Consider the following 144,179-nt stretch of genomic DNA (forward strand, 5'->3'; position numbering starts at 1 on the left):
CACCCGTGAGGGTTTGAATCCTCCAGATCTCTTGGGAGAGTCCAAGGAAGCTGATGGAAGACTGATGGATTAGTGAAGGTGATGAGCTTGCAGGTGGTGAGCACGAAGCCAGCCTATATATACATATACATATATATACACATATATATCTAAACTGTCAGAAGGAAAATGTATAGGCTTCAGAAACATCCTCTAGAAACAGCCTCTGGGCTGAAGAGAGCTGGGGTGCAAAGGTTTTTCTCCTTCTCCAGCACCCTGCTCCTGCAGAGCACATCTCCGCTGCTGTTTTCTTCATAGGCACATGCATATCCTGCCAGATAAAGGTCTTTAAATAACTCTTATTTCTTGTTCTCAAACATATGTTATGCTTCTAATGAAAAGCTCCATCAAAAAAGAAGCTATGCGTTGCATGGCTGCAGGAAGGGAATAGATACAGCCTGGGCAAAATTGCCTCCTGTGCCTGTGCTTCTCCTTGCGGCTTCACCTTCCCTCCTTTCAGTGTTTTCTGGGCAGAAAGCAGAGCTCCAGCAAGTCCCTGTGATGAATTTGATGGCAGGAGGAGGTCAGTAAGCAGAGCCGGTGAATATTTCACCCTCGCTGTAGCAACAGCTTTGATTTGTGAAACAGCTTGGAATAAAATTCTGGTAGTTTTTCATGGGAAAAAAGTGGACGTAATTTCTGTGTTTCGCAAAAGGAACGGCAGCAAATTCAAATTCCTGGGCCTGTCATTATCTGCGTGCCAAAGTTCTGGGTGGACATAAAAGTTAACCCAGAGAAATAACATCGCAATCTTCCCCAATTAAGTAGATTCTGCTTGTTTATTGTTTTCAAGTATCTGCAGCTCTGCTCATCAATTTTTCACAATATTCCTTGGCTGTTTTCTCATGTTCAGTGTCTGCCAGTTTGATGTTTTGTTCTCTGGAGATTTCTTTCATAAATTTTTACTATTTCCTTGGAGACTTTTTATTATGATTTTTTTTTTTTTCAAATGACTGTATTCACTGCAGTACCGTGCAGTGAGAGGAGAAAGCCAGGCAGTGGAAACTCCTTTAACTGAATGACATGGAAAATCCCCTCTGGCTCCCAGGCAGCTAAAGAAGGTCAAACGCAGTCAGAGCTGTAACTCTGTCAATGGATCCCAAATCCAGTATTTAACATTGATCGCCAGCTTCATAAATACCGTATTGACACCAGTGACATCAGTCCTGACATCAGCATGATGAAATACAACCAGGACATATAAAAAGGACTTCATGCTGCCAGATTTGCTCATAGCAACCACCAGAACAAAAAGGAAAAGGAGCTTTTGTAAATTTAATTAACGACTGGTAATACTGCTTTGGTAGAGGAGCTGTGCAGGCCGGGTGAATATTGCCTGCTTGCTTGGCCAAGGGACCAAAAGTGAGCTTCATCTCAGAAGGAGATTTCTGGAGATTTGTCTCTCTGTGCCGTTATAGCCCAAAATGAAGCACAGGGCAATCCAAAGGCTCCCACGCAGCGGTGTTTGTAAGGCGGTGCTGCACACACCTGGAAAGTCAGATGTAAACCTGACTGTCCCCTGGTCAGCCTGGGGACGTCCTTTCTGAATTCAGAAGCATCTAGAAGCAGCTCCATTACATCATGCAAAGACCGCTGGAACATTTCGCAAAAGAACGAGTGCAAAGTGACCAAGGTGGTATTTAGGGAAATGGTTATGAGTTGACAAAAATTCGGATGGTAACTCTTTTTTAATAAAATGAAAGGGGAAGGAAGAGAACGATTCAGATTTTCCCTTGAAAATTTTACAAAATTACTTTTCACATACCTCAATTATCTCCACCTTCATTTTATGTATGAGAATCTGTGCCTACAGAATGAGTCAATAAAAGCCAATAAAATGAGAACAGTATGAGACAGATCTTTGGATTGTATAAATAAAGCATGAGTTAGGTGACATCATTGGGGCAACAGTGATTTATACCAGCTGAGGATCTGGCCCATAAACCAGGAACAACTCTTTCTGTGCGGTGATTTATGTTCTCCAGTTATTGACTGCTTAGGAATAAGCCCTCTGTTATAAACAATCTGGGAAGCGAAGAAGGCAATTGTATCTTAATGAGACCGTGGTTCAAAGCACTGCCCTGTTACACTGACCCTTCTATAGATCAGAAAGTCTCCTTGATTTAATTACAGATCCCAGACTAGACAGCTCCAAAATTCATTTATGCCCTGATTATTTTTTTTCTTTTTTCTTTTTTTTTTTGGGTGCACTTTATGGTGATTTACAATTCAGCCAAGAGACACTTCAGGGAACCGATGAGAATTGTTTAGAGGGGGGTTACAGTTTGTATGCAATTATATTTTCTTTAAGAAAAAAAAAAAAACAAACTCAGTTTTGAGACTATAAAGGTCTTGACTCCTTTCCCAAGCGAAAAAGAATAAGCAGTTCTGCCTTTTAAAACTGAAGGAGCAAAAACTTCAAGGATGGATTTATGGGAATTTAAATTAGAGTCAACACACTGCACACGTGTGAAAGGTTCCCATTTGAAAGTTCACCATCCAGTCTCTCACACAGTTTTTAGCAGATATTACAGAATTGTTCCTCTAGGATTATTTCATCTTCAAGGAGATCTATTTATTTATTTATTTTGGCTAATCTGTGGTATAAAGAAGTGGAAATAATACAGCATTCCCTGTCGCATGCCCTCTGTGCCCAGAGATGGCTGATGGCCACTGGACCAGCATGGAAGCTGTCTGTGTGCCATCAAAAGTCTTGATAAATATTCAATAAACAGCTACCTCCCCACCAAGCCTTTGAAAAAATCTCCTCCTTAAGCTTTTCCCTCATCTCTGTGGATTCGAAGACTTTCATGTTAGAGTTGCCAAAGGTCCCTGCATGATTTAGAAGCTGAAATCCCACTGCCTTTTCATGAGTTACACTCGGTTTCCAGAGGCTTTGACTGAGAGGCACAATTCCCACTCACCTGGCCACACAACTCCCTTCTGCACCTCGTCTTCCCTGATCGAGGATCTGCTTTTTCCCTTTTTACTGAATCTTTCTCTCCCGGTCCCTACCCCTGGCATTTTCTGTGTCTTTCCTTTCTCTGACCAGTCCTTAATGTCACGGCCCGGCCTTGGCACACCTGCTGGTGCCTGTCTCAGCTTCAAGGGTCTCAAAAATAAGCTCCTGATGCAGAAGCAGGTCAGGGACATGAGTACAGGACCTGTGCTCAGCAAGGCACCGTGCCAGGTGTCGTATTTATATGCTGCCATTAATTAGCTCATGCCATTAATTATCATGAACAAAATTTTGGACAGAAAGAGCACTGTATATTGGCATTTTTATAAACTGTGATTATATTGTTCCTTTATCTTCAAGTCCCTTAAGCAGAAACTTATATTCCCTCAGGAATGAAGTCTCTTGAGCAAAGTTATAGTGTATATTAAGAGGGGAACTTTAACCCGTGCTGTAAACCACATATTAATATTTAATAAACCCTGCCTTCTTTCAACACAAATAAAATATTACAGCTCTCTGAGCTGAAATGTTTTTAAATGGAACAATGATTTATATTTTTCCAAAATAAACAGTCTTCAAGTGAAGTTCTGAAATTATTTTAGAAACATTTTTGTGAATGAAATGTGTGCCTAAGAATAATTTTGTAGATTATAAGATCTGACAATACCAATAATTACACTGCTGTAATTCAGCTTAAGTGCCCTACCTTCCTCTCAGTATCAGGACTCGCTTTTTCTCCTTAAAATCTAGGGCACTTTAATGTATTCTAGTCGAACATTTAAATCTACAATCATAAGCTTCTCTGGAAAATAGTCTTGTATTTTTAGGACTGGAAAAGGACATGGGGAACTTGTTTCTCCCTATTAAAATAATAATCAGTGTCTCTACTAATAGGAGAGGGGAAAAAAAGAAACAGAATAATGTGACGATTGTAATGATCCCACTCTGTCATAAAACAAGTATGTTAATGGTGAAATGCAGCCGTCGGGCTGCGGAGCCGCGCCGACATCTGGACGGCATTACAGCGCTGCAGAGATGCGCCTGGGGACGGGGATGGGGACGGGGCTGACCGCTGCCATCATCCTCCAGGTCCACAGGACCGGTGCCACGTGTGGGGTACAGACCTTTACCCGTGGGGGTACTGCTGGAGGGGCACCCACAGCCCGGCCCGCAGCTAGCGGTGATGCTCTCCACGGTGAAACAGCCCTGGTGGAAGCGGGGATGTCTTTTAGGCTGCTGTAGTGTGCTGCCTGGGTTTCTGCGGGGCCCTTTGGGTTGTCAGGAGCCACATCCCAGAAGGGTTTCCTGGCCTCGTGTGCTGCTTTGTCCCACCAGACCCGCGTCTGACCTCCAGCCCTGGAAGGGGGGACCTGTGGGGGGCTGAGGAACCAAACACCTGCAGGGTACCAGCCTCACCCAGCTCCTGCTCTTCTGTGGCACCACCGGGCAACGTGGGGCTTGCACACACCAAATTAACCTGCGCTGAAACTAATCGTGCAAATGAACGCCAGCAAAATCCCCTTTTTTGGTTATTCTGGTGCAAATGCTAATACTGTTCAGCAAACGGTGTACAAAGTATGGAAGGATAAGAAGAAGGACCCTTTTCTATTGGTACATGGGCTCTAACAAAAGGAGTTTTTGCTCCATAATTAAAGTTCTTTTTCTGTGTAGTAATAGTAGGAGGACCCAAACAAACAAGTACTACTGCCATGCTGTTCCAATTCCCTCCATCTGTACTGTTTGGGAAAATGTAAAGGCAGCAGGCTAATGATAGGACTCCACAAGACACAATTTCCAGTGCAAAACACTGCTTCTGGAAAAGAAAGAATTAACCCAAAATAAATAAGTGAACTATGGGGAACTATACTTTTAATGGACAAAACAGATAACCCTATGTAAGGATCATGTCAATTTTACAGTGTGGTTAGCGAGCTGAACAAAATGAATATATCTTAGTCATTTCAAACTAGAGGTAAAGATGAAGATTTGCACAGGAAAATCATTTGTCTATAAAAGAATTGCCAATAAAAGAGTAGAATGAGTAGTTCTTGGTGCGCTTATGCAGAAATCCGTGACATAGGGCAGCTAATTATCTTAATAAAAGGACCGAGATCCTTAGAAGGTGGTGACATTCAATCCAACACAAGGCAGCTGTGCTGCCTAACCCAGCGGAGGTCTGGCACCCAGAGAACCATTAGCAGCACAGCTCCTGGAGGATGAAATACAAAAGGTAAACAGCTCGATGTGAAAAGAAAAATGACACCAATAACAACACAATGAAGCCCTCCCACGTATCAAATGGCTGAAATGGCTGCAAGCAAATCCTCTGTATTATGTGGGAAAATATGATTAAAATTATGCCCGTAAGCTCCTTTAGGGGACAGATATGAAAGCTATATCTACTTCAGGGCTTCCCTGTCTCTTTGCAGTCAGATTTGCAGTTTTCTGTCACAAGGCAGCGGGGGGGGGGTCTGCGTATCAGACCTGTCTGGCTGCCTGCAGGCAGGGTGAGCAGCCCCCTGGTCCCACGCCAGCGGGGAGCTGTGCTGCTGCATTGGCACAGCTGGACAAGCCGATCCAGGCTGCTTTTTTGTGCCAAAAAGGGACAAGAATAGCGCTGATGCATGCTATTGACAACGCGTCCAGGCTTTTGACTAATTGTAAATCAACATCGCACAATGGGGTTTCAGACAGTAAGATTGGTTTCGGTGTTATTTCAGTAATCTGGAGTTTCTTTAAATATTAACCAAGACCTGCTCTGTAAAGCCAGAGGAAGTAAAGGGAGAAAGCAATTCTTGCAGGACATCCCTTCCCCTTGATTTTGTGCTCAATATTATTAAGTGCTTTCCTTAGCCTGGTTTTCAGTGCTCCCAAGTGATGGGGACTCCTATCCAGGCAGCAGCTGAGCGGCCCTGTTTATTTATAAAAATCAACCAGAGCCACACAAAAGGTTATGGCCACAGGCCAAATGTCTTTGACATCATAGCCTGTCATTAATGGCATAAATCCTCCGTGATTTCATTTCCCAGTCAGCTAACCAGCATCTATCACAGATTATTTTAAAGGAAAAAATGTCTAAACATTTACCTTCAAACCCCAAACAGATCATATCATTCTATTTTGCCTTCCCGATATTAAATATATTCTCTTGGATATGGCATTTTTATTACAGGTTGCGACCAGTCATGGAGCATGTCTCAGAAAGAGATATGTATAAAGAGAAGTTTTCTTATTGTTCCCTAAGGGGAAAAAACAAAAATGGCATTTCATTTAACAAAACCTTTGCTAACCACAGTACTTTGCTGTTTTAATGTATTTTTGTTCTCCTGCTTGTGCACCAGATCTCTATCTGCTTATTCATTTTAAGGGAGAGAAAAATTAAAAAGGTTGCTCTCTGCACTCCAGCTTCCTAAAGCTGAGAACAGTTCATGTGGACAGGCCAGAACAGTTTTACTTCAGACTGTGCCTGTCCCTTCTTTTGCATAAAATCATTGTGGTTACGTGCAAACTTTGGCAAACGGCTCAGAGCATAAAAGGACCTACTATACATGTAACGCCTTAGTATTTTAATTTAAAACACCTTGGTACTTTAAGTCTTACTGACTTGGTATACTTGCTGATGGAAAATACGCTACTTAATAACAAGCCTTGATATTTGACCGTCCTGTGCTGGTTACATGAGATTGGGCCCCAAAAGTAAAAGTCTTCCAAACCAGGGCTGGTGCTAGACCGCCAGGGGTGACCAGGGAATTCTGCTAAGCTTATACACAAACCTAGAGTTTAAGGCTCACTTTTTTGCATATAAACCTGGAAACGCTGAAATTCACCCAGATTGTACCATTTTAGAGCAAAAGAGCCCGTCAGGGCTGCCTCCAGGGGAAAACGTCTGCAACAAGAGCAATGTGCAGCACTCGCTTATCAGCTCCCATCTCCAGAGCGCCCTGCAAGGGGAGGTTAATTATAGGCAATTACAGATGAATTCTGAGATCCAAATGAATTCAAAGGAGGAAGACTCAGGCTCAGACCGAGTGCAGCCCAGCTGTGCTGCACAAAGGGCAAGTTACGCTGGGCAGGTCGTGGGTTCCCCCACGCCAGTGCACGCTCCTGGGGCTGCGCTTTTCAGCCCCTTGTGCCTGCAGGTTGCAGGGAAGGAGCCTCACGAGGAAGGCCAGGCAGTGCCAAAGGGCCAGGGCACGCAGCAGGGCAGCTGCCGCAGCCTGGAAGGTACATGTGGACTCTCCCAGCACGTTACAATGCAGAAAATAACAGACAAGGGCACGCAAGCAAGGCTGTCCAAGCAAATGCAGTCTCCCCACTCCCTCTGGCCACCCTGCAGTGTTCAGAAGAGAAAGGACAGATCTGGAGCTGGACATCACAGCGCGAACACCACGTTCCCATTTGAGCCATCCCTCTTGCCTTCGTGCCACGTTAACCCTGCACCCAAAGCCCTCACCACCGGCAAAGAGGAACAAAAGGACCTCACGCATACCTTAGCAAATATAAATTAGATGTTTCCTTTTTTTGAGCTGACTGGAATCTCAGGAGACACCCGCAAGCAAACGCTACCCAGACGTGCAGACAGCACGGATGTGTCAGAGCACTCATGTGAGAGCCAAAGCTAAAATACGCCTGCAAAGCACCAGTAGCTCCATTCTTATGAGTAACGCATCCCAAAGGTGCCATAACATGCACTGATGCAATGAATTCTGGGGCGCTGGAAGGAGTACAGTGAGAGGAGGAGCTGGAGTTTCTTAGGAAAGCCAGCAAGTTATTTTTCCACAATTTATCATGCTACTTTTACACTGCAAGTTAGCCTTTTCCTCCAACTGCAGAGATGAAAAGTCACATAATTCCAGCGTGGATTAAGCCAGCCAAGAAAAAGAAAAGCAGCTTTCTCTGCTCCCCAGGGCATATATTATGCCTATTTGTTAACATTTTTGATATGTGGAGGAGACGAACTTCAAGGAAGGAATGTGGACATCTCCTATCTGAAACCAAATCTACCATGTTGGAACGGGCTGAGCGTGTTTCGTTAGGAAGATGTGTTAGGGGCAGCAATATATCTGAGTGGTAACGCTTACATGTTTCAGCCCAAATAATACGGTGTGGTAAATAACCATCACACGAGGGACTCTCGCAGCCCTGCCGGGAATAGCAAACGGCACATCTGCCCGCTGGCAGCACAACACAACGTGTGCCCGAGCAGGGCACGAGGGAGGTCGGCAGTGCTGGATCGAAGGCAGACCCCAGCCACCAGTGGCTGCAGAAGCTCCCAAGGTTTACTTGCTCCCGTGGATGGAAAGCCGAGCCCCTGTGAAACTTCATGAGCCTTTAGAGCACATAAAGGTACCTGAAAGCAGGTTGAGAAGCTCCCTCTGGACAGTCATCAGCACCAGCCATCTTCTGAATCTTTCCAGGGATGTGGAAATATCCATGGAAGGAGACCTGCAAGATGGGAAGTGTGTGGCATGAGGCTTTCAAGCAATACATAACTAATGATATCTCAAATGCATGCAAATAATTTACACATGGAACAAAATCTCCAAGTCTGAAAACCCGGAACGTGAAAGACTGCGACTGTTTAATCATTTACTGTAATAGCAGTATTGTCACTAAAAAGGCGCCACAATGCGGCTCTTGCAGCAGATGAAAAGGAGGGACAATGCATGCAAATGCTACTCACATTTTCTTCTCCTGCTCTCCCAGTGGTTTAATTTATATCTGATGAGACTACAGTTTTAAGAAGGAGAATGGCACATTAGTCTCACTGGTAATACCGCTTAGGATGAAAGCACTCTCATTATTTGCACTGAAAGATCCAGATTTGCTTAAACAAGAACTGTCACAACATGCTGAGGTCCAGGGATTCCTAGGGGAGTGAGTCTGACATATCTGAAGCCGATTTGCATTAATGTATGAATATTACATAGTCTGTTTGTCCAACAGTTCTGAAGATGTTTAGTCAATGCATACCTTGAGTTAATTCAATAGAAAAACTGTCAGATAATACACCGAGGGACGGGCACAGCGATTCTGGCAACCCCTCCTCGTTAGGCACCACGCATAAAGAACTGCAGAAGGCTCTCATTGTAGGAGTTAATGAGCTATAAATATGGAAAATACTGAGACGTGCCAGCTACATGAAAATGTTGCAACTCTAAAGGTAAACGCACAACCCATGAGGGTCCTTGAGATGAAAGCCTGTCGAGGGGTGTCGCTGGGAGACACTTCTCCCAGGGTGAAAGGAGGGAGAAAAAGAAGGGGGAAAGAAAGCAAAGGGTGGAAATAAACTCCCGGGCCTGCTGGGAGAGGGCTTTGGAAAACTTGAGATAACGACTCTAATGCAGTTCCAGTGTTGGCTCTAATTAGGCTAAGTCAGGGCTTTTCATTGCTTTTAAAATGCAGCCCTGCTCCGGAGCATGTGGAGGTGAGCGCGGAGGGTCGGACGCCTGCAGCCTCCACTCCTGCTGCTGCTCATGGGACAACGGTACCCACGGGATCGGGTCCGTGGGCTGCCCAGGTACCAAGGGGAGGAGGGAGGCCAAGGATGCTGTGATCTGCAAGAGCACCCGTCTCCACCAGCATGGCCTCTGCGACGAAAGATGCAGCCGACTCAGTGCCATTTAACGAATGGCTTGCCTTTCTCCAGAGGTTTCTGTTACCATCACCCCAAAAACCTGCAGATAGGCGTCCTTTGGGTGGAGCTGCCGAGCTTACGAGAACGAACAGACAACATTTTTGCACTCGCTCTCTCACTTATACTCAATTACCTTTGAAATGCAGTGTGAGCATTTGAGCTGCTCCATAGCTTTGCTGGCTTTATTTTCCTTAAAAGCTTCCCTTTCTTCAGTTAGCTCCTGGGCTTCTTATTAGAGGGTGGACACCTCTTGCAAAACGCCCTTGCAGAAGGAAGAAAGGAATTCCCTCCTTTTCCATCTGCAGATCACAGAGCTATCCCGAGTCGACTGCAGACAGCCCAAGCTCTCTTGCCTAGGGTGTAAACAGAGAAAATACCGACTTTTGATCTACTGCTACCTTTCCAGCAACATGGAGTCACTGCAAGTATCAACATGGGAAAAAGGGGAAAAAAAAAAAAGAGATTTGCTGGTCTGTCTTGAATTCTCTGTGTGTGTGAATGGGTTTTCATGCAAAAGGCTCACACAAATACAGAGATAGAGATGGAAATGTTCTGGCTAAAGGCAGAAGTTCATCCTTCCTGGGAGCTAACAGCCACTGCACCATTCAAGAACCTCAAAAGACTTCAAACATAGAGCTAAAGCAGTATTATTTCCCTGGGTAATCTCTCTGCCCCAGGGTAAGATTCATCCCTGTTCATAAAGATCCCATGCTATTTAACTATAGAAATGCACCCTTTCCTGTTTTCAGCCTATTATATATCAATTAAACTAAGCTCTGATAACGATTTGGGTGGCAGCAGTATCTTGGAGATTATTTGTCTCAAGCACCACCAGCAATCAGATTTTTTTTTTTTTTTTGAAAGCCAAGGAATTTCTCAGGCAGCAAACTCAAAGCACCCTGCTTTAGTTTGTACTTTATTTTCCACTACGGTCAAGGTTTGCAGGCTGGGGCCAGCAGCAGCCATGTCCCTGCTCCCACGGACTCCAACCCAGGTTTAAATACGGGCAGAGCCATGAGGCACCTTGTGTGCCACGCAATGCAATAATTAATGAGTTAATTTGCATATCAAATACAAGTTACGCACAGCAAGACATTCTGCCTTGCCTCCTCAAGGAGACGACGTGCTTCATGTGTAGGAGGGAGCAGGGCTTTCCTGGGGCTCCTCAACCCAACTGCCTGGTGGTGAGGATCAATCACAGCAAGGCCAAGCCCAGGTGAACGAGACCTCATACCTGCTTTTGGCCTCGGTTCCCAATTTACCCTGAAATCTGCAGCATCTGGGAGGTGCAAACAGGTGGGAATCCAACCAGGACAGGAGACCTGTTCCATAGCCCATGATTCCCTTTTGCACAGCTTCCCAACCCAGGTGATTCGGCAGCTATTGCACATTTTAATGTATGTCATTTGTAGGAGGCTCAATGTGGATGCTTTTTAAAAAAAAATCTGTTTCCGTAGTGTATAGGTTGAAATCCAAGTCAGAAAGGAAGGAAGAGGCAAGAGCAGTAATTTTTAAAAGGAATAATATAAAATGTAAATATTGCTGAAATAGGTGTTTCTGGCCCCTTCCTGTCCTGACCACACAAACCTATAAAAGGCATCAGCTTACATATACCAACTTGCACGTGCACCCTCTATAATGCTCTAAGTGGTGGTACTGGATTAAAGACTGCTTCGGAGAAGACTTCAGAAGGAGGAGGAGAAGAAGAAGAACAATATGTGCAAGACCCATCTTTCTTTTTTATGTTCTTGAACTTTCCATAATTTTCACAGCTTGCACTTGTCCATCCTGTCCCTAGACACCGGCAAACCAGCGGAAACATTGCAGCATTCCCAGGAGAGGACAAAGCGAAGGCGGTGCGTTAGGGTAAGGTGAAATAGAGGGAACGATGTTCCCAGCTTCAGGTAGCCGTGAAGGTTACAAAATGCTGTAAACCCTTTACAAAACGAGCTCTACCCAACGCGCAGGATAAATGGAAGGATTTAGCCGTGGATTTCAGCTCCATCTGGAGAACTGCCAAGAGCACAGAGCAAAATGCTGCGGGTCTTCGTGCGGCGTGGCAGCCCGTGTTAATGTGTCTGCTCATGCTGGATGCGATATGAATAGGTCGTGCAATGCCACTGGTGTTCCCCTGGCAGCGTGTGCGCCTGGTACGGCATTCCTTCCCTTTCCCCTAATAGAAAAACGACAGAACTGCTGTCAGCGGTGGCATCCTGCCGTCGCTCCCCACCTCTCGGTGGCTGTCGTTCCCGTGTGGGTGCTCAGCTGAACAAAAAAGCACCAGGGAGGAGTTCACCGAAACCTGCTCCTGCTCCCTCACCCTCAACCTGGGGATTTAAATCTCAGACTCCTCAAAGTGACCCCACAACCATTCGGTTGGTTTTGCTCATCCTCTAATTTCAGCGGAATGCCACTGCCGTGACGCTGGGGGGTGATCGGAGCCTGGCTGTGCAGCTGCGGATGTTTGGAGGATTACAGAGTGCTGGAGGGCTCCTGCTAGGGTTTGGCTTCCCCGCAAGGATGCGTGGCTTCTGTGTTTGCGGCATTAACAGTCTTTTTCTGATTTCCACCCTGACATCTGAGCTGCAAACAGGTCTAAAGATCACCAACTGGCTGAATTTAGACTGAAGTTTGCAGGTGCAGAACCTCCGTATCTGGAAGCCAGTGGGAGCCGCGCTGTCCGAGGACGGGGGAAACGGCCAAATCTTGCACACAAAGGAGCAGATGGAGAGAGAAGCAAAAATCAGTCTGAAAAAAAAATATGCTGATTTGTAAAATTTTCTCCCTTTTTCTATCTTATACAGATTTACAATCACAGATCGTGGGTCAGCACTGCAAGAGGGTGAGGAAGGATCGCGCTGGTGTAGCTAAAGAAACGAAAACTCTTAATGTGAATGCACTTCATGCAAAGGGCCTGGACTTACACGTTGCATGCTGAGCACGGCTCCCTGAGCAGTGCAGGAAGCCTTGGAGACCCTGTACGGGTGCTGAGACCCTGCAGCACTGACAGCCCCTTCCCAAAAAGCTGGTGCATGCGTTAAACCGGGACAAAGGAGCTAATCCAGACCAGGTGTGTGTTGAACCCTAGCGAGCACATCTTGTCCAAAACCTTCCTGGAACAGCAAACTCCACCTGCCTGGAGTCCAAACCCATGCAACAGGCTCTCCTGAAATCATGAATTTTCCTTAAACATTTTTGAAAGAATGGACATTTCTTTAAGCATTTTTGCCCACCTTTTATAGATAGGAAACCTGCAGCCTACAGCATGAGCTTGGCACGTCAAAGGAATCAGCAAGCACTACTTGTTTGACAAGAAGGTTGGGAAAAGAAGGAGCAAGTGGTTCATGCATCTGCCTCTAATGCACCTTTCTGTGCTGCATCTAGCTGGTATGGGAGGGGGGAGAGTTCAGCTCTTACCCTGCTAGCTACCAAAACACGCAGTCTGTGTTTTGCTGCTATATTTATGCTCACTCCACCTGACCACCCGAGCAGCCAGCAATAGGAGAGGGTGCTAATGGTGTAGGCAGCGGGAAAGGCAGACCCAGCAGCGCCCCGAGCAGCGAGGGCTCAGAGCAGCCAGCGGCTCCCGTGGGGGTGGATTTCTGCAGGGACAGTGAGCAGATCCAGGCTGTGACGGCCAGGCACTGTCCCTACATCCAGCCCTGCAATTATCATTATAAGCTTTTCAAGAGACCATTAGTTTTTGAAATGGGAATTTGAATTTCTAAATGGAGTCCTTCTTGATAAGGTCAGGGCTCCATCAGCTTTCATTTCAGAGCTGTACGTGAAGGGCTTTACAGACTGACGAAAAGTCGGACAGTTCAGCAGAAGGGTCAAAACCGTGCTGCGATGTTGCACGGCCGTCCTCAGCCTTTGTAGTGCATTTTATTCCAGTTAGATCAGCGTTTTCTAGCTGAGTCACAGTCGCGCAGCTTCAATGTCTGCCCCGGAGGCCACACACAGCAGCGGGAAAGGAGCTGCCCAGCCTGACAAATATGGGCACCGAGTCCCCGTTCGGATACTCCCGGCCCCTTTCCAGCTACGTTTCCCCATCCCATTACACAAGAATTCAGCCCCAAAGGCTTAGGGCTCCAGATAAAGGAGGCATGTGTTAAGATTACAGCAAATGTGTTTGGACTTCAGGTCAGATGAAGAGCATCGTTTCCAAATGGGGATGATCCAGGGAGATATGAAACATGGGGATTCATGGGGATTTGAGGATGTTTCCTGCCTGATTTTTTAATCCCTTCCCAAATCTTTCAGTGTGCTTGCTTATGCTCTGCATTTTCATTTCCCCTCACTCCCTGCCTTGTGGTTTACATAGACTTTGAGCTTGCTTTCTATTTATTTCAGACAACTTGTAGCTAATGATCTGGAGCTCTGCAGCTTCAGGTATGACCTTAAGAAAGTCAATCGGTCTCTCTGGGATAGATTTTCCTTTGGTGCAAGTTGCCTTACACCGCAGACTCCGATGAGAATCATGTTTGTGTTCCCATCTGGCAAATAATGATAGTATCACCTTTCCTCCTGCCTTTTGTCGAGGGAGGGAACGATCTGTCTCTTCCTAAAGTGCTTCAGACAATGGCTGTGCTCAGAGACAGGCATAAACACAGCTCTGTAATAACGCCCTGACCCCTCTCCCCACTTCTTTCACATACATGCTGCATACGCCAGTTCATTCTCAATTTTTTTTATTTATTTAGAAATAATAAAATAAGACATAATATATAAAAATCTGTACAATCCACAATTTGTGCAGTACATTAGGAAGACTTTGATACAAAAAGGCTGCAAACAGGAAAATAGTAATGGACAACTGTCAGATGCCTAGATTGTTCACCTTACAATAGCTGCAGGCCAAAAGTCATTACAAAATCAGTTTCTCGTTGGCTGTGGGATGGCAACTACGCAGCACCCTTCTACTTTACAATGGTCGTGAGCAGCCATAATTTAAAGACATTACAGTACTTCTCAGTTTTACCTTGTAATCCATTATGAAAAAAGAAGACCTAAGGAGAACAAATCAAACATCTGGACCCTTTGTCTTTCCCAAGAAGAGCGAGTGCTAAACTAACAACACAGAAGTTTGTCGTGTCTGGGAGAGGGTATCGTTAAACACAGCCAATAATTAAGGAGTTCTACCCTTGCTACCTAAGAACAGACAGCTCGCACAGAAGAGACAGAGGAAAGAAGAGATCCCAACCTGCCTCGGAAATGTTCTTCGTCACTGTACGCAGTATGTTTCAGACAACAAGTGTCTCATTCAAGTATTTTCAGGGAAGGGCAGAAATAACATATTCCCCCCAGACCCTAGGCAAAATACAGTATAAACGTTCTGTGTGAGCCAGGTGAGCCGACTTTATCCTTGATAAAGAGGCCAACCCAAAGCCTGCAGGAGCCTGTGGGTAGAGCTCAGTCAGTTTAAAGGGCTCCTAATTAAACATCAGTGTGGCCCAGGATCATCAGGAACAGACCAAACGCTGTCAGTCACTCTGTACTCCTTAAAAATAACATTTGAAAAATGACCAACTCAATTTGCTGCTGGACAAGTGTGCTAAACTGCCTGTCCTATACTGGGCTTACCAAGGCATGTTTGGAAATACAGAAATGATGGACGAGGGGAAGGGTACCATGGCGTGCACATTGCAGGTCTCTTTCTAGCAGCTTCCCAGAGCCAGAGGCTGAGTGCAATTCTGCAATGTCAGAGTCCATCGGCAAAGACAAAGGGTTATTTAAAAAAAAAAAAAAAAGAAAAGAAAAGAATGCGGCAGAGAGTGTAATGGATTACCTCGATGCGCACCCTCGACAAGACTAGCACTTGGAAAGCTGGTAAGTTTTGAAAATGCTAGTAACTAGAACATGTTTTCAAATTAAAAGTCCATGTGTAAAAATAAATAAAGAGAAGTTCATAGCATTAGGAATCCTATAAGGCTTGCAAGTATTTGCTAAAAATCATGCTAACCGGTAGCATCTAGGTACTAGCTAGCCGAGACTGCTGAGCAGATTTTATACTTTTTGTGGCCTTTTCTGTTTTTCTTCTCCTTGTCCTCCTTTACAGACTTCTATTTACATTTGGCTTTAAATATGAAAATACTTGATAAACTTTATAAAATGTACATTTTAAAAATATTTCTGAAAAACTGACTTGAAAAACAAAACAAAACAAAAACAACAACAAAAAAAAACAAAACCCCAAACCTCTGCACCAGAAACATTAAGGGAAGGGGATCTTTCTTTTTTTTTTTTTTTTTTTTTTTTAGTTTTCTCTGAATTCCTTTTACTTTAAAGAAACAAGCTGAAGTCCTGCATTCCCCTTTCCCCCATCCCTCCCTCGAACATCTCAAGTATCATCACCTAGTGGGAGCTCTGTGCACCTGGGGCACACCGACCCGGAGAAGGGGTCCCCTTTCTCCCAGCCGGCATCCCATTTCCCTTCCTCTTTGCATTTTCATGCGCTCTCCGTTTCACTGAATACTCTTTGGTTTAGGTATTTTCCTTGTACAAGTATATCACAATAGCAGCACTAGCAGCACTCAGTTGTCTTCACTACTGTTGACCCAGAAACTGCAATCGAGTCGCTTTGCGCGTTCAGCTTTCCTCTCATTTACTTCCCCCCACCCCAGTAATAGCCTTGTACTTGCACTTAATCATCTGCCCTCTCTAGTAGCCAAATCTACATTTACAATGTCAAATTTCCACAGTTTCGAACCCACCCACTGCAGATACCATCTTATCAGACACCATTTCATTGCAGGCATTTCTTTCAGGCAGGGCTGGAAGGGGCCAGCGGCCTTCACAGATATCTGTTTGCAGAAGACGTTAGACCTAGAACAAGCTGTTTTTTAATGGCATACAGTGATCCAATACTGTAAGAGTGGACTAGGGTTGCTGTCCCCACCGCCTCCCCTCTCCACCTGCTCCGCGGGGGAGCCACCAGCGAGCAGGCATGACGTGCAGTTTGGTTGCATCCTTGATCTTAGAGGCACAGAGAATTTAAAGCCTTCTGGGCGAAGGAGCCAGGGCCAGAGCATCGCAGGAGGTCACAAAACCTGCTCAGAGCTCGGCCACGTCTCTCATCCACCGATCGCTGATGTTGATGTTTGCGGGGACAAGGAGGCAGGAGATGGAGCTTGCCTTACAGCCTCATCCTCCCAAATAAACCCTCTCCAAATGAGCTGGAAAATACACTTTTTCTGACACCCTTGCCCTGCTGAAGAGCAGCATTTTTGCAAAAACGCTACCATCCCTGTGCCCTTCCCAAGAGCTGTGTTACAAAAGCCTTTTTTCCTCTCCATTACCCTCTCCCAAACCTCTTCCTGGGGATTTATACATGGCTCGGCTCATCTGTGCCCAAACGCCCGCGCCAGCAGCGCTTTGCCCTGGCACAGCTCAGCAGCTTCCCTGTCCCTGGCAAAGCCTGCCTGGTAACTTGGGGGGTCCCACGCCTGCAGCACGGCGGATGGCTCAGTTTTCAGGGCGCTGAGGTCTAGCGCCGGTTTGGGAATGTGTGCACTAACACTCGACCTTCTGCTGCAGCCCGGCTCGGCGAGCGACCTGGAAGGACAGATGTTTGCTCGTTTGCCTTCCCCCAGCTGTGCTTCTCCTTACCAGCAAGGAAGGGAATTTATTTCCCCATAGAAGGGAAGAGGGGGGGCAGGGAAGATCCCTACCTCACTTTAGATCCGAGTCTTAAGCTTTTAGAATAAGGTGCAAAAAAAAAGAAAAACAAAAATCAAAAGAAAAAAAAAAGTGTCTGAGGTTTGAATTTTTTGTTTGTTTAAAGCAGCCTGTTTCTTTTTTTTTTTTCCTTTTTTTTTTTTTTTTTTTCTTAAATAAACTCCACTGTGCAAAACTGTGCATTTTCTTTGGTATCCACTTAGGTAGTTTTAACTTAGTACTTTTTCTATGTATATATATATTTCATTTTTCCTTTAGACAGAGAATTAAATTCTCCCCCCAAAAATCTTAATTTTGCTGGAGGCTACTGATTGGCCTGATATTACATAATGCCCCTTATGTAATTGGAAAGAGAGAAATTGATTCTAACTATCAAACTACTGGCCTCAAAAGGAGTTTAGACTTTCTGGCAACGTTGGCCTCTCTGTAGTGATCACAAGCTTTTCAACCCCAAAAGTTCAACACTGACTTTTTTTTTTTTAAATTACACAAGAGAAAATAAAAACTACACTGCAACAAAAATAACCATTTGTGTTCATGTAGTTAGCAGCAGCTTTTTTAAAAAATAATTATAATAATAATAATAAGGCAGATTCTTGCCTTTGTTATGCCATTAAAAACATTCTTGTTCCCTAGAGAGAAGCATTCTGGAAAAAGTTGAAAAAAAATAATAATAACCCAACCAAAGCTTGCCTGCAAGTTCAAGTTTTGTAAAAAAATATATACATAATTTATTCTACAACATATGTGCCTTCTGTTCATACTTAGACATGTTTAGTGCTTTGTGTTTAGAGTTCATTTTCTGTTGTCCCTCCTACGAGGACAGCCCTAAAACCAGCCGGGGTTTCTCAGGTCTGCTTGCCTTCACACCACTCTTCAACAGTACCGTTGTCTGAAGACTGTTCTGGGCCAACTTCTCAGGTCAACGTGCCTTTGACCGATAGATTTTTTTTATTTTTCCTTTCAACCAAAAGAGAGAGGAAGAGTTTGTCAGTCATATTTCCGACTCCCGCCGTAGCGGCCGTGGCTCTAGAGGCACCCCTGCTTGGTTGTGGTGGTCCATGTCGGGGTGGGTGTCTGTGCTCATGCTCTCAGGCACCCCAGTGTCAATCTCCTCCTCCTCTTTGCTGGTGAGGGCCACTTCGTTCTCGTAGCAAAAGGAGTTTGCGTTCGAGAGAATGTATTTCTTTTCTGCTAAGTCTCTGGCACTGCAGATGGGTGTGTTGGGCACTTCGTATGTTTTGTGGAACCTTGAGTAATCCACTTTGTAGTAGTTTTTCTCTTCAAAGAGTACGGGCTCATAGCGGTGGCCCCAGAGGATTTCGTTTGCCAGATATGAGCTACGGCACTGGGTCGTCATGGCAGTAGCTTCCACCATGCCCTCTAAAATTACTACAATTTCAAAGTCAGCATTGTCCATGTCTTGTTTGCTCAAGTCATACAAAGGACTGTCTTCATCTATTTCATGTACTATTGTAATTGGGGAGACCAGGAATATGCGGTCTATCCCACTGTCAAACCCTACGTTGATGTCTATTTGATCCAAAGGGATGTACTCCCCTTCCGACGTGATCCTGGATTTGAGGAGCTGCGCTCGCACATGTGCCTCCACCAAGTGGCTTTTCCTCAGGTTCCCGACGCGCCACATCAGGCACAGTTTCCCGTCTCTCATGGCCACCACGGCATTGTGGCTGAAGACTAGAGTTTCGTTTCTCTTTTTTGGCTTAGCCATCTTTGCCATGACAGCACCAATGATGAAGGCGTCAATGATGCAGCCTACTATAGACTGGAAAACCACCATGAAAACTGCAATGGGGCACTCATCTGTGACGCACCTGAAGCCATAGCCGATCGTGGTCTGGGTCTCAATGGAAAACAGAAAGGCTGCAGTGAAGCTGCTCACTTGAGAGACACAAGGTTTGTTATTTTCTTGATTCTCCAGATCCCCATGCAACAGCGCGATCAACCAAAACACACAGCCAAAAAAAAGCCAGGAGAGGATGAAAGTCAGGCAGAAGATAACTAGCATCCACCTCCAGCGGATGTCCACGCAGGTGGTGAAGATGTCTGCCAGGTATCGCTGTCCCTTCTCGCCCACGTTAATAAACTGGACGTTGCAGTGGCCGTCTTTTTTGACAAAGCGGCTCCTGCATTGCTGTCTGGTGTGTACCTTACTTTTTCCATTCCCAAAGCCGTTGGCAACGGCCATGGTTGCCAGCTTCATGCCGTCCTCCTCCGAAGACACGATGCTGTAGCGGTTGGTTCGCACGCTGCCCATCACTACTGCTGTGGACTGAGGTGCTTCCGCTTTAGAAAACAGTCTAAGTTTCTGCAAAACCCTTTGGAGAAACAGTTTTGAAAGTTCTAGAGGAACACACACACACAGAAAAACTGGGGAGAGGCCGGAGTCCCCAAAAGCCCTTGGATCAACCAAGGACAGTCTTCTGGCATGCAGGGTTAGCTTAACAAGTAACCGTCATAGAGAGGGCATGGTCTGCAAGAGAAAGAGAAATGTCGTATTAGATCTTGGAGGAAAAGGACAACGAATCAAGCCTGCAAGAATCAAGTAAAACGACTCCTCTGGATCTGCAGGAAGTTTCCTTATTCTTAACGACAGCATTTTCTGGAATGCACGGTTCTCCGAGTGCAGTTATATATTGACAGATGACATCGTTACTACAGAGAAGCCACCGCTCTTCTCGGCGAAAACCCCGTGATCATGTCGCACAAGTCTCTAAGCAATATTCACTTTAAAGTCGGGCATGCAAAGAATCTATCTGCTGCTTACAACCGTGCTTTCTGTTTATTTGAAACAAAGACTTAGCTTTAGCCTCCACCTGTTCAAATAAAAATACTGAAGCAGCTTTTAACGATGTACAAGGTCTGTCTCCTCGACTGTTTTACCTATGGCAAACAAGGGAGTGTGCTAAAGGGAGGACAACATGTGCTGAGAAAAATAATAGAGTTGGAAAATGCAAGCAGAAGTATCAGTGATTTCCATTAAATTAGCATGGAACAGTTTGTGGAAGGGACCATTAAAGCTCATCCAGTGCCACCCCCTGCCATGGGCAGGGACCCCCCCACCAGCCCAGGCTGCCCAAAGCCCCCTCCAGCCTGGCCCTGGGCACCTCCAGGGATGGGGCACCCACAGCTTCTGCCTAGGCCTGGGCCTCACCACCCTCAGTGGGAAAAACAACTTCCCTATATCCAGTCTAAATCTACACTCTTGTAGTTTAAAACTATTGCCCCTTGTCCTGCCACTACAGACCCTCTCTTTCTTATAAGCCCCCTTTATGCGTTGAAGTTACATTGCATAGAACTTACGGGGTTTTCTTTTTTTAACTCCCACTTAATAAAAAGGCATTGCGAGCTCTCTGCAAATGGGAGAAATAAAGGCTGCATTAGTACCTGTAACGCCATCAACTCGTTGGGTTCTGGATGGCTTTTACATTTATATTAGGCTTAAGCCATACGAAGCAAACTAAACCTGGTAACAGCCAACATCTGCCCCTGTGAATGCAACCAGCAGAAGGCTACGGTGGAGTAGGGCTGGCCGAGAGCCTTCGTAACACCTTTGGTGACAAGTACCAGCACCTTCCCCTCGAGAGCAGGAGGCAACCACTTCCAGCTCCAAAGGGTAGCGGTTCTGAGTGTCCTCTGGGTCTTAGATGCCAGCAATTAAGACTCAGCAGAGAGGCTACAAAACCTTCTTCCGGAGGGTAGAAGCTACCAGACTTGTTTCAGGGAGGTCTGGCTTAGACCCAGGCTTAGCTTTTAACAAGTGCGTCATCCATTAAGTCATGTACTGTACATCAGGAAATGTAATTGAAATGCTGCAGAGGAGAAGAGATGCATTATTGCAACTGCTCCATCCATGCATGCACCCCACGGAGGAAATAAAACCAAAACCAAGCGACGAGGAGCGTCTGCTATCCATTGTCATGGGAGAGGAGACTTAAGTACTGTTTATGTTAGTGGGGGATTAAATCACGATACTCTCCACAAGGGTCTGCCTCCTTTCCCAACAGCAGCGCCCAAAGCCCGGCCGAGGTGTTCCAACAACTTGAGGGATTTCAAACAGTTTCTGGGCCCTCCCACATCCTTCCACTACATCACGAGGGCTTTAGGTCAGCAAACACTTGTTGGGAAAAAGGAGCAGGTGACAAACAGAGAACAACAGCACGCTTGCAGTTGCGTGCAGGATGTTTTTCCCTGGAGGACGTCTTCAGGGTTTTCTGTTACCTTCTCTTTTTTCTCACTTCTGTTTGTTGTGCAAGAATGGGTCCTACCGCCTACTTGCCGACATTAGTCATCTGTGACTTCAGCAGCGAACAAGACATTTTGGCAACTTTTGATGGGTTCATTAGTGTCCCGTTTGAGCGAAATGTAGATTTATGGGATGGTTTAACTGCCCTTATACTTATCTGACTATCTGGCCTATACTATGTTGGGAGTCACTTTTTCCCTTGCACCTTTTTAATCATGGGGTTTCTCAAAAACCACAAAGGAATTCTTTAAATGTTCACTTAAAAAAAAAATAAGTAAAAGCTTAAAAATACTTTTAGAAACCTGAGTAGGGGGGGAAAGTGAAATTGTTTATGCATTCCACACACAAAACTCCCTGAAAAAGCATTGCATTGGTTCACAGATTGATCACTTTTCTAAACCACATCCTATAATCATAGTTGTGTTCAACTTCCACACTCAGAGTCTGCTTTGTTGCAAGCTGATGGAAATACACAACCTAGGGAACAGATTATTTTGAAGTCTTATTTTTTCCCCCCTCTCTGCATAATCTCTTGGATTTTAGAGGAAAACTTGCGGTGGAGGGAAAGATAAGCTGCAAAGTCTCAAGTGCCAGAATATGCAGCTCCCCCCACAGAAGGCTTGACCCCAGGACATTTGTTTGAATTCCACAAATCACTGAAATCCTAACGGCAACTTCCTGCGGTGAGCTGACTGAATTTAGAAGTTTGGGACCCGAATGAGGTATCGCACACCGCCATATCCCCGCTTGGACCGGCTGAGCACGTTCTACCTCCTGTACATCTGCACAGCATTTCTGCATCCATCAGAAAAGCCGTAGCTTTATGGCTGTATGCTGTCGGTGCTCTGCCCCAGGGAGCAAACCTGCACCTCCTGGGCTCCGAGGATCCTAAAACTCCGAGGTGCGCCCGGGGGCACGCTTTGCTAAGTTTACAGCCTGCTCCTTGAAGTTTATACAACAAAGCTCTGGCATGCTCTGCCGCTGCTTGCGGGGTGGCTGTCTTCTTTCTCCTACGCAAATTGCCTCTCTTCCTCGTGAGTGCTCGGCGTGGGGAGGATACGGGGAAGGGAACGCGGCCAGCACCGTGCTCGGGCCCCACCAGGTCCGTGTTCACCCTGACCTGCACAGCGAGTTTCACCCAAAAGAAATCCCACAAACCATCAAGCCAGCATGAAAATTTAATGGTACTTCTTATTTTGCTAATCCACCTGCTGCTGAAAGGCAAAACGAGCCTGCTCCCCCCACACACCCCAGCGGCGATGCGTTGGAGGCTGGAGGTGCTCAGCTAGCGCGGGACCAGCCCCACAAACCTCACCAGACAAAAGAAGCCAACCCAGAACCCGCAAACCAACCCAACCCTGTGCGTAACTGGGCTCAACACACTGCAACCAGGCTCACACACACGGAGCTGTAAAGTCAGTCATCGCTAGGTGTTTTATTATTATTATTAATTGACGCTACCACTCCTGCTGGAAGAGAACAGGAGACCAGAGCGACGCAGCTTGTAATTACCAGCACTGGCACCGACGCAGCGTTACCAGGATGGGATGGGATGGGATGGGATGGGATGGGAGAGCCACAGACTTGCTCTGCTTCAAGGGGATGCTTGGAAGAGCAGAGGGAAGCAGGGCTGCGTTGCTTCTGCAGCATTTCTGAGCCAACATCAGTGCGAATCCCACAACCAGAAACCCAAACCCCCACTTTCCCCTTAGCAAGCATCCCCCTCAAGATTTCCCCAGAGGAGAGACATTTACATCAAATGTCTAAGCACCACGACCAACACGTCAAAGGGAATTTGTGCAGAAGGCTTAATACCCAGCAAAAACTGTGAAGTGCAAAAAGAGCGGGGGAGAGAGAGGAGCACTAATGAGCGCTCGGAGCAGTTATTCCCAGGCTGACGCCACGCAGCCCCGCAGTGTGAGCCGGGCACATGTTGCTAAGAGAGCACCGGCGCTACCTTAGCGAAGCGCCTTCCCCTGCTGTCCTCAGTAAACAGAACAAAGGAGCTGCTCGCATGAGCGAAGCCCGTTCCCACAGTCCCTGCTCGCTCGCTTCTGTGCGCAGCCACCCCGAGCACCTTCCCCCCAGAGCCCTGTGGCACTTGGACATCGCTGCCCAGCACCACGCCGCTTGGCAGGGCTCACGTTACACGGGGTTTGAAGCAGTGAGGTGCCTTCGGAAGGAGGATCTGTCCTTAGCCATCAGGCAGCGGGGAAAAAAAATGAAATAAAATAAAATAAAATGAACAGATGATGCAAGGAAACGGGTATGAAGAAACAGGAGAAAGGAAAGCACAAGTGGCGTTTGCATCTGCTATCCCGCAAAGGAGCCGGGTTCAGGATATTTCTAGCTGATGACAAAATAGCTACAAGTGAAATAGTCATCACCAGGGGGTGTACTTGATGCACCGGCTGTGAGGATGGAAAAGCAAACAAGTGTAAAGGTAAGGCTGAAGCACCGAACAAGTGCCACTGCCTGCGGGCCGGACGGGGCTGCGTGGCCCCAGCACCGGACACCGGAGCCAGCGAGCACCTGCGGCAGCCCCAGCCCGGGAAGATGACAAAGCAGTCGCTCAAGCCCGTAAATAAATCTGCCATTTCTTATCAGTATTTTTTCCTCTAGCTGTCATGAACTATGTTGAAACAATGCAGCCTCTTCACTGGCTCCCCAGCTGCAATGCTTTTTTTTTTTTTTTCTTTCTTCCTATTTCTGGCAGGATGATTGAAAATACAGAAAATCCCCCGTTTCCATACGGGCAATGAATGAAGTTATGGGTCGGTTTCACACCCCTCTGAAACATTTCGGACACTCCTTTCAAAACCACGCATCTGATCGCTAAGGCTTGATACTTTTGACCTTTCTCTCGTACAGGAAACAACAGGCGAGAAGAATGGGAAGGGATGGAGCGGTGGTGCTCCTTCAAGACGGAGTTGTCATGCAAACTTCCAGCCCTTCCCCCGAATAAAATATCTCGGGGGGAGCAGCTGGTGCATGGAAAGTTATGAACATAAACAGATGCTGCAAGCAGATGCTCGAGTGTTCCCAGCATACCTATCTAATTATTTTAGGCACTGAGAATAGCTCGGGTCTGGTACATGACAAACGCAGGAGTTCCCCCTCCAAGGGGTTATGCCGATCCGTGCAACAAACTCCCCAGCAAGGAAAGCTTCGGCTCGGGAATTTCGGGGCACCCTGCATGCCCCGGGCCAGCTCCCGACGCCTCGCCCCTGCTCCCGGAAAGCAGGCTGGCACCTCGGGGTTGGGGACCCGTTTGCAAGAGATGCAAGAAGAAGGCTCTCCTTACCTGCCGGTGGCCTTAACGGAGGTGCTTAGAGAGTTAAAAGGGCGTAAGATCCAGCAGCTGGGGGGGACGCAGCAAGCCAATCCCAAGGTGCCCGCCGGCCGCCGCCGCACCGCTTTGCAACTGAGCCACTCAATGAGCCGCTGCCCCTTTTTGCGGGCTGCCATGGGATGTTTAATAGCGGCCAGGCCGTCCCCGCCCTCGGCGCTATCCCGGACCAATGGGAGGCGGGAGGCCGGGCCGTGCCGAGCCGAGCCGAGCCGCGCGGGGCTGCGGGGAGAGCGGCGGAGCGGCCCCGGCCGGGGGGGAGCCGCGGGGCTGGGAGCGGGGCCGGGCGCGGGGCTGCCCCGCCGGGGGGCGCCGCGGGGCACGGAGAGCGCGGGGGCGGCTCGGAGGGGAGGAGGAGGTGGGAGAGCAAAAGCTCCGGAGCGCCCATCCCCGGAGCGTCCATCCCCGGGGCGCCCAGCCTCGGAGCGTCCATCCCCGGAGCGCCCAGCCCCGGAGCGCCCAGCCCCAGAGCGCCCAGCCCCGGAGCTCCCAAGCCCCGGGGCACCCAAACCCCGGAACGCCCCGGAGCGCCCATCCCCGGAGCAGCCATCCCCGGAGCGCCCATCCCTGGGGCGCCCATCCCCAGAGCGCCCAAGCCCCGGAGCACCCCGAAGCACCCAAGCCCCAGAGCACCCATCCCCGGAGCACCCAACCCCGAAGCGCCCATCCCCAGGGCACCCATCCCCCGGACACCCAAGCCCCGGAGCGCCCAGCCCAGCCTTCCCCAAGCCCCAGGGCACCCACTCTGCCCCACATCCACCGGTTGAGCCCGCGGGCACCGAGCACCTGCCCACGGGTGTTTTCCCCACCCCGTGTTGGGAAGGGTTTTATGGGGAGCTTGTGAAGGTGCCGGGGGATCTGCGTGCCTGCTCGCTCCGGTTTTCTCGTCTCCGGCTCGTGTCGGAGGGCCAGTGTAGGAAGAAACAATAGCGGGGAGAAAACAGTTTTGTTCCTTTCTGTAGTCACATTCCATCTTTATTTCAGGGAAGAGAAATGCAGGGTATCTAATCACAAACATCCAATCCTCTTGTGCACTAGACACAAGTCAGGCGTACCACACTACCACTATTTTAAATTAACATCCTTCTCTTTGAAATCAAACGCCCCTTCCAAGACAAGAGCTTTGATCCCTGAACTAAGGTATTTTAGAGCAAAGCTGGAAGCAAGAAAGTGCCTGCAGTACGTGGGACCCGTCTTCGCTTCAGAGATCACCTGTGGCAGTGCGATCAGCAGGCTGTCCGGCCACTGTTGAAATTTGCAGAAATCAAAAAGATATTTAATAGCTTGTCCTCCCCACAGTGGACGTGGCCTAAGACATCTGACAAAGAAAACAAGGATGAAATGTCTGGCCGGGAGCCTTGCAGGAACAAAAACAGCCTTGTAAGCATGCTCTGAAGTTTGCCAAACTCCAGCTCTGATGGACAGTGCAGGGGTGTTAGTTTCCGAGGCAGGTGTCCTCTGCTGCAGCGCTCTCCTGCTGCCCGCGGAAAGCCGAGTTCCTGAACGCTAACAGCTGAACTGCATCAGAGAGCCCTGTGTGCTGTGCTGGAAAAATAAGAGCAAAGGTGCCTGCTGGACGCAAGGCTCGCAGACCACACAAGGCATTAGAAGTGGGCGCGAGCACCTTGAACTGCAACGATAGCTGCTGCAACGCCCGGCAAGCGGGCGCTGGGTGGCTTTGGGGACAAGGTGGCGTGAAGCAGCAGTCAGCCCTTCTGCCCAGGGGACAGCCCGGTCCCCTCTGCCAGGGAGCTTCTTGCTGTGCCCACAACAGGCTCTAAGGATGATGCCCTGCTTCCCACAGCAATGCCAGTGCCTGCGGTCACCAGCAGGTCGCTTAAGCTCTTCTCCTCCTCACCGGTTTTGGGAGATTATAACTGACATTAGCAGTCTCTAAATACTCAGTAAAAATGCTGTGCCCAAATGCTTTCTCATGGAGTAAAGGCTTGAAGAAAAAACGCTCTCAGGTTTTTGCTGAACAATTGCTGCTATCACTGCTGTCATTTACAGTATTTGTCGAGTTCCCTATATTCTGAATGAGGAAGCTCAGCGCTGGTGCAGCAACAAACACAATGACCAAATGCAGCTGCTCTTATAAGTCCCCAGTGTTGTGTGTGCAGGATATGCAAACTTTGCACGATGGCAAGAGGGGAAGAAAAGACATTTCTTTTGTATATTGAGCAATCTGCCATGTTGGGCAATCATATTGTTTATGAATTATTCGTGGGTGGTTCTGTTCATTTTTAATTGAAAAAAAAATTTAAAGTCCTATAGCTCAGGTAAGTTTCTCCTGATTGATGAAACTGGAAAAAAAATCCGCAAGAGGAAAAGACAATTATTTTATATGTTCAGTAAGACCAAGGTCACCCATCCACAGGATTTGAAAGTCATAGGGACAAATGCTACACCGTCCATGTAACTATACCGGAGGAAAAAAAATCCCTAATTTCTCTCAACGTATGTGTGTATCCTCTGAACAGCTAAAATAGCAACGACTTGACCCACCTTGAGGTGTGTGCTCATCTGAGTGTAGCTGAAATCAAGGTGCTGTGATACACTATAGCTAAGAAATGCTCTGCTGAAAATACATGCAACGTGCTGGAGGGTGGGCTCAACAAATCTCTGCACAATACCCGTAAGATGTTGCCAATTAAAGCCTGACCTTACAGACTCTTACTCAGCCTTTACTCACGCAAACTGACTGATAAAGGCTACTGACCTACGAGACCCAGAGAGCCCGGATCTGCCGATATGAGTAAGTCTTATTCACGGCAGTATGGACTTGCAGGCCAAACCATTTAGCATTTCACGGTGAGGAAGGCTAGAACATAAACATCATGGCTATTTTATAGCTTTCTTAAAGTCGAAGCAACTCTGCCCAGAAAAGCTCTTCTTAGAATGAAATATCGATTCTAATCTATTACACAGATTATAAGAACTGTAACAAAGCTGTCTCTCGTCTGCGTGAGCTTCAGCAAGAGAAGTACTCCCAAACTCCCCAAACAGGGAAGTTGAAGTTACAAGAAAGGTTTCTAAAAAACCCTTTCCTGTTGCAACAAGCCAGGACAAAGAGGGTGAGAGACAGCTGAAAACTTAACCCTCAAGAGTGAGTGAGGGTTTGTTTTTCTTCTCTCAATGTTTTCCCATTTGATGTAGTCTAGCTAGAGAAGTACCTTTCTGCCACCACATAGAACCTCCTTACTGAAATATTAGAAGAGCTACAGGAGATAGTCATGGTCTGTGGAGTTTTTCAAGGCAAGATCCACTATCTGCAGAAGAAACGGCATCAAGGGATTAAAAAGGACTCCGGCAAAGCAGAATATTTGTGTTTCATACTAGTGTAGGAAGTGTAAGAAAAGGAGCCAGCAACATAGTAGGATGCTTTTTCTTATACGTCTTTCAGCCTGGCCACATCAGTGAAAGGAAGGGCTTTTCTCTTCACATTTTCTGTTTTCCAGCATCATTCTCACTTTTGCCCATCACAGCCACCCTCTCCCTCAGTCTTGCAGAGATCTGCAGATGACCTGCAGAAGCAAATTGGAGAGTGGTATTGCAGGCACAGATCTTGCCAGCTGGGACCCAGAGGCTCTCGGCCCTGTCCTACTGCATGTTATTAAATTGGTTTTTCTGTCTTGGCGGTGAAATGACCTAATTATCAGATTGCATTAGTCTCCATCTCTTAAAGTGGCCAAATCTGCTTTGGTTCTCAAGGATTTTATTGCCAGCTGAAAATAGCTTGATTGTATTGTACTTGCAAGGAAAACACGGTCTGGTAGAATCAAAGCAGTTGGTTTCCACAAGATGAGAAGAAATGCTGTAAATAACGTGTTGTGCTTTTTGTTGGTCTCACCATTTCCATGCATGTAAACTGGCATAAGTTAGCCTTTCTTCCCTAACCATTAAGTCAACTGGAAAAAATTCACCAGGAAAAGGTGGTTTCCCCATTCATATCAACCCCCTGGGGTTTAGAGATTAACTGGATCTTTATAGATCTAATGCTGGGATCTCCAAGGAAAAATGAAGCCACATTTGCAATAGAAGGAATGGGCAAATCCAATGAAAATTCCAGAGGGAGGCGGTTACATGTTCGATAAGACTTGAGAGCAAATAAATATATTTTGTACTTTGCAAGCAAATAGGATATACAGATGTGCAGCCAGTGACACGGTTATACTGGATAATACTGTGCTTGTTCATAGAAAGAGTGAAATATGGCATAGGAAATTGAATTGTTTTATATCACCGAGAATAGCGGAATTCACACACCATTCACTTTTTTTTTCTCTCTTTCTTTCCCAGATACTGCGTGTCCAAAATCTTTGCTGAAGATTTCAGTCTGTCTTATTCAGTCTGACTGTAAAGTCAAACCACCAGCTGGTGGCTATATTTTGAAATATTAAAGTAAATGCTTTCAGTCATTGCTACTGCAGATGGTGGATGTGGGAAGCAAGGTGAAGAAATCTCAAAATAATGAATTACAAACAGTAATCCATAGCTAACAGTAACTGTATATAACCAGAAATCCAAAAGCAACCCAAGAAGTTCTGCCAAAGAAAACTTATTTCCAGCACCATATTCCATGTGGTTTGATTTGCACTGAATTGAGATGTTTAATTTAAAGGATCTTTAATTTCCAGCTAAACTTTTAGACACAATAAGATACGGTTAAAAAAAAAGGGGGGGGGGGGGGGGGCGGGGAGGGATGGACAACACGAGGTGGGGGGAGATCTCCCAGCTTTCAAAAGACACTTACCACTACAGAGTCAAAAAATACCCTAAAAATGATTAGGAAATGTAAATCTGCTATTTAATGTACACCTTGCACGTTCTTCACTTTCTGGAAGACTTGCTTTAGAAAGACATTTGTATAACCATTTAGTTATCTATTTTCACAGTTTAGGATTATGGATAATTTTTTTGGAAATGCAGTAAACTTGAGGGACATCTAGAATCATTTGTGACATGGCAACGTTGTTTATTATAACTCCTCCAGTCCTCAGTCGGCTGTGGCAATTTGTCCTCAAAGGCAATGAAGAACATATGTTCAGATTAATGAGAATGACCTTAGAATAAGTGGTAAAACTGCCCAAGGATTTGCATATTAATACAGCTAATATTTTCCTATTAATCTCTGTAATCATTTTCCATAGTTCCCATTCTTTGGATATCTCAAGGGAAAGGGAGTTAATGGTTAATAAAACTAGCCAGAGTGGTGAGAACATGCCCATGGAGCTGACATAGGGAACCTGACAATTCCTGGAAGGAAAAGGGTTAAGAGCCAGCAACTTACACATACAACACTGTGTGACTACACTTTCATTCTCTTCCTTACAGCTTCAGTTGTTTAGTGTTACTGGCCTGCCAGATTTTCTAAAATCAGGATAGGCTCACGCTCAGCTGAACAGAACAGGGTAAGAATATCTTTGTTTTTCTCTGGCTTGCAAATTTTTAGTTATGTGAATATTGTATGGAAGCAGGTGGGCTATCAAGGGAGCAGGTATTCACAGGGTTTTCAACGCATACCCTGCTGTGGGCTGGCACCAGTCAAGCCACCTACTCGCTTGGGAGCCCACATTGTGCTCAGCCACCTTCGAAACGTTCACCTGTGGAGCCCTCTGAGCTCAGAGACGCAGCCGGGTCCCTTCCCTGAGGGCAGAAACAAAACATAAATCTCTCTCCCTGGAGGTTCTGAGTCTGATGAGTTGATCCTTGCAAATGGTTGTTAGCCAAGGTGTGAGGGTGGGGAGAGAGCTGCAGGTGAAGATGTGTTTCTGGTCCGCTTCTCCACCCCTGCAGCGTCTTGCCCACCGACCCTTCTGGCACAGCAGCGGAGCACTTTGCAAGCACAGAGGGAGCTTACTTTTAGGTGTTCTGTGCAAGACGAGCAAGGGGCAACGCTACTGGCCCGTGTTTTTCCTAATTCCAGCACTGCTGTAAGAGAAGGGATGAAGTGGAGATCTGCTTTGGCCTTTGTCACTGCATGTGTGCCACCGTAGGTGGAAATGGGGAAAATTTCCAATGGGATAGGGAGTGGTAAGAAAGAATAAAAAGTAAAATGTAATGGAAAGAGATGGAAATTTTTCATCTTTTCTAAGGAAAATTAACACAAAGTATTTCTGTAACTGTTCTGCCAATCTGTTTATATTACACAACTCGTTCACCTAAGTGATTCAACCTTCACTTTCTCAGGTGATGCCTGGCAGTTCCTGAGGGAAAGATGATGTGAAGTAGCAGGATTCTAGATCCAGAAGTGACTGAGATTACCTCTGTTAAAATCCTACATGGCTTCCCTGCATTGCAACATGCATATTGTGTTTCTGTTGATGGTCATTTTTATTATGTATCACTGTATTTTACTGCCAATCAGTGTAGCCACCCTAGTTAAAATTGTGCATTCATAAACTCAGAAGCACCTGGTTTGTGTTAACATTGCCCTGTGCATATATTACTGCTCTCCTTACTTTCTTAGATTTTTTAGTCTATCATATTAGCTTAGATGCAAAAGTCCTCAGTGTTTTCTACCAGTTTGTACCAGAACCTCAGAACTGGCCTGGAGTGCGTGGCCACACGGTAAATGACAACATCAGAGTTTATTTTCTCTCCCGGAAAGCAAATAAACTTTGCTGAAAACAGAGAGTTAGATCATTGGCCATTGTGGAAGGAAAAATACAGAATACAGTAGAAAACAAGCTTGAGTTTCCTGAGGAGCCAGCACTGTGCCTATTTACATCACATGCGGAACTCCATCTTGATGGCCGTGGTGCAGACCACTCCCTGATAGGAGACCGGGCGACTGGGCCAGCTGTTCCAAAGCATGTCACCTCCAACTGGGCACAGCAATTCCCTCTTCGACTCCACAGCGGCACCCACGAGGGCCCCAGAACCTCTCACAGCCATGGTCTCGGCGTCTTTTCTCCCTGCTGGGGAGCCTGGCCGGGAGCTGCGCAGCCAGGGCAATCAGGGGAGTGGATCGCTGGCACAAAATGGCTGCCCAGCCCCGCTCGTAACTCCCGCATGGCTGGGAAGGAGGTAGACGAATTAAATTAGCTGGCACCTTCCTAAATTTCCCTCAAAACTAAAATTGAACAGATGAGTAAAGCCATACCAAGCTCAGATTGTTGGTTAAGCTTCCTGATATTGTTTTTGACTGATTATTTGGACCGGGCCTTCAAGGCCCACCCACTAAAACACCTCTGTCATTTGAAAAATCTGTCGTCAGAGAGGAAATAATCTTCGGCAAGAAAATGCCACAGCTTCCTTTCTTTTCCTATCGTAATCTTGCGCTGCTTATTTGCTTTTCTGATGTCATTTTGTGCCTCCAGGCTAAATTTTGCCTTTTGCTTGTGCAGACGCAGAGGGGAGGGAGGATTCCCCACCCACTCCTGGGCATCCTGCATTAAATTTTGGGCCGAACTGCATGTCCTGTGCTGTTTTGGCCTTCGGAACGGATGGCCCCAGAAGGAGGCTCCCCCCAGTTTTGTGCTAGTAGATGTTGTGCCTCAGAAGGAATGAGCCATGCACTTCTTTGTAATCTCTCTAATACTTCAAAAGTTGGCTTTGATCCTCTAATATTATTTGAGCTAATGCCCAAACCTTATTAAGCAACCTTGTGACAGAGACTGGAGGGAAAAGGATTGTGCCATTTCTCATCAAGTATTAAAAAATCAGTACAAAAATTCATGAAACGTCGAAGTTGGTGCAGCCCACGGTGACGATGAGACCCGGTGACACCATGGCCTGCCGCTGGCGTTGCAGGCCCTGGGACTCCAGAGGTTTCCTGGGCCTGTGCTTGCTCTTCCCGTGGGAATGGGTGCTGCAGAGAGTAAGGGGTATAGGGGGGCCAGGCTGGCACAAGTCAGCTTGTTGGTGGCATAAAGCAATCCACAGAAACACCCTGTTGTCAGACCTCGGCTCACAAAAAGATGGTCTGATTACAAGAAGGCCACGTTCCTTTGCTGAGTCCTGAGACAGAAGCCCGCCTTTATTCACAGCAGCACTTAGATCCGTGTTTCGCTTTGACCTAATCACATGCTTAACTTCAGAGCCGGCTGCCTACCGAGGCCACCGGTAAGGGCTCGGGCAGAGGGAACGCTCCGCACTCGGGTTCTGACTATCTTGGTTTGACAAAGGCCAGAGATCACATGTAGAGGCAATCAGTGGCAAAGAGTAAAGAGTGAGAGAGGCAGCCAGAGAGACAAAGAGATAAAGAGAATGAACAGAGGCTCGTCACATCGCTTGTTACAGTACTGGAAGGTGCTTGTGCTCTCTGACAGAAAAGGTGACATAAAAACCTTTGCAAAATAGAGCAGAGCTGGGCACAACGGGATGGCTTTGTTCATCCTTGCTAATGGGATGGCTCCGGTGCTTAGGATCGAGTGCCAACAGCACCAATCATTCCTGTGTGTTTTGTTTTAAAAAAAAAAAAATCCTCCAAATTTTCAGAAGTTAGAAATCACCCACCAGGTCAGCTTTCTTTATTCACCATCCCTGGTTCTGGCCACCAGCACTGCCAGGTAAAGCCAGGGTGGGTGCACAATAAAGGTGAGCAGGTCTGGAAACATAAGTGAACACCGCAGAGAGCTGTTTGCTTTGCATTATTCACACTCTTCAAGCTCTGGCAAATTGCTTTTCCTCTGACCGTACTCCACTGTAAATTTTTCAAGCTGAACTGGTTTGGATAGAGTAAATATCTGTTCTGAATCCTCATTAGAAATTTCAATTGACTTTGAATCTTTTTGGAAGGTCCAGAGAGAAATAGAAGACTTTCAAGCATCTTTGTGCTTTTGGTGTCTGGAAGTGGCTTCTCTCACAGGAGAGAAAAGAAAAGAAGCAGATCTATTTGAGTAATTTAATCTGTATAAGGTAATTTACTACAAGGCAACACTTCAGTGCTCAGTGCTTTTTATTTTCCAGCACACAAGTATCCCTGACCTTGCTCTTTTCTAACCTCAGTTGGGTTTCGGCTAGCTCTGTAAGAAGAAGCCTCCCTAAGGAACAAATCTACAAGTCAAAGTCATGACTTCCTTTGCTCAAAAAAGGATCCAGAAGACTGGATCAGCTGTATGTATCTCCTCCCTTTATATGGTTAGGCTGTTCCAGCGCTTTCATCATCTCTGGTAAAATTAGCACTATAGTAATTACCCTGGGCCAAATACACAGCTGGTGAAAGTGCACATATTTCAGAGGGACGAAACTTGAGATGGAATTGGCAGGCACATTCCCACTTATTAAGGCAAATGTAAGGAAAGTGATGGGAGTTGTTTCAGTCCCACATCCACATGTGTAGACATATGTACTCAACATGCAATTCTGCTTTTACCTGCTAGAGCTTTGCACCCAATTTCCTGAATAATGTACCAAGGGAAGTCTGTGGGGTTTGGTCTTCTGCACCATCAGCCATAGGTTTGCTGGAGGGTGCTGGGAGACAGCTTGTGGTGTGTAAAGGTGTGCAGGGCTTACGCCTCATGGGGGATTCAGCTAAAACGGGATGGTGAAGGACTACATTTGATGGTTTTACCTGGTACTTCTCCAAAAAGAAGGATAAAATGGGAGGAAAGGGAAACAGGACCCAGTGAGGCATGGGTATTGGGCCCTCCAAAAGGAGTGGCTGCCAGTTCAGGAATGACGCTGTGCCATACCCTCTTAAATGAAAGAAATGACAAGGGAAAGGTGAATTTTTTGCCTATGGAAAAATGAGATCACTGAATAGAAGAGGTTTTAATCAGTATATGCAATGAGTAATGCAACAACTGCAATAAGGTTACCAGATTTTTTTTTCCCTGCTCACATCCCACCACGGGTCCCTCTGGAAACTGTGCTGTTGAAATTGGTGGGGTCAGCTTTACTCAATATGAGTAAGGCCCTTGAAGTGCGTGGGCAAGGAAGCTTCCCCCTAGAGTACACTCACCAGGGTCTTTTCTGATTTTATTATTTGAAGAACTGAAATGGGACCTACCCATTTATCTGTAAGCCTTATTTTTCACACCCCACTTAGGGCATGCCTATCACAATGAAACACGTATCGGTCAAAATTTGGAAAATTAACAACACGCCCAAAAGGCAACTCCACCCACACAGTGTGCTGGACACCCAGTACGGACATTGCCCTGAGGCACAGCACGCAGCGGCGGTACTGGGGAGGCTTCGGGACTGTCTCCTCTCTACTGCTGTTTCGTGTGATGGTCACATATAGGCTGTCAGCTCATTTTGGCACCTGGGCTAAGCAGGAATCGTGCCGAATGAACGTCAGACCAAAAATAGTTCCTGTCCTGTCAGGCGAGCCTGAGAGACACCCTGTGATCAAAGATGGGGAAACACAAGGAACAAATACAATGCCCAGTAGTCGCAGCGGACCAGCTGCCTGACAGTTGTGGAGCTTCCTACACACGCTGCTGCGAAGGAGGGTTTGAAGAAAGGATGTGAAGGAGAATGATGATATAGATGGTTCAGCAGATGTTTAATTGGAGCTACTCCCATGCGTGAGAGAACGCACGAAGCTGTTCAATGGAAAATGTGCGTTCAGAAGTGGACATGGCACTGAATATGAGATAATTATTAAGGCATTTCTATTTTGGAGTCCTTCTGTGTGTAGCTTTGCATAATAAACGTAGCGTTGCCTTTCTACACGCACACACGTTCCCTGGTCCAAACAAACAAGCAGCTCTTTGCTTCTTGTCACTGATACCTCCTGAAGTAAGTATCTTTGGCCACAAATAGATCATTGCCCTATTTGAAAAGTTCCTAGTGGAGCGTGGCCAGTTTTGACTGGCTATATATACCTAAGCTGGCAAATCAAACAACCTCTCAGCTTTTGCTTCTATATATAAAGAGGAATGATATAGAATAAATCAGCCGGACGGAGCACATGTCGTATCAGTTTTTGTACCAAAACCATTTACTTTCTGAGTTGGATTTACTCTACTGAGCCTCAGAGGGCAGCTTCGGGAAGCCCGAAAGTCTGGTCCCAGGTTTCCCTAGGATGGTCGGGCAATATCAGGGGCTGGCTGACAACAGGGTAACGCCACCTTTCCTCGCACCCTTTAGGAACAGCCGGGACCCCACTGGGGACAGCACACCCGAACCGTTTCCACTCCGGCTGCCGAGACAGCACCGAAAAGCGGCCCCCTGAGACGGATCCCCAGGGCCAGGCCGCGGCTGAGCACCCGGACCCCGCCGAGTTTCTGCCCCCCGGCCCCAGGCGCTGAGGCGAGGCCCCGGCGGGGGCCGGGCCGGGACCGGGGGGGCCCTGGCGGCCGCTCCGCGGGCCCCCAGCAGGTGGCGCCCGAGGGCCCCGGCCGGAGCCGCGGAGGGAGCGGGGCCGGGCGGCGCCGGGCGCAGGTGGGCGCCGGGCCCTGGGCCCTGGGTGCTGGGCCGGGGGCAGCGAGCCCGGAGCCGGCCGAGAGGGGCGCAGAACCCCCAGAACCTCGGCCCAGCACCTGGGCCCTGCAGCTCCTGGGCCCTTCTGGCACCCCGTTTGTGTACCGAGGGAAGCAGAGCGTGAAGCTTGTGCTGGCTGATGGGAGGCGATATGACAGCTGCCAACAAAGCCTAGCTTTCTAGGGAGCAACAGGAGGTCAAAAAGGAGTTATCCAACTTGCTAAAGTTTTCGTTTCTCCCCCATGATGTCTGTCTGGTTCCCCCTTAGTCATCTCCTCAGGCCTTTGGACTGACCCCAAGAAACGGTTTAAATTCCCAAAGTTGCCCCGGTGTTGTGGTTTTAAGCCCCACGAAAACGTGGACACACATTTTTCAGCCCAGCCTAACCCCCCGAATGCTCCTTGTTTCATTTGTGTTCGCTTCTGCCGTGCTCCCTCTCGCCCGCCTGGAAGCGAAGGTGCTGTCAGTCGCCTCCCCGTACAGGCCTCTGAGGCCAGCCGCAGACACCAACTCTTCCTGTTTGCAGGTTTCCAGCTCAAAACCAGCAAAGATTTAAGAGCTAAAAAAAGCTTACAAACAATTTTTTCTTCCCACACAGGCACTGGTACCTGTTATTTCCTGAGCTACGAGTAACCGTGTAAATGTGACACTTCTTTTTAGATGGGCAGCTGGAGTCAGACCTCCTGCACAGTGTTTGAGAAACAAGGGATAAACAAAGGGATATGTATTATGTCCCACATCTGAAAATCGGCCTCACATAAAATATGCACTAAATGATACATGATAATGATACATGATAACGGGGAAGGAAATGCCAGCTGCCTTAATGAATGGTGGTAGGCAAATCTGGAAAAATAAATTATATAATAATCTCTTATTATATTCCCTTTGACATAAACTAATCTTGACCCAGAACAATACTGTTACTCTCCAAGAGAAAATAACTGAGATGCAGCTATAATCACGATACAGGAGTCCAATGCAAACTGGTTTGCGTTTTCTCTTTGTTGTTACAATTTTGCTTCATCTGGTAAATTTTGTGGAGAAAACAAGAACAGAGTGAACTACTTCCAGCTACGGAAAGAAAAGCCAATTGCTGCCCTGGGTGGCTGGGAAGCAGTCGCTGAGCTTCCACCCAACGCGTTGCCTTGCTGCTGAAGACATCGAGTGCACGTGCAGAGCTCTGGGCACGCAGGAGGGTGCTCGTGCCTCACCTCAGCACCCAGCTCACCCAGCAACGCTGCTTTGGGGTGGGTCGGCAGTTTCACCCCTTGCAATGGGAATGGGTCAGGGGTAAGGTTGTTTCTCTGCCGTGATGACGCATGTGTTACTGCTTTCGATGGGTTTCTGAGAGGCTTGCGTGCCTTTTTTTTTTTTTTTAACCTTTTTACCATGCTCAGCTCTGCAACGGGAATGAATAAAAGAAAGCCAAACAAAAATCCTTGGAAAACATCCTCATCTAGAAATAGCAGATGGATGAGGAAGATTCTCCCTCCTGCTTGCTCAAAACTGCTGTTCACCAGCATACACTAAGTGTATGGCTTGTGCCTTCATCAGAGCTCATGTTAAGAAGCCGCAACAGAACGTACTTATAACTTTGTGAGTTTGCTCATGATTTGGCATCTTTTAAAGTCAAAAGACTACTCTGTGCCTTATAAATTTTTCCATGACCTCTTAGTGCATAAGATATGGAAACTTAAAACAGTGACTGAATGGAAGATAAGTAAAATGTGCTCTCACAAGGTGTGTGGTAGAGGCATGTTCTTTATTTCTGTGTCTTTATTCATAAAAATGCAATGCATGCTTTACTATATATTATAACACATAGTTTTTATACTCTGATAAATGAAATTAAAATATCAAACAGAGAAACCCAGAAAAAGCCAGACGGGTTGAGACCAGTGGTTCAAATAGTATCCTGTCTCCAGCACGGGCTGGTATCAGATGCTGCAGATAAAAGTAGAAGAAACTGTATCGTAGCCTGTTATGAATTAACATGCCCAGGAGAAAAGTTTCTTCCTGACCCTCATCAGTTAGTGGTTGACTTATATGCCAAAGCATACATTACTATACATACTCACGTATTTCTATCTATCTATACCAAGAAGCATGTGACCAAATGCTAAATCAGACTCCTGGTACTTTCACTTACAGGAAAGTCATTCCAAGGAAAGAATTTTCTTCCCCGCAAGAGGCTCACACGGTACATAACTGGGAGAGAGAAAGGCAGCTGAAATTCACAGCTTAATAAGGGAAACTACCTTTACGAGCAGCACCTGAAATGTGTACCTTTTGAAGATACTTTGGGAATTCTGATTACATATCTCTGTAATATCTCAGATCTCTGAGTAGCTTTACCTATGTAATTAAGCAAATACTCACACATGTGTAAGTACTTGTAAAGTGACCTAGTTATGCAGACTTCATATGAAACATTCCCTTTTTCTGAAAATCATAGGATCATACAAAAATGGGGTTTGAAAGTTCAAGGCAAACCTGACCATTCTGTATCACTCCTGACAGCCTTCTAACAAACTCCTGAGAGGTACCAGCACCAAGATTATACACCCCACAGATCCGTCCTCTACTTCGCCTTCTTTAAGATAGTTCTGCTAATGTCTAACTTCAATCTCTTTGGCTTCAGTTTAAGCCCATGTCCTCCTGTCCTACCCACCAGATACAGAGAACAGATCATCCCTCTCTCTTGATTTGCAATGTTTGAAAACTCTCTCTCTTTTTCCTAACTCGCTTCTGTCTTCTTTGGACTGAAAGCCCTTCAGTTTTTTCCCTACTTCCTTCCTTACATGTTTTCAGTATCCCTGGATTCAGTTCTTCCATGTCTTTCCCAAAGTGCGGTGCCCAACATTGAATCAAGTAACCCAGCCAAGAGCTTTCAAAGACAAGAGTGTGGAAGGATGACTTCCAACATCTCAATGGCTATATTCTATTTTATACAACCTGGATGGTATTTTTGCAATACCGTATAAATACTGAGAGCCTTACACATTTTCCCACTAAATTTCTTCCCATTGTTTAGACTATTCCCCAATGCTTGCCAGTGCTCAAATCTAGGATACAATGAGATGTTTTCTACTGCAGTTATAGACTGATGGTGATGATGATTCAGCATATAAAATAGGCTAATTAATGAGCTTAGGAATAACTACCTCCCCTCAGGCTTGTTAATATATTTGGTTTTATCTAAAGGGATCACATAGGATCCAGAACACAAGTGCTAGCAAAAAAGAAATGCAAGATACATTAAAATAATGCAGTGCTACTACTATATGCAGTAAGTTTCACAAAAGAAAAATAAAACAATCAGCATGCTGGTTTTCTTTTCATTAAATGTGATTAGCTCATAAAAAACTTTGAATTAGTCAGCATGATGTGAATGACTCGTCAGACCTAATTTTAGCAGCTTAATGTTAGCCAGCATTTCAGAAACAGTCATCTCATCCCCTTCAACAATAAGCAGAGAGGGATGAGCAGTTCCAGGATAAGACCATCCTATTGCCTTCAGCTCCTTAAACACCCAGATTAGGGTGGGATGAACTCCCCTGTGAAAACAGAGAAAAAGTTGCAACTACAGAGAGCCTTGACCAGCCTTGACACTTCTTGCTGGCTGAGGTCAGGTGAGATAAAATCCATTTAAGGCAACGACAAATTCAGAGATAATTATTTTTAGGTTAGCATGATAATTAAACATGATGCAAATTAACCGTAATCATCAAGGGGGGAAAAAAAGCGTGATGAGATAATGACAGCGATGTGCAGAGCATGGAACTTCCATGATGCAGGCAACTTCAAAACATTGACATTTTCCCTGTTTTTCCAAATTGAGCTGACAGCTGAGTATGTTGAATTTCTCTGTAAAGGATCGTTTTTACAGTCATTTCAGATGAATAAAAATATTTCATTTTGACAAAATTATGCTGTTTGGACTACAGATTGATCCTTTTTTTTTAAAAGAAGCATAATATACTAAAAAGAAAAGCAAAGCTGACATTCTGAAATGAAAAGACTTTTTGATTAAAAAAAAAAATGCTAAGCTCACTCTAAAAACAGAGTGATCTTTTCTCCAAGGCTTAATATGATTTTGGTAATTTTGGTTTCAAACTTGAGGTCCCATTTTGGTTTCTGAATGGTGTAGATGAGCCAGTTTGGCCAACCCTCCTAGCCATCAGAGCCACATAACAAAATCTCCACGCAGCACCAAGCCAGCTGACGCACTGCATACCTCAAACTGCTGAGGGAGTGGCATTTCTGGGAATGGCTCATGACAAGGAAATGAGAAAAGCTCACCGGGATCCCACTCACAGCCCTGGGCAGGGTGTCTGCAGCTTTCCAAAACTACCCAGTAGCTCTGGGTTCAGTTATTCTTGCCAGTTTGCTCCCTCCCACAAAGAACAGCCCCGCAGACTCACCAGTGTAACCTCAAGACGGGGGCTTCATTTGAACTGCTAGAGAGGTGCAGCTGGCACACCAGAGCAATCATTTGCTGTGATGGTGGGGGCATTTCAGAGCCTTCTGGAGGGATTGGGAACTGGGCTTCCGAATAAATCAGGCAGAATTGAAAAACACGACCTAGAGAGCATGCTTCCTTGTTCTTGTTCTCTGCCTAGATCATTTTCTACCTCTGGGTATCTCCAGCATTGGTCCCTGCAGGGTAATAAAGTTTAGAATAAGTTTACTCAAGTACAGTAGCTGTCTAGTCAACCCAAATATAAGCTGCTTCCTTGTGCCAGTACTAATCTGTTACTGATACCCACACTAACCATTGTGAAGCCCAGCACTGTGTTGTAATGTAGGCATGCTGTCAGTACGAGGTTTATAATGTAAATAGTTGCGCATATGAGTTCATTGTTTATATTCTAAAAGCTGTGCTGGTAGAAGTTGTTGGAAGTGTTTTTAATTGCAGGGAAAATCTAGATTTGTGATTCCAGTGACAGTCTACTTAAGGTCACAGCTGCTTTCTGATAAGAAACTTCTCCAGAAGGCTGACAGAGAGTTGTCACTGGGTCTTCTGGATCTTCACAGCTAGTGATGAGGGCAACTGCACTAAATGACTTCTGGTTTGTACTAAGTGACTTGATCTCCAGTGCTGACGTCTCTGCTTCTTTTTCCAATGTCTTCTCTGTTCGGTTCCATTCTTGCTCTTTCCGATCCAGTTGCATGGCACTGCAGTGAGGAGCATAAACTTCTGTGGTTTCTTCAAACTGTAGGCAATCCACTTTATAGTATTTTTTCTTTACATGTAAGACATCATTAAACCTATAGCCCCAAAGAATCTCTCTGGGCACGTATGAGCTTCTGGACTGATGGGAAGTTCCTGTTGAATCACCCGTGTAGACAAATGTGACCAAGATTTCAAAGTTGTCCTTGGCCAAAGCTTTCCGGTCCAGACCATACAAGGGGCTTTCACTATCGATTTCATGTACTACCGTCACTGGTGTAACAAGTATGATCTGGTCATTCAACAGCTTCAAGTCCTTGTACTCCATCGTCATTCTCCCTTCCTTATCTTCCTTGTAGCGCAGCAGCTGAGCTCGTACCGAGCCCTCAACCATGTGGTTTGGCCGGAAATCACCAATGCGCCACATCAGGCAAAATTTGTCATCCCGTAAGCCTACGACAGCATAGTAGCTGAAACGAATGGTTTGAGCTCTTTTTCGAGCTGTGGCCATTTTAGCCAAAGCTGCTCCAATTATGAAGGTGTCGATAATGCAGCTCAGTACTGACTGCAGGATAACCATAAGGATCGCCACAGAGCACTCTTCTGTAACACAGCGGTAACCATACCCAATGGTCGTCTGGGTTTCCAGGGAGAACAGGAATGCTCCTGTGAAGCTACGGACATTTGCGACACAGGGCGTTATTTCTTCGTCACTGAATAAATCTCCGTGTTGGATTGCTATCAGCCAGAAGACCAGTCCAAAGAACAGCCATGAAAGAACATAGGACAGCGAGAATATCACAAACATATGGCGCCACTTGATGTCCACCAGTGTAGTAAATATGTCCACTACGTAGCTCTCCCATTCCCCAAAGATGTGTTTGAAGTACACATTGCAGCTGCCGTCTTTGTGAAGAAATCGCTTCTGCAGTCTTTTCGTCCCCGTTTCAGGGCTGTCTTTACAAGAGCCTTTGTAACTGATCTTATTTCCCTGTATGCTTACAGGCCTATAGCAACCACTCTGTTCAGTCATCTTTCTCATGTCTGCCTCGTGGCATCAGTTTACAGAACACACTTGTGGTCCCAGGGGCTATTTGTTTTCTTTGTTCATTGGAAATCTATGGAATAAAAGAAAAAGTTTATTTTTGTTTTTAATTTCGTATGCCAGAACTCTGTAAAACCAAGACTAAATATACACACTCTGTGGCCATCATGAGCAATTTTCTGAAGAGTACAGACCCTGACATTCATTACACAACATAGCTCAAAAACTTAGAAATTCAGCTAGAAAATCAACAAGCTAGAAACGTCCATATCAATCTTAAAATTTGTTACCCAGATGAAAACAGAAACCAAAACCCTTTTGGGGGACCCCACTGTGAGTATCTCTTCTAATGTTCTGGTGAAGTAGGGTTCACATCAGGATGGGCTTTCATGAACGCTCACAAGAATGGCATGAACCCTCTTAAAGTTAGCCAAATATTTGAGGTAGTCAATTGTTCCTGTCTGTTGCATATTTGTTTGTTTTTCTCCATTTGAAGAAGTGCCTAGGAAAACACCCTCATTTATCCATGAGACTTCAGTGGCATGGACAGACGAGTTCAGTGCTAATGTGTTTTCACCAGAAAATGTATCGATCACGCACTCATTCGTCATTATTTGCATTTGAGTATTGCCCAGAAAAACCTGGTCATGGAATTGAATTTTACTGAGCTAGTGCTTCACAGACATATTTGTTCAATTTGTAGAAAAGATTTACATTTCAAATGAAAAAGAAACCTCTCTGAGGTCCTGGAAACCCTCACAAATAATTCCTTAAAACAAAACAAAACAAAAAAATCAATCTGGCAGAAAGTATTTACATTTTTATTAATTAATTTTAAATAAACATGCAGTATGCTAATAAAATTTGTGGATAACACAAATTTAGGAAGCAATGTGAATTAGGAGATTCCTCTGTCAGATCAGAGAAAATAATGGGTGTATTTGCAGATTGCAACCATATGAACTTCAGCAGTATGAAGTGCTAGGCTGTACGTTTAGTGATTAATAACAAGAACTTATGTTAGAAACTGAGACCTCATCAATTGAAATCCAATACAAAAGCAAAGACTTAGCTGAAGTAACCAGGTACAGGATGCTTACGAATTATTTGTAGGATACAGCACAGAGAAAACTAAATGCCTTTTCCTACAGGTCTCCAACTCAGTCTACTGTATCCCAACCCCTAACACACAAAACACTGAAAAATCAGAAGTGATATAGTTAGAGCAATTCAAAATTTTTGCCAAAGGTCTTGCTTTTAACTAATATTTTTGAAGAAAAAAAAAAGCATTTTTTTGAGGAAAAGCTGTCATTATTCTCCAAAATTGTAAGCTTTCAATGGAAAAATGACAAGTAGTTTTCCCATTTTTAAGCTGGTTTCATCTGACAGAAGTTCAGATGTAGGTTTACAGTGAAGCCAACATATTCATGGAAAATGAATTTACAAAAATGTTTCCCAGTGGTAGTCTTTTTTCTCAGCTCTTCATTCACTTTGCCTCAGTATAAATGAGTGCACACAGTTTAAGGCAGAAGAGAGACAGGCCCATGGAGTGTAATATATATTGGATGGACTAGATTAACAGACCTAGAACTCTTCTCCCATCCAAGGAACAATGACAAGCATGCAAAGACACTATTCCAAAAACACTTAAAAGCCAAACACAGTTTCCATTTCTTTTTTCTTTTCTTTTTTCTTTTTTTTTTTCAGCACAGAAATGAATGTGACATATGGTGTCGTAGCCTCAGAATGTGGCCTTCATTAAAAAACACAACATTAATGTTTCCAAAAATACTTCTTGGAATACAGTCTTTGGAAACATTCATATGACTTGCTTTACTCATAGCTTTAAACAAACACTGTAGCCTAGTCCATTGACGACTCTTGACCTAACATTTTATAAGTCATATTTAACAACAAACAAAAACTGGAAACTGTTGATTTATTTTTTTAAGAACCTCATAATGTGAGGTGTGAAAATGAAGCAAATTGTAATCAGGAGCCAATATAATCTTAAACAAAAAACATACTTAGGGTTATGCTGTTTTTCTTATTAACTGATTCAAAATAGAGTTCCTTGAAAATACTCACAGACACCTTGGGACTCTAAAACAGACTAACCAGTTCACAGAAAAAAGGCTACTGAGTTGATTTCACCATCTGCTGTTGCCATCAGCAAATAATCATATTTTAAAAGTGCTGTTTTGCTGGCACCATCTTCAAATTTTGTCGGTGCTGGCAACAATGATAGACTGTCACACATACAGCTATGTGGAAAAGTCCATTCTGATTTTATGGCAGTCTGTGACACACTGGAGAGCACTTTTGCATCGGGAACTCTGACCCCACTTAGGGTGTCTGCTAAGTACAGGTCATAGTAACATATAATCTTGTGAGTGTCTGTGATGGGGACTTGACTGGTGCAAATGAAGCTGTGCAGTTAGATGCTGGACTGGATTTTGCAAAACAGTTAAGAACGTATCTATATAACAAAAGGAATGTGATGCTGAGCCTTTTAAAACAGGACCAAATAAGCTAGCCCTGGAGCTGGATGGAGTAGAACAGAATCGGTGCAGAGGAAAACTACCACATATATTGCTCTCAGGATCTGAGTTAATCTTTCTCCGTCGTGTCGAAAATTGGCTTGCTCAGAGCCATTTGGCATTGCACAGTGGAGACGTGCCCCAAATGACCTAAAATCCCAAATGTGCTTGAAAGTCTTAGGAAATAGCCTCCTCAGTCACTCAAAAACATCTACAAATGTTGCCCAGTATTTTGGGTGTGCTTAAAGGTGAGCCAAAGCTGAACTTTTCCAGGCTACCTCTTAAAGTCTCCCGAGTGCAATAATAATCATGCATCATAATTAATAACTCTTTTATATTGTCTAATGTTGCTCAGAACATTTAAGTCTAACAAAACATCCTTCAATGTTTCTGAATTATGTAAGCTTGTATTACGATCAGTACTTCATTCATGGGGACACTTTTTAAAAGGCACGTGATTTTCCTACTTCAAATGAGAAGCAGTGAGGCTGTGGAGCCAGATGTTCATTGCTCACTCTACTGAGACATGCTGCCTTTCACAGAGCCGTCTGAAGACTATTATTATTACCAAATTTTAAAGGGGAGAAGACCACAGACTTGTAACCAGACTTATGAACCTAAATCTTGGAGCCATTTCAAAAATCTTATTTTTTCAAAATGGACAAAACATTTTACACATCCCAAGAAACCCGTACGAAGCACATTAAAGGTCCTACTACCTGGTAAAGATTAACAAAGGGTATGGGGGAGGATTTAAAAACATTCTCTGTTCACTAACGCTCATGGATCAGTTGCTGCAAATGATTCTCAGATGTTGCCAGGAAGTGTTTTCACCTTCCTCTTAAAATCACAAACCCTTGCCCTTTTTTTGTCTTGCTTTTACTTTCTGTTTTTGTGTGTGTGTGTGTGTGTGTTTTTTATTTTTTTTTCTTTTGTTTCTGGGCATGTTTATACACATCGTAAGCCTCCTCTTGCATACTATTCTGTTGTTCAGAGCAGGAAGCATGTTGAAATTTAAAGCAGTTTTAGTAACCATCTTTATAAGCATATTTTCCCAGAAGTACAAACCTATCAGAGATAAAAACAGAGCAGTGAAGCTGCGTAGGACAGAAGGAAGACAGAAATAGAGAAATCTCAAAAATTTCATTACAGTAAATGCCAGAGAAGGTTCAGAAGTTCTTCTATACATACCGGTCTCAGAGTTCAGAAAATCACAAATATCTCACCCCAGTGAGATATGGGAGAAAAGTAAGTAAATTGCTATATTTAAAAGGCCACAAAGTAGTACAGTGGCAGAACTAGGAACAAACTCAATACCCGATTACACAGTGGAGAGCTGCGACAAAGCAAACACCAGCAGAAGCAAGCCTTTTTCATATTTATCGTCTTAGTCTCGTTCCTCTTGAATAGAGCAGCTGTACCACAAGAACTTGAACTCGATTTTCATCAACTGTCAGAACAGCAGTAACTTAAAAGCTTTAAGCATCCAGTTTAGACTTAGAGATTTTTAAAGGCTTTCAGTAAATGTAATTCTCAATTTTGTCGTGAGTTCAGGGTTTAGTGTTTTATGAGGATAATCCCTATACTGCACCTTAACCTAATACCTAACAAGTTGTTGTTACACCCGGTTTATGACTGTATTTTCCCATTATGTAAACAAGTAGGGGCAAATTTTTGTTCGGTGACAACTTCAGTCAACAGCCTGTTTGTAAAACATTAAGCAAAACAATGTGAAGATCTTGGTTCCAGAATACTTCTGTTCTGAGAATGAGATTAAATCAAAAAGAAAACAACTTGAAACCTCCAAATGAAATCGGGTACTCTCACTCTAACTCCACACACATGGACGTGGATGTCTCTCTAGCGTTGGTTTAGCAATCACCTCAGTTTCCTGCTTCATTTTGGAAGCGGCCTGAAAGGTTTCCAGTTTTAGTCATTGTTGTGTAACCCTGGAAGGCTTTCAGCTCAGAGATCAGAAATGTGACAAGTAGAAACCTTTGGAGCTACCTTGGAACTGAGTCAAGTACTTGTTCCTTTAAAACAAACAAACAAACAAACAAACAAACAAAACCAAACAGAAACAAACAAACAAACCCCCCAAAATCTAAATAAGTCCATTGTAGGACGGTTTGTAGGCCCTTCTTTCCTTCCTTCTTTCCTTTCTCCTTCTCTCCCTCTCTCCCTTTCCTTCCCTCCTTCCTTTCTTCTTTCTCTCTTCGTCTTTGGAAAGGGACCTAACTTCTAATATGTGAGCCAGTTTTTCTTCAGAAACGTAATCCTCAGAGCAGGCTTTGAATGCCGTGATTCACCAGGTGTGCATTTCACGCCTACCACAGGCCTCCGCCACATCCCTGCAAGCGGTCTCCACCAGGTGTGCTTCAGGACACACCAGAATGTGCTTGTAGATCTGCTGCCTGCATGGCTTGTGAGCCTGATTATCGTTAGCCCACAAGATAGATTCATCTCTTTGGTGCAAGCTCTTTCACTCGCCTCCTCTGGGAGAGCAAAAAATCTCGCTGACACCCACAGTTTCAGAGTGTCCGACACCCATGTCCTCTAACAGCTCAGGCCCAAAGCCTGACAAGCTTCAGGCTTGTAACTTCGTTACAAGTCTCTTCTATATTTAATGTTCTCGAGTCAGATCCCCCCAGATGACAGAACGGTAACTCAGTGAGAAGAGGGGAAATGCAAAGTCCCCTGCATGGACATGGCACAATCCCAGACCCAGAGCCCTGGGGGGCAGAGCTGCAGGAGGGGGGCTCCCACCGCAGCTCCCGCGGTGCCAGATCAGTTCAGGCTCCTGTGCTGGCTCGACAGGAGGGGAGCACACCCCAGCTGGGGGCTTCGGGCACAAAACTTCCTTATATCCACAGTGGTGTCTATGAAGCCATTGGAGCAATGCTTTTAAGTGGCTCAAATTTCCCTTTAAAATTAAAGTTTCCATGTTCTGATCACTTTAGATCAGATGACTGAACGCAGCAGAGGTTGTAGGGCCGCAGTTCGACCAGCAATGGGACTCTGCCACATTTCCAATATGCAGTTCTGAGAGCATCATCGTGTAAGTAACACCCTTCCTCTCCGTCATTTGTGAATATGGGTCTTTCAACAGCAAAGATTCCACACGCAGAAAGAAAACCAAACTTTAAATAGGCTAGGCTCGGTGCTTGAGAAAAAGGATATTTCTTGGACTTCATATTCAAAACCTCAGTGCAGAGAGAAGACCTAAAGTATCAATACAAAAGTGTTTATTAAAAATCTTAAAAGACAGACATAAATAGCACAAAGCAGCAGACACTTGCACACATTTTAAAGTCATGCAATAGTGCTGTAATCTACACTGGAACAACTCACAGTAACAGATATATTGACATTTAATTCATCTAAGTGAAACCAGATCTACTAAAAAAAAAAAAAGCAAAAGAAAGAAAGAAATTTGGCCCCTTACATTTGAGAAGACAGACTCTGACAGTTGCTTCTTGATGAAGGCTGGTTACCAGTTTCAGAGCCACAGGACAGGTTTAAAGTGAATGAGCCCCCTGATTACCACTCAGAGCAGCTCCCAAAATCTGTAGAAAGCTGAAAACGTCTATTTTAATTTATTCGCACTGTATGCACTGCTTGGTTTTAGCCAAGAACAAGCAGTGGAAACACTGAAATACCAGGAGAAATGGAAAGTGCTGGCAACTTGAAACTCTTGATTTCAGGCCTCACTGCCATTCTTTGTCTCAGACAATTTGGCAGGGGCGAAACCTAAAACTGCTCCCTCTCAGGACTCTCTTCCTCTCTTTAACCCTGCGCTCCCAGCAGCTCCTGCACCAGGATGGTTGGACACGGAGCTCCTGCCAGCAAGACACCCACGGTGGCCTCCGCTGTTGCAGCTGTGGGTAGGTGCATGCTGCATGCAGCGTCCCCGTGGGCACAGCGTGGGCCAGGGCTGCCCTGAGAAGCCAAGACCCCGACCACAGCAGGGAAACAGCGGCTCCCGAGGCCGACCCTCGAAGGTGACCCTGGTGTGTGTCCAGGGCAGCCCACACCTGCAGCGGAGCGGCAGGATCCACCCAGGGCCACTGTCATCTGCCTGAAAATGCCTCCGGCCAGTTCTTATCCCATCATGTACGAGCCACGTGCGCTTCAGTACTGGGCTGACAGGAACAGCCTCTATCTGGGGTCAGGCCCCTGCAGCCTTAGTTCTAAAAAACAGGGCAGCTGGGGCACATCCTAGACCTGAAAATCTACCAGGTATGCAGACATGGAACAGCTGAAAAGATGTATTTTAGGTCCAGTCTTTTTCCGGCGGAATTCAGTAGCCAACCTCTCCGTAACTTCAGCATGCAGAATCCCCTGGGCTTTAATACAAGTTAGCTGCGAGGCAATTGAATACAAGTATTAGCACTAATTACGATTTCCTCCTGCCTCCTCCCCTGACACACTGAGCCGACACACGGTGAAGGTTAATTTCAATAGCTCTGCAGCTGTCTGCGGTGGGATTTCTCCACACATTGAGCCTTACGGGTTACGTTCAGCACAGAAAAAACCTTCAAGGAACTTTTCCACCGTATCTGGTTGGCAGGGAACAACAGAATGGTTTGTTGCAGCTCTTAATAGACATGATGTAATGTGTTCAGCAATAGGTAAGTGGCAGGTCATGAACAATGACAGAATCAGATTAGATAATGCCGACCACTTTCAGCTATCGGGGCCAACACGCTCAGCTTTGATATTTGCCACAGCTCAGTGCTGCTATATCTCTTCTCGAAACACAGCAGGCTATTAATTAGATATGAGTCCGGGGGCAGGCCAGAGCTGTATTCTGAAGGGGTTCTCCCACCTGCAGGGGCTGCTTCCTTGGCATGGTGCTGCGCAGCACTCCTCCCTGAGACAAAAAGCTTGCTCCTTGTTTTCTGTTTTCTGGGTATGTTGTAAATCAGATACCCAGGGAAGGGGGTGACACAGGTTCAGTGTCTTTCCAGTTGCGCTCTTTACTCAAATATGTCTCTAGCAGAAAGGTGAGGAGGTACGGGGCTGTACCTCTTGTGGCACTACAGTTAGATCCTGCAGCTCTATGTACTTCAGTGCTCCCTGCTCCTCTGTACACTTATCGAAAACAACTGAGAAAAGAAAAAGCTATGTGGCTTTAACCAAAGAGTTACTCAAAGATCAGAGAACCCCTTATACTGCCTGTGCAAGTTTTAATCCTGCCAATTTAAAAGGTGGCAGCTTTGTCAATGGAAAGCCTTGTGCTGGTGTCAGTGGAGTCTAGATCAGATGCCTTGCCATTGTGTTTCATATACGGAACAGAATAAAAGAGAATCCCAAGTTAGCATCATGAGTGAGCTCTGCTCAATAGATGAGAGAAGACGTGAGTAGGAAGCATGAGGATCTCCAATTTTTTAAAGTCTTTTAAATGCTAGTAGGAAGTTCCCAAAGACATCTTTTGACGCCAGTTATTAACTTCTAATAGCTATCAGGTGCAGAGGGGAACACCTGCAGGTTTCTACTGAAACCAGCTCTGGGCTACTGTCTTCTCAGAAGCTGTCTCATCCCACCTAATAAAATATCTCAAATGCCAATGAAATCACCAAAGCCTATAACATTTTGAAGCTAAAGTATGATCTAATAGTGGCCATTTTACATTAATTCAGTGAGCAAATTGTGGGGACAAGGTTAAAAAAAAAAAAAATCAAAAGCAAGTCAATAAAATGAATCCTATCCACACCAACTTTTTAGGAAATATCACCAAAAAAATCCGTCGCCTCTGTCTGTCTAGTCTTTACCCAAATCGAAGAGGTTGAGATATATACTGGCTAAGGATCAAGTCAAACAATATATCAGATTCTTTTTAAGATAAGCACCAGAAAATTCTGTAACGGACATTAACACGTGTAGTCGTATAAACCAGACAATCAAATACTGTGCCTCAACAAGTCAATTTATCAATCATTTCTAGGGCCAAGAATAACTATTTGGCTTTCTGAGCAGCTTTGTATGAATTTCCTTTCATGTGTGACTATAGATACAGCTGACGCACACCTCTGCTGTGTCTCAGTGCGATTTTTCTCAAGTCTGGTAGAGGCTATCATGTCGCTCAGTTCATAGCCTGTGACTGGAGCTGCTCAGCCAAGGCCCATAGTCCAACGTGGCATCCCACGTTTTAGGTACTTCATCCAAACCAAGACACGCTTCCACATTTTTCAGACTGTATTTGTCACCACTTCTTAAAAGCTTGTGAAATATACTAAATGGTTTCAGAGATCAGAGACCTGATCCAAACTCTACTGAAGTCAGCAGAGTGGTTCTCTTCGATGTCTCATTTTGGATCGGATCTAGCTCTTGGGTTTCTCAGTATCACCACAGGCAGTATTCATCGTTGCTCTTCAGAATTGGCTCAGTTTGCTGGAATTACAGCAATATTTTCTAAGGAACCAGGGCGTTCTTTCGATCTTCATTTTCTTTGGTTCACAGTCTTTGGCAGAACGTTGACTTTCCATATTGCTACTTAACTCCACTGGGATCTACATGAAATTTGGGAATGGGAAGCTTCTTCCAGAGATGACTTTCAACACCTTGTAGAGCAGATGGATGACCCTTTGTGTATGCATCCTCATGAGCCCCAATCTCAGCATGGAAGCAAGTGATCTGGAAAGGCAGGTTACTCTGAATTTCAATAGTCTTTTTTTTTTGTTTAACATAAACTCAGCATGGTGTTGGCCACTCTTTTTCTCAACTGGCTTTCTCTTCCAGAGTTCAGTACCCTAATTTACAGTATGTTGGTGTTTTGCAAGGCAGATAATTAAAATAATGTGGAAGTGGAAAACCACGTGTTTGAGTATGTGGGTGCATTTGGACCGTACATTTAAGAATTTGATTTTTACCTCAGTGTGTGGGTTGCAAAACTTCCTCCTAGGTCTCTTAAGCTATCCCACAGCTTATTCCTGACCACCTGACTGAGGCTCTGAACACGGCAAGTAGTATTTTAAGAAATACGGAGAAAGGCAGAATCTCCTTTTAAATCTTGTCTCATCTCCCCCACCTTTAAAACACTGTTAGATAAGTTGCTTATTCCTCTGAAGATGTGAACATCCATCCTGAATAAGAGCTGTGCTTCATTTATGCCAGTGTCTACTCTTTAAAGGCAGCCCACATCAAATATTTAATATTTAAGATAAATAATTTTATTTTATTCATCATTTATGATTCCTTATACAAAGCTTCTCCTCTCCACTCCATCCAAAACCTTGTGTAGTTGATAGATTTAATGCCTAATTCTAAAGTTCCTTTTCGATATATGCACTGATTAGCTGTGACACCCTGAGGAGTGTCATATCACTCATCGATATCAAATTTTTTTGGATTAATCTATCACCTCTGTATCAGTGTTTCTTAGTTCTCGTCTTTTCCATGTCTTCTCACTGTCCTGCTTCTCAAAGCTGTCTTCTGGGCATCCTATTCAGTGTTTACGAGTGGTCAAGTGAAGACAGCTTTCTTCTTTCTCAGCTCTTGGCTTTGACACTGTGCATGTCCCATGCATTCCATCAGACACTGAAAGTGGCTTTCAAAACCTGCCTAGCACAGTTTAAAAAGATACTTTCCAGAATGGAGAAAACCTTAAATCTTCACACTTTGCCATAATTTAACCAGCTTGACCTTATTGTATTCTTTATTTGATCTATAAGGACTACCAAGAGTATTTTTTATGTTATTTCCTAAATATCTTCTTTCATTTTGTACACATTTTAACCACTGTATGTCAAACCTTCACTTGACAGTCTGGTTTGTCAATAAATTCCCAGCAATTTTGACCATTTTCTGTCCAAACAATCGGCCCTTAAATCATAGGCAGTTTCTTCAGCTCCTGAAGGGCTTGAGAGGAATCCCAGACCAAGCACATGGGATAAGGGCAATCTAAGAGCTATGGCACTGGGTTTAAACCTAAGAAAAGCGTTCACACCTATGCTTAACTACAAGCAATAAAGAAGATGGACTTCTGCCTGCTTTAAATCTTTGTGAGACTGGAGCCAGCGATGTGAGCCACTCACTGAAGGCTTTATGATGAACAACTGGAGGAAAGCAACAAACTGATTTCTCAGTCCCATTATAATGAATTTATTCAATCAGCAAATCTGTCATCTGTGTCATCATTATTTTCTGTTCAAAAAATCAAACTGTTTCCAAAGGTGTCAGTGCTTATTTAAATATATAGATATTACATATAGACACACACAAATGTTGCCTTATCAATAAATGAATAAATGTGAGTTTAGGTTTTTTTTTCATCAGATTTTTGTCTCTCAGTGATTTGTATAGAGGCTGACTATGTCTTCCTCATTGCCGAAGATCTGTGCCTCTGTGGTTGATCTTTGCATGGAAGGTTTTCACTCAGCAGTACTATTGACTGAATGAGCTACTTACAGAAGGTTCAGTTCATTTCAAGATGTTTGTAATGAACCTGTTCAGTCAGCCGTGTTTTTCCTGTTTTACTTCTCAACTGCAAACACTGTGAACAAGTGAGCAGATCTTATCAAGACGATGTTAACAAAAATACATCAAATAAAAATCTGTTACATTACAAATGTCAACACTCACACAAACACACACACACACAAAAAGATATCTAAGCTGAAATTGTGTTGGTTTTATTGCCAAAGCAATCCCCAAGGATTGTTTTGAAAACAACTTTTCTGTTTTACCTCATAGGTGTTATGCCCCCATGACAATCATCTCTCTCTCATTTCCTACGCATTAACTTTATAGGGCTGCAGTCACGAGAGGCACCAGCATGCCGCTGAACAATTCCTGCAAAAAAACTCCCAAATTAGTTGGGAATTAGCTGAATAATTACTCAACAAAATTCAATTCAAAAGTGATACACCCAGCATAAGTGACAGATGTTTTGGCCTATATTTTCCCTGGATCTTATTTTTTTTTCCTCCTGTTTTCACTGATTAAGAGCATCGTTTGCTCCCGCCACAAAGCCAGAGTCACTCAAAAGATCCACAGATCCGTAGGCTATTAAGCAAACCTCAAAACACTATCAGGGCCTGACAAGCTGTGAATCATGTGAGCTTGGATTGGTGGCATTCTTCCTTAGGAACATTTTGTATAGTGCTAAGCTGTATTCACTTCATACTGAAAAGATCTTCGGGGAATTAGGTCTGTGAAAAACATAAAGTGGTGTTTCCCACAGAAAAAAGCAAGTCACACCACTTGGGTGTCTTAGACTGGGAGCAACTGCAGTGCTTATTATGCTCAGGAGAGAAAGTACAGATTAAGGAGAGTAAAAAGTAACCTGAAAGGTCCTGGAAAGGAGCCAGCAGAACTGTAACAAAGGCAAAGCAACCTGAAAACAATAATGTCGCAAAACATCCCGCAGGAAGAAACGAGGATGGATCTTCAGGCCATACGAATGCTAGATAGATGAAGTTATCTCCCAGCTAACTGCCAGCACAAACATCATTTACAAAGCTTGACAGCTGCAGAGCAGTTAGGAGAGGAGCTTGTGTTTAAAGGCAGAAGCAGCAAGTGGGTTCCAGCAACGTTGTGACGCGTGTTGGTAATTATGACATTATGACATTGATTTGGTCTTCGACTGTTTTTCAAATCAGGACTTGAGATCTCTTTGTTCTCCTGTGTAAAACCCAGCTTTGAGGTCATTCTTCTCCTTACACACCCTTGGCTGTTTATGAACATCCTTACAAAACTCAAAGCCCATTTCCCATTGAGGAAGACAAGAAACAGGTTTTGTCATTGTCTGGCTCAATTGTTCTTTGTAACTACATAGTAATTCCAAAAAGAGGAATACTTACTAGCCTTAGGTTTTATTGTTGTAAAAGCTTCATGTCAACAATGAAAGGATATGCATGGTACAGGCGTATGATTGAGGAGAATCTGCTTTTCATATTAAAGGAAAGTGAATGAGAATGACATTCATCTATTTGAAAGGGAAATTGGCAGAAGGTTCAGCGGGGTACCCATCTATAATGAATATTAAGGACCATTTCAGCTATTTGGCATCAAAATCTAGATAGCTCTAGATCTCTCTGTGTGATAGAGGTTCCATACTGACATCCCAAAGGATGCCAAGACAAGCCGTATGCTTTTGGCTTCGGGGTAGAGGGACAGATTTTGGCACCCTAATCTGATGTTTCCTTAAAGCTGCAGCAATGTATTCTCCTTATGCATTGTTGCTCTTAGCAGTGGCTGCATTTTGTTAGTTTAAGAAAGCGCTCTGGGATCTTTCAGAATAAAAGGATCATTACTGCGGAAGTTGGAAAAATGTCAGCAGAAGGAATGAAATATTGCCCCATGCCCTTGCTTTACAGAACAGGGAATCTTTTCTTCCAGTGTTGGTTTAGGACTTAATCCCGCAAGGTCCTGTCTGTCAGCAAACACAGTCAGGTTTAAGAGCATGAATAACCATCCTAGAAATCACTAGAAACTATTTTGTTAGTGTGAAATTAAGGAAGTGCTGAAGTTCTCCGATAGACTGGGACCAGAGTACTCAGCACCCTGCAGAAATGAGCCTTTAGCTCTTAGAACCATTTATTGTGTCCAGAACAGCCATTCATTAGGGCTTTGTGCAGAGAGGTTGAATTTCACTCACTTGGAAGATATTCTTTCTAACCCCCCGAGACACACAGACTCTTCGGCTGATTTGGAAAACAAAATGATTAATAGCATTTTACAAGTTTTTCCACTAAACAGTTTTCAGTTAAAGGCTGTCACAAGCTGAAGAATTTGTAGGAATAGTGTCAATCTGATGACATAGTGGCAATAAATCCTATTGTACTGGATTACGTTTTTACCCATTAAAATGCTCTGACCTATTGTCATCCAAGTAGAACCACATTCCACTGGCTGTTCAAAAGGTTCTGATTTCACTCCCGATTGTTACCAGGGCAACTGCACCTCCATCCAAAACTCTGCTGCACCAACCATCTAACTTGATCTGAACAGGCTCAAGGAGATAAAACAACGCGCTAATTATCTGTTCCCATTGAAAAAGTCAAAATCAATTTTTTTCTGAGATCTGAACAGAAACTCATAGAGGTCATTTCGGGGATATTTGTTGGGGTTTTTTGTTTGCTTGCTTGTTTCGTGAGGCACTAATTGTCTCATTTCTTTGGGGAATAGCTATCTGTGTGAAAAAATGCCATGAAAAGATTAATATTCTTAGTCTGTCCAAAGCAAGAGTGCACTAGAAGCCTCACCACAGACCACTCCTGGAAAGAGTTCTCACTCAGCTGTGGAAAACGAAAAGGATTTTCAGTAATGGTCAAACAGCTGGTTAACGCTCGTGAGTGGAAATAGAAATGTTTGAATTTTCCCACTGAGATTTCTGGTGGAAAGCAGGCTGTGTTTTATGGCATCTACTTTTATATGCATTGTTAATATATCAGTTGTCTTGCTTTGAGTTATCATTGAGTGGGAAAACGCCAGTTAGAAGACACACATGCTCTGCTATAGCTGCTAAGGATCAACACTTACTGGGGAATAAAATGGAGCACCTGGCCGTGTCAGAAATCAGCTCTGTAAAGTTAGTTCAGGTCTAATCCCAGCCAGGCTACAGCCCTGCAAAGAAACAACAAGATTGTGCTGGTACTGCAAGACAGAATCAAAGCTGTTAAACTGCTGTACACAATATTAGTTTCCATTTTGAAAACAATTTGAGAATTTTAAAAAGAACAGGAGATCCTTTGTGTTCAAAGTTGCCTCACAAATGGAGATACCTTTAGTTCTTACACATGGAAAACTTCCAGCTAGTTTTACTCTGTTATCCAGATGAGTCTTCATTTCACATTCTACAGTCAAGCCCTGCCTTGGTTTTCCTTTGGAGTGCAGGAAACCTTGTCTGAAAAATCACTGTTCACTGAAACTGCCTCTACTCAATTTGTTTCCCAGACTCTTGATTTTTATCAAATGTCATTTCTTAGATCTTCCCAGGTTAGTAGTGACCTTCCATCCCCTTCCATGTGGACAGCAAAGAGAAACCAAAAATGTAATGCTTCCTCAGCAGAATCCTTCCACAGGAAATTAAGGGCTGAATCTCTCTTTGCTGTTCCAATTCTCCAGTCCAGCATGTCACCACAAATAATATTTGAGTAGCTGAACCATATTCTCCCCTGTCTGCACTCGCAAAACAGGACTTTTAACTGCTTTAGAAACAGGAACTAGTGTTACTATCATGACTGCAAACTACAAAAAATGAAGTATCTTGTGAAAAGCAGCACAATGAGTTTTTGGGTTACAGCATTCCTTCCTGCCAGACAGAATAGACAAATAGTCTGCCTTCCCAATATGACATGAAAAGTTAAGAATCAGATCACAGTCCTGTCCTAATTTAAAAAGCAAATAGAAAGAAATCTGAGGTTGTTTTCTGTTTGTTTATTTGTTTGGCTTGTTTGTATTTATCATCTGGCATTTTAATTGCACAGCAAGTTACTGTAAATGGATGTTCTGTTACCAAGAATGGTTTCATGCTCATAGCGAAAATTTTGGGCAAGAAAGATACCTAATAAAATAAAGAAGGACATGGAATCAGCCAATCTAGAGAACCACACTCCTGCCAGAGAGTACAGAATGAGGTGAATTAGCAGTGTCCTGTTGAAAGGCAGAAACTTTCTCAGCGTGAAGTGTTTTCCAACTGATCTTTCCAAGGACTATTCAGAATGCCTTCTGCCAAAAGGGTGTCTCAAAGATTTCAACCCTCTTGTCTGGTAACACCTCCTTTGCAAAAGTTTGTTTCTTTATAAACAGAGCTTCCTGAACAAATGACTGATACATCAGTCCCAGTTCTTTCTGCCTCCAGAAAGAAAGGATATAGAAATCTTGGTAAGAGCTTGACTTGTATTTCTGATATTAGTTCCCTTCTGTTGTGGCGCTGAGTCATTATTGCTACACTAATGAAATACAGCTAATCTGTGGATTGCTTGGATATTGCCTGAATTTAGCAAGTTTGCTGCCAGTTAACTCTGACTGATCAACCGACATTTGCTAAGCCATGCTAAACCATTTATCAGGATGTACTGGAATTTTTGCTTTTGGCAGTGCATATCTCTAGGGAGCTTGCATGACTTAGTGGCACCAAGCTTGTTGCATCAGTCCATTCACACCCTTTCAAAAGTAATAGGAAACAAGTGCACCAGAATGTTTGCCTGCTCCTATTTCAAAAATGTCCATCAGTATTATAGAATGACTGTGTCACGTAAATGATGCAAGCCTTCTTTGCATTGATTTAAATCACCTAAACAAAAGGAGACAAAAGAAGAGAAAGCAAAAGGAAGATGCAAAAGTGCTGGGAGGCCAATTAGTAAAGTCTCTGCAGATGAAAGCTAAAGAACTTTCTCCCTTTCCTTCTTTCAGTGACTAATCTCTGTTACTGTAACAGAATGTTAGGAATGTTTATCCTCACCAAAACTGAAGCATTCACTTCCTCTTCTCCATCTCCTTAAGTCTCTTGAAAAAGCACTTCCCTCTCCATTATGGCTGTGGCAGGAAAGCTTATGATAATACTACAGAAAATACTGCAAAAGAATTTCTTTTGTGCCCAAGTAAAAGCTTGTAGTCTCATTCTGTATCACCACGAGTGAATGAGTCAGGGGTAAAAAGAAACAACAGCTTGAATGTTCCCAGGAGACCAGAAGAAAGGAAAAGTGATGCAATGCAAGGACGCTGCATTTTTTACAGTAATGCCATGAGGACAGACCACATCGCAGACCACCCCTCTCTAAGCTGGACGACCTCTGTCTTCTTTCCAGGTTCAGAGCACCGTGGTGGCTGCTTTCACAGGAGGAGAGCTTTGTTCCAAAACTACTGCACAGGAGCGAGTATTTGAGGAAGTTTAACAGCAAGGAACATGCAGAAGCTAGTATTGTGTAATCAACCCCCTGGCAAGTGCATTGCAAATGATGCAGTGAGTAACGTAAGGATTGCATTGTCTTTCTCTGCCATCTTTCAATCATGTTCTATCCATTGGGTTAGTACTGTGAGGCAGCTTATCTTCCTCAGGCACACCGTGGCTGACTCTAAGTATAGAGTATATATATACTTAGATATATATATATATATATATACATATACTTATACTTAGTATAGAGTATATATATACTTAGAGTATAACTCTAAGTATACAGCAAGGAAAGGAAATCCTATCCACTTGTTTGCCTTCTATGTGACCTTCCCAGATCCTCAACCTAGTTAGAAAAGCATCTCCATTTTCACTGCAGTTTGAATCGTCTGTCCAGGACTTTTAAATACAGAAAGCAGGGTATCTCTAAGGTGGATAACATAATTATTCCTTTCTTACTTTTGTCTGTGGGATCTTATAACAAACCAGGGGTCAGTATCTCCCATCACTCATTACACATACACATTTGTGCACAAGTTCACATTCACACAGCCACTCACACCTAAGAAAACTGAGTCCAATCCTGCAGTTCAGGCCTTTGCTGCTAGGCCCCTCTCTGCTCCAACAGTTCCAACAAACTGGTTGCCCAGACCAGCCTCAGAAGGCAGGCTTTGGGGCAGAACGCTTCTTCTGACTCACTCTCAGTTCAGCCAACATTTCTCACAGTCTGTAACCTTCAATTTCCTCTGGTATGAGCTGAAAGTGCCTCTGCTGGTCTGCCCTCCTAACTCAAGAATTCATGCGGTCAGTTTTGCTGCACCTTAGCTTTGTTCCTCTGGTAATGACAAGTTGGAAAAACCCACCGTACGTGGACAGGCAGGAACAGAGGAATGTAGGAATTGCCAAACTGGATCAGACCCACAGTCTGTCTGGTTCTGTATCCTGTCTCTACCAGTGGCTAATACCAAACACTCCAGAAGAAGGTGTAAGAGCCCTGCAACAGGCAGCTTTGGAAGAATTTCCCTCCTCAAACAAGTTCTTATCCTGATCTTCAGTAATTAGAGGCTGGACTCAGCCCTGCAATTACACAGCTTCCCGAGCATGTATTCGTACCAGCATTATAGGTCTGCCTATTTTTAATATTCAAATGAACACAAAGTCCCTTTCTGAATTTCTGTGCTATAGAGAACTGTGTTGCCAAACAACAACTAACAAGCTGCCAGGTTACAATGCAAAACACACTTCTCGTTGAGCAAGATGCACAATTTATTCCCATACAGGTTGTTTAGTTAGTTTAAAACTCTCTAAGGTAACAGGATTTCTATTTAAATGCACACACACAAACGCGCATAAGTCAGGAAACAGAAATGGGCTTTACCTTAATATCTGCTGAGATCTGAATCTCTGCTTCACTCCCTCCTTTCTTTTTCTCTCTCTCCCTCTCTTGCATGGCTGGACTGACAGGTTGGCAGGGCTGAGAACGACAGGTTGGGTTTGTTTTTTTAGGCGCAACTCCTCCCCCTCTCAAAGAGAGAAAAAAATTGCAAGACTGCTTGGGAAAAGTTCACAGAAAATCCCATCCTTTCAGCACATTAGAACTGACGACACATATGCTACATTTGGGAGTCCAGCACTTTTCCTATTTTTTTCTCAAAAAGGCTCAAAGTCTACTTCGCAGTAAGTAAGAAGCAAGCAGAGGATTTACACCGGGATCTGATCTGACCCCCAACCCTGTCCCCAATAACTGATCCGACAGATAACTCTAGCCCCTTTCGGGCAGCCTTGACAGAGATTTTTGTAAAAGTGGAAAGTGCTTTTACACACAGCACAAATGCCTTTGGGCCTTGGACTTTATCCGTACATCCCACGGCCTCCGTGTATAACAAAAGCCACCAGCAGATGTCTGAAGTCCTCGTTTCTCTCCCAGAGTCCTCTGCCGCTGCCAACCTGCCTGCACTTGCAGCACCAACGGGTTATTTTCAGCTCCAGCTTTACTCCGTCCTATGACTCGGCTGCACGGAGACCGGCTGGCCTTCTGTCACTGTCACCTGCAACGTGACGGTGATGCTGCCAGGTCTCTCTGCAAGTGCTGGGAGAAATATTTAGCAGGCCACACGGACACGTGGGTACAGCCGTGGGCAATACGGGGCAACGCTGCGTGCCCCCGCGGGCCTTCCCCGCTGTTCTGGCTCACCTAGACACGATACGTCCCTGAAAGCTCCTGCCACTGCAGGGGTTTTAAGCCAGCCCTTTAGTGTCACCCCCAAGATGCAGACGGTGATCCTGCGGTGATCCTGCCCCTCTCAGCAGGGCCTTCAGATTAGGGCCATGTCAAATGAACTCAGCCTGCTCCTGCTCCTGCCGTGCCATTGCTGCTTGTGCCTCTGCCCGCCTGGACAAGGAGCTTTGCTTCGGGAGACATGTGCGTCAAGTCAAGTGACAAGTGACAAGAAAAGTGACAAGAAAAAGGAGCCAAGAAGTCGGTGGCAGGTGATGAAATGGTCTCTACGCTGCTGCTCTCCTGTAATCTATCAAAAGAACTGCGACACAAGTCTCTTTTGTCCTCTAATGTTTTCCTTAAGATGGCAGTTTGGGCACAAATCTGCAATTTCCACAGCCTCTTCTCTGCAGAGTTGCTGTCTATTCCTTACCCCGCTGTCTCAAGCAAACATACAGTAGACTAATGACAGTCATCTGCATAAATTTGCATCATAGACTCCTTGAATAGAATCCATATCTCCTCTGGGTCAGATTTGCAGCTGGTTTATAACAATGAAGTCTCATAGACTTCATTTACCTGCGTCACTACGGCTGGCATCACAGTACTCAGTATGCTGATAAGCAACAGCTCCACAAAGCCAGAAGCGTTCTAAAACTTTTGGGAAAAAAAAAAAAAAAGACGGTTTAACTAACATTACAGTGCACTAGCTTATGGGTGAATTCGATGAGTGTCACACAAAGTCAGCATAGCATCATATACAAAAATGCCAGTTCCACGTCTCACCAGCTAACGCTGCTGCAGTGTTTCCTATGCCAGGGGAGCGCTGTGCCTGTCTGTCCCAGGGCCAGCTTCCATTCCTCCCCTCAGTCTCCTGCAGAATGCATTTGCTTTCTGCCTCTTCTATCAGGCAAGCGTTCTCAATTGTGTTCAGATCCCTGCTTAAGATTTCCAGGGAGATAACACAAATGCTAAGAAATCTTTCCGGACACTGGAACAGGCTAACTGAATCCAGACAGCACTGGTCACGGCCAGCACCAAAGTTCAGCAATAATGAATCAGAGCTGAACGCACCGGTGCCTGCTGAGTGCCTCTATGAGGTGAGAAACTGTTCTTAAGGTTACAGCATGGTAATGGGCTTCGTGTTTCTGCCTTAATTTCTAATACAGATGGGATGGGGATAAGAATGCACTAGTATTAGGTGCATACCAGGCTCAGCATTACGGTATCAAAGGCAGATTTACCAGCAGAGATATCAAGCTGTAGCTTGCTGTGGCACTGGTGCATGACGGTCTTCTCCCTCCTCAGCATTATGAGGCTGGAGATCCAGCTCCTTCTAAAGATTCGCAGCTTGAGGAATCCTTAAGGAAGCAGGGTAGATCCAAGGGGGGTTATTTTGACTGACCATTTCCTGCCCCAACACCGTGTGCCAGGAACTTGAACGTGGCCATCACAGAACTCCTGCTTATCTCTGACCTATCAACTCCACGCGGCCCGTGGGCTTCTGGAGGAGGACAAGAGAAGCAGAGCAGCAATGAAACAAGAAAGTGTGCCAACGTCCAGCTACAGCCTCCTGCTCAGATCCAGTCCAACCCTGTGATGCAAGCCTGGAGGGTGGTGGGTTTATGTGGAGCATTTACACAGCTTCTCTACCCCTTTTTTATGAGGCTATGTCTACCCCAGGAGCTAAGGGTCCACACAAGCCAAGAGCTGGTCGTTCTCAGCAAGCAGAGTTGCCATTAGAGCTTCAAATCTGTCAATAAATGCACTTCAATTAACTACTGAAGTGAAGTTAGATTTCTTGTTTTTCCTGTTTAATTACCCAGTTTCAGGACAGTCTAATAATGAACCCTTAGAACACAGCTTATTACGGCAACAGAAAGGCTGCAAAATTGCATACAACACTGGATCATTATAGTCAATTAGTTACACTCCCTTTAAAAAATAAAAGAGGAAGGAACATGTTTCATAATACAGGAATCTAATCCAAAATCTCTTGATGCCAATGACAAGATTCCCATGGCTTTCAATTGACAATGATCAATACAACCAACATAGTAAATCTGGAATTTTCATATATTGCTATTGATGTTAGAGTAGTGTTTCCCGCTGATTTTCAATTGGGTTCTATACGCCCTGCTGCTCTGTGATGCTTTCAAAACATCTTCCTCTATGCATGCAAACAGCCCTTTGTTTTTGCAAACTCTTTGGGTATGGCTGAGCAGATACCAATCACACTGGAGCCATCTAAGTTTTGCCAAGGCAGAAAGGGAAAAAAATAATAATAATTCCAGTTCCCAGCTTTTAGCCTTGGGGAAAGTGGATCACACAGGCAACAGTGCAGGGGACACAGATCCATGTCCATTACCTCAAACCCCAGTAAGAACATTCATAATCCAGGCTGCTTTTTTTAGACTTTGTGAATCTGTTGCTCCAAATTTCTACCCATTCGAAGATCAAACTCTCTTTCTACTACCTATAAACTGCGGGTGCTTAAAGTTTGATAGGAAGATGAGAAGTTTCCAGCAAAGAAGAGCAGCAAACGGGACCAGGTATGCTATCTTCAGTGCTTGCTGACTGGTGGTCTTAGGAAAAATCATTACAAAAGTTCCTGTCAATGTAGAGGGCATAGATGAGCTGTGTGAATGTCACAGCCCCTCTAGCAACTCTGTATGTCAATGGACATACATGGACCACAATGGACATACAGACCACTGGGAGCTAGAGAAGCGCTTTAGCCCTTTCTCATGTGTTATTGCACAGGGAGAATATTTCAGTCTAGGGACTGAATAATTCACCAAGAAATCAGCTGGCCAGTGTGGAAATAATTTTAAATGAACTGAGCCCTTAGGTATTAAATTAACTGGATCTCTAGGGAAGGATGTGGATTATTGCAGCTGAATGGAGCCCTTATTTATCAGATGGAAAAGGTTAATGTCATTTCCTTTCCTTTCCTCCATGGTTTTTCTTACCACATCACCATTTATGGATAGCATGAGGTGCAGACAGTGTAAGAACATGTGCTTGATTGTTTAAATGACCAGAGCTGTTACTTTAATGGGGGGAGGGGGACAAGAAATTAAGAGTTCTTCTGGTTTCCTGGGAGGAATTACAGGGCTGGGAAACATAAAACACTGAAGAAAGGAAATGGGCTTGTGGAGCACCTGGTCTTTGATTTGACATCCAAGAGTACCTAACTGAATGAGGGAATTTTTGCATTCTCATCTACTGTGTGCACATAATAACAACCAGGATCAAACTAATCTAATATCCTTATTTCATACTTTATAAAGAAAGAGTACATTAAGAAATGTCATTTTTTTTCCTCCTTAATTAAGTTTAAATACAGTTAAATTAAGTTCTACTAATAAAGAGTCTATGTTTTTTTTCTAATTTGCCTCTGGAATCTCAATAGCTGTTGACCTAAAGATAAATATCAGAGCTGCTCAGCTATCTATTATATGCTTTACTAATGATGTCAACAAGGTAATTCTAATACCAGCTATGGAGACAATTTCCATGGCAGTAAGACTGAGAGAAGTGAAAGCCAAGATTAAGAGAAGAAAAATCTTTTTGTGGTAAAAGACTCGAGAGACACGGGTCGATTTCCTCGTCTCTAGCATTGTATAACCTTAGGCAAGCCACTTAAGGGTATCCTCCAACCTGTTAGCATAGTAACAGAAGGGACCTACAACACCCTTTCTGGTGTTAAGGATGAGCACATCCGACCTCTTGGGAATTCAGGGATGCTAGTTCCTGGTTCCCTGTTCAAGCCCACAGAGACAGGTATGGCATTTGAGTCAGGCTTCTAAGTACAGCCCTTCCTTCTTCTCAGTGTTTAGAGGGGCTGTATACAAAGGTGTCATGCATATTTCTCTGCCATGCCGTGGATAATAAATGGTTTGAGTTCCTCACCACCCTCTTGTTTCCAGAGCCATCAGCAGAACATAACTCATGCTAATTCCATAAGAAGACGTCTGAATACAGCTCTTGGTCTCTCTGACTACACAGAACTACAAGACGTGAAACTGGTTCCTAGCTCCCAGATCCAGCCACTTCCCTACCCCAGATTCAACTCCATGTTGGATCAAAAGTCAGGCATACACCTTTCCTCTCTTCACAACCCATTATCCATCAAAGGAAATCCAGACTGAGGGTCAGAACATCTCTGTATTTGCTGGATGATTCAGAGGAAAACTTTCTGGCCCTGCTTCACATCTGTGAAACTGAATCAGTAGCATTACCCTACCTTTAGAGGTGTCTTAAGGACAAAAAATTAATATTTGGTGGCACTGCAATGGGGATAGCTAATTCCAGCTCTGAATGAAATGAGGAGAAAGATGCCCATTGACTTATATGGGATTTAGAATGAACTCTTATTCATTTTACATTAGCCACCAAACAGCCATTTGAGGATAACAGTGAATAACTATTAATACTTGTGCAGTTAAACAATCAGCATCTAAGTTATAATGGAGTAAATTAATGTATGTATCTAAGGCAACCACAATGTGACTATTGAGTTGGCCTCATAAGGTGAGTATTTGCAGAATAAGAAAAGAAGCACATGTAAAAGCTGAGTGCATCTGGTCTGATTTTTGTCCTGCCCACAAAGGAACAGCTTTTCTGGACAACCAAGCAGCAAGATATTACAGCAAATAGTCTTTCACATAAAGCCAGACTTGACTTTGTAATAATTGCTATGTAAATATAATCCCACTCATCAATTAAAAGCTGCTCTCCTGGGCTGGAACATTATACATGTTCATTGAGATGGAATCCCTGTCAATTCAGTTTGCTAACTCAGTATTCATGTGCATTAGCCTTGGAAAAGAGAATGTGATTGCTTGAATAAATTCAGCCACTACCTTCTGCATCCCTGTATCAGTTGACACGCGTCAGTCTGACTGTAATAGGGGTTCAGAAATATGTTGCCATGGAAATCCTAAATATTCAGTTCTTGGCAGGGGAATTCAAATGGGATACCTGATAAATAGAAATAGCCCAGACCTTTGCCGACCGCATAGCTAATGCCTAAGGTCTTAAGATGTTACTGAGGATCATTATGCAATTTTTTTCCAAAGTAGTTGAGGAAGCAAAAATCTTGATTTTCGCTAACATTTGTAGATTTTCAGATCCCAGATTCCTTAGTGAGTCAGGAAATCTCTCCCAGAGCTTCCCGTTGCACAAGCACAGTCTCTCCAGTGGGGCTACATTATTTCTGAGCTGTCTGGATCCAGCCAGTTCCTCAGGCCAGAGGGTAATTGTTAATGGTCTCTGACCACTTAGGTATTGCTGCTCAGCAGTAGCCCTTGCCCTCCGGACAACCTGTGCTTTCCGTCCCCGTACACCACCCACATGGGGCCAGCCAGTGTCTGACCCCTTTTTTATGGTTATTGTTCTGTGTGACTGAACACTCTTAATAATTCAGCATGGTTCTTCGGCATTGCTTTTTCCTAAGCATGGCTGCAAACTTTACAACCCAAAACACAACCCATAAATAGATTTCCCTCTCGGGCAGCATCCAGCAGCTGTTTAACAACACACAGCATCCCCCTGCAGCAGTTTAGCACAAGAAGTAATGTGTGTCATACCTAATTAAGCTGTAGGCAATTCAGGCTGGAGACCAATTCGTTGCTCTGTGTCGGTAAAGCCGCACAACAGGCTATTACCGAGGGCATCAACTACTACCATAACATTTAAAAACGTCCATAGTTCTTACTAGGTAGGAGAAAACAAGTTCCACAGAGCATGCTAAACCAAGCTCTGGGCCATGAGTAGTGCTTTTAGCAACTTTCCTTCCAGAAAGTGCTGGGGAAGGCCTGTCAAAGCATCACAGAATCATTAGGGGCAGGAATGGTGCCTGTGGCAGCCTTTGTGCCAGGAGGTGCTGGGTCGGGCCTTTGGGGCAGGAGCAGTGCTTGTAGCTAAAAACTTTCTATCCAGAAAGCGCTGGGGAAGGTCTTTGGGGCAGGAGTGGTGCTTTTAAATAACATCTTTCATTCTAGAAAGAGCTGGGGCAGGCCTTTGGGACAGGAGCAGTGCCCGTGGCAGCCCTTGTGCCGGGAGGCGCTGGGGCAGGCCTTTGGGGTAGGAGCAGTGCTTTTAGCTAAAAACTTTCATTCTAGAAAGCGCTGGGGAAAGCCTTTGTGGCAGGAGCAGTGCTTTTAGCTAACAACTTTTATTCTGGGAAGAGCTGGGGCAGGCCTTTGGGGCAGGAGCGGTGGCCGTGGCAGCCCTCCAGCCGGGAGGCGCCGGGGGAAGGCCTTTGCCCCCGGCGGCGGCCCGAGGGCCGGGCGGGCGGGTGGGCGCTATCCCTTCAGCACCACGCGCCGCCCGCCGCCAGCGCCCCGGCACCGCTTGGGGCCTCCTGCCCCCGCGGAGGAGGAGGAGGAGGAGGAGGAGGAAGGGGAAACGCCGGCATGGGCCGCCCAGCGGGCGTCCCTGCTCCCCCGTGGTGCCGGGGGCCGGCCCGAGAAGCCACCCTGTGCTGGAGGCCTTGACGCAGATCTCTGTCCTGAGACACAGATCTCTGTCCTGAGGCACAGATCTCTGTCCTGAGGCGCAGATCTCCGTCCTGAGGCACAGATCCCTGTCCTGAGGTTTGGATCTCTGTCCTGAGGCCCGGATCTCCGTCCTGAGGCACAGATCCCTGTCCTGAGGTTTGGATCTCTGTCCTGAGGCACAGATCTCCGTCCTGAGGCACAGATCTCTGTCCTGAGGTGCTGATCTCTCTCTCCTGAGGCACAGATCTCTGTCCTGAGGTTTGGATCTCTGTCCTGAGGCGCAGATCTCCGTCCTGAGGTTTGGATCTCTGTCCTGAGGTTTGGATCTCCGTCCTGAGGCACAGATCTCTGTCCTGAGGTGCTGATCTCTCTCCTGAGGCACAGATCTCTGTCCTGAGGTTTGGATCTCCGTCCTGAGGCACAGATCTCTGTCCTGAGGTGCTGATCTCTCTCCTGAGGCACAGATCTCTGTCCTGAGGTTTGGATCTCTGTCCTGAGGTGCAGATCTCCGTCCTGAGGTTTGGATCTCTGTCCTGAGGTTTGGATCTCCGTCCTGAGGCACAGATCTCCGTCCTGAGGCACAGATCTCTGCCCTGAGGCCTGCAGCTGAGGTCGGGTCTGCCCCAGGCTGCCTGCTCACCCGGAGTGGGGTTATCTCATACTTCTGAGGTGGAGAGGAGACGAGAAGAGTGCCTTTCTCTCCGCTTAAGTTTCACATGATTCCATGCTGGGAACAAAATTAAACTAAGAGGATTTTGTGAATTTGAGCTGGGAACAAAAGACAAGGTGAAAGTGTCTGAATTTTGGAAATAAGCCACAGTCCCAAACCAGCAAATTCTTTTTCCAAATGTTGTTTGACTAAGGCCTTTCATCAGCGTTAAAAGAATACAGAGAAAAATTTTTCTTGTTTTGTTCTTTTTTTTCTTTTTTTTCTTTTTGAGTTAAATATTGTCTACAAACTATTTTCAGTAAAATATTGATTGTGCTTTCTCCTCTTATCAAAAAAATGTTTCCATACATAGAATTATCCCTGAAGAAAACCAAGCAACCATCCAATCTCTGGACCTCATCTGGTAATTTAGATAAAACCGCCATTTGGGTTAATGAAAGTTAGAACTTGATATGTCAATGACAAATGTCTGCCTTTCTCTTGAACATTAGTAATTTCATTTTTGGCTGACTCTGTTTCAAACTCCACTACTGCAAAATAATCTGCCTACCAAATAAATAAGCTTAGCTCATCACATGCTCAATTCACTGCTTAAAGTTGGTTTTGGAGGGAGGAAACAGAGCTGTCCTTAGAACTGAACAAATATCTGGGAATCAAGTAGCCTTCTATGACTCCAAAAATATTGGATACACATTTTCAGGTGAGAAATTTTCCATCAAAGATGGAGAATTTTAAGCTTCCATTCAAAATCAGAACCTCGCAGTACCCAGTTTTCTGTGTTATATATTTAAAACATATTCATAGCTGGTCAGAAGAACCACTGAAAAGAAATGTTTCTGCTTCTATTGAGAGAAAATTTCTAAACACTGGTGGAAAAGTTTACTTAAACAACTGGATTTCTCTTCCTCCAATAGAGTTTGTGAATTATATTTGGCAACTTCCATGCCTTTGTGCTGAACAAAGCAGAGAATTGCGCAGAGCATATTATTATTAATAATAACAACAGTAATAAATCTGCATCAAGAAGGACTGTGAAACATAAGTAGAAAAATATTCTTGTCAGTCAAACCACTCACATCATGTAAACATACGAGCTAAACATTTTGTACGAAACCATCCAATCTTCCTGCACATTATGAAGTATAATTTTGAAGATCTATCATGTATGATACTGCAGAACATGGACTGTGACAGGGTGTAATACTCAGTAAAGTGGAGTGGCTTTCAAAAGCGTGTGAAATAACCTTATCTGCAGCTCACTGTTTTGAAAGTTATTTGTGCTTCTTAATATAAGGATAATATCACGCTTTGTTGGCTTAGTGGTGGAAATTGATTTGGGTTATCAAATGAGGTATCATAAAACTCCAAGGTGCAGTTACTGAATGCTCCGTATGTTTGAACCAGAAATACTATCTTCTTGACCATGTGTTGTCAAGCACACTCCGTATGCTTGGCTGTGATTGCTATAAAATGTAAACAGATACCATTCAGACTGCAGAATCTACTTGTCATTCCCTGTCAGCTATTCAGTTTTCCTGCTTCCCACTGCCCCAGAGTTTTCTTAGGTGTTTCATGTTTTGTCTCAAATACAGAATGCTCCTGTATGACTTCTTAAAAGATTTTTCTGAAAAGCTCAGAGATCCTATGCAGCTCTGACAGCACAGCAAAAACTGAATTGCCAGCAGAGGGGGAGAGTTAGAGAGACATTGTGATTTGATCCAACATCCACTGAAGTCAGTGGAGGTATTCTCACTGACCGGGTCAATAAAAAGAAGGAAAAACCTTGCACTAGAGAAGTTTGTGTAATATTTTCTCCAATTCACATTTTCTAGATGCTATCCTACTGTCTATCTATAGCATCAGTTTTCCTTGCTGTTTATATTGAAGAGTGTTCATCACTTTTTCTGTGCAATAATAAAAAAAACTCTGGAAAATGCAAGGCCACATATGGTCTCAGGAATAATAATTAAGATGAAAAAAACTCAGTTTACCAGAACGAAAAGGCACTGAGCAGCTTTAAGCAGAGAATGCCGTATGCCAACCCCTCATGCCCCTAATAAATCTGCATTTGATTGTGCGCTGTAAGTCTTTAAGCACATTGTAGAAATGGGGCAAATCCTCTTTTAGAATTTACTGACTTAAAAAAATGAAAAGCAATGTAATTCCATTTATTTTAACATCATTAGTTTCTGAAAAAGGAACCCTGATCATATCTTAGAATAGCATTATTGTTATTTCTATGATTATCACTATTTTTAACACATGATACTGTACTTTGCTTCTAGCCAATTGATTCTTTTGCTCTGGAGTTATACAGGAGGTGAGAAGCATGTTAAGAGCTGGAACAAAGCACAGAAATGAGTTATGGCTTTGCCCTTTTTTCCCAAGAATTTGTAATCTGTTTATTGTCAGAATAATGCCACTGAGCCTGGATGGGGCAGTGGTGCCAGTGAAGGGTATTTTTCTGTTCATATGTGTTTTAAACAAGGTAAGGTATCCCATCTTATCGTTTAATATCACCAGAATGGTTTTGGAATTGTTAGCATTACATTAAAAAACAAACAAACAAACAAACAAAAAAGCAACCAAAACAACCAAACGAAAAACACAAACAAAAACAACCAAACAAAAAACCACTAAACAACATTCCCCTCCTTCCCCCTTTCCCAATAAAAAAAATAAAAATAAACAATAATAATAAATATAGAAATAAATAAATAAGTAAAAACCCTGTTGGGCTGGGATTCTTGCTGCTTGTTCTGTCACAACAGCAGAGTGAAAAGTTAACTCAGGCACAGTGAGCTTGTCCGCTTTTAATACAGGTAATATAGAATTTAGCCATTTTTAATTTCCCACCTTCTTCTCTGGAACAGCCCTCAAATAAGTTGCCTTTCACTAAAAGTCCACCTTTTTTTTGTATAACTGAAGCCGGGCTGAGATGGTTCTATTGGCCTAAGCAATTAATCAGGAGAAAGCACCGAGGAGCTCCCCCAGTTCCTTTCTGGTGTGCGTTTGCTTTCACCAACACGTAGTGTCCTCCTGGTCCTATGAGAATTCCAGTTCTCAGGGGTCCATTGGCTCCTTGGCTCCCTGTCAAGCCCTTCATCTTCAAAGCGCTCCATCCCCTTTTGATGCCAGCATCTTTATTTGCATTTCGTAGCACCCAGAACAGGCTAGGCAAATACGTTTAAAGTTCAACATATGCTTTGTAGAATTGCCAGGTTGAAAAAAAAAATAATAATAACAACAACATTCAGGAAATAGAGAAATTCATGGACCCTTAACAAACATTGAACTCCTGACAAAGAAGGCATACTCGTCCTCTGCTGACCTAGGTCACCTTTGAACAGACGCAAGGTTCTTTATCAACTTGCCAATTCTCCCATTCTTTTAGAGAACAGGTTTGTGTTTTGTTGTGTTTTCTTTGCTTGTTTATCTCTTGATCTTTGAGTAAATTACAAAATCTGAATTCAGCCATTGTGGAAACAGGTTCAGAGCTTCACAACTGACTTCCTGCTTATTTTATAACCAAGGTGCCAGTCTCTTGAAATTAATGCAACTCTTCATTTACGTTTTCTGTCTTATGATTCAGGTTTTCATAGTCACTTGGGCCTACATTCCAACATCCTTTCAATACATACTGATTTTTCCACTTTTTCTTTTTTTTTTGTACTTTCATTCGTTTCAATATACTTCAGGGGGAGTAAAGTGACTAGATTCTGTCATTCTGTGATTAACATCCCTGCATTATCCCTTGTGTATGGTGCCAAAGATCTTTAGGGATAAATGACCAGCTGTATTTGGTCAAAACAGAGAATAGTAGAGTCTTACTACTTAGTCTAATAGGCTTACAAGAATCATAGATGTGTGAACTACTTCCAAACAGCTATATGTACTTTTTTTTTTTTTTTGAGGAAGTGTGAAGACAGCATGTCTTCACATTGCTTACTGATCACGCACTTTCATATTTTATAATGTGTCTGCAAGCTTTTCCTCACAGATTCCTAAGTATTTACAGGCCAAATGCTTTAATTGCCCACATTCCCAAAACAGCTCAGAGATAATGTGTAGGAACTGTTTTACTCTGAGGGCAGCATATACCATGTTGCAAATGTTACTGAATATAAACCAAAATGCAAACAGCGTAGCTGCAGGGTCTGTAGAAATCTCTTCTCCAGTGGCAGTCGGTAGTTTGGGACATGCTTATCTTCACAAGGCTTCACCTGGATCTTAAAGAATATATCGGGGCTGAGATATCGTCTGCTCAGATGGAGCTTACACTTCACTTGCAGGATTTATTCATGAACTAAAATAGTATTCTGAGCTCTTGGAAATAGGAACAAATTAGGTTTTTCTTTTACTTAAATTTTTAAAATCCATTTGTATTAAAATATTGTTTCTAAAAATATTATATTTATCTCATTATATATATAATATATAGGTATCTAATACAACACAAGAAACAGCAACTGTTTGAATGTCTTCAACTACTTGTTTTAATTGCCACTTGTTTGATCTTCAATCTAATTTCCTTTGATACATTACTGCAGATAAAGCTCACTTGCATCATTTCCATGTAAATTTATGTCACAGCAAATAAAAGAAGAGTTGGGCAAGGAAATCCTTCTCACTGCAAACCAATTTTGAGCCACCACAAAGCATACATAGATATTTAACATTATTTTAAAGCAAGTGTTCATTCTATTTACACAGTAAACAGAACAATTGTGGGACTAGTGTCCTAGTCATTTCTGAACAGTCCAGAGAAGAGAAAAAAATCAACAAGGGTGCCAAATGCATGCAAAACAAATGGAACATCTGGTTTGTGTGAGCTTAGTGAAAGGACTGATGTAAATTCAGATCTTGATAGTGCAGGCATGCCTCTCCATGGGGAGAAGAGGCAGACCTTTTCGGACTTGAGCAGTACAGAAAACAATTAAGAGGAAAACAATAGTTACAAAGATAAAGCTAGTAGCATGAAGAGCAAAGCAATGGAAAGGAGTGTGCATGTGTTTGTGAAAACATGAATGTCTGAATGAATTCACTGTGTATACTTTTACACTATGTGTACAGATACATTTTCATTTTCTGTCAAAATAGGATGAAATCAGCTGGATCTATCCAGTAATTTAGTTTTAAAATAGGCACAATAAAGCAATGCTTGTCATTGTCTGGTTGTTTTGCCCTAAAAAAAAAGGCAAACACAGAAATGTGCAGCCACTCTCCAGTGTATAGGTATGGAAACAATATAAAAGGTACTTTACCTTTGCTCATGCCTCCGTGAGGAAGTTATGTCAAGGGTCCTTTGTTTCTTGTGTGCCAGCAGCCGTGCAACTGTAAAGAAAAACAGGGCTTGGGTTAATAATAAAGAAAGGTACAAGCCATAGACTCCAAAGACTCAAGTTAAACATTTACCCCAGCTTGTTCCTGTGAGCAAACTCAGAGGGTCTGCTTTGATAACTGCTGGCATCTTGAGAAAAGGCTGAGAGCCAATCTGCTGCTTGCCCCGCTACTTCCCGGTCCGCAGCTCAGACATGCACAGCAGAAAGCTAAAGTCACCTGTGCACATCTCAGTTAGGATTTCAAAAACAAGAAGCAGGAAATTCACCCATGTCAGAAAAGCTCTTCACAATTCAAATGCTACTTCAAATATTTACACATAGGATTGGATTCTGAATTACCCACTGAAATACCACTTAGGATAAACAGATTCAAGTTCATACTTACATTCTGTTTTATTTAGTCAGACTTTTTCTTCAGAAAGTCTTTTGTTTCTATATTAGCGTGAGGCTAAGGTAAAGATTTCCAGTCTATACAAGTGCAATCTCCTTTTCTGCCCGAGACGCGGGGCAGGGAGCGTTGCATGTCAGTTCCTGCTAGGCAGATACCTGGAAACAGGTGAGAGCCAGGGTGGAGCGCAGCCCTTGTTCCTCAGAAGCCCTGCTGCTTCAGGACCTTTCGGAAGATGGACCTGCTACTGCTTTCCACTTTTCACAACATCATGTTCAGGCTATTCATTTAGGCACCTGAAGATGAATGTAGGCACTTAAAGATGAATTTAGGTCATCTGAATTTCTAGATATGGTTCTGGACCATGCAAGGTCAGGAGCAGACTAGACTGCAGTCCCCCCACAGAGACCCTGTGCACTTCCGAAACTTATATATGAAATGAACCTGGAATAGAAATCCAAAACCACAGCAAACTGTAAGGACTAAATCAAGGGATGAGTTGCTGCATGGTGGTATGAGCTCTCTCCAGCTCAACGGGGCAGTTAGGCTAACTGATGTTAACCTTGCACTTGCTGTAGCTGAGAGCACAGACTCAAATGCCCAGTATATATTACAGAATGGATGGTAATTTTTTGTCACTGAGATACTTTTTCATGGGCCAAGGTGACTTTTAGCAACATTACAGGATCTTCAAAAGGTTCAGCATAATTTCAGTTCTCTCTCCCTCGCTTTCAGCCTCTTTAGTATTTATTTTTATTCAGAGCCCTGAGGACAGGATCTACAAAAGCACCTATATAGGGTAGGCTCCTAAAGCTCTTTAAACACTCTTTTTTCAGAGGAGCTGGCCTAGACAAGAGTTTACCAGAGGCTGAGGCCAGCTTGGAAAAAAATAAAAAAAATCCAACACCACTGTACTGATTTTTTACCTCTAACTTTTTCCTCTGAAATCCCAGAGATATGACACAGGGAAGTGTACTTCTCCAGCCTAAAGTAGCTGCACAAACCTTTGCCTGCATGACCACAAAGATGCTTAAAGGAACTCATGACCACTCTCCCCCTACCTTGTGTTTGGATACAAGAAGGCAGGCTCATTTCTTTTAATGACAGTTCTGTTCCCCAGAACTGTACTCCGGTAGCTGAGGTACTAGGTTATGACTCAGAGGAGATAAGTATAATTTCCAGCTCAACGGCTAAACAGCCATACAACTTAGGGCAAAATGCCCTTTGTCTGTCTGGTCCATTCAGACTATGGGCTCTTTGAGGTAAGACCAGCCTCTGACGGGATATTTGTACAGCAGCTAATACAATGGAAAGCCAGTCTCAGTTTGGTAGTTCTGTGATACAAATTAATAACAATAACTAGACTTGACTGCTTGACAAAAAGCAAATAGTTTGGAAAAAGCTGTCTTAAATCTTTCTATCCCACTTCCCCAGACCAAAAAAAATCTACAAATGTTATTTCTTTTGGCAGCTGAAACCTAATCCTACCTTGGTTAGCATAACAGAGAGAACAGGAAGCACTGTGAAGGAATTTTTCATTCCCTGGGACGTCTTTGATCCCCTTCCCCTCCCTTTTCCTATCAGGTAATTTTCAAATCTTGATGTTTCCAGTTAGTCTACGTATCTTCTTGTTTTGTCTACTTCAGTCAAGTGTTATTTAACTTCCATTTCATGGATGAAAAACTGGTCTGCGTTTAGAGTTTGCTGTTGTGTAAGCCGGAACCTGAGAACTTCAGAATCCCAAATGGGAATACAGCTAAAATTCACAGCCTTTGCTGGTGGAAAACCTATCATTACTTTACTTTAACATAGACAAGGTGCATTCATACATTACATAAATGCTAAACAAATCATTTAATCACTTTCTGTTGCAGCCACCACTTTTTGTCACTTAGCGTTAGTGTCTCAGTTCAACTTTCCAACATATGGAGGAAATTTTTTCTCCATTATACATCTTGATTTATGCTCATCTAAAATGTGCAAAGCTCAAAACAAATTAATGTCTGTTTAATATTTGGGGTTCTGAAGGAATGTGTTGACCCTTATTTCAGTCCCACATGGAATGCAAGACTGCATCTCATGTGGGCAAGCTTTTGACAATAAAACAAGTAATAATTAAAATATGCATGACCCTCAAAGGGCTTAATTACCACACACTGCTGAGTGCAGCCTCATGCTTGTAGCATAGACAAGTCTGTAGCACTACAAAGCAGGAGATGACAACACACGCAAGATAAAAATGAAAACAAGATCATCTTAGAGTAGATAATATAACACCCCCTTTGCCTGCAGATGACTGTTTCTGTCACACAAGCTGGAGCTTCAGTAGCATGTGCAAAGCACACCACTTGGAACTGAAGCAGCTGCATATGTACTCTTTTTGTGTCTCGTCTCCTGCTTTGAACCAATCACCGTTTGCCCTGCCTGATGACTGTAGGATGCTGTATTTCTTTTTAGCTTTGATTTGGTCAGACGGTCCTTCTTTTTCTACTTAGTATCTTCTTTATTTCAGTTGCCACCAATGTCCTCTGCACCTTCAGGCCACCAGTCAGAAGTTCCTTAGAAGTCAATAGGAGTGAAGGCAATAGCCTGCTGTAGAAATTACTCTGTTCAAACAGTGCCACGACCATCTTAGTGCTTCTCCTGGTCAAAGTGGCAGTGGCGGGGTTACCTGCAGCAATGACAGAGCATCTGTCCCCCATCAAACTGAAGATGTCATCTGCCATTTACTTCAAAGTAGGCTCAAAAAATATCTGTGCCCTAAGAGGGATTTAGCTCTTGACTAGCAGAGTATCTTACAGTCCCACAATCTTATGTATTCTACCCTGCAGTAAGAGCAGTTAGTCCCATTTTATGCTGAGTAAACTGGGCTGCAAAGATCACAAATGACTTCAATAATATAGTTCTACTTGACTCAAAAAAATCAAGCAAAATAGAGTCCAACAGGGAAAAATCAATGTTTTATTCACACATATACAAATACTTGTTTCAGGAGACTACTATTGTGATAGTCCTCAATGGAACAGAATAACATATATCCATAAATCCTTGTACCCAGTCCCATACTAAATATGGCTCCATTATATCTTCCCCACCCCAGCCTTATTATATTGAACTACTAACTATTATACATGGTTCAGATTTTCTGATAGAATGACTCACTGTAATTCTGCTTAGTAGTAATGAAGAAACATGGCTTGCTCTGGCAAATAATGCATGATAATCAACAGTGGTTTTGTCACTGATTCCTTTATTTGCAATACTGTCTATAATTGGAAGCCACTGAAAAAGATACTGACTTGCTTAAATGATTATTACTGTTGACTGCAGCACTGTTAAACCTGAAAGATGACAACAGAACTGAAGTTAGACTCAAGTCTTTTGTGTCTTTTTTTTTTCTCTTCTCTCCTTTTTCTTCTTTATCCAGAGATGACAAACATCGCTTCTTCCTTCTCTTCTCAGAGAAAAGTTCCAATAAAAGCTACAAAAAGTGACTGGAAGGCAGAGTAAATATATAATTTCCCTCCTCTTTATGACTTGAACTTGTGAAAATCCAGAAACACTTTTATTATTATTCCATGTTATAATAACCTGCACATGGAGGTAGATTCTAGGCCATTATTGACTTCACTGGTCCTGAAACCAGGACATTGCTCAAAGCTCCGTTTACAAAATGTATATAGCACTGTTCCGCACTCTTGCTCCCAGCTATTTATAACTCTCCAGTGCCTGGAGCAAACAGCTGGGGAATGAGTTAGGGACTCAATGGCACTCTGTGGACTCAATGGCACTATGCTTTTCTTTTCCATTTTTTCCCTTTTAAAATTGAAATCTTTTCAGCATTAGCAGCATAAAACAGGCACAGAGTGAGACGGTACAAAGGCAGTCGATACCACCAGCCTGATGGAACTTATTTGTCACTGCCTGCAAGTACAGATGCTGTGGAGATGCATGGCCTAAATAGGAGCTCATGCCTCAAGGATCAATGTGCACTGACTATACACCAACCTTTAAGTGTGTGTAATGGGCTATGCCTGGCCACGACCCACGTTTTTTTCAGGCCCCTCTGGGGTAGTGTTTGCTAAAGGGACTTATACAGGTTGGAACGGCTCTTAGCTTCATGAGGGTATCTCCCTCATCCACCTGTGCAAGAGCCAAGGACGTGTTAGCTTCATTCATACTTATCTAGCAGGATGGCAAAGGAAATCACAGACTGCGACTTCCATGGATGTAATAGGAGAAGGATGGACTTATCTTGTTGCAAACAGAGGAAATTAAATGGAGATTGTCTCTATCTCTTTTTTTCATATTAAAGAGTTCATTTGCAACCATCTCAGAAACATTTGCTCCCATTCTCAGAGACCTCTCCTTGCGCTTTCCAGGTTGTGAGAGAAAGGGAGGACGTCAGAAAAATGAGGTAGAAGTTTCTTAATATATTTAAGTGAAGTAACAAGTCTGTCAAATATAATCAGTCAGTTCCTTTACTCTGAAGTATTTCTTGGATAAAATGGCAGACCCTTTTTATGTACGGTACTGCAGTCCTGCCGATCCCACTGTTTCATGGGAGCTTGCACATACCTGCCTGTGTTTCTGGGCTAGTATTGCCCTTAACTAAGAGATACAAATTGAAATCAGGGTGATCTGGAAGAGGCAGCTCTGGAACCTGCTGTGTTGGGAACCCAGGTAGACTAAAATGTTAAAAAATAACAATAAAACACCACAAGAAGAAATGTAATTGTTCTCTGCGAATGCTTTCTGAAGGGGACACAGCCCCCCAGGGGCTTGGTAAGCCCTAGAGCAGGTTGCTGGTGGGCACAGCCTTTATGACGGGATATTTTCCACACAGGTTACCACGTGCCCTTCAGGAATTCCTCACACCAGGCCCATTCTGACACAGAAGGGATTCGTTTATTTTGTGTTTTACACCTTGTTATTCTCTAGCTTGACGACAGACAGCCTGCGCTTGCCCTTGAGTCTCACCTCCCTCGCCAAGATAGCTCCCCATCCCCTCCTGAGCTCCCCAAAACCCCTCGGGCCTGCCTGCAGCCCCTCAGCCCCAAGGGCCCGGCCTGGGCAACGCTGCCCAGGGCGGCTGGGGAAAGGCGGGCGGGAAGGGCCTGCTGCCGAGGGGGCAATGGTGGCACAGGCAGCATACAGGGGAAAGACAGGGGAACAGTGAAGGCAAAGAGTGTGTGAGAGAGGCAAAGCAGCCCTCAGACAGCCTGACAGGGCTTCAAAGGGAGGCCTGAGGTAGCAGCTGGGAGCCATCTGGGTGCCGCAGCCTTCCGTTAGTGACAGCGCCGCACGGTTGCCTCCAGCCTGTGTTCGGGGTTCTGTAGAGTTCAGTCAGGGGCCAAAAGTGACTGACTGAGTAATGCAGAGTTCAACTTTCCTGTGGCAGGGCCTACTTGGTAGAAAAATATAAAAATGAAGGATGGGGAAAGGCTTGTGTTGGTAGGTGGCCAGGAAAGAGCCAAACGTCTGCACCGAGACTTAGGGCACCACTGTTAGGTCACCGAGTCTCTTCAGAAACCACTTTGCTTCCATAACCTGAGATAGAAGCCGTTGTGGGGAGCTCTGGCATCCAAAGGCAAAGCAAATTCCTGCCCAGATTCTGACAGATTTTCTTTGGAGTTTTTGGAAGTCAAGAAGTGAGGGGGCTCAGTGCAAACACCGTGCTGCTGGTGATTGTTTCCAGCAGCTGAACCTGTGTAGGAGTGACTGACAATGCTGAAAATGGTCAGCTTCCTGTTATTGCAACACCACAGAGTATGGTGGCTTGACCACTTCCTTTTATCTTTTTTCCCTCTTTTCCCGCAGAATTTAAGAGAGCACAACTGACATAGAAACATAGAAAATTGAAACTGAGAAGGTCATTGGAAAAAAAAAATGTTGGTGTGGCTGTACAGATAATAAGACTTAATGATTTTATTTCCAATTTCATCTTTGTGCTTTCTTATGGAAAGAGTCTATTTTGGGGTGATAGTTCTTCATTTAAAAAAAAAAAAAGAAAAGAACAATTAGTGGAATGAAACTGGAATGACAAACTGCACTGCATTGTCAGATCCGTTTATGCAACTATTTTCGTAGCCTTAATGAGTTGTAGGCATGTTTTTTCTTGCCTGTGTGCCTTCCTGGCTTTCAAAGTGCTAGTATAGGAATTGTTATTTTGAAAAGCAATGCAATAAAATTTTATTAGACAGAACAGGCTGGTTCTGTCCTGGTTTGGACCAATTGCTGTGTAGGACGGAGGAAACGACATGCCAAGCACAATAAGAAGTGAAGCACTGGAATGTGACATTGGTATTTTTCTCCAATTGATTCTTCACCTTGGAGGAAAGATTTTACTCCACAGGAAACACTTTCCTCATATTCATTGACAGCTGGGAAATAATAGAGTCGTTCATCAAACAGTTGTCTTAAAAGACAAAAATAGCTCTGAACCCCTACAGCAGCCCCTCTGCAACCCTAGGAAAGACCTCTGCTAATCCTGTCCGCTACCCTGCCAAGCCAGGATTGTTCTCTGTGCTGCAGTTTCTGGTGCTTTGGCTAAGCTAGTTTCAACTGTTCCAAGAGATGTGGCCTCAATCACTTCTCCTTGCAGGCTGTTGCAGCCTAAGAGACAGCAGTGTCAGAAAGTTTTCCCTCCTATCTAGGGCACTTGTTCCCTTGACTTCATCCCAATAATTCTAGCTATGTTTCATATACCCCACTAAACCATCCCTTTCCAATGCTGTTGTTATGTTTGGTAAAACAAGAAGAACAAACTAACACTGTTATTTTACTTTTATGAATCAGTTCTTCCAACTCAAAATCATTGTTGGTCACTTTCGAAAGCTGTCTAATCTGTTGATACCATTTTGGTATGACATTACCCAGAACTAAATACTCTCACGTCTTTACAAATAGTTGTGAGATACTATTTCTTTCATGAGTGTTCTTTTAACTTTTTTTTCTAATTGTTTGGCACATATATTTGATAGAAAATGCTATATATTAGCAAATTCCTTTTCTTCATGGAGTAAATGCTACACGGAGAAAGCCTGGGGTCAGTTCCAGTCACATGTCTGTGGCTAATTCTCTTGTTCACCTGTATATAAAATTCACATTTTATTTACCTGCTGTGAAGAAGTAACTTTGAGTAACTAAATTCATTTTTATAAGTACTCATAAATGCTGTTTACATAATACACCGTGATCATCAGATTTTTAGCTGTGATTGTAATACAACCCTATAAATTGACAGTTATCTCAAATTTGTTGTGGTTGTTTTTGTGTTTAAACAAGGATACAACCCAGCCCAGTAACTGCTGTGGCTGGCAGGTGGCTGGAGAACAGCACAGCACTGCGGCAGCGCTACCACCCCTTCACAAGCTGGCTTTCTGCAGCAGTCCCTCTCTTGGTGCCTTTCTCTGCAGTGAATTCTGACTTCTCTGTGCAAAGAGTTCAGGCACCACTCTCAGGCCAGAAAATTTCAGTAGGTGAGAGTCACATTTGTCAGAGATACCACGTGGAAGTATTTCTACAAGCCCAGCTTGATTCCATCTTGTTTCACATAAAGGGTACTGGGACTCTTTAGACCTTTAAGTGGCGGCTACAAAATGCAAAAACTGCATTGATGAATGAACGTGCAAGAATTTCTTGCAGAAACTTGAAGAAGCTGTTTTCTAAATTTAACATGACTTTAGTCATTGTGTTTATAATGAAAGTAATTGAAAACAACCCGAAACAAGATGCTGATGTCCAAAAGAGCATAGCCGTAGCATATCATATATAGTACCCACCACTTCCATAGAAGTCATGGTTGACAAACAAGAATAAGTCCTCATTTATTTTTTTCATATGGCCTTGAGGAGATTATTCAGCTGTATTGTGGGAATAAACATGACCTGAGTTTCCTCATCAAGACTGAAATAGCTTCTGTATGTCTGAATGCGTATTTCAGAGAGGTATGAGAGAGCTGAAGACTTTCTTGCCCAGGGATGTCGTTTTTGATTAAAGAGTGGGTTAGGCCAAAACCACAGATCCCAAAACCTCTTAAACTTTCCCAAAATGTAACTCCTAATCTGAATTTAACATCTGTGTCTGTAATGAGCTGAACTAAAGCTTGACCTCTAACACCAATGAACTTTGGAAAAGTTCAGTTTCCCATTTGAAGTTGAACTTTCTCCCTCTTAATGACCTATTCCAGGAAATCAAGAATTTGGTACATTGATAAATCTACAAGTAATACGTCTATGTATTCTACATAGAAGATATTTGATGCCAAAATGTTATATTCAGGTACCTCCAGATGATATCTATTTAGTGAACAGACATGTGGGAGACCTCATACACCTAAAAGAATTAATAGCAGTGGAAACTATTTGAAGAATCGCAGGTGAGGCATTTCATTGTGCCCAGGGGTATTTATGACCTGGTTCTAATAATGAACACAGTGTTTTGAGAAGGTCACTAACAGCATTCAAGTCTGTCCCAAGAAAGGCAGCTAGCAAATAGCTGAGATGAAAGAAAAATCAATTGGAGCAATATTGTGTTACTCACACCGTGGTTAAAGTATTCTGGCTGTCCAAACGGAAAAATTGAAGGGATGATTAAGGATCACAGGAGTGCTGTATCCCCGGTAGACACAAAATCTTTCTCTCGGGACAATGAGGTGTTAAGCAGTCATGGTGGGAAGGTTCTCCAGAAAGATTCAGGTCTTTCATACATTAAAGATGTTCAAGATGTCTCTCAGGGCACCTGTGCCTGGAGCTGGCATTCGGAGGATGGATGCAGGGAGAAACCCCAGCCTGCTAAGTATCGCTTGTCTACCTTCAGCAACCCACAGAACACACTGCTACACAGCCAAGGAAAATATTTGTTTTAGCAACTGAATATAAGTGAATAGATAAAGTAAGTATTATGAAACAAGCCAGTATGTTCTGTGTTGGCAAGTCATTTGATAAGTACAGAGATTTAAGTCTACCATATGTCAGACACCACTGAATAGAAAAACAATGCACAGTGTAGCCTCTTTGAGCTGTGAAATAACAATTCTTTGTTCCACTAATGAACTGTATAAATATCCTGAGGTAGGCAAAATGACAAACTCATTATCCGTGAATCAGGGGATCACCTTACCCTCTACATCATTTGCTGCTCTATATGTAAATCGTTGTTAAACTGAAGAAGAGGTACTGCATCCTAGTGAAGCCGGGAAAATGAGAGAGGAGATTTTTCTGCAGGTAGCTCTGGATGCGGCTGGTGCTGCCTGACCATCGTCTCATACCTGTGTTAATGGCACGCAGTGACTAATCCACAGCTCAGAAAAGCCCTACAATTTCCATGCCATAATTGCACAATAAGACACACCGGGCCGTGCATTTCTAGGGGATCATTACACTCCACTGAAATCTGAAGTCACTTGGCCTTTGGCCTCCCAGAACCACCCAGAGCTTTCAGTAATCTCCAGGGCTCTGCTCCCTGTTGTGTCTGTCTCTGACAAATGGAAAACACGTTTTCACTTCAAACTAATCCCCATTAAACATCACTGAAATCGTGCAAACTCTTGATCTGATTCTAATAAAAAAAAAAAGAACGTACTTAGAAGCAAATTAGTCTTGTAGCTCAAGCACTTAGTATCGTTCTGTGAAAACGACCGCCGGGTAGCTGGGAGCAGCAGCTTTCTCAGGGCTTTCCTGGGCCTCAGTGACAACTGGCACAGCGCACTCAAACAGAAATAAATTATCCAGGCACTCTGCAAGCAGTTTAAGTCTTAACCTATGTGGAATCAAGCTTTCCAGCCCTATGAAATTACACAGCATTATGCTTTTTTGTGAAAGAGAGAGCCAATTTGGTGTAAATAACCTAATCCAAAGAAGGCCAATCCTACATTGCTCCCCCATATACTGCTAGCTTTATATTAAACATCTTAAATGCAAAATACATTGTGATTTACTTTAGATAGTGAGCTAAGTGTTGCAAATTACTCTCAGCTTGGGTAGCTTGCTAGCAAAGCCTCAGTAAGCTATTCCTACAGAATCACATGGAAAGCCCTTTCAGCTAAACAGCATTTTTCCTGGGCGACCTTCAATATTGTATTGATATTGCCTCAACAGATGATGCCTAATGGTCTGTCAAGGCTGCTATCCAGCCACGAACAACACTCACTGGTGGAAAAAGGTGAAGCGTTTCTGTGGTACACCTTGCCAATAGGTTATTGTTCTTCGGGGAAATAAATTTCTTCCTCACCCTTGCAGTGATCAGCTCACGCAGTGAACATTTTCAGATTAGTGTCTCCAGCTGTGGAGTTTGCTCACATTTGGTACATGGTGTAAAACTCATCTTTCTAGCCAAGCATTGTTTTGAACATCACTTGTGAGGGCTGAGTTTTGTTTTGGATTTTTTTTTTCGTTGTTGTTTTTTGTGTGTTAGGGCTTTGCATGGAAAATTGCTTTGTGAGCTCTCTGTTATGCTCCCATTTCAGCTAATGTGTTGCTTATTTTTAATTCTTCATTCTGCACTCTGGTCTCAGTGCACTGGTTGCATCCAGCAATCATTTAAGATGTGCAAATGTCTTAACAGCCTATTCCAAAGCCCACTAAGGCTTTCTGTTTTCTTCAGTTGACTTTGGGCCGTAAGTAAATAACCAGGAAAATTTAATTATTATAACCTTTGTCCTACCTTTCTCCTTTCATACACTAAGTACTTTACTTGCATTTGTTACCTCACATCTATATTTAAAGATACAAATTCTTCATATTAGCCACCATGCTGTTAACTTTTCTCTCTTTAGCTTTTACAGATTTTGATTTATTAGTTCTAACCACTTTAAATGGCTCAGAATCAGATTTGTTGTGTAGGTGAAAATGCTGCCAGCGTTCTTTCTGGTCCCCAGGTCTTTGCAGAAAACCCATTCAGAAAGTGGAAGGTAAATCTCTTGAGGGGTTGTGTTATTTTTTCCCTTCTTTTGCGATGTAACGCTTCCACTCAGATGCGGTCTCAGGAGGCAGACAGCACGTCCCCCTTCTTATCCAGCCTCCTCGCTCAGGTTACAGCAGGACAAGGCTGTGCTTGAGGAGGGTCTGCGTTCTCCTAGCTGAGATTAGAGGCTGTAGCCCTCTCCTTTGACCCACGGCAGATGTTCTGGGAACTTTTTCTGGTGTGTTCTTTGATGTTACACAATCAGGGCTCCATCTGCCCGATGCATTGCCTATCATTTCTGTCTGCTCTGTCCACGGCTCCTCTTTTCACACCCTGCTCTTTCTCTGGGCAGTGCTTCCCAGAGTCCTGCTTTCTGTGCCACCAGGGCTTTTGGTGCTCAGGGAGTAGCAATCAGAGGCAAAGGACAGAAGAATATGGAGTTGGCTTGGACTCGCCTGCCCTGTTCATCCGGGCATGCTGGCAGCTCCCTCGCTCTTCAGTGGGGCACCAATTCAAACACCAGCTTGCATTGTCCCATATTTTGCAGCAAATCAGTGCCAAGTATTTTACAGTGTCTTCATTCATCCTGTAAATAGGAAAAAGGCTTACGATCTGTCACGGTACCTTCAGACTATGCTTGATCTTCCCCGGGGCAAAGAAGAGTACTTTCATTCTTGTAGGCAGTCTTCTTTGGGGGAAAAAAAAAAAAAAAAGGAAAAAAAAAAAAGGTTTCCATTTCCGGAAGCTCTCTAAGGGTCAAAGTCTTTGCTTTGCAAAGGGTAAATTCAGATCATACACAGTGTAGTACCCTGCAGCTACACTGAGTCCAGTTACTTGGTATTTAATGGCTTTTATTATGGACTTAGTTGGCATGAGCAGGAACAGCTAGCAAATAATAGTTAAAATTCAAACAGCCATTAAAGTCTGGTCCTGACAAGATGCAAGTACACTGTTACTAATGGACTTTCACCCACAAGGACACGTTTCTTAAAGGAAAATGTTTGAAATATTTGGCCAGTTAACAGTGGAACGAAGGAGGGATCAAATTCTAAAGTTCTTGTGAAGCTGTAGGGGCAGTATCCAGTCTGCACACATCAGCAAAACTTATCGAGAGAGGCAGCATTTTCCTTCTGAAAGTTTACTATAAATTATCTTTATTTAAACACATTTGGGCTCAAATGTACTCATTAGCTTTGCGGAGAACACTCAGAGGAAAAGCTATCTGAAGATTCAGAAATAACAGTTGACCAGCCAATTAACAAAATAAAGCTTCTAGCTTTTATTGAAGCCTGGAGGAATTCACCACTGCTTTATTACAGCTATAATATTTTGGATTGCCTACGTCAAGAACAGGAATCTGACTCAGAAAGATTTGGGCCTAAAAGCCCAGATCTTCCAAGATAACACGCAGAGCTTCGTGTGATGTGGCGAACACCATACTGTGGATTTGGGACAAGAACTGTCAGGTTTTGCATCGATTTTAAGGAGGCTGAAGCACCAGCACTGACTATGGGTCAAGACAATCTGGTTTCAGTGCTTTATTTAGGAGCACTGAAGTTTTGAGCAAGCAGATATTTTGCATCACAGCAGATTCTTGGTTTGGCCCCAGATTTGCTCCGTGTTGTTCTGGGTGTATAAACTTTGGGTGCAAAATCTAACCAGGGTGGATTGGCATGTGATCTTCTCCCACTCCAGTGCAGAAGGGCTTCATTCAGAAGAATACCTCACCTAAAATGCTGATATAAAAAACATATCCCAGAGGTGATAATATGCAGAAATTTCCATTCGACCCCCCAACCTTGCAGAAGATCTTTCCAGCTGTCGGAAAGCTTCATTGTGTTAAGTGCACAAAGTGCTGGAGGCAGTTGGACTGAAGCACGTGTTATGTACTACATCATCGCACTTTGTTCAGCTCAGATGCAAGTGGAAATAATATAAGCAACTTCTTTTAAAATCACAGTTACAAAAGAGAAAGGAAAAAAAAAGCTAACTAAAAATAATTACACTTTATTTTGTTTCTAATTAGATGCATGTGCTAGAAACCTCTCCAGAGCTACTCTTTACATGGTATTTGCAGGCTCCCTCTACCAAACGGGCTCTTGGAGTGGCAAGTAGGAAGCTGCGAAACCTCCCGGCTCTCCCCTGCCTCTGCAGTAAATGTGCTCTCAGTGCCTGTGATTTGTGGACTGCATTTCTTTATACATTTTGTTTTGCTCTACACTGATTAATCCAAAGACACTGTGCATACACTTAACTGTTTAACAAGATGTTTGTCGAGATAGATCTAGTCCCATGGTCCAAGGCCACTTTTTTCTTCTGTACCGTGCTTGCCCATATTGCATTCATATAAGTAATGAATGATAATAAAAACATCTGGTGTGGCTTTATGCATTTTGTTTAACGTCAGCTGAAGGAATACAGATAAAATTCAACCATGAAAGACCACACTCAGGCTTTGTTTCTCCTCCCAAGATCACTTTTAACTTCCCCATGACGAAATGTATGTTAAGAGGAGGGAGAAACATTCATTCTCACCTATAAAAGTTGCAGCTGTTTTCCTGTTTTTATAGAAAGCAGCAGGGAGATTTACTATAAAAGAGTAAATACTCTACAGCAAAGTACTGTTCACCTTGAGGGATGATGTCAGAACCATAAATAACACTCCGGGAATACAGATATGTCCTTAAAGGCCCATTAAGAATGATGTGAAAAGGAAGTGAAGAATAGTCAAGCAAGTGTGCTGTGCACAGCATGTACATGCTAAATATCACTTTAATTTTGATTTACTCTCAAATGCAGGAACGGATGGAAACATCAACAGCATAAGGAAACATAAGAATCCTGATAAAGTAAGCTTTCAGAGATAATTAAGAAACAGAATAACCAGCACTGAATGCGTGCCTAGGTGGGGAGGGATGAAGGAAGGAGGCTAGTGGTCCTGTTGTGTATGTTCTCTGATCTCCTGTCCGCAAGTGTTTGACTTCAAAGTGTTTTAGAAGCTCAAGCACAACATTCAAAGACCATTGTTGTGTTTTTTTTGTTTTGTTTGTATTTTAGTAGGCGAATAAGAAATTTATAGAATGATATCTAAAGAGGTACACTAGAAAAAGCTATCAGGGAGCATGTGAGGTGCAGTTTTTATGAGAGTAAACAGATGAATAGTAGTTCTGGAAAAGAATCAGACCATTCTAGTGAATTGTTCTTCCCTTTTTGTCTTTGAAACCTGCTATTTTTTGAACAAACTTTATAAACTTCTAAAATTAACAGTTTAATTACAGGGAATTCTTATAGAAAAACAGCACAAGTATTTGGAGACAAAAATCAAGAAAGCTAAGATACCAAATGAGTTTCAGCAACCTGCTGATATAAAAGTCAAACATAAAATATTCTAGAAATACCAGGGAAAGAAAAGAAAGGAAAAAAAAAAAAGAATTAAATAACATTGGTTCTTCTTTGGCAGTCAGTTATGCATTCTTACACTTCCCAATGAAGCATTTGAAAGGTTTCAGTAGCTGGTTAAAGAACTAACTGCACCCCTTTTTTAGTGCCAATTTCTTGTTTGATTCTCCATATAACCAAGTAAAGAGGAATGTGCAGAGTATCAAAAAATTATTACAGTAAAAAAAAAAAAAGACAAAAAAAAAAAGGCATCGTCTTCCAGTTAAAAATATTACTACAGTAGGAGTAATACTTTCCTGTCTCTGAATATCTCCCCTGATATATTTTAGGACTGGATTCATCATTTTCCTCTGTTCGTAACCACATCTTCCTCTTCTCTCTTTTTTTTCTAGCCAATATGTTATGAGTACGTAGCAAAAGTTCTTGCTATGACCAATTGTGTTTTTACGTTGTGTGTTACTAAATTTCCACCCCACTCCCATTACTCAGTCCCCTGGAGCTGCTTAGTTCTTCCCTTTCGGTATTCCCCTCTTCCAACATCCACATTTCAACCCCAACTTTTTAACCTGCCCAAGATCAGTGATGAAAATTTTTAAATCAGATTAGTTCAAAGGCTGATCCCAAGCAACCTCATAGTGGACTCGAGTCTCATCTATGTAGACCCTTTGACTGAAACCCCTCCTCTCTTTCCATCGCTTACACTGGCCTTGATCTTCTTTAATTTAATGGGGTTTAATGAATATCATTATTTGTGGCAGTTCAGATGGATTTGCATCCACTGTCAGAAGGAGTAAACAGGTTACCAGTTAACAAAATCAACCATGGGAAGATGTTCACTGATTTTTATCCCCTTCTGTTGGACAATTCTCTCCGAAGCCCGTGCCTACAGTGTAACATGCCAACAAAGCACGTTGCATGCTGCATGTGTGTTAGCTAGGGAAGAAATAAAAAAGGTCCTTTTTAACTGCTTCCAGGAACAGATTCTCCAAGGAGGAATAAGGAGGTGCTCACAAAACGAGACCCCTTTTTCCCCCATCTGGCAGCACCCAACGTGGCTGAAGCTCCCCTGCTCCCCTCAGAGCCAGCCTGCATTGCCCGGTACCGGCTGCTCTGCGAGGGAAAGCAGCAGGGAAGGGAGGGGTAAAAAGCTGTGTTGTGCTCCTAAAAACCAGCAACGTAGTCAGAGGAGGTAAATTCTCTGAACATGGCTTCCAAGTGGCCTCATCAGTTCATTCTTGTGGTTTTACTTGAAAACGCTTGCCATTGCACTCTGAGCGGAACAGCTGTATACCAAATGCTCCAAATGCCTCAAATTAGCAACCCAAGAGCACCCATCAGGAGAGGACGGTTCTGCTGGCACTCAGGAACGTCAGGCTTTTATGACATCTCATTCTTTGCTCTGTCCTCATTCAACCTCGCATTGTTTCCCAGGCAGGGCATATCTTCTGAATTAGAGCGAGATTCGTTATTGGGAAAATATGGAGACTCTAGTAATTGCGCTAGCTTGTGTAACCTTTGCTTAAGTTGGATCCCTCTCCTTTAACACTAGCTAAGACATAGTTTTCCTCCACGGCAATGGAAAGAGAAAAGCATCAGGGCAGAAAGAAAAGGAATTTTCAGTGCTGATTGGACACTTTTTGTTATATAGGTGGTACAAACTTCTCGATGAAGGAAAGGACAGGAAAATTACATCCAAAAGTTGTCTGCAATGTTAGCTCCATTGATTTTAGTGCACAATTTGGCTCTCAAGTTTCTCATGACAGCAAAGCTTCTGGTTAATGACAAGGCTGTTAGGATATGGATCTTTCCTTCCTTATTGTGGCCCCGTGGTAGCATTTGTGAGCCACAAGGATGCAATGTTCAGGTAATTGCAATGCATTCAGCGACCTGCATTATCCAGGTGGTCAGCCAAAAACACCAAGGCACTGCTACTTCCCAGCAGCGTGTTTCCATGGAAATAATGTCCTTTGCATGCTGGGCAGCATCTTACTCACAGGAGTAAGGCAAAGGGAGACGCTCCCCTGTGTAGTTACTGGCATCAGAAACGCAGTCAGGATGGGATGCAAACGTTCACTTTGGCTTGGAGTCAGTTCTTGTACTCTGGTTTAGTATCTGCTGGCCTTTAAGGGTTTGGGATTTTTGGTTTTTGTTTTCTGCTAAACACAAATGGAAAGATGGCCTCTTCCTTTGGGAGAGGGAGCCAAATTCTCTACCGGTAAAATCTGTGTTTTGTTAATTTAAATCTCATGTTGTTCAAAATGACAGAATGAGCTTATATTTTTAATTGACACATTCCTTATAGAAAGTCTTACATAAAAAAAAAAAAGGAAAAAAAAAAAGAAAAACAAGAAACAGCACTATTTTCTTGTAAGCATGCTCCTTTCCAACAGATATCCCACAAGCTGACAGTCTTTGCTCTTCTCTCACCTTCTGATGTACCCCAATGTAGTTCCCACCGTAGCACAGGGCTCAGCAGGGAGTTCTCCTCCTGCAGAACAATTCCTGTTTCTCAAAGAGAACCCTACCAGCCTCTTAAAATAATAAATAAATAAATAATAAAAAAGAAGTCATGTTAGGGAGATTTCAGTTGTGTCAGGGAGATTTTTTTTTCAATTGTAAATGAATTAGTGGTCAGCTCAAGCTGTGTATGATATGATGATTTCTCGCTAGCTTAAGAAAAAGTGCCTATATTATTACATTTAAAGAGACTCATTATGCACATATCATTTTCTTAATCCACTCAATTTGTGATCACAATGATCTCTCATCCTTTGTTTGTATGAGACATAAGTGTCCTTATTCATCACAGCGGCTCATAGGCACTAGATAATAATAGTAGCAATGGTAATTCCTGTCTCAGAGGACTGAGTTTTGTGAATTGCTTTGTTTTCTAAAAGCTTCCTTTTCTCAGTTCTGAATTTTGCTGCCATAAAGGTTCTGGAACACTTATTTTATGCTTCACTTTGGGTGAGTAGGAGCTAACTTTTGTATATTCAACACTTCCAGTCTCTCTGTCTTCACTGCCAAAGGTTTTGCATCGATTCACAATAGACAAAGGCTCTGTATTAGAAAGCTCTGTAATTCAAATTTATTTTTCTGTGGGTTAACTGCAAAATCTTTGTTTGAAAAAGCAGCTCCCAAGCCCAGCTTGCTGTTCACAGCTTCTCCAGAACACAAAGCCATTGTGACCAGCTGATCTGATCATCTTCAAAATAAAGACAAGTGAATTTTGACCAGTAATTTGTGTTTTAAGTTACTGACTTATGCCTTAACAGCACGTCTTCAGAAGTACAAGGAACGTGGATCTAAAGATACATTCATTTGTAATTTACTTCACTCTATGCACAAATATTTGTACAGGCAAGTGTTCCTTGTACATGTGCTAAAAAGTCTTTCTTAAAGTCCTTACTTGCACCAAATATTTCCAGCTCTTCACTCATCTGATCAGAGCTGTAGTAACCCAGTAGATAAGCTGGTGATTTAACCAAATGATCTAATGCCTTTTAAACTTGAGCTGGCTGCACCTGAATATAAAAACCTGTTAGCAAGGTGAAGCATTTGTAGAATAAAGGTGATTTATTTTTATTTTTTTTTAAGTGCAGAATACAGGCAGCACTTCAGCCTTTCATCAGAGAGCTTTCTAAACAACGTGGCTTGTCATTACATGTCTCTAACCACAGAAACGATAGTAAAAAACAAGGGGGAAACTGCCTCAGTTAAAACCACGAGCCTACTGGCCAAAAAAAAAGACAGGTCTCATGGCGTTCAAGTGCAGTGCACTACCTATTCAGCAGCGCCGTTTCCCCGTCACCATGTCACGGTGCCTATGCAGACAGGTCTCCTCTTTCCTCCACTGTACAGCCTGCAAGGAAGTGATGGGATTTCAGCTGTTTAAAAATAGAAATCAGACACCCAAATGCCTTCATTCATTGCCTTAGCATTCAAACTTAAATAAGTAACAGTCTGGGCTGTTCATACTTCAGCTTTTTGGGTTTTTGCCCTTCGCACTCCAAGTAGGGAATCTTTCCCCTGCAGACCTGGTGATTGCAAATTGCTTTTTTATATTTCGTCTTTGTAGCTCTTTAGATGCAACCTCAGTGTGAGCAATTGTAAGTGAGGTTCACCACGTGTTTGCTTGGTGCAAGGAACAGGAGTTTCAAGGAAAGCTCTCGATGATGTGAGCTGGGTAATAAAACCAGAGGAGCTTTCACGGCTTGACAGGGCATGCAAATCGCGTAAAGAGGGGTGGAAGGAAACTTGAAGGTTGTCCAGGCTGTTCCCCGAAACCCCAAACCGGTTCATCCTCACCGGAGTCCTCTCTGAAGGTGGGAGGCAAGTCTGTTCTCAAGTGTTGGCTGTGATTGGCATTCCGCAGCCCCACAGCCGAATAAATACTTTCCAGGACTTTATGGCTATTGGAAAGTTTTCCCCGTGCCTTGAGGTGCAACAGGGAGCCTTCTCGTTTTGTTTCCTTGTTCTGAGAATGGCTGTAACAGTACGAGCTTCGTTCCAGCCTGCTTAGAGTGCTAATAAGGGACAAGTCAGCAAAGCAAAGGAGGACAAATACTGCTAGGGAAAAAAAAAAAAAAAAAAACTCTGCTGTTGGGTGCTAAAGGCTGTTATCAGTGCACCAGGGGTGGAACATTGGTTTAGTAGCTGAGTTCCCACAAGTAATCTCTGGTAGAAATAAATGCACCCATGTTTCAATGCCAGTAAGTAAACGGGGCTTCCTGGTAATCACCAGATTTGTGTGCGAGTTTCCTCCTGCTCTTGGCTCTTTCCTCAAGGTGAGGAGGGCAGATATGTATCATTTATTTGCACCCTCAGAAGCCAATACCTTGGCTGCCCTTGGGCGTTCACGCATCTTCCAGCCCCGTGCCATCCCCGTGGGTGAGATTTGCCCCCAGCCAGCTTCCATCCCCCTTCTGCCCCCAGCACGACCCGACAGGATTTGGGGGTAAGGTGACTGCGGGAAGCGTCATTGCGAAGGGCGGCTGGGGATTACCGTGGCTGCCTACCGGGATTTCGCATCCTGTGCCACCTTCCTGGCCCCAGTGGAAGTACGTGCTGCTCTTCCCCTCCCTTTGCCCAAATCGTGCTTTTGGAGCTCCGTTCTCAAAGGATGGGTTTCCGCTTATCCAGATCAGTGTTGACTAAGCAGGATTATAAAACCAGATTTATCCAGGCCATAGTACTGCATTTCCAAGGAGCACTTCCCAGTGGCTGTGAGGTGCTTAATCTGCTAGATTAACTAGAAAGATCTATGGCTTTAAACCGCCGGTTTGCGTCACATCCCAAAAGCTGCTTTATGAACGGGTTGGGAAACATTAAAACAGCCAGTGATTAAAAAATTGCTTCTGATCGTGGATTCTGCCCAAAAACTAGAGGGTGAAAAGGTTCCTGTCAGTTTACGCTGTGTTTAATCCACCTTCATCCTTCCTAGTAGCCAGATGTGAGCGAGATGCGGACAGCTGTGCTTTCCGTGACTGAGTATTTCCTGGAGAGGTGGAAAGAGAAAAGGAAGCACCAGGACATGTCCCAGTAACTCAGGGGCACGCTCTTCCCTCGACGCTGCTCAGCTGGCTCTTTGGAGCAGCCTAGCACTCCTGCTGTGCTGTGCTGAGACATGCTCTTTAGAGCCAAGTATTGGGCAGAACAAATATTTGAGATGAGGCGTGTGCCTGATCAGTGAGAGCATCACCGCAGGCTCGCTGCAGAACATCTCTTTATTTCTGCTTCTGCTAACCTGGAGGGTCCAGATCCTCCCACCCATCCCTTTTCCCATCTTGCCCCTTTTGCAGTGATTGCTGTCTGCTGCAAATGAGGTGGGTGCAAATTGTGCTGCACGACGAAGGCTGTGTGCAGCTGAAGGGAAAGGGCTAACAGCATCTCTTCTGCCACCAGCTGCCTGCACAGGACTCCTGATTTCCCTGGATTAATGAGGTTGCTCACAAGTGCACAGGACTGCTTATTGCTTAGTGCCTGAGCAGCAGCTGGGATCGTCGGGACAGCTCTGAAATCTCCGTCCAGGTAGAAGTAGTCTGCAAGTGCTTTTCCTGGTGATAATTCTCTAAAAAAGGAAACAACTGAGAGAAACACAGTTCAATAAACTTGTTTGTAGAACATTCAGTGACCGTGAATCATGCTATAAATATACCAGGCTATAGGTTGCAGGGTTTCTTTACTGGATTGGTACAGTAGCTGGTAACAGACCTTGGTGTCTGTGGCTTCACGATGGCTGTGATAAACTGTTTTTGTTCCTTATCTCCCTTTGCTCCTTCCTTCCAACTGTGCTAGGCTTTTACCCATAATGTTTATTCCTCACCTCATGGAAAATTTTTGACCGAGAAAAAGATCACTTCTGTTGAAAAGCCAAAAATGTCCAGCCAAAACCAACATTTTCATTGTTTGGCTGAAAATGAGAGGTTTGCCATTTTAAGCTTAAAGTTTTGGGTTTGGGGCCAAAAAATTTCTGCTTTTTGCCCAAAAAGTCTCCAGTAAAAATTCTCAGTTTTTCAGAGAGACAGACACTTGTTTTTACATCAACAAGAAAAAAAAAATTAGAAAACCTGATTGCTCACCAAAAAGAGCTTAGACAAACCAGTTCTACAGAAAAGTCTTTTTAAAGTGGATATTAAATATTAAATGAAACATGTTTCAGTTTGCCTTCCTATTACATGAACATGGCAGAGTTTAAGGCGAATGCTTGCCAAAAGGATTCATGATTGGAACAGAAATAACGCCACGTGATTCCAGTGTCTGACTGCAACCAAGGAAATCCCTGTTCAGTCTTTGTCCTCTGCGTGGCAAATCAGTTGGGATCCATGGGGAACGGCATTGGGGAAGAAGTCTGGAGCTGTTCTGGTTGTTGAACACCTGAGCTTTTAAATCAAGCATATCAGCCCTGATTTTTACAAATGGTGGCATGAGCTTCCGTGAGGAAGTTGTGTGCAGAATTTTCAGGACCCTGCTTACAGACAGGGATTTACTTTGCACTAGGGAGTGGGATGTTGCTCATTGCCATTCCTGAAGGGACTCCTTAGCCACAGCAAAGAATTAAATCGGTTAAAGCTGTTTTATTTCTGACATCATATCAAGAATGTATATAAAAAGTGAGGAGAGGAAGTCATTTGCAACTTACAACGCCATGTATTAGTGGGCCCACAGGAAACTTAGCTGTATATCCAGGTGCACCGTTTGCTATTGACTTCCTGCGTGCAGCCACTATGCACTTTCATTTCCAAAGCTTTGCCATTCTGTGGTAGGGCTGAATAACATCTGAAGTACAGTAGGAATGTTTTAAATCAGGGAGGTGAAGACAGGAGCCACAAAGAAGCTTATTACTACTCTTGTCACCTTAAGGATACCTTGGTGGAGGCTCAACAAATGTCAACAGCAGTGGTTTGAGTAGTACTGACCTGAGAAGGAATGGCAAGAAGCATGCTCCATGACTATAAAGAAATGGTAGGAGCTGGGCAGCCAGTTAAGTGGTGATCAATAAATGCTTTGATAAACCACGCTATTATTTGATAGCAGGGGTAATCTTTCTTAATGGCTTCAAAATGGCCTTCTTGCTCCCCTGTGTTTGCAAGTGCTTTTCTTGCTTACCTGCTGGTAAAGATGACCAGTCACTGTGACTTCCATGGGACTGCTTTTTATGCAGTTTTTACCTGGTAGAAGGCCACAGGAGTAAGTAGGATGGAAAGGACAACGAGATGCCAAATGAAGAAGCTGAGCATCCCATTTCTGCATTTCTGCAACAGGGGGAACGCACTGATACTTGTTTAATCCCTGTTGATGAGATGTAAAAATTAAGGATCAAGCCACAGAGCAAGTACCCACCATGGGAGAGCTCCAGAAGAAGCACAACCCCAGTTCTACCTAGAAACCCCAATTCCTTGATGGGAATTGGGTAGACCACAGCAAGAGCCTGAAAGTGGCATTTTTGGATGCCAAGAGATGGCCCAGTAACTGGCTAGTTTTGGACTAGATATCTTTTTTTGCTACCCATGGTTGTCGTCTTGAACTTCAGATATACTTCAGGGAAACTTCTATCAGGAAATTATAACATGGAAAGTTGGCATCTTCTAATGATTCTCATAGAGCAGTTTCCAACTAGATAGACATCCTGTGCAATAGCAAACCAAAAAATGACAAAGCATTGATTTTCTTAAGAAGAGAGACCTATATTTGTTACCCTCCACAGAAATATGGCCAGCATCGTGGTTGATGGGTTGTAATTTGTGCATATTTCCACAGTATCAAACACCATGCTATTATGCTTGGCTAATACTGGAGGTGAACAGTTCATCAGAGAAGGGAATCGGTGCACATCAGCAACAGCGATACATCACCACCTTAGTGGTACATGAGTAAGCTTGAGTCACTCTCAGGTAACACTATAAAATATACTGACATCAGCATTACGGGAAATTTAAAGCTTTTATGTAGGTCTTCAGGCATTTCTAGCTCCTGAGTAGAACTTGTTATGAATAATACTGATTTCATTTGAAGTTCAAGTGTTTTGGTTGGGGTTTTTAAAGATCAGCTCAATGATTCCTTTGCTTATCATATGGGTATTTTTTCCAAGTCACTTGTGTATGCATATTTTCACTTTGAAGAAATGTAATTACCTGGACCATATAGAAGAGTGGAAAGTAATGATAAGTACACTGGTATGAGCAGTGGTTTCAGTACATCTGTTTCAAGTGCCTTTGCTAGGCACCATGGCATAGGAGAGCTTCAAGATGAGATTCTTTCCCCCCCCACCACCCCAAAAAAACATGGTTTAGACATTGGTACATTTGGGGTGTTTTTTTTTCTTTTATCCCTCTGTTTTTTCTCATGCCATGTATTTCTCAATGAAGTAATTTTATCCTTGCATTCACATATTAAGAAAAGTAGGGAAAAAAAATTCTGTGGGTTCTGATTTGTAACAAGTTATGGTTTCCTACATAAGTTTTCCATGGAATTTGTTTAGGAAAAAATGTAGAGTGCACCAAAATGAGATAATGATGGGGTTTTGTGTTTATCAAAGCCCTTTTTCCCCCGTCATCAAACTGCTAACGTCCCACTGTCTACTGGACGAGAGGGTGCTGCTCAAGCCAAGATGTGAAACACAGCTGATCCCTTGTGAAGGTTCGCCTGCGTAGAAAACAGTGCAGAAATGGGACATCGAGAGGATTTTGGTCCGGTCCTAGGAGTGATTTCAAATGAAGAAGCTAGGTTCATGATCACACAGTCCTGAAATCTCAGTAATTGATCAGGTGTTGTATAGATCCCACAGCACACTGGAAAAGAGCCACATTTCAGCTACCTGAACGTCTGTGGTGCAGACACCTCTAGGTCAGAAGGCATTCTGGCTTAGTGTCACTACATTGCCCAAGTGAACGGCCCCTTCATACTGACCGCACCGAAATATTGGGCATCTCCTTCAACCACAGGTCTTCCTGGGACTCAGTGAAAAACACTCTTCCAATCAGTTTTGATCACCTTAAATCACCTTAAATGTAGCACCTCACATATTGTCAGTTTAACCAGGTTTTTGTGTTTGTTTTTTTGTCTTGAAAAATTCCTTGAAAACTCTGTGTATCTCTTGGTGTGCTTCAGGGTAGTTTGTTCATGAGTATAATCATAAAGGTAACCAAATTTCTCTGTCCCCATGTTGGATTATTTCCATTCTTTTCTCTTTTGCCTTTTTGTCATTTTTCAAGCCCTAGACCTTTGAGCAACTATGTTCTTCACACGTTTTCTCCTTCAAAACCTAGTGGGTTCCAGAGTCAGGAAGGACTTAACTTTTTCTTTTTCTTTTTTTTTTTTCAAGGAAAAAATTGAGTGTTTTTTGCTTTTTCCTTTTTAATGTGAGTGAAATCCTTAAGTGATATAAAACAGCATAGTTCTCTGAGATGGAAAGGCTCTACTACTTGCAACAGCAGAGAAAATCACCTATTGAATTTAATCTTTTTCACCAATTATTATAACTTATAAGCATTTCCGATTCTCTTTTCTTTCATGGATAAAAACTGGTTTTATGTGTATAACTCCTAGGGTGATAATAGCAGGGAGTAGTTTTACTGCACACATATAACTTCTCCTTAGGCCAAGAAAAGCAGCCACAGTGTTTCATCTACTCCCAGCAAAAATTAAACAGGATTAAAAAAAATAATCTAATTGATGGGAACAGAAAATGCTGGGAGAAGAGAAGCTGTAGTATGCAAATTACCGACGTGAAGCATGGAGAAATCACTCTGCCTTGTTTGTCCTCTATTTTAAATATTTTTGAACTCTCTCAAATTAAACATTCAATTAAATCATCAGATTTTCAGCCTTTTTCCCCTCTCCCTGCAGCTACATGGGACTAAAATCAAAGGGTGAAAACTAGAAGCGTGAACGTTTAATCCACACGTTACTCTTGCTGACTTTTCAAAGTGCAGCTTCCGAGCTGCCTGGCTGCTGGGTAGAGCAGCACCAAAGTCATTCTTGAGAATATCCTTAACCAGGAAATCTCATAATCTTTACATTAATAATCTGCACCTGGGATATATGCATGTATTAAGCCTTTGCAGAGGAACTGTCCTGAAAATGGGTCTTAATCTAGAACAGAGAGAACGGAGGGAAGGTTTGGGTGAAAGAAAGACAAGAAATATTCCCCCTTGAAATATCATGCCCAGATATCTGAAGTATTTTTCAGTCTTCAAGCTGTGAAAGAAATACACTTTTAAGTTTATATATCTCCCATAAAGATTGCATTAAGGAAAATGGGTTTTCAACAGCATTGCCCGTTTCCATATAACAAGAAGGAGTATCATATTATACCTTATATCCTCTCCCCACCCTTTTCCGCAGAGCTAATCATTTCATAGCAGAAAGCAATCAGGTTTTTCAGGTGTAATTTGCTGTTTCAGGGGAAGTTGCCCCACAATCTTTCTAGGGACTGTGGTGAGGCTCGGTGTCCTGTCACACCCCTCCTGGCTGGTCCCTAACGCTAACCCCACATCTCCTTTACCCTGAGTGCAGCATCATCGTGGGTGTCAGTAGGCACAGGCAAACACAACGAAGGCAGGGCTGTTTCCAGCAAGATGCTGTGTTCTGAGACTGAGCCGTTTTACTGGCGTTTCCAATGAATGCCAACAGTGTTAAGAACTAAGATCATCTGAATGCAATTACCCTCTTACTGGTTTCCTTACACTTCTCCCCATTACAGCCAAGGCAGTTATTAAAGAGCATTATGGAAAATTGCGATGAGTTCCCAGTAAAGCGTCACCCAGCTTCAAGCTGACATTGAAGAGAGGGGGTTGTGCATTGACTTTGGAAGATCCTGAGGCTGGGAAGGGGAAATAGTCTGCAGGAGGGAATTAAACTGCACCATAATGTCCACAGGGGATCAGGGGCTGCTTTCCAGCAGCATCTGCATTTGTGTTCTTGGGTGTGTGTAAAGCAATGTCGACTGCATGATGGTACTGAAGAAATATAGGGAATAGAGGAAAGGCAAAAAAGGTCACAAAAAGCAGGTGGAAACAATGCAAAATAAATTTGTTATTGAGGTGAATGTATGCAAGGCTATCTGTAATCCCTTTAAAGAGCCCAGGAAGCAGAAAATCTCGATATAAACACCCACAATATTAGGCTCTTCAGTGTCAGATGTGTTGGATTTTGGGGTGGAACTTGAGCCAGTTAGGTGTTAGTCAAAGAAACCATGTTTGCGAGTTGAAAACATAGTATGGATACTTTGATCCTTTCCGATGGGCGCACCGTTCCTGGCAGGTGCCTCCAAAGTCTGGTAGAGGATGGGGGGTGATGGCACTGCTCTTACTGTGCCATTTTTAGTATTTCATGAAAAATATGAAGAACCTGCAAGGTGCGGAAGTTTAGTAGCTCCTGCAAAAGCACTGGGATTTGTTGATTTTAAGGGCATCAGGAAGTTGCCGTGGCTTACAGCATTGCCTTTCCTGTGGTCTCTCACATGTGCTGTAGGAGTCTATTGAAGACTGTGAGTAACCCTGTGGACATGTACAACTCCATGTACATACATAAGAGGAAGATACCACGTGTACACACAGACAGGTTTTTTTTTTTTGGTTCTCTGTTCAGAAGAACGTAAACTAGATGGTTTACATAAGCATACTTCTTCCTAAAAGGCTGAGCTATTTTAACAGTGCATTCCACCAAAATGAATAATATTTGGCTTTTGGATGAAGATTTTTCTGTGGTTACAACCTCTTTTGCACATCATAAAAGTCCAACCCCATCCTCTTGCTTTTCTTTCATTTAAAAAACAAAACTAAACAAAACAGAAACAACTAACCTTTAAGAACACCAAGTCTGTCATATGCTTGTTTAGGTTTCAGATAGTGGGATTTATGTGCCTATCTTCCTAGTCAATGTGCTTGCTGAGGGATGTAAAGAAGCACCTTACCCCACGGAAGCGGGGTGATGGCAGGTGTGCTGCAGGGGGCTGGGTGCCTTACAGCTGCCTTTGCAAAGGTGCCAGTGCTGCGGCGGGGCTGGAAGTCAAGGGGCGTTACGAGGCCAAGCTCTGAACTGGAAAACCTCCAAAGCATGCAGGTGGTCCGTGCGTGCAACAGCGAGCTGAAAGGAGAGCAGAGCTCTCCTGCCTTCACATGGGAGTGTCACGGTTGTGTTCTGCTTCCAGAAGGGGTAAAACCAGACTCCTAAGTCCCGAATCCTCCCACGTTTTACTGCATGGATCACATCAGCAGTTTGTGGCTCCGGCTCACCTCCAGTCGTCGGCTGGCTGGTCATTAGCGCCTTCGCTCAGTTGACCAGACTCTGTTCTCAGTCGCGCCAGCATGACTCAGAAGTTGATCCTGCAAAATTAAAAAGCAAACAAACGAGCAGTGCTGACAGAATCTGGCCCAGCATAAATAGAGTTGTCCCTTGAGTTAGCAATGACATTTTTCAGCTGGTGCAGATCTCTCCAGCTCTGTTTGCAAACCTGTTGCGAACCCTCTCTACTCAAGCAAATGATCGGATCCAAATTGAGCAGAATTTCTTGGTAGAAGGGGAAAACCATTTATAAAAGAAGTAAATGGCACTGTATCACTCCAACTGTTCAAAATTTGTTTTGCCAGAGCGACAGGAGAAAGCTGTTAAAAAAAGATTTTAATTGTAAGTCATTTCAGCTTTCCCTGGAAGAAAACAAGGAAGAAGCAAACACAATGGCTAAAGAACATGAAAAGATCCCAGAGGTTAAGCATGCTCCAAGAAAAATATGATCTCAATGTAAAATAGTGAGCAATGGAAATATTATTTGCACTACTTTCAGTGCTGTTGTTGGTTGCAAAAGTCAGCAAAGCCTCTGTGATTTCCAAGGTCGGTTTTTCCTTGGGAAGGGGAGAGGAGAAGAGAAACATCAGGCGCTGAGCCCTTCAGCTCTGTTTCAGAAGAGCTCAGACAGCACATATAGCCCTGCCCTTCTCCTGCCACAAAGGATACATTTGCATAGCTCATTTGCAGGGTGAACGAGAAGACTTCAGTGGCAAATTAGATGTTGATAACATCCAGGAGACTTTCTGGGACTGCCGTGTTGTTCCACTTGTCTGAAAAAAAAAAAAAAAAGAAGAAAAAAATCAACATCATTTGCAGAAAAAAAAAGTTCCTTTTTTTGGCAAAAAAGTATGGCTCCAAATGAATTAACTTTCAAAACTGATCGTTAAGTATGCTTTAATAGTCTGTTGGATGGCTCTCCAAGTCTTTCCAGAGCCATCATGTTGAAAGGCTGAAGACCTGGTTATAACAAAGAGACATTATTTATCATTATTTATCAGTGCTTCCTCTTGGCATTGTCAAGAAAGGGTGAAGGCAAGTGGAACAGCATTTTCCAGTGCTCTGGTCCATCTCCTTCCTGCTCTCAGTCCATGCTATGAGCTCCCAAGGATGGAGTGAGCAAGAGGAATCTGGGTGCTGTGGCAGAGCTTGGTTTTATTAATTAAGGGTGGATAGGATATAAATATATATATAAATTTATTTGTTTATTTATTTGTTTGTTTGTTTGAAAAGGAGGCAAGAGTCCAAGCTTTGACTGTTCACATAACTATTGGCAGGACAGCTTATATGGAAGAAGGGAAACAAAGGTTATCGTGGTTAGCACAGAGTTTTACTTAGTCAATGTGTCAGTTCAATTAGTCTTGGAGTTATAATGTTTCAGCTGCCGGTATTTTATGTATTAAAAATAAGATCTGATTTTCCAGTTTTGCCGAAACAAATGTTCCAGCTGTCTGTTGACTGCCACCACCCCACCAAGGGAGAAGAAAAAGAAAAAAAAAATACAGCCCAATTCCACTAAAATAAATTTCCACAAAGACCATTTCTATTTCAGACATGTCAGTGCAGAAATTTCGGCCACCCGAAGTGCCCATACCATGTGGCATCTGCCAGGTTGCTGCAGCCACATCAGTGCTCAGTATCCCATTTAGCATGTGGCAAATCTGGCCTAAATCTTCCAAACTAACTCTGATTTTTCTGTGGGCTTACAGCTGTACAACCCAGACGAGAATTTAGCACAGATGCACAGATGCTCCTCGTGCCTTCCAAGTCACTGCCCGGGAACCAAGGTTTTGCTGAGCAGAGTCAGCGCGCGGCCCAAGTGCCATTTCTGACAGCGTGTGGCGAGCTCTTTCAATGCTTGGTTTACTTCCATTCAGGCTACAAACTAGAGAACCAAACCAGAAACAGAGGAGAAAAAGAAGGAAAAAATCCTTTCTGATTTTCAACATAAAGCTAGTATTACCACCAAAGAACAATAAAAATTCTTTTATTACCAACAACAGGAAGAGCAAAGGAAAAGAAAACCACAGAAAATCTTTGTTATAATTTTTCCATAACAAATAAGGTCTTTTCTGGTCATGTTTGGCCTTTTTTTTCCCTTAAAATTGTATCTGTGTAGGAAAAAAAATCTAGTTCAGAATAAAAACAAAACTGCAGAGGAAAAAGCATAGCACTTATTAAAGAGTTTGACATCATAACCCATCTATTAAATAACAGTATTCTTAAAGGAAAGTAATTTACAAATAAAAGGACGGAAATGAAAGGTTGTATGAGTTCCCAAGCCCATTGTTGAGGCAGTAAAGCACAGAAAACTTCCACTATCTATAGTCGCTGAAGTCATGTATTAGCAGGAACCAGTGCTGGAGGTTCCCACAGGGAGAAGATCCTCGCTCAGAGAACGGCTGCGGCTCGACGGTTGCTTTCTTTGATGCCCACGGGTTTTAGTGTGGGCACACTCCTCTAGCGTGGCCAAGCACCGAGCGAAAGGAGGTTCCTGGGATTTTGAGGGGGATGTGAAATCATGTCCTAGGGCTTTTTTATGTTCTCCCTGGATCTGGGGGCTGTTGTGTTTTGTTTTCCCTGGGCTTCTGATCTCCTTCCCCTTACAAAGCCTGGCACGCTTTCCTCCCTCTCGGTGTTTGTGTGCGGCCCCGCAGTGCTGCTCTGTCCGAGACGGATTAGGGTTGATAACGTGTGGCAGTGACTTATTACCGCCTGAGACAGCAAAGCCAAAATGGACAGATTCGACATAAAACAGTTACAGAAATGGCCTTTTTCCCCCCGTATCTGACTCGGGTCTTGATATCAAAGGCAGCCTGGTAACAAAAGATTTTGTTCCCCATTAGTCGGCAGTGAGAAGTGTCAGGCAATTCGCCCTTCTACCAGAGAGGAACAACACGTGGGTCGAGGATGAAACAAAAAAGGCAGCAAAGCTTTCATCCAGTTTTAACGGGATTGAACCATGAACAGGTCCCAGGTTCCTTAATCAAATTCCTAAAATTATAAATAAATATTAAAATGCTGAAAAGAGCCTCCTTGTCATGGTATACCTCTCTCATGTTCCTTCATTACTACCCTTCAGCTCCCTCCCACATCCACGTAACTCATGCTCACCCTGGTTGCAGCTTATTTGAATTAAGTCCTGAACTGAGCCAAGACTTGGGAAGAGCTTTATCTTTAGGCAGCTTTGGTCATGGCAGTTCCTTGTTGCCCCCCAGGAGATAATTTGGTGTTGTGTGTACACAAAGTCCCAAAAGCCCTGAGTTATTCTGCACAGGGTCTGAAGCTCCAAGCTCTTCCAAACAGAGTTTTGAAGTAGAAGTGTTTGTGCAGCATCCAAAAGATAGCTTGAGATCAAATCCTCTTGACCACCTACATTGCCCATTACACTCCCTACTCCAGTTAATTTGATAACCAAAAGGATCAGAGATTTTCATTTTGAATTAAACACTGATGTCTTAACCCAGAAAACATAATCAAATAAATCTAGGATAAATATAAAGACTCTGTTTCCATGTACATATTTCCAAATGTAAATACTCCTTTAATTTAGTAGAAAATGGTAATCTGTAAATTCTTTCATAGCATTCCTAGGCTTCATTTTTTGTTGTTGTTTTTCATTTTCTTATGTATTTTGTGGATTTGGAGTCCAAACATATCAGAGGGTACTAGCAATGACTTGAACTAGCTTTTAGAATAAGTCTTTTTTTTAACTTCTTGCAAGCGCTGTGTCCTCTCTGACTTCTTCATTGCGGGCTTTCTAAGGAGAGCAACATGTTTTGCCATAGTGTGTGATGAGATTAAAATTCCCATGGTGAAACTCTTCCCTGAGATACATTTGTATAAAGATTAAAGGATTTCCTGAGATGAATTCTGCAATATATTTTGGGAAGATCATGTTGATGGAATGATGATACATCTCATTTAGGCTCTGTCAAGTACTAAGCAGTTATTCCGAGCCCAATGTTCATATCTACAATCAAAAAATTAAAACAAACAAGATTGAATAGCATTGGGTATTTTCCCATAAAAGTATGGCTGAGTAAAAAAATCTGGATCTCGGGACCCTACAGAAATAGGATGCAAAATCAAGACAAAAAGCAATTTTGGTGCTGCATGGAACAGAGCTGAAGTCAGGCAGGGCTGGGAAGAGGCAGGCCATCAGGGAGCACAGCCGAGGACCTGAGCTGCATTAATTACCGTGATTTAGGTAAGGTGCAGAACAACTCCATGGTTGGGCATAGCACATAAGGATATTATTTACCTGTTCTCCTGTACAGCGTGATGTAGTGTATTAAACCTACGCGTAATAACATCATTCAACTATTTTGCAGAAAGTGCTATAGTACAAGATACTTCCAAAACATGGAAGACCTTGATGTCAGGTCTATGCAACCATGACCTTCCTACTGTCCATCCCTAGGTACATGAAATACAATACAAAGTCCTATAGACAGGGACAGAGATCCATTCTGAATCATTCATTCCCCAAAGACACTTTCTTTTGAGAACAGTGGAAAGTGCTTTTTTTTTTTTTCCATGACCATAATATAATTCTATATTTTAACCAAGTTGCTACGTTCTTTCTCCTTGATAACTCACGAGTTCGAATGTAAAAAATGTATTATTACAAGAGACAATTATGGGGTTCAAAGCATTCTGAAGCATTCCATGCTTTCAGCTTCTGGTACTGATATAAGTAGAGGAATATTTGTGGGTTTTTTACTTGCATGAAGTGGAAGAGTTCCAAGAGCTGGTGGTAAAAGGCCTAATGAAAGTCTGCCTTCATCAGACACAACAAAGATCCTGCATCCTGGGAGGTTAACTGTTTATATGGACACAATGCCCAAGCACCATAACACAACTCCCTTTCACAAACAAACCCTGACCATGTAAACTCAATCATTCCATGCTTAGTCAAAAATAACAATAGCAAAATAATAAGAAAAAAAAACTGGTTTTGTTTGGCTTTATTTATTTATTTAGAAAAATGAATAAAACATTACTTTGGAAGTTCAAGGTATGCAGCTGTCTCATTCCCAAAGCTTGTTTGGACTGAAGATGTGTCTAGCACCTTTAGTGGTATATTTGGATGCTGACATGCTATAGAAATAACATCTATTTTGAAATATGCACAGTTGTTGCACAAACATCTGACTGCTGTAGTGCAGGAGGTTCTTTTCTACTGAACCTTCTGTTTGTCATTTATTTTTCCATTTTATAAATACTGATTGGAAACTTCTTCTTGGAAGGAAGAAGGAAATCTTGTGGATTGTAAACACTGAGAAGAAGATGAATTGTTTAGGATGGTGAAAGGGGTATAAGGACTGAAAGCATAATGTTAAGTAAAGGAAAGTTTAGGCTGCATAACAGAATAAACTTCCAAGTGCTGAAATCTTATTAGACTGTGGAAAATTCTTCCAAAGGATGTGGGAGAAGCTCCATTATTGGAGCAGTTTGCCATTAGATTGGACAAAGGACTAAAAATATATCTTAAACCATCTCGTACTAGCAGAGCGAGTGAGCTGACAAGGCCAAGCCAACGTTCCCAATGCCACCTCCTTTGATTTCATCAATCATAATTCAGTCCATGCCCAAAGAGTGAGAAAATCAGTAAGCCGGCTATGTCTAAAGATGAATTCACTTACCATGTTCAACTCATTTGGAAGGACTTTGACACCGTTACCTGCTGAAAAGGAAGCTTATGCAATGCAAGAAAGTAGAAGCTGCCAGCAGCCTCCCATCTCAGTAAGAAATACAGTGATTTAATACCAGGAAAATGGAAAGTAAATATTTATACATTTGAATTGCTCTCCTGTCTAGAGGGCTAAGAGTACCCTGGAGCTCAGCATCTTCATATCCACATGGAGTGGCCTGGAAGACAACGTGAATAAAATTGGAAAGATGCATTATGTCTTCAGACCATCAGAAAGAGCATGGAAATCACTTTGACGCAGCTGAGGCCAAATGGAAAGGTTACGCACGAAGCCTTGCAATCTGTCCTGAAAGGACTTGTTCGCCACCAGCGGTGATGCCCGGGAGAGAAAGAGCAGCCAGCAGCACCGTGATGCACCACTCATTTACACCTCTTCATCAGCCAGTGTGAGCAGCTCTGTCCCTCCCACCTGCCATCTGCACTGAGGAAGACAAAGAAAAACCACGATGAGTTCAAAACAGAGAAGACATCCATAAATGCCGCTTGTTGATGAACAGAAGTATTGACATCGATGTGAGGAAAGCACTGCATTGGGAGTGCAATTGCAGATTTGCTACATTACTGTGGCAAACTAATCTGAGTGCCTCAATTGAGATGGTCTAACATTCAGGAGAGAATTTAAGTTTTAAATATACTTGTGTTTAGGTAACAGGCTAGTAAAGTCATTGTCCGTGTAGACAACTTGCTGTCTGATGATCTAAGTTGTGAACTTGTTCTATATAGTAATGTCAGAGGACATGGGTCAAGGCAGAAACTTCAGGATTTACAACCATTATATTCCTCGGCAAGATTAGTCATGTTTCACATATTAATCCACTTGCTGCTTGCTTCTCTTCTCTTTATGGTTTATCTAAAAGCAAATTCAAATTTTTTAAAATCCATTCATGATGGTATTGATCTGAAGTTCCTGAAGAGATGAGAAATCTGACGACTGACTTTGCTGGGTCTTTGGATTTTATCAGGCGGTCTAAATTTATTACATAAACCCCATATTTTTGAACTGTTTTGCTCTGGGGACTCATTATGAGTCTTCAAAATTTGATCTGAGTTGCTTAGCTGTGACTGGTCAGATGAATCACATGGTGGTGTTTCCAGTCCTGAGTGGATGCATGTGTAAGCACATCTGGTGCAAATATTCCCTGGTAGAAACCGAAATGTCAGTTTCTGTAAATACTTCTGTGTGTGATTCTGAAATTTTCTCTCCGCTATGTTTTTGGCCAGTAGAACTTGATAACTCAAAAGTTCTTAGAAAGCAGAGACAAAGAGATGTGAACATGGCCAAAGTGACTTTATTGCAAATTCGAATTAAACTAATATCGCTTAAAGTGCATGTTAAAACTGCAGGAGAATGGAATCATCTGGAAAGACTTGGGAAGGTACAGAGTTTGTGAGCTAGTGCTAGAGCAGAAGGAAACCTCAGGTTTTGGGAAGTTAGGAGATCAACTTGGATCATGTCACTGCTACATAAATACGCAGAAATATATAATACATATTTAATACATGGGGACAAAACACGCAGGTTGTGATTACGTGTGTCTTTGGTATTTTCTGCTAGACATTTTCTGCTGATTTCTTCTCATTAGTTGAGAAGAAATCCTACCTCAGGCATACATGAACTAAGCTGGTCTCCTATTCATGCCTGTGAATATCAACAAAAATTCCGACAATCAGGACTGGAAAGAGCTCCTTAGTTGTTTCCTGTCTAAACTAAATCTTGTCTTTCTCCCAAGGAATTGACTGATATCAGAATTAATTTGAATCCCTGCTATTTTAGTATTATTATTTAAAAGTCGTTCCAGAACCTGAGTGCTTTTAGAGCCAGAAATGTGATTTCTAGGCTACTTGTGATTACTTGTAAATGATGTATTTGGCTGCCAACAGCCAGACACAGCAGTCTGGATGGGGCGTCACCAGTGCAGGGAACAGCGGCCACCTCTATTTGCCCAGAAATACTTTGCTTTCTGACTTTGCCTGTTGCCTGGCCACTTCCCGGTGGTTTGGGGTGACCCTCCTCTATCCCCACTGTCCTGAATATTTGGCTCTAGCACCCAAAGATACAGGGACTCCTTGCTTCCTTTCAAAGGGATGTGTTCTTAGTCATTGCATTTAGCAAGAGATTTCTCTCCTTTACTCGTCTTTCTTCAAACCCAACTCTATGTTGTCTCGTTTCTTTCTGTTTTTCATTTTTCCTTCAACTTCTTTGCTTCCTCCCTAACTTCACCCTACACCTTTCCTTAACTCTATCCCAGATCTTTTTCCTTCTCCCACTGTTATGAATCCTCAAGGGCCACAAGAATTTTCCATTTTCCTGCCCTAAACTCTTCGTATATCTCTCCCCACCTCATTACAATAAAATAATTCTTCCATTTCGCTGTCACCTCAATTTAGCTCTCTCACCCTCCACTCCCTCTTTTTCCCCTGGTTTAAAGACCGACCAGCATTTCCTGAATTGGAAAAGCCACAATAATATTTTTTCCATCGAAAATACCACAAGTACAGTATTTCCATTGAACATACCACAAGAACAGTGTTTCCATTGAACATACCACAAGGACGGTGCTTTTGAGGTATCTAAATGCTAAGATGAACTCATAATGTTCATCTTGGACTCATTAAACCAGAGCCCCTTCTCTTCTCAAAAAGAAAAAAAATCCTCAGACAGAGAAAGAATTTTTATTCACAGTTTCAAAAAAGAAAAAAAATACAATAAAAACAAGACCTAGACAGAGCCAGGACAATTTTGCACTTGCTTTGTGAGTAAAATATAAATAGGTTTTAGCAAGTTAAAAAAAAATCCATTAAAAATGCTCAGAGTGGTTGAACAGCTGGAAAAGCAACTTTTTTTGATAACATTTAAAGCTGCTTAGCAGCTGGGGAAAAAATCGCCTGTAAAAACATTTAACATTTACAGCCACTCAGTGGCTGGAAAAGCAACTTGTTATAAAATTGATTTAACATTTCAGTGGCTGGAAAAGGCATACACACACACATATATAACTGCAGTGTTTTACATAGCTATTTATGGGTATTTAGACACAGATAACATTATAAATAGATAAGCTTGGCATTTCTGCTGATGCTGTGGTGGCAGAGGGTAATTTCCACTCAGAGCATTTGCGACTTTATTTTATTTTCAAGGAGTTTAGAGCCATTTAAATTCCCATCCCTCTGAAGCCTGGCATGCTCGGACACTCAGCCATCCCACCCAGCCCCCAGGAACAGCTTAAGTCATTTCGGTTACGAAGCACTTTATAAAATAATAACTGAGCAAGGAGTCCTGCATCTGATCAGCTCAGCTGAAAGACTGATTGGAGAAGAAGAGCCCAAGCTGTTTTACAAATAATTTTTGGAATCAACAGCATTAGACAGGGTTGTCTTCCTCAGCTCACCTGGATGGACAGGAGCTCTGTGCTGCTTGGTACCACAGCCCTGAGAACGCTTGCACCCTCATGGGTAGCGAGAGTAGTATCTGCTTATGAAAAAGGGATGTGGAAAGAACTGTTTTAGTAAAATTAAGCATACTTGTTTACCTGTGCCATTTTGATGGCGGGGCCTTGTTTCACCCTTCCACAGACTTCACCTTCTGGTTACATTTCCATTTCGTTTTAATTTTTGTGACAAAATTAGCCAGATGCAGCTGTCATGCTGGAGAGATGCGAGACCACCAGGGTAGTTACTGCTCTCTTAAAGCAAGTTTCAGCAATACAACAGTTTACGTGATGCACGTTTTGCTGGCAGGGTCGGTCCAGGCAACCCAAGGCCCCGTAAAACCCAGCAATGCAGCTGTGCAGCGGTGTCTGCAGGAGCACGTGCGCCTAATTGCGTCTGATTTCCAAACGAGGGCGTGCTGCTGGGCTGGACTGACACTCAGGCTGTGTAACCGATTGCTCCTACCCTGTATGGGAAGAGTAAATGTTGCCATGATTGGGTGTCATTTCCCAAAAACAGTCAGTCCAAAGCTTCCTATACCATCAAGAACTGAGCCCAAAGCGCCGCTTGGCTGGGTTTGGCGCCAGCTTTCGGGGCTGAGATGAGGAGCTGGATGTGTTACCTCTGCCGCTTACTCCGCAGGTAATGAGGCAATGTTCTCGAAGCATCTGAGACAGAGATCTTTGAAAAGTAATTACTTTGCGGCCAGCTACTTGGGAAAGTGGAAAAATAATAATTACCTATGAATATGTAAAGACATATATTCCTCAAGGACAGATGGGAATTGTTTAGTGTAGTCCGGGTGAAGGGAGGAGGTGCAAAAAGAAGATTTTAAGAAGAGGTTTCCTGCCAGGGAGAGCTATTAGGCACTGGAATTATTTCCTCAATGAAAGCAGAGGAAGGCAATTCCTTCAGACATTTAATAATAGATTGGGCAATGAATTAGGAAATATAAAGAAGAAGCCTGTACTGGCAGGTAATTGAGCTAATCAGAACGAGCAGGACTTAAGCTTTTTGTTGCTGTTGTTGTTTTAAGGCTAATTTGAAGTCAGCTGCAATAGATACTTCATTAATTTACAGCCTTTCTCATTGTAGTCCAGTGCCCAGGAGTAAGGCAGAACAGCTTTATATTAAAAAATAAAAAAAAATAAAACCTCCAAACCAGGAACTGCGGAGAACACTAGGACGACACAGTGCCAGTGAGGCGGGATTTCATGGGCATGCACGAAATACACCAGCAAGTTCGCAAGCAGGCCACAAAAGCCAGTGTGGAAGAGAAGGGGTAGAAGGAGCCAAGGTTTGATCTGGAAAATAAAAAGTGAAAAGCAAGGATGAAGAACCAGGGGATTGGACGAGATGGGATGGGATGGGAGGGGGTCCTGGAGAGGACTCTGTCTTGGCAACAGCCATGGAAAATAAAAGTGCAGAATAAAAAACTGCTTTCAGAACAGCCCGTGATCAAATACCAGACTAGCTAATTTGTACTTCGGGGGCTAGAGGAGAGGATGCTAGCTGCAGTCTGTGCCTCTGTACCTTGCAACACATTTTGTGTTCCTGGACACACAACAAGTACTAAATCACGGGCATCCGGCTCAGACTTGAACTGGGGTGTAAAGGCTGAACGGCATCAGACTGAGTAACTAAATTTGGGGAAAGGCAGACGCTTCAGAGCACTGTGGTGTCTGGATTACCCAGAGGATGACTAAGCCAGGTACTTTTTTCTCTCGCTGTTCATCCTGAACAGCATGGTGGGCGCCAGGTTTTATTCTTTTATCCTTTCTCCCCGCTCTTCATTTTTAAAATACAATTGAGAACAGGCCTTAATTATTCCGTATGGGGTTATTAACCAGTTAGGTTCATTGCTGGGCATGTTACCATGGTGTCAGGATGCTGAGGTCAGGAGGGGACATAGTCCAGGGCAGCTGATGGGCTCCTTTAGTGGCAAATGGGTGATGCTGAGGGCACCAGTAACGGTGCTGAGCAGAGCCCCATCTCCCCCTTCCCCAGCCGAAGGCATGTCGTCTCCCCTGTGTGAAGTTTTCTCCTAAACAGGGTCGAAAAGAAAGAAATAAAGAAACAGAAGATCCTCAGATGAGGCCCTTGCCATAAATTCTGACAGAGCTGTGTAAATGCGAACAAAGTTTATTGCCTTTTCAGGAACCTATTGGCATTTCAGATTATCTCTAGGTCCGATTCAGCAATCCATACACATTATGAATAATAATTACTCCCAGCTGTAATTCCACAGGGGTTGTAAGTGCTTATCAGTATATGTAAGAGTTGCGGTATGTGTCCCAGAGGTGTCAGGGCCAGATTTTTATGTACTTGCTGACTGCAGTGGGTGGAGAGGCACAGTCTAGCACGCTTGCTCTGGTTTAATAGCCCTTTACTCCTGATTGATGCTATTATCATTAAGCCTGAACAATGATATCAGAATCTGGCCCTGTATTCTATAGCCTGCGTAGAGAAAAATACCTTATCCTCAGTACACATCTAACCCTACTTGTTTTAAAGCTGCTCAGAAGCCCAGGTCATTGGCTATGTGTTTGAACAGTGACCAGAGCAAGTAAGTTTTATTGCGACTGGAGCCTGGGATAGTCACAGAGCTGCAGCCCTCCTTGGAGAGCCTCCCTGGTCTCAGGACACGTTCCTCCTTGTCCTTTATCAGGACAGACACTAGAGGGGATGCAGTTAGAGAAGCTTTTGTCTTCTTGTCTCTTTGAGGGAAGAGGTATGAAATATGGAAGAAAGAGGGAGGAATATTACGTGGGTTAATGCTTCCTCTTGAGGTATCTGCACAGATCGCAGTACAATTAGGCCCATGGAAAGAAATGAAAAAAAAAAAAAAAAGAGAGAGAGAGAGCACAAAGGAAAATAAAGCTAAATCTCTGAATTTGGATCTTTGTTCTAGGAAGAGAAAAGGGTTACTTTCTGGAAAAGTCACTAACTTCATGCTGTACTGTACAACTCACAGGTTCCCTAAAATCGTATTTGTACCTTATTAGAAGCTGGTATCGCCATTAGCTTTAAAATATAGCCATACTACCATCCATCAGCAAGTTGACCTAGAAACTTATTTATTTAAGAACATAAGTGGTCTGAGTAAAAGACTGATTTCAGATGCCAAAAACAAAAACAAAAACAAGTACAATGGGTTTTGGATCTAGACAATGGTTGGGAACCGTACTGGCAGCCATCAAGTTAGAATATTTGATCTTCACAGCTTGACGTCAAGAATGGCTTTTAAATCTCCTGGCTGGTAAATATATTTGGCTGCTGCCTTGTTTAACATTTGAGGCGCTTATAGATATTGTGGTTACAAAGTTGATCAAACATGCAAGGCATTATTTGTAGGAAAAACATTTACCTTACTGGAGAGACTTGACATATACAGAAGGCTCAAATGATTTCCCGTCTGCTTTAATCCGTGAAGTAAAGTGGAATTTGCTTTAAGACTCAAAAAAAGGCAGTTCTTCAGATGTATATTACTGCGTCTGGTATGGCTTGTGAATGCCTACGTGTAAGTCCAGCACCATTTTCTTTTGTGAGATAAAACTTGCACAAGAGGTTAGAAAATTTTACATTGTAAAGAGCAAATTACAAAGCAAAGAGAAAATTATCTGAGATTTGAGCACTGAGTGTGAAAATTGTGATTGTCGTTTCAGTTCTCTCATTTCTCTGTGAATCTGTGAATGGAAAAATAAAAAGAGAGGAAGAAGGGTTGGAAAGGTAGGAAAAGAGGGATGAGAAGAGTTAAAAGAGAAATAAAACACAGATTTTGGACATCTTATCTGAAAAATCTATGCACATTTTTCCATTAAAATGTTTGGGGAAAAAAGAAGGGTCATATTCAGAGGAGGTGCTTTGGAGGTGAAAAAATGAAGGATGAGGAGGGTTACGTGTACCTAGATAAAATCGTGCCTTCCAGTGGGACACGATGCAGAAGTCTGTGTCACTAAAAGCATTGCTGTTTCATCTAGACAACACTTCACCTAAAGAGGAACCAATATTTTAAAATGCTTGGTGTTAGCACAGCAGCATGGGACAGAGACTGAAAACTGCACTAGTAGTTAAGGGGGATTGCAGTGGATTAAAACAAATGAGGGAAGGGAAAAGGACTAATTCTTGTCCCAAAAGTCACTGAAGCAAAAAAGAGCAACATTATGACGGAGCAACATTCACGATGAAGCTGAGTCTACGTTTGTTGTCTCTCTGGACATAAGTATCCCTCACAAGTAAGAACCACTCATGTTTCAAGAGGAAAAATTGACTTCCACCCCACCTACTCCACCCACCCACCCCCAACTACTCAATTTTCCAATTCCTCTGTTCTTCAAGAGAAAAGAAAGGTTTGACTGTACGGAGAGAGGGAGGCTGGCATGCGTGGGTTCAGCTCTGAGATGACGCTGCTGTACTGAATCATAGCTGAGATAAAGATTATCTTCCCTCCCAGCTTAAAATACACAAAAGCCCTTTCCTGGAAATAGTTTATTTTGAAGTGAACCAGTGCAATTTGTGCATGGCTGCCATTACTGCAAATACAAGCTTTTAGTAAGCCATTCGGAGAGTGTTTTCGCAAGAGATTTTGGAGATCGAAGTCCAGGCGCAGGGCGAGATGCTATCGCTGCCTCTGCCAAATGGCGATCTGCGCAGTGAGCTCTGCATCTGAAAAACCCAAAGAGCCAATGCCAAAGGGGAACGTTAGGAGAAGTCCCAGCTGCAGGAAAAGCATCAGCTGACACTCATGCTTGCATTAGACATCAAAGAACCCAGGCAGATAAAAATCCATCAAGAAAAAAAGGCTTCAAGAGCTCTACTTTTCCCAGAAAAACTTTCATTTCTGACTTCCAAAGTGTTGAAGTTGTGTGGGAACTGCAGCCTGCTTTATTTTGAAGGTTGCTTTCCAGCAGACTGCATACATGAACCCTACAGACTCAAAACCAAGAAAGCAAATTAAAAGCACCAGTTTTGATGTGTTTTTATTAAAAATGATAATGTTTTGAAGCCAAACGGAGAGTTTAGGGGATTGACTCATGCCTTTTGAAAACTTCAGAAAGGTAACACAGACTATCCAGTAAGGGACCAGAATATTACCACATGAACTGAATAAGTAATGAGTGGCACAGAAGTTGCAAAGGTCTTGCATACCAAGAGCTGCTGCCGAGAAAATTTATGAACAATTTTGAATAACAGATTAATTTGAGAATCTGACAATTTGTAGACAACTGTTCAACAAAAAAAGTTCCAAAAACCAAGTCCAAAGTCTCAGGATCAGCAAAGAATATGTACGAAATTCTCTTTCATGTTATTATTGGACTGGGCCAGACGTCCAGACACATCGAGCTAGTCAAGCTCGCTGTCAGCGACACCATAAATTCACAAGGAATTTCAGTGCTATCTCAGAGGGGCAATATTGGCTGAAGGTGTTTCCATTTCAGAACCTCGTCCCATGGCAGATTGGTATTTTTTTGCCCAGTTTTGCCTAGTGTTGAGCTTCCTGAATGGCTTTAGCCTCACAAATCTTTATTGGCTGCATATTCCCCTCCCAGCCACTCCAGCTCTGCATTATTGCAGCCCAGTTCCTGCCGGTCAGACTTAACACCAGCCTGCTGTCAGTGGATGCTACCGGGCTATTTATAAACCCTCTGCTACATACAGGTATTTATGGCACTGACTAGGGTCAGGAAGAACAAAAATAAAATTTTAAAAAAAGAAGGAAAAAAAAGTTTGCTCCCTTTTTATTAGTCAAGTTCACAGCCAACCATATGGCCACAAACTGGAAGCCGCCAGCTCAGACAAATGGAACAACATCACTCTCTGAATCCTGCAAAAGCCATTATATTATATTATGTTATGTTATATTATAGTATAGTATAGTATATAATTGTATATGTATATATACGTGTATATATATATACATTTTAAGCAAGGGGTGCCAGATATTTAATAAACGATGTTTCCTCCCTGAGACCCCTGTGTCGCTCCTGTACCTGACCCCATAATAACAGCAGCCCCTTCGTCTTACTGACACTCATGGCTCCCGGCCGCCACTTCACTCCTGTTGGGCTCCTACCAGAAAGATAGGTTTCTTTGCTGAAATAAATCACCTTAATGAAGAAACAGACACAGTCTTGAGTGAAACAGGAAGAACTTACAGCTGTGCATGCAAGTGCTAATGAAGGCAATGGAGTCCCCAAAGTCCCCCACGGACCACACAATATGTTTTGGAGATTACTTCATGTGGTCTTTTGCTCTGTTTGTTGTTGTTGTTTGCTGGTTTGTTTGTTTTTCCTGCTGTGCGCAGTCCTTGCAGGCAATTTGGGGGAAAAAAAAAAAAAAACACGTTTTCTCTTAGATTTGCAATGACAACAGCTTTAGGCACCCTCACAAAAGGTATTGTGCAAGATCAACAGGAGCTCGGATGTTTCAAGCAGAATATCCTGCATCACATATCAAGCTGCCAGTCTCCTGAGGATACCTCCAAAGCTTTTACATTCTCCAACGGAGCGTAACACAGCGATGCCCAGCAAGCACTGATGAAGCGCATTTAGCTTTGCAGACATCCTAGCTCAAGTCCCAAAGGGATGATAGCCGAGGTGGTGTCATTTGAGCAAGCCAGTGCCTCTTAGCACATCTCACTAGCTCAGTTGTACCAGGATGCTGATACACAGATACAGGTACCAGGGCTGCACTTGTCAGCCTTGCCCCTGGGTCTCTGTTAAGCCAAGAGGTCCCTGGGCAATCCTGCATTCACGGGCTGCCGCTGACTTTGCCTCTCGTGGAGGCTTTCACAAGGTCACTCCCATTCCTTTTGCATCAGTTTCCCTATCTGTAAGATAAGGGCTCCTACCACCTACCTACCTCAGCGGCTGGTGTGGAGGTTTAATTAATAATCCGCAGCCTCTGTGGGAGTAACAAAGAGGCGGAAGGACGGGGGGAGGGAGAAGCAGGGTAACAGTGGTAGGAAACACATGGTCACCGAGCAGAGCCACGCGCAGAAATTCCCATAAGGGAACAATGCTGCACCAGCTGGGAGGCTGTGTAGGTGACCTCAGGGCTTCGCCTCTCCGATTTCTGCGAGTCTATTGTTCTATTGTATCCTTTGCAGAGAGTTCAAGGGGATAAACAGCGTTTTCCAACCAAGCTCAGTCTCCAGGATGGCTTTCTTCCTCTCTAGCTTTATTTGAGCAAAGAAATCAAGTGTCAATGCACTCCACACCTGTCAAGGCATAGATAAGGCTGGGAGAGCGTGTGGTTTTGTGGAGGTTTATAGAGCCTGTCCTGAGGTCCTGGGCATCCTCCAAGGCTAAAGGCACCTCTGGAGCTGCTCAGCTGGTGGGAAGGATCCAAGCAGCTGCTGCGGTCCTTTCCCCGTGCAATCCTTCCCCGTGCAATCCTTCCCAATGCAATCCTTCCCCATGCAATCCTTCCCTGTGAAATCCTTCCCCATGCAATCCTTCCCCATGCAATTCTTCCCCATGCAATCCTTCCCTGTGAAATCCTTCCCCATGCAATCCTTCCCCATGCAACCCTTCCCCGCAGAGCACAGCCCAAGGAAGTGATGATGCTCAGAGCACTGCCCAGTGCTGCACCAGAGGCTGGTGTTGCACCATGCAGGCTGGGCTAACTGCAAGTTCTAAAGCAGGCATAGAAATTAATATTAAATTAGAGATATGCGTTATGAGCCTCAGCTCCTTAGGTTCCCTAAACTGTGCAGCAAAATAGGTGCCTCAAGAGGTGACTTAGAGCATGAGAATTAAAAGCCCGGCATGAGCAGGTGTAATGCAAGTGCCATAAGAAACCTTGGCCAGACGAAGCACAGCTCAGCCAGCACTTGCAGTGACACTATCCCTGCTACACCCAGGCTTTCTTGACACATAAAATAACCATTCTTCTCCTTTCTGATCATACATAATTAGCACACCTTTCTGTAAGTGCGACCCCAGGTCAGCTGTGCTGCGGGGACTCAGTCTTTCCGCCGGGATGCCCGAAGTCTCGACCCAGTCTGCAGCTGTGTGAAGTCCCTTTGCCTTCCCCACAGCCAGGGCTCGCAGAAACCCTCCCGTGAATATCTCCATGTTGCTGAAAAGAGGTGGCAGATTGGCAGATCTGAAATTTTGAGAAAGAAAGAAAAAAAAACCACAATGTAATAATTCCAGCTGTTACCATACGATCGGGCTGCCTTGGCACAAGGAGATGTGCCGCGCTCCCCCGGGCCTGTTTGATTTCAGCGTGAAAGTATGCCCCGCTTAAATTAGAAGACACACCTATTGTTATTCAAAGTTCCTTAAATATACTTAAGCCCTTAATCGCCTTGCAGTCTGTTAGTTTAGTACCTCAATTTCTGCTGCCTTTTTGGAACTGTAGACATTTAAAGCACCACGGGAACATGGTGCAGAGGAGTCCTTCACACCCAGGGCAGGAGCACCCCAGCATCTCTCTGCTGGAAGCCCCCTGTGATGGGAGGTCTGAGCACAAGGCAGCAGAAGGAAGGAGATGTGCTGGGAAGAGGTCACGAGAGCTACTGGAAGATGAAATGGAAAGGGCTTGAACCCAGAGCCATCCTGCAGGCCTCAGTGGGCTTGTGTTAAATGTGGTCCTTATCCAGATGGGAGAAGAGGCAGTTTGGCAACTGAGAAAGATAATGTGGCGTGGGGTGAGAAAATACAGGTGTGGAAAGGATGGTGTCTCCAAAAAGAGAGGCAGCAGAGGAGACAGGAGCATGAAGGGATTGCATTTGGCAAAGCAGGAGAGCAGAAGGGGGGCCTGGGGCACGGATGCGAGTGGAAGGGGAAAATGGGAACTCAGCAGCACGGCTTTAGTCAAGCCTTGCTAAGCAAGGGCTCTGCCAGCCAAAACAGCGGCAAGTCTGAAATTGGTTAGGGATTGTTTATTTATTCATACCACAGGGCGTAAACTAATATAGTTAAACTCTCCTGGGAAAATAAAGCTGACTTTTTTTCTTTTTTTCTTTTTTCTTTTTTTTTGGGGGGGTAGGGTAAGTTGAAGAATACATGCATCCTTTTTTCCTCTCTTTCATGAAGCTTAGAAGGTTTCATAGCACCCAGAAAGACTTCCTGATGAATCCCTGCCTCTGCAGGCACGAGTAACCGGCAGCATATGGAAGAGCGAGTGGTTGGCGTGGTCGGCATCCAGACATCTCCCTACGACACCTCCCAGTTTGCATTCAGTAGCTATTATTTGAGGCTGAACCGTGGTGTTTAAAGATTTGCTGGGCCGTAGATGTGGCTGATATTCATATGAATTTAATCCCCCTGTGCAGGAGGCTCTACACTCTCGGGTCAATCACAATGTGTTTTCAGTAGGAGTTAATTGGGGAAGGAGTATTTACTTTTAGCTCGGGTTTTGTTTCCTTGGCTTCAGTTTGGAAGTGTTGAAGGTTTCACCTTCCCAATGTAAAAATAAAATGAAAACAACAAGATCCTAAATTGCTCGCTTAGAATAGTCTGAATAGAGCTTTATATAATATACAAGGATTTCAGGAGAAAAAACAGAACCTGCAGCTGGAAAACAAGGTCTGCGGGGCTGCGGAGGATAACCGCCCCGCGGGGCCGGGCATTCCTCCGGCACTGCATTCCCAAGGAAAAGAAAAAGTAAAAAAGAGTTTTAATTGACCGAAGGCCTGATTGTCTTTTCAGACACCCTTCTTGATGTGGTTGGAGATCGGAACCCTTTTGGAAAGCGACCTGACATTTCATAGCTTAGATATTTCCTCCATTGCTTTCGACTTTCAGGCCTCAATTATTTCCACCAGGAGAGTGTTTGCCAAGCTGATGAAATTGGAAACAGAGTGGATGTTATAAAATACAGGTAGCTCGGGCGGCTGTGCGTGAGGCTGCCTCGTGTGGTTTTTTCATCTGCCTTCTCCCAACACCCCGCGAGGGCAGCAGCACGAGAGCCGGGCGTGCACGCGGGCGGGCGTCCGCCTGCACACGTGGGGCCAGGTATTGATTTCAGCTTGGTTTGTAATCTGGAAAATTTCTTATAGTTTTTGCAGGGATTAATTATTCTTCCCGGTTGTGGAAGGAAAGGAGGGAAACCATTCCTGTCCCTCAACAGGTTTTGATGGAAATTGTATCCTTATGCCAAATGATCACTGAAAACATTTTTAAAGAACATTTATGGGAAAAATGTTGCAATTCTCTGGCTTTTGTGCCCTGCTTAACTGTTTTGTGGGGATGGAAACCTGTAAACTTTCAATTTACTGCAGCCATCCTGTTTTACAGCTTAGAAAAACACCTCCAGAAGTGCTCTCTTTCAGGGGCTTTGCTATAATACCTGGGCAAGACAACTGCACTAATACAACCGGAGCTGCTGGTGCTCAGCACACCTGAAAATTCGGCCTGAATGGTGATGCTTGAATACAATGGCCTCTAAATCGATAGTGTCAGGGGCTCCTTTTAACAGGGCTGGCTGAGGGATCGTCTGGACACAAGGAAAACCGAACCCTTTGCCCTCCAAACAGGAGGCAATGTAGGACTCACTTGGCAGGGCAGCAGCACATCCCTGCTGTCCCCATCCCACGGCCCCATGTCAGTGCCTTGCCAAACTGGCCCTACAAAGTGGTCTGAACCAAATTAAAGGCTTGGCTCTAAACACAGTGGAGCTGATTTTCTAAAAGTCAGCTGCATTGCGCGGGTCCCACCAGGAGCCCATGGGCTGGAGGTGCCCAGGAGCTGAGGCTTCTGCTCCTACACAAGGCTGCATGCCCCATCCCAAATTGTCACCTGTGATGCTAAGATGCAGATGCCCTGAAGCACCAATGATTTGTTCAGACCTGGAGGAGCCAATTACAGGTCTGAAGGTGCTACAGAGGAGCAATTTCTGCCCTCTCTTCTGGCAGGCACCAAAGGAGTGAGAAGCAGTGTGTCTGCCAGCACTTGAAGCTTGAGGATGTTTCTGTAGGAAGTACCAGTGGTAAAACATCGTTTGTGGCATGTAAATAATTTTTCCCTGTTCAGTATGGTCCAAAATAAAAAAAGGGATCTGTGTAAACATCTCGGAGGTGCCCTTGCTTGTCTCTTACTCCCAAGCCATGGAACAGAAAGCTGCGTTCGGGAGCCAGCACGTACTGTAACTTCCTTCTGATCTGTGATCCAGCACAAATACAAAACCAAATCATATTTCCACGTAATCAATCCATGTTCTTAGAGAGGAAAAGAGTCCTTAACAGCTGACTGGGAGACCTTGGAGGATAACAGCGCTCTTGAAATGCACAGGTGTGCCAAAATACTTCACCAACAGCGTGTGAGAAAGTATTCACATTGTTCCCAAACCATGGGAAAAACATATCCTGTTCCCATCTCTGAAATGTGCCATTTATAAGTCTATATTCTGCTCAGTGCAGGAACGTGCGTTGTCTCCTTGTGGCCATCACTGCTTCAGGGGCTGGTGATAAACTTTCGCTAGCTTCCGTGCATTGTGCTTTGCTAAAACAAGCCAGAGCAGCCGTGCTGGTGGCCTTGCCCGCACCTGCTCGGGCAGGGAATTAACCCAGCCAAACCGCGCCGACTTCAGCACCGTGCTCCTGCCTTTGGACTCCCTTCTATCAGGAAAAATGTTCGAGGAAGAGGATTTGGGGATGCTGTTGAATTCTTCTTGCTGTCTGCTTCCTACTTGCATGCTTTGCTGCATGGTGTTTCCTCCGGCGGCTCTGAGCGGCCAAAGAGTTACAAAATAAATGAAGATCGCTTGATGATGAGAGAGGGAAATGAGAAAGACCAGAATAAACTCTGATGATAGGAAACTTGGATGTTGTAGTCGCATTTAAATGAGCAACATAATAAGGGAAACAGAGAAGTGACTGCAGAGAAGAATGACAGATACTTATTGCTTAATCATAATGAAATGCTTTTAGATTTTTGGCTAACATGAGAGTGTATCTACAATTTCCACTTGAAGCATTTTGGAGATATAAGTAGCTTTCCTTTTAATCAAGGAAAGTTCCGTGCAATTTTTTCATTAAAATTACCTTTAAATATAACAACAACTGAGAAGCAAAACATGTTTTTGCTTTCAAATTTTTCTGTTGAAAATCTCTTAATTTTGACATTTCAACCACACCATGGGTTCGGCAGCTGATGGCCACCTCTCCTTCCTCTGTGTCAGAGACAGAAGAAATGCAGTTCCACTTCTGAGTCATCCCCAAGTACCCAGAACTTTTCTGATACTCCGAGATGTGCCATTTTGAACAAGAATAACCTGCTTAGAGCAAAGAAATTTGAAGTGGCATTTGAATATGAATGTGCAGGTTACCCCCAACGTGTCCTCTTCCTCATTTAAAGGAGTTTTATGACTTCAGATCAATTCATTGACAGCTTCCAGCTCCCAAACTTTCCATAAAGAAAGCGAGGATGTACTAGAAAGGAAAAATATATATATATATATAAGTTTTCAGGATCTAGCTCATGAATTGCTGATGTGGCATCCATGCACCAGCAGCCCACCCAGCGGCGGTGCAGACAGACCCAGCCCGGAATCGGAGCCAGCACAGAGGACGTTGCAGGCGCTGCGCAGTGTCATGGCCTCAGCAGGGTTTTGATCTACTGCTGCGAGTTTTCACAGCAGATTTATTGTAACTCGAGCCCCAGGTGAAGCCCTCAGAAAGTGGCTCTCGTTTCCTGGATGAGGAAAGGCATCTCTGAACACTTAGAAGCCCAAATTTAATCATTCAGATATTGCAGCCACAATGAGTTCCAGCCTATGCAGGGTTCATCGGAGGTTCAGGGCACTCAAGTCATGAATTAATCCCCACCAACACCCAAACTTCCTTAATTTTAAAGAGATTGGAAAAATATTGTAGTAAATAAAACCTGGGTATGAATAAGAGTCTATTTTGTGGTACCAGTGGGCGTGTTCAGCTGCCGGCGCGGTTAGTGGCACTGCCTGCAGCCGATGGAAGCTGTGTTTTTATATTACAGCAGTGTTTTCCAGACACCGGGTTTTCCATTCCAAAACAGCAATTATTTTACTATTGATCATTCATTTCCAGTGATCTAATTGGAAATGTATAATGATACAGCAGCCTATGCTTCCAGACAGAAATCACCAGTTCTGGTTGCCTGCTTTCGGATGATAGTAAAAGCCTGCAGAGGAGCCCCCCATTTCCAGGAGCCTACCTGTCTGCCCCTGAGGACGAGGTGATGCTGGCAGTCACCACCCTGAGGACAGTTTTACAGTCTGGCATAATGTGGTAGTATTTAGATATTTAGATATGTGGTATCTTTAGATATTCCCTGGGGCACGTGGCAGGAGTGGCTAACTGGGGTCAGGGAGGTTGCACCAACCTCTCCTTGGTTTTCCAGCACCTTAGCCCCCAGATTATCCTCAAGCTTGGTTTAGCAAATGCTTTTTCTTGGAAGAACAACTGGTATAAAAGCTAGGGACAGACCCTGCAGAGCAGAGCTCTCATCCATCCCTCCCACACCACCTGGAGCCCTCAGCCCGGGAGCCGGCGTTCACCGTCTGCGGGCTGCGGCGGGGGTGGCACAAGGAGTCTTTTAAAAATAATTTTTAAAATACTTTTTTTTTTTTTTTAAACACGAGGGGAGGGTAAGTGAAAGCAGTGACTTTTGTGTTTTGTTTTGTTTTAAACCAATGAAAGTTAATGTTTATAGCAGTCTAGGAGCTGGAAACCCAACTTAAGAAACACTTAATGTTTAGATCTACTTAGTGGTTGGAAAAAACAACTTTTTTAATGCTCCGTCAAGTGGAAACAGCCACCCCTTGTAAACAAACCTTTAGCATTAAGATATTTCTTAACAGCGGAAAACCTTAACTGCATGGAGACATATTTCTGAGACATTTCGGAGTGATCATAGGCTGCCGGCATAACCACGCTCTGTCAGCAGATACGTCAATGATCAATGAAGATGAAAGAAGAAAGAGTTTCCATACAGGATACTTGCTGAATGTTTGTTTCACAATAATTTACTGTATTACACACATAATTCATATCCATATCTGGATCCGGTTCAACACTGCGCTACTCTACTTCTGCGTTTTAGGGTCAGTGAAGTTAAACCAACACAAACAGCAAAGAGCCGGGCACCAGAATAAAAAATATTGGTTGTTTTCTGCAAGAACAGTAAAATTTCCCAGCCGGGGGATAAGCCTGCCAGATATTTTAGTGGTGACCTTGAAAAAATAATATATCAACCTGCTCAGTCGGTGTTTTGCCTCCAAAACCTCATCCCAACCCTGGCCACGTGCTCTGCAGCGGCTTGCCCTGACCGTGGGGTGAAGCATCCCGGAGGCGAGCTGCGGATGGGAACTTTTTTCCCAAAGAAACAGTGGAAGTCCCATCACTTGAGACAATGAAATGCATCCGACTGGCTGTTGGCAGGGAAGTGGCAGGGATGAACTAATAGGTCTTTTCCATCCTTTGTGCTTCAAGTCCAGTGCTTGTAGCGGTCCTTACACATACCCTCTGCCGCCAGTTGCTGAGTCGTGTTGTATTACCCTTCCCTTAAATCTTAAATACATTGCTTTATCCATGCAGTTTCACTCACTGGGGGCGCTGGAGGCGGCTGATTTATCTGGAACCCCCCCAGTGACCTGCTGGGATGTGTGACCACAGCTGGGGCTGCCCTCCTGCTGTCCCCCCCACCACCATGCCAAAGCCGCACATCCCCTCTTCCCGCTACGGAGAGAAAGGAAAGCATCCCAGGGAGCATCCCAGGGAAAGCATCCCGTTCTGCTCACAAAGGGGATGAGCAGTGGGGCCACCAGAGTGGGACACCCGTGCGCCCCTCGCCCGAATCCATCCCCCCCGGTGCTGCGGGGAGTGGCCACCTCGTGCTCGCGGAGGCTGGGAGCGAGCGGCAGCGCCCGCCACGCTCCTCCTGCTGTGTCATTTCCTTCGAAACAATTGGGAGCTTTGATCCCGTTATGTGAGCGAAAATCTGCCGCTGTTCTCACTGGGTGCCTTCGGTGGGACTAAAAAAAAAACCCAGTGCTGCAACCAACAATGCACATGGCAGAGCCGCGCTGCCTCTGACTAAGCCTCTGTCCTGAGGTTAGGTAATTTCCTCGCATAAATCTCTTTTCAAGAAGGATTTTAAACAGACTTTAACTAGTACCAGACTTCTCTCCTCTGGATTTGATCCTGAGGAAATACCTGATAATAAACAAATACCTTGCTGGGATCCTCAGCCTTGCCAGAAATGACAGTTGATTTAAAAATCACTTTTTTTCCCCCCCACCTCTGTTTTCTCACTTTACCCTTTTTTAGGTTAAAAAAACCCAAGCTAAATTATAACCATACAGGGCTCGGAAGGTGTCGCAGAACAAACAAGCCCAAGCAAGTTTAGCATCCGCGGAGGGATAGTGTTTCACTGACACATGTCCACACTTCCAAAACACCTAAGCCATATTCTCTCCCTAATTTAAGATTTCCAGTTGGGTTCAGACCAGAATCTATACATTTCCAGTGATCTTATTAAAGACAGTAAGGTTCATCCGGCTGCAGCATCACCGTGCTGTGGGAAGCTCAGGTACCCAAAAAGTGCAGTACAGGCCTTGGGCTATGCGCAATGTTTTCCCTTGTCCTCTTCAGCCTGATTTTTTAAGGAAATACAGATGAAAATCACACTCAAGAAATGCAAAATTTTTAAGGCGTAACTTTTTTTTTCAAGAGATGTAAAATTTTTACATCAGCTGGACATGAGAGTGACATGGATAGAGTCTTCTGCACGTGATTACTGTTTGTCCCCCTAAATTCCCATGGAAGATGCTGAATTACCCTCTGCGATGCACAGTCCCATCTCACTCCCACACTGGCCCCATCTGAGAGATGGTTGAGTTGTTATCTGTGCTGTTGCTTGTGCTGCTGTTATGGATTATAAACTCCCAGAATATGACACTAAATAAATGTAGGATTATTACCATAGGAGCCCAATTCAAGGGAAGTCTGGTTATATCTGGCAGCCAGCAGGCAACAACCGAGGAAAAGAAAAATTCGACGTGCAGCGGATTTGCCCCATGTTGCCACCCTTCTCCATCTCCCTGCAGTTGATGTCCCTCAAGCAGGCAACGAGGGACATTGCCATAGGTGGGAATCAGCCGTGTCCACCTGCTGGATGTGTGTCTCTGGTTCTTCTCATCTCCTCTTCCTTTCCCTTCAGTACTTTCTCTTTCCGTGCTCAGCCTCAGGCTCTCACTATATGGGTTGCACAAACCATATTCCTACAAAAATGCCTGAGGTCAATGTCTTCTGGTTGCTGCTGGCTTCTGGGGACTTTTTTGGTCCCTTTTTTTGTGTTAAACAGAATTTCTTTTTTTCGATATCCCAGGCTTTTTCTCAGTGGAAGGGGATCCTTTTCCAGAGCTCCTGTTAGTGTCGCCAAGGTTCATGACCAGGCACCCTCGTGGGGAAGCAGAGCCTGGCAAACCAGCCTCTGCTGGGGATTAACCAAATGCTCCGGGGTCATAAACTCATTCTGGGCTACCTGAAATGTTTCATCTGCACTCGTGTCGATCAGCAAAGTAGGCCCTCCATCGCTTGCCAGTAACTCAGCCTTCATCTGCAGATCAGAAAAATGTCTAAATCTGTGATTTAACGGAGTCAAAGTTTTCGTCTGACTTCCTCTGCATAATCCAATATCACTTCAGGCATTTCATGTCAGGGACGTGTCTGTCGATGTCTAAAAGATAAAGTTTCATCCAACAAGTGATTTATTATTCTCCAGCAGGGATTAACAAAAGTGTTTAAAACATTATGGTTGTATTTACTTTAAGGATTAAGGGGATTTTGGAACAGTGATACTGATAGGTTTCAATGCGATTTATATAGTGTAAAAATAGGGGAAGCTGACTGGAAGGTGTCAGCACGGCGGCTGTGACGAGCGGAGGCGTTGGGTCTGGCCGAGCTGCATCTAGAAGTGATCCCCTGTGCACGTGTGTGCAGCCCCAGTGTCCTTAATGCAGATGAGGAATTTGGACCCAATTTTGATTTAAATCAAGTTTCTGTTCCACATTTCTATGCCAATGCCTTTGTTTAAGTGGGAATGCCTTCTTTGCAGGTAAACGTTATTATGTTTCCTTCATAGACAAGGCCATTATCATTTGATTTGCCTCTGTTAGGAAAAAAAGAAAGGATTTTTTTTCATAACAAGTTAACCTCCAGCAGTATTTATTTATTCAAGAGGTTTTCCTGACAGTATGTAAAAGAAGGATCATTTAGAAAAAAAGGATCAGAAATGTAAGCCCTCATTTGGGACTGTGTCTCAAATTATATCTGTTTGATTCTGACTTTCTGCCCAGGTTCCAGTGGAAACTTTTTTTTTTTCCATTTAAAAAGCAAATTTCTTTCTTTGAAGGCAACCAAACTAGCAGTGTTTTTTTTCTCTCTCTCTCTCTTTTTATTCAGTTATGTCCACCATCTCCATTACTTAATTGCCTTTCTCTCTTACTCTAGTTTTATATATTTTTTCAAAACTCAGTTAACATACATGTAAAGCAGATAGTGGAGCTTTTGGAGAGAATACAGTAGCCCTGTATCAGCTGTACTTTCAGAGAAGTATTCTTTTGTCTTAAAGGATGTTTAGCTACTCACCAGTAATTCCTTCTGACTTCCTGGAAAATGTAGTTAAAACCAAACTCGCTGCAGAAATTACGGTGCGAGCTGCAGAGTGAAACCCTCATGGAAATGGGGCAGATGCCTGGAAGCGGATCTGTGATTCACCCTTTGGGGTGGAAGCAGAGATGCTCTGGCTGGGTGAAGGTGGGCTCGGTGGCATGGTGAGCTGCTCGAGGCAGATCCCAGCCGTGGGCTTTTTCCCATTCTTTGTGCACTGAAGCTGCAGCCTCAAGCACGTCGTTTTGGGAGCTGTTTGCAGGCATTTCTGTATCTTTCCTCCTGAGTTAATGATGGGCTCATAAGGAAGCTGGTGCTTTTGAGCTGTGCTGCATAGATGTAAGCATGACTGAAACAACTGTTTTGGTCCACGGGTCGAAGCAAACACGGAGCTTCATGAGACTTACATTTACACTCCTTCCTTAACGCTTAAAAAAAAAAAAAAAAGTCACACTTAGACTGCTTACAGTGGGTGTCTCACATAATCATTAAAGTGATTCCAAAGGCCAAGAGAGCACTAAGTAATTGCTGCAGGGCTGCCAGATCTCATTGGCACTGAGCGGGAGGCGAGGAGCGCTCGGGGTGTCTGCGCTGGGCGATGTGAGCTGCGCTCAGAGGTGCTGCGAGGAAAGGCTTGGCGACTCCCAGCCGTCCCATCCAAGAAAAATAATAAAGAAGGAAGAAATGAATATCTTTGCTATTGCTTTTCATTGTGTCTTTTTGAAGATGTGATATACTAAGATTTCCTGTAATTACATGTAATAGCTAGAGGGGAAAGAAGGGATGACAGCAAACGAAAGCCATAGAAAAATTAATTCATTTAAATCTGTCACTAAGGTTTTTACGAGCCAACCTGTAAATAACTCCATAGCTGAAGTATCTTTGTTTGCATAGCTCAGCTCAAACCCCTCGAAGATGAGGGACCCAGTGTTTTTCCCCTCACTTCTTGCACATGAAGTGCTATTTGAGACACTAATAGTCTGTAAATCTGGCTGTGTGGCAGTGCACCAGATTTGAGTGGATGAAACAAGCTCCCCGTGCCAGCATACATGCCTAAAATTAGCACCAAAGATATTGGATTCTCAAGTGCTTTATTCCTTTTTTCCTCTCACAACAGGGCTGGATTTTTGGTGTGCTGCTGAAGACCAGTTAATAATATTAGCCTGTGGTTACTGAGCCATTAAAACAAACCCAAGTCGAGCACCTTTCACTCATGGGATGAATAACACCAGTGCTCCCCCACGCTCCCCAGCACACACCGCATCGAATTAGCCTACTGGGATAACTGGACCGTGCTGTTCGGGAGCCAGTGGACTCCGAGCTTTGCAATAATCATCTGCAGATGGCAGGAGAATGCGAGCCTGAGAAATGTAAAGTGCCTGAGTGGCGCCCGTCCAGAAGTCATCACAGGCTCCGGGTCCCTGTTCACCACAGGTAGCCCTGGAGGTGGCTGTGCTGGCGGGTGTGGGCTGTGAAGTCCTGGTGAGCTACGTCCCACCGGTGTTTCTCCTGGCCATGGGGGTCCCTCCCTGAGATGCTGCAGGGTGTGAGTGCTCCCTGAACCAGCCGAAGGTGGGACTGAGCAAATGGAGCTCAGTGCTCAAAGGCTGGCTACTCTCTCTTTGAAGCCAAACTTCTATTTAAAACCTTTGCTGGGTGGAAGAAGAAGGTTGTACATGCCCATACCCAAGCCCCCAGCAATGCACGAGCATCACCCGATGGGGCATCGGTTAGAGCAAGGGGAGGCTGAGCAGAGAGGTAACTTTTCGGTCAAGGAAAATGGGATCCAGAGAATGGAATAAACTGAAGAGTGGCAAAGTGCCACTGATTTTTCATAACCCAGTTTGAAGGGCTCCAACAGCAAATGCTGTTTCATACCAAGATTTCAAAAAAATCATTGCCGGCAGCACAGGTATTGGAGGAACACCCAGAGCAAATTTTCTGTTGTACTTAGCCCATGGAAAATATTACTAACGCCTCGTGCCCTGGGAGACTGAACTGACCCTGACTGGCCCAGCTTGTCTGGAGGCATTTCTGCAAGCCTGACCTATTAAATATTCTCTTTTCGTTATTTCACAACAAATACTCCCTCCCCCCTTTCTAATGAGACATTTGGCTGGGCAGTGCTTAGGGAACAGAGAAATTCCATGACATCATTTGCAGGTGGGCCAGGCAGAGGTATCTTCACTGTCAGGTTTTCATTGTATTAGATATTACCAGAAAAAATAACTTTCAAAAAAAAAAATCTAACTGAACTCCAGCCCAACAGCAGCAAAATTTCACGTGGCCATCTACTCCGGTAGATTAGCAGCCTTTAGAAGAGGAAGCCAAAGGACCTGTTTTCTTTACAGAACATTTTTTAAATCTCTAAATCTCTTGGATTTTTTCAATCCTAGAATAACTTCTGAAGTACAAGGCTGCTTTTCTTTTTTAATGTTGTCAACAATTCCAAGTAGAGATTTGTTCTGGAGAAATCTGAGATGTTGCCTTAGGTTCCGATAAGTGTAGAAGAGTTGGCATCTTCATCCTGCTAAAATAACCCTCCAAACTCAGCTCAACCATGGACACCCCATAAACTTCAATCAGACTGAGAAACCTGCACCTCGGGAGGAGGAGGCATTCTGACACCCATGTTTCCACTTCTGGTCAGACATAGCAACATCACAACACAAGAATAGTCTTAAATTTTTCCATCATTTATGCCACAATGCTTTTAAGAATTGTGCCAGTTCTGTTCAAAAGAGGGTAAATATTGTAAGGTTTTTCCTGTGTCCAGAGGAAGTCTGACTCCCCAGAAATATTTTAGTAATAGCAATGCATTACAAGGTGATTTCTGCTGATAAATTGTGATAAACTGGTTTTAGTATAAAACCTGATTCTGGGGGGTTGGCTTTCCATGGAAAGGAAATTAACGTATGCCTGAATTTATTAAGAGGTTCCTAAGACTCATACTGGCTCTCTGTAGGGTTAAAGGTTGATCAATATTTTAGAAAATTTAAAGTCCATTTCAGCTTACAAGTGTGTTTGGAATGGCGAGTTCCTGAGTTAATGTAGGGCAAGAATACAGACTAGAAAGCTTCTAGGCAGATTCAAGTTGTTATGAGAGGGCTGAAAATATATGGAGGGAAAATCTATCATCTTCATTTTCCACATGATTTCAAAGAAAAAAGAAACTACTTTGAGGTAAAGCTCTGAAAAAAAGATCACCTCTAATTCCGTAAGTTATGGCTCTATAAATCAGTCAAATAATATAGAGCTGGCCACAAGGCAAATATATCTTCTAGTACCAATAAGTATAAGGGAGATTCTCTTATTCAAGTTGTTCATAATTCACTGTAATTGGTGGGAAAGTGAGGGCTGAGACAATTTAATTCATTCACAATTGGCAAAGTTATTATTTCAGGACAAAAATATCAGGTTATATGAAAACCATCTGTTGTCAACAGAAACCATCACTGTGGTCAAGCAGCAGATTGGTACGAGTGGATGTTGTTTGAAAAGCCCCAGAACCGAAAGGTGGGCTGCTTCCAGCCCAGCCCTGCTGAAGCAGGCACAAAAGCTTCCCTCACAAAAAGAAATGTGCCACCCACGTGTGAAGGGCCCTGCTTGTCTAATGCTAAGATGACTTTACCCTTTTTTGTGTTTTCTGAGAGTTTGGAGAACTTGGTTGTTTGCAGACCCTGGAGGCTGGCAACCACAGGGATGGGCACAGGGTTCCTGAAGCTCTTAGGGTCAAAAGTCCTCCTGGTTTAAGTCGCTTTAGGTGAACAACTGTTAGAACAAGATTTCCAGCAGCACTGAGGAGTGCGGCACGCTGCTAACCACCAGGATGTTTCTAAGCACGGAGAGACAGCAAACCCCACAGCTGGAGCAGCCCCGAGCACCCGGTAAAGACGAAAGCAAGAGCTTTCTTCTCGGAGCTTTGAACGTCGCTGTAGATGACTGCAATATTTCCTGGGAGTGGCTGCAAGCCTGCTCAGGAGATCACAAGTTGGAAATCCTCTGCTGTCTCAGGCTGTGTTAAAGTCCCTGCATGCTCCTGGGCATTTTTGCTCACCTGAATTTCTACAAAGGTTCAAGTCAATTCCCTGGAAACCCAGCCTTTCCCCAGGCATCCACCGTGCCTCGGGGAGGGGCTCTGCATAGCTCCTCGACGCCGCGTGCTCTAATCTCCAGCCAGAACAGGAACCAGAAGGGAAAAAAAAAAATGAGGAATTGCACAGGGGCTGCTGCTGCAGCGTCTCAGAGCAGGTGCCTGCGGGACCCTGCTCCTGCGAGGCCCCGGGCTCTGGGATTTGCAGACTCAGGCAATTCCGGGCGCTTGGACGCCCTTGCGGAGAAGTATGCGAACGTGGGAGTGTTTGTGTGAACTCAAACCCTCCCTCGGAGCCTTCCGAGGCCTGTCTGTCAGTAACGCTGGCATCAAATGTGCATCCCCACATCAAAGCCCTGCTGACTTCCTACCAAGGGAAACAAGGGAAAACAGATTCTCGGTGCGTGTTGTTTATTTTAACATGTTTTTAGCATTTGATTGATTTTTTTTTTCTAGCGGCAAGCCTGAGGGGGATGGTTTGCTTTATCAGGAAATGAGAATAAACTTAGCTAAGCAAGCTCGGGCTGTGCGGGCAGGTGCTGTCGCCGTGCTGCTGCACTCACGATGCTGCTGTGAGTGGCCCCGAGCAGAGGCTGAGACCGGGGCTGGGGTAAGGCTGCTGCTCTGCTCCACCCTGCACGGATGGAGGGACTTGCAAAGGAGCTTTTGCTCTGAGAAGCTGGCTTTTGGGGGAGAACACGAAGGAAAGTCTCCCCAAACTGAGATGCCCAAATTCAAAGCCCAAACTTTAAAATTTACAGCCTATACACCTGCCTTTTTGGAGATGTAAGGCAGACCTGCTTGCCCTATGTGTTTGAAACTGGACTTTTCCCGAAGGGCTTGCAGACCACCTGGAGATCTCCATGCCGTTACAGCTCCTCTTTGCTCATGAACAAATTAAAAATCACTTCTGATTCCCACAGACATTAACAGCCATTAATTCCGATATAAAATAATCAGCTTCAGTGATCCCATAATGGAGCCATCCTATACAATACAGGCTGAAAACTGGAACGTGAGGGCGTTATAGCAATGCCAGCCCTTCCTGTGTATCAGGAGGAAAACCACCGTATTCCCTATCCCTGATTTCTCTTCTTTTGGGCTTGGGTTTGCAGATCCTCTGTGTCTCAGCACTGCAGCAATGTTACTGACTGCTCCTAATGATATCACACACAGTGGAAAACAGTGGCTCCTCCACCACTTGTCACTCAGCTGCCTCTGAGACTCACCGGTGCGGGTAGGCACAAAGCCTCCAATTAGTCATCGAAAGTGAAACAGCCTCTCAGAAAAATTAAGTTTGGTGTGAAGGGGTGAATCACAGCAGAGATAATATCCAGAGCAATTTTAGCTGGGAGAGACTTGGAAGAGCATGAATTGCTATCTGTGAGCACAGCCTGGCTGAAAGAGAGAGCGGTTTGCTGTACGTTGCAGGGATGGCAGTGAGAAATATTCCCCTGCATCCTCAGGTCCATGCTTTGTGCCTGTCGAGTTTTTTTTTGCCTGTGCAGGAGGCCAGCAAGGTGTCCTTCCACCCAGGGATGACCCCGCTTCTTGTATCTCCATTTTACAAGGGTCTCATTCACAGGCGACATTAGCCCTGGGACGTGGCAATCCTCCTCACCTGCACATTTGTTCTAGTAAGTACTGAGGAAAAACGCTCTTCAGCCAGTGATAAAGCTGGAGGTGTTTTTTTGGGTGTGTACATCCATAAAACCCTGACGCTGGCATCAGTTATTTGACTTACAGCATAATGGTGCCCGGAATTTAAAAGAAGCCAACTCTGTCCCCACTTTGTTTTCTTTTTTTCCTCGTGGACTGCAGTGATAAGGACTTCAGATGAAGAGCCTGACTTCTCAGTTTGGACAGAGCCTTTCCTGAATGAGTCAAAGGTGATAAAAAGAGAAAAAGCCAGAACTGGCTGGGGGATGAAGAGTTAAGGAACCTGCAGTTGAGCTGCTCTCGAGGGAGACAGGAAAGCCATGGAGATTTGGCACTACGTGCAGATCCCAAAAATTAGATCATAGCACATAATTATCCTCCAAACCGGTCCCAGTGCCAAAATCTTAATATCTGGGATTGTTATATTTTGAAGTCATGTAGGAAATCCAGAGCTCCAATCAATTAAATTCCCATGCCCAGTCGCTCCCTGTCCTTGCCCGTTCCACAATACAACATACCTGGCATTGTGTGCGGAATGAGTAACGATTCCTGTGCCGAAAGGGAAGAGGGAGAAACACGGAGAACTCTCTCAGGCGCTGAAGTCAGCGGCGCGGGCAGTGCTGGCACGGCGCAGGGCCATGACTCAGCCCTCCAGCTCCTCCGCCAGCAGCCCTCAGCCTCGTCCACCCCATCCCCGCTCCTTTCACACCACCGTTTGCTTCCAGCCAGCCTTGTGGGGCCGCTGGGATGGGAAGAAGAGGGTCTGTAACTGCATGGTGAAATTCATCCTGCTCCATCCCCACCTGATTCCCCAGCTCACTGCTTGAACCCATCCAATGGTGCCATTGGTGGCGATATTTGCAAAAAAAAAAAAGAGAAACGTGTGTGCAAAATCTGCTAGAAAACTTACTATCCTGGCTTTCGTCTTCCTGTCACGGTGCCCCCAACACTTCTAAAATCACAGCCCTTGCACAAGGCTGAATTCAATGCATTCGTTCCTAAAAAAGATTACTGCACAAAATCTCTCAAAATCCCAGCAATCCAACCAAAAGAGAGTGTGAGCAGCCATTGCCTTGCACCACAGTGCCAGAGCCCAACAAAAAGCTTTCTTTGGGCACTAAATGGAAGGGGTCCGTCCCCCCGGGATGGCACAGGCGGCAAGCACCAGCTCGTTGGAGCACTAAGCATCCCACCTCCCTACATGCACACACGCAGCGGGATGTGCAACCACCACGATGAGCAAACCTGAAGCGTGATGGCACAAAACCAACTTCTCTACAGCACCAAGCTGGAAACTAGAAATGCTCTGCAGGCAAAGATGCTGCTGCAGATGCAGGTACCTGAAAGCTTGCTTGCTACCAGGGGGCGAAGGCTCAGCCGAGGACAAGCCACCAAAACCTCCACTGCCTCCAATGGGGAAAGCACAGCGGCACGGGGGCAGCTGAGCGCGTGGTGATTAAGGGCAGGACATGCCTTGGGAGCTGGGCTTTTTTTTTTTTCTCTTCCTGTTTATGGGTTGACTGCATTTCCCCCGCGTTTGAACTTCTCTGTCACGCTGTTTCTCCGCTGCTACTGACACTGAGTGAGAATTAATAAGCTTCCTCTGAGCAAATATCTTTATTTAAACAAGCTGCTGCCCTGCCCCGCAGCCAGGAGCCCCCCCAGTAAAGGGCATTTGCAGCAGCAGGATGTGGGCAGAGCTCCCCGGCAGCACCAGCAAAGGTCCTGGGGGATCTCCCTGCTGCACCAATAAAGGGCCTGTGCTGAACAAGTGTTTGGAGGGCTGATTTCTTTTTTTTTTTTCTTTTTTTCCCATAAGTGAGCAAGAGAAGGAGGCTAAGCATGACTGAGGATCTGGCTCCAGTCTCTGGTAGTACACACTTGACCTCGAGCCTGTTGAATTCTTCCAAAAACCTGGCCTGCCTTCCTTGTCGTTTCCCCCCCCCGCCGCGCCCCAGCCCTCAAACTGTTGTTGTGAGTGGTGGAGCAAGGAGGTGGCAGCTGTGTTTTTGGCTCTCCCTGCATTTAATTATGCTGCAGCAATCTCCAAACAAGACGTTTTTTGATCAGATGTGAAATGTTTATTTTCCCGGTCAAAAAATTAACCTGCTGCCTGCGGTATGCATGGCATCTCACATATTTCTTTCTCCACTCACTGTCAAGTGACTTGATATTCCAGCAGATACCGCCACAAAAGCGGGAAGTCAGATGGTTTGCAAGCTAATTAATCAATTGGTTTACTATATTAGCAACCTTAAAGGAATTCTGATGCAGACGCAATGCTTAAATCTGCTGCGACATCTGCAGTCAATCATGCTTACATTACCCCATTAACAAGTTGCATATGTGCTAAGCAAGATACCCCGTGGTTCTAGCATGCAGAGAGCTCCTCGCCTTGTCCTGGAGCACCACGGGCACTGGAATAAGCAGGGCACAACGGAGCAAGGCTCCAACACAGGGTTTCTTCCACGCTTGTTCCAGTTGTCGCGCAGACTTGGCATGGTTTGGAGGAGGTCGGATCAGCTCAGGAGACAGGAGAGGTTTGGCAGCCCTGTGATGGAATCGTAAGGGCTGTTTGAGCAGATGCAGCTTTTACAAAACCTGCTATAAGGGCTGTCAGGTTTGCCCCGTGCTGAGTGCAGGACTGGCTCGGGTGCTGTGCTACTGCCTCCTTAAAACAAGCAATTTGGGTGCAGTTGGGGCAATTTGGGGCAGCTTGGTAGCAAAGAGAGACTCGCTTTGCTCTGCTCCATGTGCTCACAGCATTGTCTCATCCCAGACAAGAAGCCACCAGCCCCTTGCAGCATTGCCAATGCGATGTTTCTCCTGAGGAGAGCTTTTTACCGAACACATGTGAAAAAAAACATTTTAGGGTGCATTTTGGTGAAAGCCCAGCACAAAGGCAGTGCTTTGGGCTCCGGCAGCTGGCTGATCTCCAGAAACCATGCTTTGCCCTGGTGGCACGTGGCCACATGCAGCGTGTCCCTGCACCCAGCACCCTTCCTAGAGTCAAGTGGGACACGGCCGCGCTATTGCCACGAGCAACATCCTACAGACGTACAGAGCGAGGCGGTAACGCTGCTGTCATAAAGCCTGGGGTCTAAATGCTCTCCTCTTGAAAAGCCTCCCTGCTATGTACCATGCAAATGAACAGGTGCTTTATTTTCCTCCATTCATTTCCAAGAACCGCTTCTCTCCAGCGGAGAGCTGAGTGGTGCTCCAGCTTATTTTTACTGAGTGGCTTCTAACCCTGGAGTGGCTCGAGCCTGTTTTGTGTTTGTCCTTCCTCAATCTTTACAGCACCATCAGTGCAGCAGAAGCTTTGCAAATAGCTTTGAAGGCAGATCCGGTGCCACCGAAGTTTGAACGCCGCAGAAGGACGGCAGGGCTCGCAGCACATCGGGTACCATCACACTGCACATGCCTCTCCCGCTCTTATCCTTTGCTAGGCTTCATCTTTAAGCGTATAGTTTCCCCCCTACAGGTCGTTTCGAACCTTTTCTGCTGAACAGGAAGCAGGATGCAGTGGCAGATGAGCCAACAGGGCTGAACTGATCCCGTCTCCACCCGTTAGCAAGCATCAGCACCGTTGGAGCACCGGCACCCTGCAGCCGTGCCATCAGCGTGGCACCGCTGGTGTTCCCTCCTCGATTGCCACCTCCTGCCCCGCACATTCACCTCATCCAGCCCTTTCCCTCCCAATTATTTGCTGCCTGATGACTTCACAGCAGAGGCGCTGATGAGGTTTATTCGGTGTTCCATGGCACTTGCCATCAGCAGGGCCAGTAGCTTAATGAACCCCGCCGGTCAGCAGGGGCTTGGCATAGCCTAAATAACCTGCTATTAACCAAATAACGCTGTTATTTGGACACTCGGAAGTGCCACAGACCAAGCCCTGCCTGTCCTGCTAGAGCCCCATGGGCAGGCTGGTGCCAGCAGAGTCTGTGTGGTGGAGCACATCCTAATTCAGCATCCACAAGGCTTAATTCCCGTGCACGTGCCTTGAACAGGCCACGAGGATTCTCTAGAAGAAACAAAAACAAAAGCAAAGAATGGGAAAAAAATACAAATTAAAAAAAATGAAAAAAAAAAAAATAGAAAAGGAAGGTGACTAAATGGGATTCAAGCTTGGTTTAGTCCCCAGGGAGTCGGGGAGCCTTGGGCAAGCAGCTCTCACACAGCCCCAGCATGCAAAAGTCTTTTTCTGCTAAAGGGACAGGAAAAGCCTGATTTCTGACTGACGGGAATCCTCTTATGAGGATTAAACTTTTGAATGTTGTCTCCTAAGACATACTGTGCACTTTGCTTGTAATGCAGGTAATTAGGCACAACCCTGTGCTGTGCACTGCAGTGGTCAGCTAGGTCCTCTGTCAGCACGAGGAGCAGAAAGAGGCAAATTGGGTGAATTTGCTACAATTTGGATTCAGTCTTTCATACGTGGCCCCAGATTAAGTTGTGTTTTCGTGATAGGATTATCAGTTTAGCCCTTTATTCTCCTATCATGCAATCTTTCCGAATCTGCTCAGCTCCTGATCCTGTGCATTACCTCTTCGGTCAGCAAAGAATATGCTTTTGACTAGAGGCCAGTGACTTTCCCATTGACATGGAGGAAATTTGGACTTCACCTCGATTGCAGAATCTTTTTCATTTGTCTGCTTTATTGCATTATAGAGATTTGATCCTCCTCTGGAGTCAGCTGGGAGATTTCCAAGGGATACAGTTGGATTCCCCGCCACTGTGCTTCTCCTTCCAAGATGGAATGGACTTTTATGGGGAGTATAAAATCAAACAACAAGCTATCACTCACATTTGCTACACAACTCTTTCTGTGCATGGGAGGGAACAGCCTCTGAGGGTTTTGAAGCTTGTTGTAGCATGTGTGGAATAGGAAAACGATGGTGAAAGAGGGGATGGTGAGACTGAGATTGAACGCACGAGTGTGCTGTGAGGAGGTGACACGCCTGCTCCAAACACCATGAAAAGCCAAGGGGGGGAGCCCATTCTGCACTAATTTATGTCAGTGTATCCACAGCGCTTCCACTTCTCCTTCCCAGCCATAAGTGATGCAGGGGGGATATGTTCGAGGCGGGCTGTGGGAGTGACTCGAGGGGCAAAGCGATGTGCCACCCCTGCTGAGCACAATCGCATGCCGAGGTCTTTCTCTCCCGTGCCGACCTCCGTCCTCTGCAGCCTGAGCTGCAAAGCAGCTACTTGGAAGCAGAAATCCAACTTTGAGAAGCGCAAGTTGCATCTGGAAAATAAAGAAGCTGCTTTTTAAAGAGCTGTGCCTGAGACGAGGTATCACTGCCTGGCCAAGGGATGTGTTCTTAGTTCATAAATAACTCAAGGAGAGCACACCTTATTATATACCTGGCCTGTTGATACAAAACTTTGCGGTGAAGCCAGGGCTGGGTGCAAGCCAAGCAAAGCGGTATAACACACAGCGTAGCTTAGAGGTAGGAGTAAGCGCCAGGGAGAAAACTCATCTGAGAAAACCAAAGTCCATCAAGCGCTTAATGGGCAAGTCAGTACAACACCGAGTGCCAGAGCTTCCTTGTAACCTCCCTGCCGGAATTCCCTGCGCACCCAGCCCTTTCGCAGAGGTTGGCATCCCACGAGCACCAGGAGGAGCTGAGCAGATGCTGAAGACGCACAAATGAGAGCAGCAGACCCACGAGACATCTTTGATCCCCGGGCTGTGTTTAACCTAGGGAGCTTATTCCATTGCTCAGCAGAGCTCAGGTGGCATCGCTCATGCTGGTGGTTCACGAAGTAGCTGTGAGCAAGCAGCCTGTCCCAAGGACGCTTGGGAAATAACGAGCAACAGTGCAGAAAACATTTCCTGCCTCAGCTCTGTGCTCCCAGACCAGTGAAGTTACTGATGGAGAATAATTCAGAGGAACTCTACCAGCAAGTGTGAAATGAATGTAAATGTGCAGCTCCTTTAGACTTAATTGCAGAGGAGCATCTGTTTACATTTCAGTGCCCAAAAGGCACCCTCCTCTATTGGGAAGTTTGCAACCTGCAAGGATGGCACGTTACTGAGGCTTTGAAAAGGCTCTACTGTCATGCACCAGGTTCGTGCTGTTACCTCTATTCAGCCTCTTGCCAGAACCACCCTATCAAAACCACAACTGTGGCTGTAAGCACCTCTAAGAGCTGTCATTGAACTCCCCATCACAATCTTTAAAGCAATCACTTTGATTACTCTCAGCTTAGCAATTATGGCTGAGTGACACATTTTCAGCTTCGGAAAATGATATGCCTAGCCCAGTTTCCTTATGCGTAAGTGTCTCATATACATATATACATACATATATACATATTTACCAGCTTTCATGTGCTAAATGGTTTCTAAACTCCTGCCTGCCAAGGAGCTGGCTGATCTGAGAGCAGGATTCCTGTTTGATGGCTGCACGATGTGTGCCAACAGCTCCCTCTGGGTTTTTTGTCTGAGATTTACTTCGGTTGCAGAAAAATCAGGGAGCGTCTTTGTTCCCAGAAGTATTTTTGGCAACCGACCGTACGGAGCATGACCCATCCTCGCAGCCCAGTTGCACAGTCTCTAGACAGCAGCTCCTCGGGGCCAGCACAACCTGGGGTGAAGAGACGAGCTCTGTAATGGAAACGATTGTGCCTTTGTGTCTGGGAAGCCAGAAAGTGTCATTCTTTGAAACACGGAGCCTATTTCGGAAAGAGCATCTCTAGCAGAGATGGGCTGCAGCGTTCCAGGGCACCATGGAGACATCCAGTTGCATAACCCTGACAGTCACTGGGAGACGGTCTGCTGGCGAGCACCGCCGATTCCCCCTCTCCTGCTAAACACAAAGCCCCAATGACCTCAGCCCTTGGCCGTCCCATCCATCCCCAACAGAAAATGTTAGAGAGAATAACATCTCACGAGCCCCTCCCAGCAGCTATGAACCAACACGGCTAATTTTACAGCTACTAAAATATACCAAAGTTCACAACAATAGCTTTTCAAGTTGACTAACTGGTGAATGGGAGCCAAAAGCAGGAGGCACGTGGATTTATAATCTCGTTAAAGGGAACTGGGGTGAGTGGTAGGTAGAGGAGGAACCGGAGTCTGTGAGCCCAGCTCTGAAAGCAACACATTTATGCTGAATTCCGCCAGCTGAAAGTCTGGTGCTGTGTTTTGCAGCAACCAGTGTTGATCTAATCAGGTCTCTGATAAGAAGCAGGCTGCTTTGTTTTCTTTGTTGATCAAAAAGGGAAGGAATAGCTGACCATTTTGGAAAAATCCTGGAGAACCTGGTAAAAATGGAATTGAATGTGCTTAGGAAATTTAATAGAGTCCGATGCAGAAAGTGCTGTAAATCCTTGTAGAATTTAATAAGTGCCTTTATGCTTCCTGTTGGGTTATTTTTAACACTCTCATAGAATTCCATAGTGGGATATGATTTTGTATTAAATGTTAATAGTTTTTTTTTTCTTTTTTAATACATAAATAAGCTGTTAAGCACAATCATTCTCGGTTTGGTTATGCAGGATGCCTCCATGAGGAGGGTTTTTCTGCTTCCAAACAAAGCCTGAACAGATTTGAACACCGCTCATGAGCAAAATAATCCCAGTTTGGGGAAGATATTGATAAAATCCAGGCTGCAAAATGTGCAGGAAGCTGCTGCAGCGTTTGTATTTCTGATTTCAGTTCACATAGGTGAATTCAAGAGCAAACCACAGCTCGCCACATCCTAATTGTATTTGGGGGCACTGCCGAAACCCTGAACTTTGAGATTTTCCTGAAGGAAATCTCTTTGATTCATATCTTCTTTTGTGATCAAGGAAAAGCGTCCCTGCAATTTGAAGAGCCTGTATACATTTCATGCCTTTTCTAATCTAACCCCATGTGGCACAGATCAAAGGCCTTCGTGAAGTTCAGCGCACAAAGCCCAGTAATCTTGCGTCCTGAATGAATTATCTGCCAGGAAGACATTTGAGTCTCATGTGAGGGCGTCGTTGGCTTCTATCATTATGTACGCTCGTTTGGCTGTATGATTAATCGCTGTGATTTCTGTAGGACTAACATGGTCATGTCTCATTAGCTGCTTTTGGCCACCACACTTTCATTAGTCAGGCATCATCAGAAGATCTTTGGTTTTTAAGACCGTACTAGGTTTTCATGGGTCATGCCCAATTTTTACCAGAGTCCTTGGGAATTCTGGTTGAACTCAAGCCCCACTGGGCAAGGGGTGAATTGTTCTCTGCAAGCTCATATGTTGAGTAGGCCAAGATGAAGAAAGATTTGGGAGGATGTGGTCAGCTGCAAATATCATGTGAGTGTTCCCAGTGTTTGGGGTGGTTAACTTCTTTTTGGCAGCATTTCGGTAGGAGGAAATTTGTTAATGAAGGAGGAAAAATAAAGAGAAGATCACCAGACGAGGGTGCCACCACACTGTCCTCGGGACTTGGTACGTCAGGACACATCTCTCCTGTGGGGGCTTCTCCACTTTTGGCAGGTGAACTTCTGAGCTGGCCCCTTCTGGATGCATTTTCTGGGCTGTGCTCATGCACCGTGGTCAGATTGGTGCACAGGACCCCTGGCAGCAGGGCAGGGGCCGTGTCCTGAAGGTTCTGTGTCCCAAAAGCACAGAGCCGTGCACCACCTCCAGCCCCAGACCACGGGCAGAGGGCATCCCACAAGAAGAGGGACAAGCACAGGGAGCTGCCTGCAGAGCCTTGCAGCGCTTGACTCACACTGGGCTGCTCCAGTGCCGTGGCAATGCCCATGTCTGCAAGGAGCAGATGCTTTTTCTACCACGGATTCTGTCTCCTTTTATTTCTCATGTAGGCAGTATTCATTCTGATTCCGTGTACTTGTCTAAATACGTTGTGTGCTTACTAATACAGACAGCGTGTTCTCTTTTTTTTTTTAGCTTGAGAAGTTGAGAAGGAAAGTCTCATGAAATATGTTGCCAGCCTAAATTATTCCACGACTTGCCTACATTTCAAATTAACTGGTGGAATATCAACAAACATAATGGCAATTCTTTTCCAATCCCATCTCATTCAGTCAGTCTTTAACCCACTTATCAGACACTTGTTATTACAAAAATAATCAGGAGAAGAAAATACAGCAGTGCTGAATCAACACTACCGTGCTTCTTCTTTTTTCTTTTTTTTTTTTTGTACTTGTCTAACTTTGTTGGTTTCTGTTGGACATACACCAGCCTGAAATTGTAGAAACACAGCTGGCTAAATCCATCACGTTTTATTACAGGTTATCAATTCTTCCCTGCGATAAACACATCTGACAATTAGCAGGGAATTGATGAGTGAGTCACTTTTGTTGCTGCCATTTGCAGCAGGCTATTTCTTTACTGCTTTGTATTTAATAGAAAAGTTCACAATACAAACTTAATTTGCAGAAAATGCGAAGGACTGGTAAAGCCATTAGCATTTCTTATAACCAAAATGACAAATGGTCTTTACATTAATCTCAAATCACGTCTTTAAGGCAAGGATCAGGAAAGAATTTTCCTCAGAAGGATATTGCTGCCCAGCTGGGGAGGTGCTCTCGTGGGGCTTTCTCACCTTCTGTGGGATCGATAGGCGTGTGGGACTGCCAGGCTCGCCTCTCCGGGCTCAGGAAAGCCATCGGTTTCATCTGTTTTGATGAATCTTCTGCTTCCACACACACACACAAAAATAATAATAATAATAATAAAAAAGTTGCAAACTCTGCATGACAAAAGACCAAACCACACCATGACTCACACCGTACAGTAAACCTTTTAGGAGTAATACAGCAGTAATTCAGATTTAACTCATTCCATTCCATATCTCATTGCAATTAAACTATAATATTTGGCCAGATGGCCTTTTTCAATTTCAGATCTTTATTTGGAAAAAAAAAAAAAAAAAAGAAAGAAATACTCTGCCAATGTCGATCCCCATATCAAAACTCCACAAAGGTCTAAAAGCAAGGACTGAAAGAGGCTCTGAGGAGGAACCTGTTTCTTCCCTCTGCCCAAGACAAGAGCTCACATCCTCGCTCCCCAGGAGCCTTCTTCCCATGTAGCTGGGACAGGTGCCAGCTCACTGCAGCTTTTGTCCCACCAGGCCTTTTTGGAGAGAGGCATCAGCCTCAAATGAACACTCAACAGGAAAAACACAAGCTACCTTCAGCATGGTCTCTGAATACCAGGCACCAGCTTTGATCTTTTCAATGTGCAAATAAAATGAGAAAATGAAATCTCCTTCCTTTTCATTTGCTAAGCACATTAATGTGTTCTTGATCCCAAAATGATTCTCATTTACTCACTGTAATCACGGTACTTTAGTTCTTCTCTTTGTGTTCATGGTTTTTGCTGTCGGTTTTCTTTTGTAATCAAGAGTTTTTTTTCTGTTCTTGCAAGCTGAATTTTCCTACTGGCAAATTTGTTTTAATTCTGCTTTACAAGTTCATTTTTCCTTCATCTCATTTCCCCCCACCCCTAGGCTGGGGCAGAGATTTGCTCTGGCAGCAGAAATGAAGGGTGCAGATAATGCTGAGGAAAGCAAAGACCTCATATAGTAGCAATATTCTAAGTAGCAGCAAGAAAGT

At 44.0% G+C, this 144,179-nt stretch overlaps 2 protein-coding genes across 10 annotated transcripts; both read right to left on the reverse strand.

The window, feature by feature from the left end:
- Positions 1–14,313: 14,313 nt before the first annotated feature.
- On the reverse strand, positions 14,314–25,156 carry KCNJ2 (potassium inwardly rectifying channel subfamily J member 2). Its single transcript, XM_080560571.1, has 2 exons — positions 24,884–25,156; positions 14,314–19,806 (listed from the first exon to the last, which is right to left on the reverse strand). Exon 2 carries the CDS (start codon positions 19,588–19,590, stop codon positions 18,307–18,309), a length of 1,284 nt encoding a protein of 427 aa, XP_080416697.1. The 5' UTR covers positions 19,591–19,806; positions 24,884–25,156; the 3' UTR covers positions 14,314–18,306.
- Positions 25,157–38,050: 12,894 nt separating this feature from the next.
- KCNJ16 (potassium inwardly rectifying channel subfamily J member 16) lies at positions 38,051–73,732 on the reverse strand. Of its 9 annotated transcripts, none has more exons than XM_080560584.1 (3): positions 73,718–73,732; positions 73,567–73,636; positions 38,051–42,598 (listed from the first exon to the last, which is right to left on the reverse strand). In XM_080560584.1, the coding sequence occupies exon 3, from the start codon at positions 42,520–42,522 to the stop codon at positions 41,233–41,235; it is 1,290 nt and encodes a 429-aa protein (XP_080416710.1). In that variant the 5' UTR covers positions 42,523–42,598; positions 73,567–73,636; positions 73,718–73,732; the 3' UTR covers positions 38,051–41,232. The 9 variants fall into 9 exon arrangements, 8 of the variants coding, with proteins under 8 accessions (XP_080416710.1, XP_080416712.1, XP_080416715.1 ...); XM_080560586.1 differs by lacking the exon at positions 73,718–73,732 and adding an exon at positions 56,550–56,633 and having other exon boundaries at positions 73,567–73,631; XM_080560589.1 differs by lacking the exon at positions 73,718–73,732 and adding an exon at positions 60,287–60,382 and having other exon boundaries at positions 73,567–73,622.
- Positions 73,733–144,179: the final 70,447 nt, after the last annotated feature.

The sequence above is a fragment of the Anser brachyrhynchus genome (genome assembly GCF_964034855.1).
Source record: "Anser brachyrhynchus genome assembly, chromosome: 18".
Taxonomy (NCBI): Eukaryota; Metazoa; Chordata; class Aves; order Anseriformes; family Anatidae; genus Anser; species Anser brachyrhynchus.

What these genes read in the sequence shown, in the direction of transcription:
- KCNJ2 (XM_080560571.1), bottom strand. Translation starts at nt 19,590, where the DNA reads ATGGGCAGCGTGCGAACCAACCGCTACAGCATCGTGTCTTCGGAGGAG.
- KCNJ16 (XM_080560584.1), bottom strand. Translation starts at nt 42,522, where the DNA reads ATGAGAAAGATGACTGAACAGAGTGGTTGCTATAGGCCTGTAAGCATA.